The following is a 144,179-nucleotide window of genomic DNA, read 5'->3' on the forward strand; positions in this document are numbered from 1 at the left end:
AGCATTATAATACACTATTTCAATTAAATCACCAGGCACCACAATTATTATAAATAAAATCACATCAAAAAGATTCACAAAAAAAAAACTGGTGCTTTGTCATATACTGTATTTAAAACTAAATTATGGCACATGGTTAATAAATACATGGTCAAATGCGTAATTTAGTATTGTAACGTAATTTTAAATTTTCGGAGGTTTTCTGAAGAAGAAGATAATTCAAATAAAAATTACATTTTATTAATAATATGAACTACTTAAAACCTTTCCTAAGAAAGTGAACTTTCCGTAGTCCGATTTTAATCAAAATAGTTGTATTTATTTATTTTTTATTTTTATTTATTAAAACATATTTAGGCAGAATAATTCAGAAAAGAAAAGTTCACAAAAAGATCACAAATTTCTGTATGGCAATATCTTGTTCTCAATCACTCGATGCAGATGCATCAATAGAGTAATATTATATTGCGCATACGATTTCTAAATGTTGTTGATCTTGATTAGTGGCAACATACATGGTGTTCAAAGAGCATGTTTGGCAACCGTGCTTTTGCATAGGATAGCTCGGTGGAAACTCGTTTGATGTCACCGTCGATATAATATCATCCTACTTATTTTGTCCATGATTCAATCATCATTTAGTTTCATATTATAAATAAGTTATAAATATTAAACTATATAACTATTATATCAATACGTTGTCTCTTGATTGTTTACAATTTTTTAACGGTCTCTTCAATACTTAATATCATAAAAGTACATATTTATGATTGTTTTATGATTAGCTGCTGTTCTAAAAATGTTAATAGGGACTTTACAAAACAGGACGGGAAGCCACAGGACGGTGCTCATTAATAATGAATGAGCTTCAACAAAGTGGGCGGAGCTTAGCGTGAAATTCCGTCGTAACTTTTTGAAGACGATAAAGTTCGAATTTTACCGTTTACGGATAACGACTCACTAGAAATAATGGCATATAACCTTAAAAAGACAGTTCAAATTAAACTTAAAAGTGGCATTTTCGAAACTCTAAATAACATTTGAACTTCTAATTTAATTGTTTAACGAAATAACATTTTAATTGGATTAAAATGGCTGTGTTAAAAGCAATACATTTTGCGCGGCGTTTGAATGCGAGGCCTCTAGCTAGGAAGGCCTATGCTGTATCACCAGAGCCAAGCGATTCAGAAGGGCCCCGCGCCGCGTGACAGGGGAGGGAGAGAGATATACTGGCGGTCGTCGTCTACGCTCAAGAGTGCCTATTATTTGTACGTGCACGGTAACATTTGGCAACATGTTTGGTAGGCCTACAAAAAGTCTTTAAGAAAAAAAATTCACAATTTGGATAGAATAGCGACAATATTACTGTAATATCGTGGCTATTCCATACATGCCAACATTAAACAAGGCCATATACAGTACATGGCTGCAGTCGCCTGCTCAAGTTAGTGTTTCAACCGACCAATCGACCGACCAACCCACACAGTGAGCTGTATAAAAACAGAAGATTGTGTTTGTTAAGGTCAATAGCGCCCTCTATCTATTATCGAGAAGTAAGGAGTGCAGTATGTTATAAATAAATGTGTAGTTTCTGAACAATTTGAGCCCTAATTTGTATATCTCCGATTAGTGGTTGCTGAGATATGAGAATTCAAGGTCAAAGGTCAATAATGTTAGAAATAGCACTTCCATTCATTTTTGGACAAACTTTTTCAATAAAGTGAATATAAAAACATATATCCTAACGATTTTGACACCATAATTAAGTAAGTATCTGTGACTAGCGGTTTCCAAGATACAGAGTACGTTATTAAAAATGGCGGCCATTTTTAATTATGCAAATTAGGCTACTTCCCGTTGTCAAAAAATGTCCTAACGTTGATAAATGTGTTCATTAGGGTCTAAAGAACACATTTCATCAAAAAAACCTTTTCTTGCAATTTGTGTGAGAAAAGGGTCATTTTTTAGCTAAATCCCATGGACTATCACATCGCGTGGTGGTGGCTATGTAAGGGGAAAAATGACGGCAGAATGATGGTCATACATGCCTTAAATATTGTAAATGTGCTTGTGTGCAAGCCATTTTGTTATATTTTAATACAGAAAAACCACACATATAAATCAAAATTCAGTTATCTTCGTAATACGGGAGAAAATGTTGAAAAACGGGAGCACAATATTTGGCTCCCGGGAGACGAACCCAAACGAGAGTGTTGGCATATATGCTATTATTTTATAATAACAGTAGATTTATTATACTCGTTCGGTAGTGCTTGTTGCCATGTGTTAATATTTCATATATTATGTTGACATATTGTACCCTGGGCTATAATATGTTTTAACCAATTATGTAAACAAATAAAAAGGTCGAAAAAATGTGGGTTTTGAAATGGATGGGCAAAAGGAATGCGAAATCATGACTTCTAGAAAATCACTTACAAGATCTTTTGATGCGTGCTTAAGTAAATTAATGTTAAAATCAAACATTATTTGGCATGATTTTCCCTCGGTATCAATAATAGTATTGAGAATATCGTCTAAAAATGTTTGTTGTTTGTTTGTTTGTTTTTTCAATAAAATAATCAATTATTTCCAAAAAAATACATTCACAAGATTCAATACATAGATCCTTTCTCTCTTTTATATCTATTTTAGAAGAAATAAACATACCAACTCCTCTTCCTTTACGATTCTCCCTATCTAATACGAGGAAGTCATAGTTCATATTGTTTAACCATGTTTCCGATATAGGCCTACCTATTATTGTAAAGTAGTGGTTGGTTAAGTTTTGGTGTGTAGTTAGTTCATCAATGTATTTATTGATAATATGTTTTAGTTTCTTTAATAGATTCGTTAAAATCATATAGACTCATATTATAAGAACATGTCTTAATAGCATTTAGCTTATTATTTCTGAGACTATATTCAATGAATTCGTCATGTTCCTTATTACCGTTTCCAATATATTGGAATAAACAGTATATATAAGATGTTTCGTTTTCATCATCGTTAGCTGTATGCTATCCATGCTTTTATTTTGTATGTTGTTGTTATATTAGTCTATACGAAATTTTTATTTTATAAATGAATATATTATAATTATTTCCTTATTTCTACTACTTAATTTCAGTTACAAGAAGGTTCTGAAACGTGGTCTACCTCTCCCTGTATTAGGTTTTCTGCGAGACATACCTATAATTTTTTCATCTTTGTATCCGACGTTACTGGCCAATAGGGTGGTACCTCCATCTGATAGATGGTATCCATCAGATGCTAGAAATGTATTGACCAGCTCGCCGTTTCGTAAGAAGTTGCTATTGTCGTAGAGTGTTAGGTTTGGTAGTTGGTCAGTACGTACATTGTGCTTAATACACGAGTTGGCTATTTCAACTCTGCAATTTAGTGGGCCTGCTCGTGGCAAGCCAAGTGAGATCAAACATTTAGTGTCTGGTGGTTTTGTGACTGTGTTGTATAGCGTTTATGCGCACTTTCCGGAGCTGATTTACAAAGTTGGTTATTTGTGGATTGTTAGTTCGGTGTTGTTTCATCGAGTACGTTTCCAATATTGATCGTTAGTGTATGCGTGTATATCTACTCTTGGTAAAAGGCGACTTGTTTAAACTTGTTTAAGGTGAGAATTTCCTATTAGTAGTACAGATGGCTTGCTTTTGGAAGCTCGATGTGTGTACATAATTATTTGTTTTAATAAGAGTTTGAGCATACGACAATTTCTGACTGACCTTTTTCTAGGTTAACAGTTTGGAAGGCTGATGCGTCGATGGCTACCTGGGTTCGTATTTCGTCCTACGCTATCTATCTTGCTTTGTTTGTTGTTTATTGCTGTCTGCAATTTGCCCTGAAGAGTTTGTTTCCTTTTTGCAAGATTATTTCGTTGTTTCGCTTAACATATATGACAGCATTAGCTGCTAGTTTATTATCTCTTTCTGTTTTATTGATTTTTCTCTCATTTGTTTTTCCCATTTATATCCAAATAGCATGTAGGCCGGTAGCGTCGGGTTGTCTGTTGTTTTCGGTGTCCTTTAGCTCCTATTTTAAGAGCTTTATTTCGGCCTTGGGAATATCGTCTATTGATCTATTAAAATGTTATATATTCGAATATGAAGGTCTGTATAATAATATGACAATTGTATTTTCATTTTTTTTTCAATTTTTCCAATAAAAATACATTCACAAGATTCACTACATAGATCATTTCTCTCCTTTATATCTATTTTCAAAGAAACAAACATACCAACTCCTCTTCCTTTACGACTCTCCCTATCTAATACGAGGAAGTCATAGCTCGGTAAATATGATCTGAACGATGTTTCCGATATAGGCCTACCTATATTATTGTAAAGGAGTGTTTGTTTGAGTTTAAGTGTAGTTAGTTCAACAATTGTTTATGTGATTATTGATACTTCGAATATCACAGTGAAGGAAATAATAGCTATTATATAACACCTAAATAAATTCCTGTCATTTTATTGGACGATTGTTTAATAGTCCTTTTTTTCGTACACGAAACCAAAAAAATGTTCGCGTTGTTTGGAAAATATTTTTGTTATATTATTGTTTTGAAAAACAGCGCTACCTATTTTGTACTTTGGTCGCAAATGTTATTGTTAGGACTGGTTTTGCGATGCCCAGAATATGCTATATTACTATATTAGGTAACGGACCTTATCATCATTCAGGTTGTGTTTTTTTATCTGACCACCACCGTCCACTAACGAACATGAAACTCTTTCTGTGCGTGTTACTTGTTGCCGCCGCTGTGGCAATGCCAAATATGGAATGGGAGAAGTTTAAAAAACAATTTGGTAAGAACTTACTTTTTTATTGGACAATTTATAATACAACTACAGTTAGTTTTATATATTGAAGATAAATCAATTAAAGATATCAACAATGTTCTGACAAGATTACGTAAGCCTTGGAGTTATACTTTATTATTATTCCACTTTAATTATTACCACCAATCCCATTGTCTGATTAATTTCATGCTTTTCTATTATTCTTCAGACAAAGCATACACGCCAAAAGAAGAAGTCTACCGCAGATCTGTATTTGAAGACCACCAGAAGTTCATTAAAAAACACAACGCTGAATACGCCAAAGGACTTCACAATTTTACCGTTGGAATCAACAAGTTTGCTGATCTGGTAAATAATGAGCGTTATAGAAAGTATTTTTGTCGTAACGTGTCGAAGTTGCAACATTTAGGTGTGTCGAAGGCGTGCATGTATGGAATGCAAATTGATGCAGGTTTCAAATATTCAGTTTTTGACATATTATTACCCGATTTCAATTTTCTACATGATATAAGAAGGTCCATAATAATATGAAGTTTTTAACGCATAATTCCAATTTACAATAGTATTCTTTTTACCCCTTTTTTTTAGAGAAATTCTGAATTTGTTTCGATTTACAATGGCTATCGAAGAGTAAACAGAACGCGCGGATCAACCTATATAAAACCCAGCAATTCTACAAATCCTCCAGAAGTAGATTGGCGCACAAAGGGAGCGGTCACACGAGTGAAGGATCAGGTAAGTTTTTAAACAATTTTATTAACGATTAGTTTCTGTTATTTGAATATTATATTCGGGCTCTTATTTATGCAAGCAGACAATATTGTATACGAACCGTTTCCGCTATCTTAGCAGATGACACAATACATAACTGGTTTTTTTTATTATCTTTTGTGGTTAAACACCACCTTTATTTATTCAATGTTTCATAAACAACAATTACAGAATGTTCGTTATTTTCTTATTTTTTCCTCTTTAAACATGTATTGTCCCTTTGACTAAAAAAAAAAAAAATTTAATATTTCGAAAAAAAGTGGGTCATTTTGAAGTATCATAATAGTTATTAATTTTCAATAAAAATTAGTCGAAAAGAAAATCATTTAACTGAAATACAGAATTTTTTTTTTTTGTTCCAGTCAAAGTTTTCGATCAAAACATATCTCATAATGCAACGCGCTTGTTTGGCTACTCTGTATGCATAATCATAAAACTTCCTTGCGATCTGTGTGAAAACACCTTCTCAAACCGTGACGAGTTGTAAACAATCCTAATTAGCATCATGCGTAATACATACTCATGGTTTGAAATCTTTGTTTACTTTCGCTCGCGACGATTTTCCATAAAAATGTAATCAAATTAATTTACCGGTTAATTACGTAAACTTGTTGTTTTTGGCTCGAATTTTCGGCTTAAAATGAATAACTTTAATACTTTGATATGGCCAATTTAAATCTAGAATATTTTGACTTTCATTTTTTTCGTGTTTCAATGGACAATACATCTTTAATATTAATAATAATTTTAATATTTTGGCCTATACGTAGTACAAAAAAAAAATATATGTTTACATTATTTTCTGCATATTTTTTGTTATGTTATCTATTACAAAACATATTGCATATTTGATAAAAAAAAAAGTAATAATGTTAATAATGAAGTTACTAGAATTAATACTAATAAACCAGAGTGTCTAATAAGAGTATAAATATAATCAAGACTATAATATTATGATACAAACTCTGAAAAAAACTGAAGATAAAAACACACATTTCAAAATATAAAAGTATAATTTTTCAGAGTTTGATTTGTATTATCATTTATTATTCGTCAATGTTTAAGTAAAGGATAGCTCCGTGTTTACAACCTCTGTTGTATATTATTTGATTTTCGTCAGCGGTAAAGCAGAATTAGCTTTATGAAATAAGCCTTCGATTTTTTTTTTAAAGTGGTGCTACCGGAATTTGTTTATAATGTTAAAATTGTACACAGGAAAATACTATGTTTATTAAAAATTAAATTTCTTGTAAACAATGTCTGTGGGTTAAAAATATGTTTGAAAACATGATAGTCAGGAGAAACATATGGTTTTACAAACAAAAAATCATATTGTTGATAGACATGATTGTAAATAGATGAAGCAACCGAAAATAATGTTTAATTAAAAAGATGTTCACAGATGAAGAGGCAGAACAAATTCAATACTTAAAACAATAATAATTGTATATTTATTTGTGTTATTATAATTATTATTATTATTATTATTGTAAAATATAAGTTTAGTAAAGGTAGGATAAGCTAAACAAATTATACCCGGAGCGTACACTTTTAGTAAAACCAAAGAACTTATAACACAAGAATCTCCTGTTCTTCAATTTGCATTCAAAACACAGTATCGGAAATACAGGGTTAAAAGGTCAAACTGGGCGACGCCATTTTACAGCATGGAGCAGCGCCCCCTCCAAACTAGGAAGTCAATTACTCTACCCCCCTAGAGTATTAGCAGAACCCCTCTATAATTTTGACTTTCTAATTTGATGCGGGCGCCCTACTCCTCAGTCAATTACTCTACCCCCTAGAGTATTAGCAGATTCCCTCTATGATTTTGACTTTCTAATTTGATGCGGGTGCCCTACTCCTCAGTCAATTACTCTACCCCTCTAGAGCATTAGCAGATCCCCTCTATGATTTTGACTTTCTAATTTGATGCGGGCGCCCTACTCCATGGCTCACAATGGCGCCACCCATAGCTCTATTCTATCCCACAATGCCTTTCGAAATTGTTACGCGCTTCGGACGAACAGGAGATTCTTGTGTTATAAGTTCTTTAGTAAAACATATTTAGTGTAAATGAATGTTTCTATTCTGTTTCGATTTGTGTTTAGGGACTATGTGGATCAGGCTGGGCATTTTCTACGGTAAGTTTATATATGTTGCTGTATATTAATTTATTATATTTTGAGACCATTTTTCATTTCATTTCATTTCATTTCATTATTTATTTGGTCTATTTAAATATATACAAAACAAAAAAAACTGAAATTGGGGAGACCAGGGTCAACCTAAGTGAACTTAATCACTGTAGCTGAGCCGGTTGACCCAACCCCAAAGTCAGTTTACACATAAAAGACGTAAAGACAAAATACAGTTACAGCGAATCAAAATAAATATGAACTTTTCTAATGAAGGCTGATGGGCTTTCTAGGACTGCAGCATCTGTCAACGGTCTGGAAAGCTGGTCCAAGCTATAGAATGGAAAAAAGTCTTTACTATACCACACTATAACTATAATATATAAACATAATAATTATAGAATTAATTGTTATTAAAATTATAAAGCCACACAACAATAAGTCTCAATAAATTGAACATTTATAGATAATGTGACTTTTTAAAGAATTATTTTCTCTGATGAATTATTTATATGAATATTCATTATTAAGATAATTTAGAATTTAAACTATTTCAATTTATTTATTTTTAGGACATTATCTTCAAAGTAAACCAACCATAAATAACATATTAATTCAGTAACTTACAGTAGTCATGAAAATAATTTCTTCTGACTCATGTGGTTGAATAAAATTTCAAACTTGATCCTAGCATTTTGCATTTTCTCCATATTCTATCAAAATATATACACAAAAAACAACAAATGGATACAATGGAATCAAATTTCATATAACTCTCCCTGCTAAATAAGCTCCAATCAGTACAAAAGGACCTAATAAATTCCGTTTAAATTGATTAATTTATTCAAACAAATTACAAAAGCCATAATAACACAAGATCATGTTTGTTACAAAATTAAATACGAACTAATCCTTTTTTATAGACTGGTACTGTGGAAGGTGCAGCGCAAATAAAAACAGGAAAACTTATAAGTCTCAGTGAACAACAACTTATCGACTGCAGCACGGATAACTCTGGTTGTAATGGAGGAACACACATGCAATGGGCTATTGAATATTTGTTTGAATTCGGGGGTGCTGTAGCAGAAAGTGACTATCCATACACTGGACACGTATGACCTACTCCTAGTATTTTCAAGTAGTTATAAGCAAAACAGATTATTATAACCTGTAAATTCGCATCCTGTTTATATTGAACTGACTCATAGGCACAAACAAGCCCACTGCCCGTTTTAAACTTGACTCTTACAATGGCAAATCTCATATCTAATAGCCTGGTGTGTCCAGCTAATCGGACATTTGACAATGACGATGAAGAATCAATTTTGAAGGAATTCAGGGATTTAGAGCTATCTATCTTAAGTATGCCTTCTTATTTAATAACACCCTCGGCTTCCACACCAATTAAGCGATTTACTAATAATCCCAGAACATTTGATGCTGCTACGATTACTTCTTCAGTTGAGATTCGTGAAGTTTCTACACAATCAATTGCAACAAGAACAACCAATATAGTTACCCAAACACCCGAGCACTGGGATCTGACACCCTCCTTAAAAAACAAAGTGAAAAGTAAGGATGACACAATAAAAGATCTACGGAAACAAATACACGATCTGAAAACTGTTCACGCTAACTTTGCCCAACTTTCGACATCTTTTAAGGAACTAAGTGAGAGAAATGAACACCTTGAGGCACAAATTACTAGCCTACGATCAGAGCTTGATGTAAAACACAACACATTTTATCAGCCTATTCATAACTGTTGCCAGGAAATAAGTCTGAATGGTAATGATCACGAGATCCAAACTAGTAACCATTTTGTTCGACTGCCAGATGAGCTCCCCACTTCACCTGAGCCGTTAATTCCTGAATCTGATCAAGCCATCCAAAACTCAACATACAACGTCCAAAACAATGATAATGCATCTCACACTGTGAATACAACAAATTTGATAATCGGAGATTCCATGTTGAAACTAATTAAAACAAGAGGTCTAAGTGATACATCAGTCAGGACAAAGCGAGGCTTTACTGTTAGTCAACTTTACAATGCTGTAACACATATGAATCTGGAAAATGTTACTAACATAATAATTCATGCTGGAACAAATGATTGTAGTCGAGAAGATTTTAACATTAGCAAACTTCACAAAGACTTTCTTCAAATAACAACATATTTGCAACAAAGGATATCTGGAAAGGTGCTCGTCTCGGGAATCTGTCCTCGTCTTGACAATACAAATTTTAACAGACAAATTGCTGAAGCAAATGATATGCTCCAAACGGTTTTTGGCCATTTGTACATTGACCATACCAACTATTTCACAGATGCACACGGTGTACATTCAAATTACTTTACAAGACATGGCCTACACCTCAACCAGAAAGGTACATCAGTCCTACTAAGAAGTATTAATAGAGCAGTGCAAGTAATACGTACACCAGCGAGACAACGAAACCCAGAAGGCAAACAACGATACTTATCTGTTTCATCCTTCAACCAGGAAGCTCTGAATCCCTGCTTCAACTGTGGTGAGAGTGGACATGTGCAGAGGATATGTCGTCATAGAGCACCGATTACATGCTGGAAATGTAACTCTGTTGGACATAAGGCTAAGTTTTGCCAAGCATTTTATGATTACTAGGAAATAGGCAATGAGGGTTTAGCCGTAAATTCTATGATTAATGACAATGAATTAGAACAAAATCCCCATGACGAGGTGGACACTCAACAAACTTATATAAATGATATTATACCACCTGGAGTTGCCTCAAATTTAACGTATACGATCAATTCAAATAAAAATGAAACAATTAACTATCAACATAACTGTTCGCTAAATGAACATAATAATTTAACTGAAAATTGTAAAGTATTTTTAAATAATGGTCTAAGTATCCTAGGATTGAATATAGTTTCTCTACCAAGCAAATTTGATGAATTTAAGTATCTAATCAACAACAATTCTATTGATATCATAGCACTCAATGAAACACGTTTAGATAATGTAATTAAAGATGAATCAATACACATTAATGGCTATGATATTTATAGAAATGACAGAAATAGGGAAGGGGGAGGGGTTGCAGTTTATGTAAATAGAGGAGGATGTTTTACTTGTAAACTAAGAAATGATTTCATGAAAATGGAGCTTGAGATAGTAGTAATCGAACTTTGTAAACCAAAAACTAAACCAATCATTTTAATAGCATGGTACCGCCCACCAAACTCAAAAATTCAACTTTTAGATATTTTTGAACAAATTTTAGAAGAAAACGAATGTCTAAACAAAGAAATAATAATAATAGGAGATGTCAATTGTGACACACTTTCACAAAACCCTACTTGCTATACACAAAAATTAATGGATATAACTAATAACCATTTTCTAACACAAATTATAACTGAACCGACAAGGATAACAAACCAAAGTAAAACTCTGATTGATCATTTTTATACATCCTTTCCAAACCGAATTTCTTCCTCGGGTGTACTTAACACAGGAATTAGTGATCATTCAGCTATTTACGCTGTCATTGGTAAAGAAGAAAAACCAAAACATAACCATAAATATAAAACAAAAAGGAACTATAATAACCTTGATGAGGAAAAACTACAAATTGATATGTTAAATGTAAATTGGCATGAAATAACTTCATATACAAATGTGAATGACGCTCTGCAGTTTTTTGAAGACAAGTTTTTACAAATTGTTAATAAACATGTACCTTTAAAGAAAAAACGGGTTCGAAATAAAGATAGTCCATGGCTCACAAAAAATGTAATATTACAAATGCGAAAACGTGACTCAATGAAAAAAAGAGCGAGTAAAGAAAATTGTCCTCAATTATGGAACGAATACCGTGAATTAAAAAACAAAGTAAATTACGATATCAGGAGATCAAAAAAAAATTATTTCTCTGAACAATTAAATACAAAAGATTCCAAAATAATCTGGAAAAACATAAGATATATTGTACCATCTAAGAATAAAAAAAGTGTTATAAGTAGTATAAATACAATAAATGGCCTTGAAACAGATTCTTACAAGATAGCTAATACTTTAAATGAGTTTTTTGCAAACATAGGACCTAACCTAGCTAAACAAATTCCTCAATTTGAAAATAACCATGTAAATTATGAATACCCAAATCAAGGTGAAGACAAAATCAATTTCACACTTGTTGACGAGGAATATGTATATAAACAAATTTTATCATTATCTGACAAAAAGGCTACAGGAACTGATGAAATTCCTGCTAAACTAATAAAATTAGCAATCAACTCAATTGTACAACCCATTACATTTTTAATTAATTTATCTCTAAGAACCAGCGACTTCCCAAGTAAATGGAAAAATGCACGAATATGCCCAATTTTTAAAAATGGCGACCGAAGTGAACCATCTAACTACAGGCCAATTTCTGTACTACCAATTTTATCAAAAATTATTGAACGCGCTGTCTTTGACCAACTCTATCCACAAATCAACCCTAAATTATACAATCAACAATCTGGATTTAGGCCAAATTACTCGACATCATCGGCATTAATAAATATAACTGAAGATTGGATTGACAGTATTGAAAATGGTAAATACATAGGACTAATAATGCTTGATCTCAAAAAAGCTTTCGACACTGTTAATCACCAGATACTAATAAAAAAACTACACAATTTTAATTTTGCTAATCATGTTATCAAATGGTTTGAAAATTATTTAACAAATCGTACACATATTACTAATATTAACAATGTTGATTCGGTAAAGTCTAATAGTGTTTGTGGAATCCCTCAGGGATCAATATTAGGGCCCCTTCTATTTATCATGTATATTAATGATCTACCTAACTCAGTTTCTCATGTAAATGTAAGCATGTACGCAGATGACACTGCGTTATATTATGCATCTAAAGACATACACGATATAATAAGCAAAGTAAATACTGATCTAAAACATGTACAACTATGGTTAGCAAGTAACAAATTAAGTCTAAACATTAAAAAGACTGAATATATGATTTTAGGAACACATCAAAAATTAAATAAATTGATTAACATGGATATTAATATTAATATAGACGGTACAAAACTTGAAAAGGTAAATAACTGTAAACATTTAGGTGTTATTATCGATGAAAATTTAAAATGGCATAAACAAATAGATCAGGTGAAAAATAAAGTAATATCAGGTCTGTACTATCTAAAAAAATGCAGCAATATTTTCCCTCAAAATATTCAATCATTAATGTACAAATCTATCATAGCCCACCATTTTGACTACTGCAATGTAGTATGGGGTCGTTGTAACCAAACCCTCAAATATAAACTCCAAGTACTCCAAAATAGAGCGGCTAAAATAATTACACATACATCTAGGTATGACTCTAGCTCACAGGCGCTCAAAGATTTAAATTGGCCTAATTTAGAAGAAAAACAATATTACAACGAAGCAGTCACAATGTATAAAATAATGAATAACTTGACACCATCCTACTTAAGAAACAGATTCTATGAACGCAAACAAACATATAATACTAGATCAAAAGATATTCTAAGTTTACATAAGGCAAACACTGAGTATAAAAAGAAAAGTTTCTCGTATTCTGGCGCAAAGCTATGGAATAGTTTAAATGCTATAAACTCAAATGCAATTACAGCTCCTAATATACATATATTTAAAAAAATGATAAATGACCAAAGATAAAATATACTTGAAACTCTATATTTTTTCATGAAATCTTTTTTTTTTTTCTTTTTTTTTTGTTGTTGTTGTTGTTTTTGTACTGTAATTGATAACTTGTGTAATAGTATAAATAGTTTTGTAGTAAGTAACGGCCTTGTGAAAAACACCAATATGGTGATTCAAGTGTTGCATCCGTTTTTAAATAAAGTTGTTATTATTATTATTATTATTATAGTAACGTAATGACGCCCGAACGGTCGGTTAAAATAATTTTTCGCTCTCTCCCCTCTAGAAACTGTAGGCAATGGTTCCCGTTATGATAATGACTCGGTAGATATAAAAAATGCTTGGTAAATTGTAGATGAATTGTCTGATGAATTCTACTACAAATCGTATAACTGTGTTATAAATAATACAATATTGTGTGTATAAATGTGGATGGGCGATTATTATTCTAAGTGATGTTTTATTGGGGAGGTGTTGGGCGTTTATTCAAATAAATACTATCCTAATTGGTATAATTAATACATTATTTAGTTTCTTTTGAATCTAACTTCCGTTTTAGGCGGCTTCACATGAGCAGAAGTATCGCAAGGTCCTAACGAGACCACAGATAACCCACAGTATTCCTGCCAACCTTACTCAACAAAAGGTCTTATCTGTTCTCTTGATGTAATTTTATATACTATTCCCCACAATATACTCCGATGCTTTATGAATAATATATTCAATTTGATCTTTATTAATTTGCAATATAATTTGTCCAAAAATAATCAAACAACTAAAAGAGATATCGCTACTAACGCCACTACGTCCGATTACGGACGCAGATGGCTTTATTCGGACACGTCAATGCCTCGCCGCGTTCTCAAAATGTTTAAAAAGAGTAATAGGCCTAGGTAGTATCATTAAAATGTTATTAAATACTACTTCTTCGAATACTGATTAGTACGTGGTGCGAAATTAACTTATTAAATTGTAAGTACCCATGCATGTTATAATTATACAACAGTGTTAGCTGGTGTTTACTAGTTAGTAAGTGAGGTATCCTGTGTGTTCTCAGGAAATTGTTTATTGTGATGAATAACCTATTAGGTTATCTATATATACATTATAGTTAATTCTGACACAATGGAAAAACTTCGGACAAATCTCCGCCTTGGATACCTACCTTTTCTATCTCAGATGTACCACGAAACGTAGATTTGATAACATTAGTTTACACTATTACGATATTGTTCCATATTTCTTTCTTAGGAAGATATTATAAAGAGTTTTATAACAAAATTTTTAATTTTTTTTAACTCTACGCTCGGTAGAAGTAATTGTGAAAGAGGTTAGTGAGTAGGTTTAGTTTTATATATCAATATCAAGCATTTCAATAATAGTAACCGACCGAAAACGTCCAGGCCAGAATGTCCTAAAACCTTTTTACCCGAGTCACTATTATCCCGAGAATCACCGTCTACACTTCCTAGAGAATTATGGTAGCATGTAACTGTTAACCTGAAGTAGGATAATTTAAGGTTACACGCGAGGTACTACACGCTTTGAAAAGTGACAGAGCATTAATTAATCATTATCTATATCTATCACATTAGTCATAATTTATCTATTATTTAATTTGTGTATTTCTTTAGGATGGACTCTGCAAATATATATTACATTTTGTTTCTAAAGTCCTCGGTTACAAAGACATTGGGTATGCGGATGAAGCCGGTCTAGCCACTGCCTGTTACTTCGAAGGACCCATCTCAGCTGCAATTGATGCTGGTCACCTATCATTCCAGTTGTACAATGAGGGTAATTTGGACCAATTTACGCAAGTTTAATTGTATTTGGTTATAAGTTTGGGACTAATTCACAGCGGAGGGAGAACGTTTGAAATGGGAAAATTTGGCGTATTTTGTCAAATTATTATTTATAAAAATAATACGTAGACATTAGGACTACAATATTCAAATTTATTTTATTAGGAGTCTACTATGAACCGGAATGTATCAGTCAACGTCTGAATCACGCAGTCTTGATTGTTGGTTATGGCACGAGTGAGGGCGGATTGCAGTATTGGATAGTTAAGAATAGGTGAGTGTACACATAACACCTTTTATGGAACTTTCGTGCGACTTTATTTGATTACATAATCACAAATGACAGTGAAAAAAACTTAATCGCATGTTACGTACACAAATTTACAAAATTGAAAGTAAAATATACCAAAAGCTAAATTATAGCTAAAGCTAAAGATAATTATAGTACACAATTATTATTTAGAATCGTGTGCACTTTAAAGAACCTAGTACATCTTTCGTGATGAGTAGGGGGTTACCCCGGTGTATTAGTACATCACAGCCACTGATCACCAACTGGGCCCTCTGGGAGATCAGTCTTTGACTGAAGAGGTCACCCAGTATAAAGATAAAACAAACAAACAATTGTTATCAAAAACTTGAATAAGAAAGAAACAAACATACAAGAGAACATTAACATTCATTTCTTGATTATTGATTATTGATTGATTATTGATTATTGACCAAGAACTGATAGATATGCTGAGAATGGCAAAGATAAAATCAGGGAAGAGTGCCATTACACATATCAAACATTTAAAGCGCAGTTTACACTATTGAAATAGTTTGACCAAAAAAGTTTGATATGCCCAAATATGGTAATGATATGACATCATCGTGTCCAGGCACATCACATTTTTTGTTACATAACGTTTGATAGTGTAGATAGAGCTTAAACATAATAATCAATCAATACATAGTGAATTCAGAAGTGATTGGGAAAAGAAACATTAAAGTTTATACATTTTAAAGAATATACTGCTGGTCAACATTTATTGCATAGAAAACAATTCATAATTATAACAATTAAACATTATTATTATTGTCATCATAATCAATATTACATATATTTGATTAGAAATCTACTGTATAGCTGATAGTGTATTATTAGTATTAGAGAGGTTTCGCAATCTTACGAATACGATAACGAAAACGGATACGTCACGCACGTCGTAAGCCATAAAAAAATCTGTTTCGCATGGCAACGAAATATTGAGGCGCGTCCAAAATATGACTGCGGTAAATTTGAGCGAAGCGCAGGTACGTGTTGCTTGGTGCTTGGCTGCCTAGGCCTAGCGTAACATCAAAGCGAGTGAAGACTTTAAAAACTACTATTTATCAAAATTGACTTGGCATCTATATATAAATTTACGTAAGGGCAAAATTCGATAAATCGAGGTTAATTTATAGAATATTTACTCGATGGTATATAAAGTTGGTTCATACTTTCGGTACTGATTTTAACCATCTGATATAACCCTGTTTACTAATTAAATTGAGTTAGGTAATTAGTTATTGACGATTAAAACGAATTTAGGCTCAACGATTTTCTCCAAATAGGGTGTTTTCCAATCGTGGTATACACTGTCTAATGATTGTCCATGGAAAAATACCCGCACACAATAATACGAGGATGCTTCGCATTTTCCTATCTCCTCCTACGATACTTGTTTTTAATAGCTGAAAACCGGTTAAACAGCTCGAGTACAGCATCATAATATTGAAGACAGGCCGATTTTCTTTAAAAAATACTATTTTGATAGATTTAATATACATTTATACAACTGTTTTGATCTGCGATAAATGGAACATTCCAATCTCTGTTCCGCAAGTGTCTATTCCCTCAGGCGTCGTAAAGACAAGTACTGTAAAGTCATAACAGAAATTCGATACATTTTATCCAATCTGTGCTGCATAGGTTGGATTTGTTATTTTTTTTAACGGATAATAGCTAGCCTTTCCAGTCGCCATCTATTATGTACAATCTTTATTATTGCAGTTAAACCACCACCCACACCACCACCCTCCCACTCACTGGCATGAGTAGCATTGTAAAGCCATTAGAGGATAGGCCTACGGTACGAAGGATCACATGCCCTAAACGCAAAACAACTTTGGTGGTTAGGAACCAACTTAAATATTACTGGCTCTAAGAAACAATTGAAACCCATTAGACCTACTAATTAAGTTAAGTTAGATAATTATTTATTGACGATTAAAGCGAATTTACGATTTTCCCCGAAAAGAGGTGTTTACTTTATTACTGACAGTTCCTCCTGACGTTAATATTAATTAATCTAATTACTGTACAAAAAATATAAGCATCGTATTAATAGTAATGTATCGTTACATGTACTGTACTACTTCAATCGACTATACGGTGACAGTTTCAATAAAGTATTAAATAGCAATGTTTTACTGTGTTTAGTCATGGGGGTATAAATACCTCCATGGTTTAGTGGTATATTATTTGTAAAACATGAAAACAATTAATATTTCGTTACTAAATGGATAAAGAATATATTTAAAAATTGTTCGTCTTTGCACCCATCCTCTTCCCCATCCCTCAACCCTCATGTCGCATACAAAACACAAATTCAGTTTGTTTCAAAACAATTGGTCTTATTTTGTGACGAGTTTCTCTTTCGGAAGTAATTCCCAGGGTGCTAATTTTAGTTAGTAAACGACATGTATTATTGTCCTGCATGTACATTTGAAGTCGCCAATTTTTTAACGCTAAAATTACTATGTATTCGAGAACCATCTCTGGGCGCGAGCGAAGCGAGCGTACCATCTAGTCTATATATAAATTTACGTAAGGGCAAAATTCGGTAAATCGCGCGTTATTTCTAGAATGTTTACTCGATGGTATGTAAAGTTGGTTCGTACTTTCGATACTGATTTTAACCACCTGATGAAACCCTGTTTACTAATTAAATTGAGTTCGATAATTAGTTATTGACGATTAAAACGAATTTAGGTTCAACGATTTGCTCCAAATAGGGGTGTTTTCCGATCGTGGTATACACTGTCTAATGCATGTCCATCTTGAAAAATACCCGCATACAATAATGCGAGGAGGCTTCGCATTTTCCTATCTCCTCCTACGATAATTGTTTTTAATCGCTGAAAACCGGTTGAACAGCTCGAGCACAGCATCATAATGTTGAAGACAGGCCGATTTTCTTTAAAAAGTATTATTTTGATAGATTTAATATACGTTTATACAAATGTATTGATTTGCGATGAATGGAACATTCCAATCTCTGTTCCACAAGTGTCTGTTCCCTCAGGCGTCGTAAAGGCAAGTACTGTATACTCATAACAGAAATTCGATCCAATTTTTTTTTCAATCTGTGCTGCAGAGGTTGGGTATAGATTTTTTTTTAACGGATAATGAGCTAGCGTTTTCAGTCGCCGTATATTACGTACAAATCTTTATTATTGCAGTTAAACCACCCACATCATCACCTGCCCTTCCCTCACTGGCATGAGTAGCGTTGTAAAGCCAATAGAGGATAGGCCTACAGTGCATCACATGCCCTAAACGCAGAACAACTTTGGTGGGTAGGGTAGGAACCAACTTAAGTATGAATTAGCTCTAAGAAACAATTGAAAACCATTAGGCTTACTAATTAAGTTGAGTTAGATAATTCAATATTTATTGACGATTAAATCGAATTTATGATTTGCCCCGAATAGAGGTGGTTTTCACAAATTGTTTTACATTATATAAACATATACACGTCGTAGTGATGTATCGTTACACGTACTGTACTTTTCAATCGACTAGGACGGTGATAGTTTCAACAAAGTATTACATCGCAATGTTTTACTGTGTTTAGTCATGGGGGTATAAATACCTCCATAGTTTAGTGGTACAGTATATTATTTGTAAAACATGAAAACAATTAATATTTCGTTACTAAATGGATAAAGAATATATTAAAAAATTGTTCCTCTTCCATCCCTCAACCCTAATGTTACATATAAAACACACATTAAGTTTGTTTAAATTTGACTTAAACAATTGGTCTCATTTTGTGACAAGTTTCTCTTTCGGAAGTAATTCCCAGGGTGCTAATTTAGTTGAGTACATAAATCACAGTGTCTATTTATCCGTTCCTGTAAACGACATTATTGTCCTGCGGTACGTACATTTGAAATCGCCAGTTTTTTAACGCTGAAATTATTATGTATTCGAGAACCATCTGTGGGCACGACCTAGATGGTACGCGAGCGAAGCGTCTAGTTTTAGTAAATTACTTTAGTAAATTACTTTCAATAAATCTATAATTATATTATAATCATGAATCATTCCTGATTCAAATGCAAAATGTGCAAAATAGATCAAAAACTATACTCGTTTTGTAGTTACGAATATGACTGGTGATATTCGTCAACACGAATACGCTTTACGAATATGAAATGGGGATCAGCTCAAAAGTTTCACAAATGTATGAAGTATCCGTTTTCGTTATCGTATTCGTAAGGTTGCGAAACCTCCCTATTATTGTTTTATTCTTTCAGCTGGGGTACTAGTTGGGGCGAAGCCGGTTACATTAAAATGTCTCGTAATAGAAATAACAATTGTGGAATTGCCACACAGTCCTGTTACGCAATTGTTTAAAAGGTGAGTTACAAATAATGCAGTTCTCTAAAAACTTTGAAAGTAATAACGCTAGAGGGCGTAATCACAATTTTATCATGGCGCCTAGTTTGGCGTAGGCTATTCGATAAGGATCAAAACCAGGGAAGATAAGAGTGAGACTACTCGTCCACTATAACAGGAACATTCAACAGGATAATTCAACCGTGCAAACGCAAATTTTTCAAATTTGGACGAAACTCCAATTGAGTTGATCAATCACAAACGACAGTTTGGTTAACTAACACATCTCGTCGTGATTGGTCAAAATTACTTCAGCTTGGTTCCCCCTAGGACGCAACGCATGGAGGTAAGCGCAACCATTGTGATTTGACGAATCACAAGCGACTCTTGTCGATTAATCGACTAACATAAAAAAGACATTGAATACAGACATGTTGAAAGTATATTATGCGCCTTGCAAAAATAAGCTGAAGCCGACAATTAAATATTACAATTGATTTTGAGAATTGTTTAAAGCCTTTTTTTGTAATATGTTTTCGATGTGAGCCGGTTTGATTTATGTGGTTTTGCAGTTGCAAAAGGAAAAATGAAGAATTATTTTTAATCGATATTTTACTTTATACAAGTAGGCCTAATGAACGAATCTTAATAATTAATGTATAAACTATTTACATATTTTGTTTTCATTTTGTTTTTTAGAATTCCTTTTATGAATAATATTGACGCTGCTGCTGTGTGTACGCTTTTAGATCAGAAGAAACCTACATCGCAAGTTTGTTATTTTTAGTGTATTGACATTTAAGAAGGTTTGACGTTTGTTAAAAACCGGTACTACCGTACCGTCGCAATCATTATCGTCTATATAACCGTTATCATCGTCTATTTAACCGATCACCGTTTATAATATGATTAGTATTACTAATTCATAATTACTTTATACTAGGACTACTAATATCTACTAGTATATACCGGCACCTTTCAATTCTCGGCATCTGATTGGTTATTCGCTGGTCTATAGCTTTTGCCATGCCCTCGAACTATAGACTATACTCCTCTATTCATCTATTATATAATTATGATCAATTCCAAGTCAATAATTTGTGTGTCAGTTGCATTATAAGGTTTATCGCAAATAGCTTGCACAATGCATGATGGGAAGGGTTTGGGAGCAAACGTCACGACGTACGTACAAACAACAACAAATCACATACGTACGCGTTGTGACATTTGCTCCCAAATCCTTCCCACCATACATCGCACACGCTAATTGCGATAAACCTTATTACCACGTCGTCTGACCTTGTTATTTAATCATAGTTTAATAATTATAATAATCATGGATCACATTGAGGAATATTATATGTTATATTGTTTATGATATTAAAATTGTATGCTTTTATACTATTATCTAAAATGTGCATTGTTTGCGTTCAATATGTATAAGCTCAACAGTTAAGTTTGTATAGGCCTACATAATCCTAGAAAGGACGTTACTTTCGAGTTTTTCTATGTCTCACTCACTTAAAAAATATTTCTTAAAATGTTTTTGTTTAATATGTCATTTTAATGTAACATAATAGTTATTCACTTTGACCAAAAATTTGACATTTTAATGTAACATATAACATAACTTTGACCAAAAATTGGATCGAAAAAAAAATGTATTTACCTGAAAAAAAACCTCTATAATTTAAAGCAACAAATGGTCTAACCAATAAGTTTTTGGCTAAATGAATGAATTGAAGACGAGATTAACTGTATTAAAACGACAAAATAACATACTCAAAGTCTATTTTAATTATTCTTCATGTTTTATGTTTTTGGTGGTCAATGAATCTTTAACGTGAGTAACAATAGTTATTAGAAATTAAACAAATAAACAACATAGGCCTATTTAAAATACAGAGTGAGTTATATACGTTCTATTTTAATATTAGATCATCCTGTATATAACATAATAACATTACAATTAGACATAATATTAATAGACCTAGATCTTTAACAACTCAATGTAGCTAAATACATCACAGAAAAACTCACAGATGTTGAATAATTACAGATTAGATCAGGCCTTTCTTTATGGAGGAACTCAATTGGTTATATATACATTTAATACATTTTTGTAATCATGTCAATTTTGAACTTTAACCTTTATATCTCGAAAACGCCTTCAATACTGATCGATTACCTTCCAGATTCGTAATCAACTGAACATTCTGGTCTAGAAAAGCTAGATGGCAATTTGTCCCCTGTCTGGTGGTGATATCCTCCTCCTGTCCGGACTAACTGTGAGACTGGCTAAACATGACATTGGCAGCCATAGTATACAGTTGATTGTTTACAGCACACACGGTGTGAACGATTGAGGGCTCAATTATGTTTTGACTAAGGGAGGCAGAAGGAAGGATGGTCCTTCTCCTCTTATGACATCAATCGTTATCCTCAATCGTGTCATAGACATTTTTCAAGTACGATATTTTTAAATAAGATTATCGAAGATAAAAACGATTAAAATCGTTTTATCTTCGATGTTTCATAGTGGAATGTGTTTGTTCATAGTAACCAAGAGCATATCCGGTGGGCCATCACGGACTAATAAGTATGCGTTTCAAATAAAATATTCTCCGATATCAATCCCCAGTCTGTATATACACTATGTCTAAGGTTTTGTTAAACATTATTTCTAATTCCCTGTTAACGCACGCCATGTCACATTCTGCTATTGCACGCCTTTTCCGATCTTCTATAGAGTCTTTCACACCTGTTCCGAAACGGTTACGGCAAATCAAATCAAACGTCAATGTTTCGTTTTCACGGCGCTCCACGCGGGCGGCTATGAACCAATCTTGCCCGTAGCCCCACTCCACCTCCACAGTGTTATTAGATCTGTACTTTATACTAGGCTTTCTTTGTTATCAGTCAAATTAATTAATTTAAAAATAAATAAATACTACCTCAAACAAAAGGTGTGCTGCTGCTTTTTTATAAACATAAATAAAAAGTATGTTTTCCACTAGGCGAACAAGAAAGCGTTGGATATTTTGTATGTGTGTTGCTAATATAAATTTGATTTTATCCCACCTTTAGAAAAATATCTTTTGTATTACGTTATGGTATTACGCTTAGACGTATCCAGGTGCGTATGCAAATCAGAATCAGATATTTCATCACGTGATATCAACATGATTTGGTAGATTGAGACTCGCTTTCATGCAATCAATCATTCAAGTTGTTTTTTTTTTATCTGTTCGTACCACCTATCACTAACGAAATATGAAGCTGTTCCTGTGTGTGTTACTTATTGGTGCCGCTGTGGCAATGCCAAATCATGAATGGGAGAAGTTTAAAAGAACGTTTGGTAAGGATTACATATGGTATTTGAAACGTATACTATTTTAACAACGTAGGCCTACTGTAACGGTGTTATATTTTGAATCGGAATAAAATCTAAATCAATGGCTATCGAATGACTTTAACATAAGGCTTGGTGTATACTAACGTGTTTGTCCTACTATATCTAACGGATAGAGCTGTCCACTGTCGTCGCAAGTTTTAATATTCTTCGTAAAATAATAATTTTCCGACGATTCTCATAGCCCCATAAATGTTTCTAAAATTAAGAAACCAAAGCACCGTTTAAACGAGTATAATTGAGGTCAACTTTCTTAGTACAGTAGCTCCGAGTTTAAAATTGGGATTTATTATTATAAAAATATGATTTAGATATTTTTTCCGAAAACAAATTGCCCACATTGAAAGTTAGCACTACTTTAAAATGAATGCTCGTTTTGTCCACCGCTTTCTGAAATTATTAAAAGGAGTGGTTATAATAGATTTTGTTGAAAACAATTTATATAATGTTGAGCATTTTACAGGAGCTATCTTTTAAAAAAAGAAGCCGATAATTTGATAAACAACGAGCAAAGATTGCTTGTGTGACGTTAACTAATAATAAAGAAACTAGGTATAAACCTTTAATCTGTTTAATGTTTCAGACAAAACTTACACCCCAGGTGAAGAAATATACCGCCAATCTGTATTTGAAGACAACCAGAAGTTCATTCAAAAACACAACGCTGAATTCGCCGAAGGACTTCACACTTATACTGTCGGAATCAACAAATTTGCTGACTTTGTATGTATTGAGGGCGCTACACAAGGTGTACGAATTTGAGGGGCGGGCATGTATTAATTATTAAATGGCATAGGAATACAACAAAAAAAATACAATTTGGGTCTATTTACTTAAAGATGTATTGTACCTTGAAACAAAAAAAAAATGAAGGTCAAAATATTCTAAAATTAAATTGGCCATATCAAAGTAATATTAAAGTTATTCACTTTAAGTCGAACATTTATTTTATTTATTTTATTTTATTTTATGTCTTTAGGCAATGTGGCCAAGGATTACCAATAGTGTATTAATCACTGTCCTATCAGATAGGTGGTAATCTCCCTGATACAGGGGCTATTGTGTGAACCAGTTCACCGGGGTAACCCCCCTACTCTTTTTCGAATAATGAACTGGGTTCTTTAAAGTACACACAGGTTATAACTGTGTACACTGGACCTACGGTTTATAGTCCTTATCCGAGAAGACTTGTTCCACCACCAGAACTAGGAGCGAGTCGGCCTCGAACCCTTGCCGATGTTGTTGTTGGCTCTTTAGGTACGGTAAACGGCGCCCCTATATTTGAGCCAAAAACAACAAGTTTACGTAATTAACAGGTAAACTAATGTGATTACATTTCGTCTGATAATTGTCAGGAGCGAAAGTAAACAAAGATGAGTATGCATTATGCATGATGCTAATTAGGATTGTTTACAACTCGTCACGGTTGAGAAGTTATTTTCACACAGATCACGAGGAAGTTTTATGATTATGCATACAGAGTAGCCAAATAAGCGCGTTTCATTATGAGATATGTTTTGATCGAAAACTTTGCCTGGAAGTCAAAGTAATTTTTTGAACCAAAAACGTCTGTATTTCAGTTAAATGGTTTTTTTTTTCGACTAATTTTAGGTGAAAGTTAATAACTATTATGATACTTCAAAATGACCCACTTTTTTTCGAAATCTTTTATTTTTTATTTTCTTAGGAATTAGTCAAAGGGACAATACATCTTTAATACATGTTGCCTAATACTATATATACATTTTACCTACTACTACTACTATTTAATAATATAATAATACTATATATATATGTTACCTAATACTACCACTATTTAATAATAATATAATAAGTTACCTGCCAAAATGCTTGTTTATATCGTATGTAATGTAATTTTATTTTTCATTTCTTTCTTTTTGTAGACGAACGCTGAATTTGTTTCATTTTTCAATGGCAATTTAAGATCAAACAAAACTCGGGGATCAACGTATCTGAGACCAAGTAATTTCCAAGCTCCAACTGAAGTTGACTGGAGAAAAGAGGGTTATGTCACGCCTGTAAAAAACCAGGTAAGATCTAAGTTTGTTAAAATGGTAGTAAAAGAGAAAACAAATATAAAATGACAATAAAAAATTGATTTATCCGTAAATGTGTTCAAAATTTAATACATATATTTATTTTTTTGTTCTTTCAAAACGTTCCTCTTTCTAGGGACAATGCGATTCTAGCTGGGCATTTTCTGCGGTAAGTTTATAATTGATATTAACAAAGATGTTTCATCATCTTTTCGACAAAAGTATTTAATCATGGCGTCATTGCGATAGAAATTACAATCGATACCATGACAATTTAATGATGAGCTTTAAGGCATAAGCTTTTTTTTATTTATGTTTATCGTCAAACTATAATTATAATAGGGGACTATAGGCTATAGAAAAAAACAAATATTTCAGTTTTTATGATGATAATGTATGTGTATTATGATAGAAAAGGAAAGATAACTAAACAAAACATACTGTGTTTATATACATAAAATACAATATATAACTATATTAATTAGCGGCCGTTAATAGATGACGGTAGTTATAGTTTTAAGTACAGTTTTACAATTTGTTAGCATTAGTGTAATGTGATATATATATATATATATATATATATATATATATATATATATATATATATAATGTTCAGTAATGTTGATAGTTTATTAGTAGTATGAAATATTTTTCAAAATAATATTAAAGAGGATACAAACACAGAATGTTACGGAAAAAAAAAGATAGATAGATGTATAAACAAGGCCATATATATGACTGCAGTCGCGTGCTCAGTGTTTGCCGACCCACCGACCAACCGACCGACAGAGTGAACTGTAGAGTTAAATTAATTGAAAACAAATGTTTGAATATTTGGTAGTTAACCACGAAAGATAATAAAACAATTATTTCAGACTTTAAAATGATCTTTTTTTATAGATTGGTTCTTTGGAAGGTCAGCATTTCAAGAAATACAACAAACTGATCTCTCTCAGTGAACAGCAACTTCTGGACTGTTCTAATGGCTATGGTAACAATGGTTGTGAAGGAGGATTGATGGACAACGGTTTTAAATACATCAAAGCCAATGGTGGTATAGCATCTGAAGCAAACTATCCATACAATGCAGAGGTATGGAACTACTTCCTAGTTCCTTCTATCTATGTTTTTTTTATCTTTTGCGGTTCACCACCACCTTTATTCATTCAATGTTTCATTACATAACTTCTAAACACGTTCTACCTTTTTTCATTATTTTCTGTTTTTCTTAACATTTTTTTGGTTAACTTTTCTATTTACAATAACCAATTTTATATTAATTAAAATACATTGTTTGGTGTACTACTAACCTGAACACCACACATAGTTGTTTATGTTAACATTTTTTAAGATTGCCTTTCGAAAGACTGACTACTGAAAGCCCTGTCTACGCTATCAAACTTATGTGACAATGTAATGTTCCCATATATGGGCATTATGATGTCATAATCACTACCATATTTGAGCATATCACTACTTTATTTGAGCACATCATACTTATTTTGTCAAAACAGTTGGATAGTTTAGACAGAGCTTAAATACCGAATATACTTCCTACATTCTGTGTATAAAAAAATGATTTTTCGCTAGCACACTCATCGGTGTATAAAGCTTCACTGTCAAAAACCTTGTAGTTGTTTTTGCATCTTGAATCTCCTTCCAATATTGATTTAATAGCGTTTCATACTACAAGTATGAAACGCTATATTAAATCAGTTAATGAATTCAAACTATACCGCGCGTTGACGCAATGATTCCTCAAAGTAATACTATCTATTACAAACCAAAGCATCGTATAATTTAGATAATTTATATTTAGAATGATATGTGCAAGTTTGATGCTAGCATGGTTGCTGCTACTGTCAATGGTTACATCGACGTTATGTCCTACAGCGAAGACTTACTGAATGCTGTGGCCGCTGTCGGACCAATTTCGGCATCGATGGATGCAACTCATGCCTCATTCATGCTTTATCATACAGATATTATTGTTTTGTTTTCGTTTTTTTTTTCGAATGTTTATGCGATATCATTGTTAATGACGAAAATGTAAAATATGTAACTCATATATCAAGAAGTTTAGATAAACTTAACACGAGCATTTTTATTCAATCCCATCACATTGTTACCTTGGTTACGTTACGCGGTGGTCATTTTGTTTTCTAATGCCTATTTTCATTTCGTTAACGTTGTTAACATTTCATCTTTAAAAAAGTGGCACATTCAAGCGAAATCGGACATAAATCGCATGTTTAGTTTGTAGAAACAGCCAAAAACAATAAAAGGCTGACAATTACATTATATTTATTTGTTGTCATTTCCTGTTATTTTACTTTAAAAGCATTTTTATCACAACAATGATTGTAACGGCCAAAACGTTAGACTGTAGTATGGTATCAAGATATTTTATCAGCATTTTGAATCTCGGATTAATAGTTTCAGTATTTGTAAATTTTTTTTTTCAATTTTGAATTTGGAATATACTATTGTATCTTTTATTAGGAGTCTACCGTGAAAGAAGTTGCAATAGCGCCGTTTCTGGTCTGGATCATGCAGTCTTGGTTGTTGGCTACGGTGAAGATAGCGACACCAGTGACCCCTATTGGTTGGTCAAGAATAGGTGAGCAGCAAAATACATAAGTCTACACAGAATCCGATCCGAATCGGTACGGAGACACCCGAAGGCCACTATCTCGATGGGAACTATACAGTACACAGTATAATAAAACAGCTGAGACACTGCAGTATCACCGTACCTATAGTAGAAGACCCACCACGAATTCAGTGACGATAAAGGGGGTGCAATTTCTATGAACTAAAGCATAACCATTTGACTTAAAAACATTTGGTACAATTCTTCATAGTTTAAAGAAATACATGTGAACATTTTATTTTAGCTGGGGTACTGCATGGGGAATGGAAGGTTACTTCAAGATTACCCGCAAAGATAACATGTGTGGTATTGCTACTCTGGCCAGCTACCCATTGGTTTAACTTTAGGTGAGTTAACAGTGAAGTTATGAAGATCAGATAATAATAAACATTTTTTATGATGACGAAATCAACATGTGCCATAGCTTGCAATATTCCAATCCAATAATAATTTATATTATGTTTATAACTATTTTACAATAAAATCCACCAATAAATGGTAACTACGGGATTGGGAGCTTTATTTGTCTTTTTGATAATAATTGGTTGATATTAGTACATGCTAACGATTTATCATTAAAACCGTAAATTTTCTTTTTCTTTTAGACCGTCTAAATTATTATCAACAACGCTGCTTACGTTTGTTTATAACACACGAGACTTCATAATCATTATACGCAGAATGAAATAAAATGTTGGATATCAAGTACATTTCAAACTTGTAAACGTGTGCGTTCAATAACACTAGACTGTATTGTACATAATGAAACTGTGTATTTATGGAATAATAAGGGCCTACAGCGATACAGAATAGCATTATCATCGATAAACTCGATTGACCTATATTATAATCATCGTTTATTCATCAAGTAAACTATACTATTGATAGGCCTACCGTTAAACACAGTTGCTATTGTTATTTGTCTATCACAATATAAGACAACCTATATTTGTGTTCATGCCATTACAAATACTGGTAATAAGTTCAGATTATTCTTATGTTGCTAAAACAGTTGTTGATTGTGCGTTTCATATTATTTAATGTTAAAATATATTTAAATGTTGTCTTCTTTTCAGTAAACAAAACTTTGTAATTGTGTAAAATTAATTTTACAGTAATGTAAACAATTGATATTGAAATAAATGAAAGACACAACTTTTGTTTCTGAGTCATTCAACTTGTGACTAAGTAGTATGCGTGTTCTAAATAGGCCTATAATTTATGCTAAATTTTTGACCATCAAATTGATTCGAATAACCATGGCAGAGTACAGGCATTAATACATTCCCTATGATTGTTTCATACCTAGAAAGGATATTATCTTTAACTTCTAGGTATAAAACAGTGACGACATTTCTGTCTTCAAAAAAGTACCTAACCATGATTAAATCTTAAATCTATTTAAATCATATGAGTTTAGGTTTTTGCTTTAGTGAACACATTTATTTCATACAATACACTTTGATGACGTGCGTATAATAATACCGCACATTATATTTCATTTGCTGACTCATCTATTCTTGTAAGATTGTTTACGCGACGTTGTTTTCAATACCGAAACTCACGTGCCTGAAACCAATTCTTTTATATTGTTATAAAAGGCCTACCTGTACTGTACTTGTCATTCAGGTTGTGTCTTTTGATCTGTTACCACGTCCAATAACAAATTATGAAGCTGTTCCTGTGCGTGTTACTGATTGGTGCCGCTGTGGCAATGCCAAATATGGAATGGGAGAAGTTCAAAAAACAATATGGTAAGAATTAAATTAAATAATAGTATGTACTCGCCAAAAACTTTAAAATGCCTATCATGACGTGATTGCAAAGTTTTTAAGATTAACACATTTCTATTTCGAGAACGGAGAGGGCGTGTTTCGTCCTCTTGGACCATAACTAGCCTCGTAATGCGTGTCAAGTGAGCGAGGGCCAATTTAAATCAAAATGTATCAGAAGTCACTACAATTGAAATGTAAATACCTCGATTTCTACTTGAAAAATACACGGAAATCTCCATGTGTATTATCGTAACAGGGAAGCCTACTAATGATTATGCTTTATCACTTCATGAACGACAGAAGCAAAATCTATTGTCACATTGTGTTAACGCTTAACCGTGACAATTTATTGAAACTTTGTCACTGAAGAACCTGAATATAATTGGTACACACTTCCTTACATGGTATTAGTTTTAATTTATATTCTATTTCAAGCAAACATTTAAATTGTTATTTGCAATTGAAATGTCCATTGTGATCCTACAAAAAATTCATATTGGCTGCATTCCAAAATAATTATACATTTGTTAGTCGCATTTGACAACTGTGCTTCGTATTCAGAACACAAAGCGTTGTTATTATTGTTGGAATTTTGAGACCTTTCAACCAGCAACAAAACGTGCAATAAAGCAGAAAAAATGTTGTTCGTTTCACTTTCATTGTACGCCTACGTCACTAAGTGTATGAAAAGCATTAGATGCCAAAACAAACATCGTACTTTCAGACAGAACAACACACTTTCAGACTTAACAAGGTGCTTTTTCGTTCGCACAGCGTACTTTCCCACAGAAACTTTTTTACACAAACAAGGTACTTCACAATTATTTGTACAATACTTTACAAAGAATCATATTTCCCAATCAACGCGGAAGTAACACAAATTTATTTCAAAGTGGAAAAATAAATGTTGTTGGTTTTTTGTTTGTAAAGGTTACAATTTGGTTACAGCCCAACTCTTTGGCGGTTAAAACTTATGTATTTCTTAACAAAGAAAACAAAAAGCTAATTGCTTTACAAATATAAATTATTTGAGATTAAAGCCACTGGACTTTTTTTTAGGTTTGTAATTCATTACAGGATACTCGATTTCTTTTTAAATATATATTTAGGCAAATTGCCACGGAAAACCATAACCGAATGCATTACTATCCTTCTTAACGGTGGCAATCATGTTCACAAGACAAACATATACACAAGATGTTCTCATAAATAAAGTCTTTGGGAATGGAATTATAATTTGTCATTAGAAAACACTGACAGGACTTGAACACAGGATTGGTAGCCAAGCACCACAACCACCAAGCCACAACTCCAAAAATTTAACAATTTTGGCCTAACTTACGCGTGTTTGCATTTTCAGACAAGGCATACAGTTCAAAAGAAGAAGTCTACCGCAAATCTGTATTTGAAGACCACCAGAAGTTCATTCAAAAACACAACGCTGAATACGCCAAAGGACTTCACACTTATACTGTCGGAATAAACAAGTTTGCTGATCTTGTAAGTATTAAGGACGTCGTATCTTTATTTCAGAAATTGTGTCATAGACTCCGTGTATACAGGATCATCTATTCAGAGTTATATGGGCCATGTTTTAGTAAAAGTGAGTTTGGTTGTGAGTGTGTCAATTATTCGGACGCTACCAAAATGGCCTACAATTTTACATGAATCTGCGATAATGTGTCTTTTTCTGATGCAACTTTTGATATTAACTTTATTTTGTAGACGAACGCTGAATTTGTTTTCTTTTTCAATGGCTATTTAAGAGATAAACAAATTATAACTCGTCGCTCAAAGTATCTGAAACCAAGAAATTTTAAAATTCCAACTGAAGTAGACTGGACCAAAAAAGGTTACGTCACACCTGTTAAGGACCAGGTAAGATTTTAAACCATCCGCTTTCTGATATATACCCAAATTACCAACGCTAATTGATGTTATTTAGAAATGCTCGGACGTAACTATTTGCTGCTGCTAGGCTTACGTAAATATTTCATATATGAAGAAAAATATAATATCAAGAAATGTAACTTGTTACCAACTATTTTAATCAACACTAAATTAATTTGTTTTAATGTTTCGCTTTTAGCAACAATGTGGTTCTTGCTGGGCATTCTCTACTGTAAGTTTACTTTTTTTTCCATCATCGTCATCATTATCATATCAACTTGTCATAATCAACAACAACAATTTATACACCACTTGGTATTAATCTCTGCTAGTTATCATTTTATGCTGTCGTCAGCCTTAGAAAAAAATTATAGTAATATAATATCTATTTTATATAATGAACATTATATAGAGAGACGTCATTACAAAACAATAATTAATACAATATACATAAACAAACAAAAATGTATTTTGTTTTTTTTATACATTTTTTGTAGACTGGTTCTGTAGAAGGTCAGCATTTCAAGAAATACAACAAACTGATCTCTCTCAGTGAACAGCAACTTGTTGACTGTTCTCAAAGCTATGGTAATGACGGTTGTGAGGGAGGATTGATGGATTACGGCTTTGAATATATCAAAGCTTTTGGTATTGAATCAGAAGAAAGCTATCCATACACTGCAGAGGTACGGAGGTTAAAAATTTGACATGGATGAGATAGTATCTGCATTATAAGTTTGCAACATGTAGCTATAGGCCAATTGATGAACGTAATTCAATTTTGTTAATTATTATTCATGAACATTGGCTTAAAATTAGCATTGCTTGTTACAGGATATGAAGAAACCAACATTAACATATATGCTTAAAAATAATGTTCCATAAAAAATAAAATTATTATAATTATTTATACAATGCATTAATTAGGCACTTTAAACTAAATACGGCATGCGCAGTGACCTAATGCTTTTTAATATAGGCCTACATACTCCCCGCACTCTCCCGGTTGCTAAAATATAATTTATTCTTTTGATAAAAAAAAATAAATATGATATTATGTAGGATGGTATATGCAAGTACAATTCTGATCTGGTTGCTGCTAACGTTACCGGTTACATAGATGTTGTGTCTGGAAGCGAAAAAGACTTAATGAGTGCTGTAGCAGATATCGGACCAATCTCAGTTGCAATGGATGCTAGCCACCAGTCATTCCAGCTCTATCAACAAGGTTATTAGTATAGTATTAGCATGGAAGAGAGAATTATCAACTTACCTTGTATTAGTTTTCTCTGTCGTGAGGGAAGCAAAACACTGTTTGATTGACAATTTTCCTGTATTAACCTCTTGGTTTTTCTGATTTGAAGAAGCCTAGTTAAAAAAATTATTATTTTATTAGATATTTGTTATATGATATGAGCTACAAAAAATACGTTTTAAGGGTTTAACTATGGGCTTCAAATAACACGTAATTACTGATACCGAATATGACATATACGAAATCACATTATTATTGCATATGCGAAACTAAACTCTTTTTAATCTGTTATTTTATTCGTTCTTGTAAGTTTTCTTACTTTATTATAAAAAAAAAAATCTAAAATTTTGTTCCAATATCTTCTTTTTTCAATTTTTTTTTCAAAGTGATATTTCCCATCTATTCTAAATTAGTGTTATGACTGATGCTCTGAAATTGTATCTGTGTATTCATTTTATTAGGAGTCTACTCAGAACCGGATTGTAGTACCCAAAATCTGGATCACGGAGTCTTGGCTGTTGGTTACGGTGAAGACAGTCAATCTGGTGAATCCTATTGGTTGATCAAGAACAGGTGAGTGGAACATTAGGTACACATGACCAAATTAGGAAACCCCTATGTCGCTTTCAGATAGCAACTAAGTAATATTCATTCATTCATTTCCTTTATTTCTGATAGTACATCCACACGATCTTTATTTTCTAGCCGAAAATAATCTTACTAAAACAGTTTGGCGTAATTAAACGAAAAGCGATAAGTTAATGTTTCTCTCAGAAGCTTTGATGAAGTAAGCCTACCTGGTGTTGACTATAGAATGGTCCCGAGTAACGAATATACTTAGGCTTTAGTTGATAAAAGATTACAAATTGTTTGGATAGAGTATAGGATGTTTGATTCTACTAGTGTAGATGTGTTGCAATATGCTGTAGTATTAAAAGAAGATATATAGAAAGCTAGCGATGTTGATTATGATTGATGAACATGACTGAAACGAAAAAATCTTAATAATAGCAATTATGTCGCTTTCCGGTTGCAACTATGTAATATTCATTCATTCATTTCCTTTATTTCTGATAGTACATCCATATACAAAACAATAACAAAAAGAGAAACAATTTTACCAGGAAATTAAAAATAGCATCTTCCACAAAAGCAACCACAATATCCTAAAATATCAATTAATATGATCAAGATGATTTTTTTTACCATCTCAACCAATATTTATAAAAATAAATACACTGATATTCAGTAAGAACGATCTTTATTTTCTAGCCCAAAATAATCTACTAAAACAGTTTGGCATAATTAAAAGAAAAGCGATTAGTTAATGTTTCTCTAATTTTTTTTCAGCTGGGGTACTTCTTGGGGTATGGCAGGTTACTTCAAGATTACTCGAGAAAACAACATGTGTGGAATTGCCACCGAGGCCAGCTACCCAACCGTTTAACTTCGGGTGAGTTATCTTTATTTTCATTTTATTAACAATTTTGACGACTAAAGATAATTTTGATGATGATAAAACAGCACATGAAATAGTCATAGGCATCAAGATCCATTAAAAATGAAGGTTGATAAAAAGAAACTTTGAATTGGTCATTTTGTAGTTTTAATAAAGTTAATCAATTTCTTCAAAAACACTAAAAACAATACATTTGTCAACCAAAAACCCATTGACTTCCAACCAGTTTTCTATCCAATTTTTTGGTCAAAGTGAATAAGTATTATGTGACTAAAAACAAAAATGTAAAAATTATTCTTCAGGGGAACAATCTTTATTATAATGAATATTGTAAATAAGATATATATTTTATGTTTTATATTCTTGAAATTGATTCAGTGATAGTGATTCAAATTCTCACTTCACCTGCACCCTATGTCACTAAGTTTAGTCAATTTTCCAATAAAAGGCCTAATAACATTTGTAATTACCGAAAGGTAAATTCCCGAATGATCGTAATCAAAAAAGGTACTGGGTTTGGTCTACCAGCGTTCCTGCTCCTAACTAGTCATCCATTCATCATAGAAGTTTTGATGAAGTAAGCCTACCTGGTGTTGAATGTTCCCGAGTAACGACTATACTTCGGCTTTAGTTGATAAACGATTAAATATTTGTTAGAGATAGAGTATAGGTTAGATTATATTAGTGTAGATGTGTTGCTGTATACAAATGGTGATCTGTATAGTATAATAAAAAGATGATGTTAGTTGGACATTCGGTTTAGAAAGCTGGGGATGTTGACTATGATTGATTAACATGGCTGAAAACGAAACAATCTTAATAATAGCAATTATTCCAACTTATGTTTTTCTCAGGATTTTTTTTAGTATTATTGTGTATGTGACTCTTTTAGTTCCAAAAGTATTACTGTACGGTAGGTCTATTATTTTATACTAACAATATTTATCATAGTCAATTAGAATACCATAGGCCTCCTTCTAAATAGTTTTGTTTTCATTTTTCTTTTAGATTTTTTTTTCTGCAATATCGATGCTGTTACATGCTTTTAGAAACTATAAACCGGCAAGCTTTATAGTCTAAGAACTGTGTACATCCGTTGAAACCAAATCATGAGTAACGTAACGAATTCTGACGCGTGCGTTCAAGTTATCATGTGTCAACAAAGTTTTTTTTTGGTTGTGTTACTTATTTTATGATACAAAGTTAAACAGAAGGATTTGACGATCTAGGACTCAAACTTTTTAGGCGCACAAAAGTCGATACTCATTGTTTTAACGCTCGCTTCACTTATGTCAGTTTTGCATTGTTTTATGTTAACTGGTCTGGCCCACCTTCGCCATTATTATTAGGGACTTTAAGAAACACGACGGGAAGCCACAGGACGGTCCTCATTAATAATTTATGCATGAGCTTTTAACAAAGTGGGCTGAGCTTAGCGTGAAATTCCATCATCTTAACTTCTTGAATGACGAAAAAGTTGCCATTTCCCGTTGGGTTAGATCCATCTCGGCCGCCGACAATCTCGGCCGCCGGATTAAAAAGCCGAATTGTATGGCGCGCCACCGATGCTTGTATTGTGAGTAATACTGTAGGCCTAGTGTGTTTGAGGAAATGTAATGCATACGCACGTATTCTACACTAATTAATACATTCATTAATTAACTTTTAATTAATGTTTTAATAAATGATTTTTTTTTTAATTTTCAGATTAATAGATTAGTAGTAGTGATACCCATTCATAGCCTAATGGACGACGAATAAAAATACTTACAATATAAACAACTTTAAGTAAACATTTCATTTTATTGAACAGTAACAATTATTATATAAAAAGTCATAATCAAAAAATCAATCAAATACAGAAATGTCAACATTATATTATTTTAAACTATTATTCCGTTTACAATTTTAATTTCAAGTTACAAATTAACTGATATAATAAATAAATGAATATTCATGCATAAATACTTACAATATAAACAGCTTTAAGTAAATATTTCATTTTATTGAACAGTAACAATTATTATATAAAAAGCCATAATCAAAAAATCAAGTTTACAGAAATGTCAACATTATATTATTTTAAACTATTATTCCGTTTACAATTTCAATTTCAAGTTACAAATTAACTGATATAATAAATAAATGAATATTCATGCATACAGTAACAGAATTGAGATAATGTGTGTGTTATTAAGCTTAGTTGCGTCTGACGTCAAGAGTTAAGTTGTTCGGTTAAGTAGTCTGCTGGCAGTTGTGAGAAGCGAGTGTACTGATCGTTGAACATCGCTGTATTCTTGCCACATTCTGCTCAATCTTGCATTGGTTGCTGCTGCATGTGTAGGAACGACTAGAAATAATGTATATATATCCTTAAACGTGGAATTCTCAAGACTCTAAATAATATTTGAACTTCCAATTTAATTGTTTAATGAAATAACATTTTTATTGCGTTATAATGGTTGTTAAAGGCGGCGCTTGTATACGAGGCCCATAGCTAGGAGGGCTAGGCCTATGCTGAATCACCGGACAAAGCGAAACAGAAAGGCCACGAGACAGGACGAGCCGTTTTATCAGTTACGCACCTTTGAGCGAAGACGACGACCGGCTCGGTCGTCGTCTTCGCTCAAAGGTGCGTAACTGATAAAACGGCTATGTTGACTGTATATGATGTTACGCTCTAGCGAACACAGGATATTCGTCGTCCTCTCCTTACCGTCGTGTTTCCTAAAGTCCCTATTATGTCTATATACCGTCACCGTCATGAGATAATTAGTTATTCATCATCATTATACTTTTTATTTTTGCTACCGTACATTTATTATAAATAATATACTTTGCCTATTTCAAGTTTCTGGTTAAAAAACAGCTAATAATCGGCCGAGGTACCGGACCTACTGTTTTTGTGTTTTGTTGTGCGAAAGTTTTTGTGCGCCCTCATTGTGTGGCCTCGAACAACGATCTCAAGTTTAGTAAATAATATTAATATTATTCGAAAGAGAACACAATAATGAATCAACTGAGAATTTAATCATTTAAGATTGATTGTTAAAAGGATTCCAGATTGTAAGTTATTAGAAGCTTTGACTTTGCTCATTTAGTTTGATGACTGTTATTATTTTTATTATAATTATTATCACACTTGATTTAGCAGGCTTCACTCAAGTGTGGGCCTAGATGCCAATGTAAACGGCGGATTTGCCGTCATAATATTGTACTATGATTAGAAGGCGGGTTACACATTTTATGATTTTAGTAATTATACCAAGTTTTACTTTTCTCCACAAAATAATGTTTATTTTCTTATTTAGTTTAAGTTTTCTAATTTTACAGCATAAAATATAAATGCTTATCAAAGTTCAATGATGTCTCATTTTGTGTATATTTCAAACCAACTAACACAGACCATTTATCTAGATAAGATGAATGCAATGTTCTTAAGCTCTGTCTACACTATCAAACTTTATGTGAAAAAAATGTAATGTGCCCATATATGGACATGATGATGTCATATTACTACTATATTCAAGCATATCACTACCATATTTGGGCACATCACACTTTTTGTCGTAACATGTTCTATGAATATGGAACAAGCTATTTCCTGGTTCTTGTTTTCAGTTTTAATTCAAATTAGGTTTTAACTAATTTCTTGGAATTGCATATATTATTTTATTCAATAGAACCGAAATAATCATTTCAATGATAAGTATTGATATTTGTCTACCTAGTTTAAGAAAATAAAGTTTTCATGACTCGTTCACGAACACTCATCGAAAAGGTATCCCGTTTTTTTTCTCTGCGAAAAAAATTGTATTCGAACAAATAAATTTTACCTAGTGGAAAGCAGGCTTGGTAGTGAAATTAGCATAAATCACACACAGCATTAAACCAACACAAATAATTTATATATATTTTTCCGGAGAAATCTTATGTAGGAGAATTTTACATTAGGCGGAGGTGTGCACTCTCAGAGTGGCTTTCTAGTTTTCTTTTGTTTTAGATATGCAATATCAACGCTAAACCGTACTTTATTTAGTAAAACAACTACAACACGATAGCCTGCATCGGTAGCTTTTTAATTATATACAAAAAGTAGGCCTATGCCTAGTAAAAATAAATCAACATACAGAAACGCAACAAAAAACACGTTCTAGCGATGCTGCTTTTATAGTCAACAAATATGGGTTGAAATGATAAGGGTCTACAGAGCAGCTGCAAATAGCATATCGTTGATAATAAACACAATTGGCTCATATAAGTGACTTCGATAACTCCGGAGATAAGAGAGTAGCTTATTGATTACAATTTGACCAACCGTTTAACCAAGCTAATTATAAACCAATAATGTTTTATTTATTGGCGATAATGTCCTCTTGCTACTGGTTACATTTGTTACATTTGTAGTGGATCACAATGAAATCGATTTTCACTTCAAAGATCATGGGTCTGTTTTATTACTGTACTTCAATCATTTCTTGGAGCCTAGGCGTAAAGTTTTAACTTATGCAGGCTTCCTTCCACATATACTATGTTTTTATTAATTACTATCGAACGTGTTAATATAATCATTATTTTTATGTATTTTTAATATATATATGTGTGGAGAATATTTATTGAATAAACGAATAAACGAATTCTCATTGTGTTCCGACTACCGCGTTGCCATGTCCTAATGTATTTAGAAAACAAACAAAATGTAATGTCAGACTATAATTGAATTCGGTAGCCTTCTTTTCAGTAAACAAAACGTTGTAATTGTGTAATTATGAAATAAAATGCAAAGAAAAACAGAGCTAATTGTTTCCAAGTCATTGAAAGTATTGTGATTTTAATCTATTTTAATTTAAACTGAATAGAAGGTAATCACATTATTAAAAAGGCCATGGCGGTTATAAATAAACCGTTACGAGCAGACAATAATATCATTAATTTCTGGATATGAAACAATTACAGAATTTTAGGTTTTTTTTTATTAATTAAATAAACATGGTTAAAATGTGATTCGGAGTGTTTTTCCTCCTCATTAAGATAGGCGAACACACTCAATTTGACTTAATAGTGTAATAGCCTATTTTTACAAGCAGATCGGACTCATAAACCCATTGTTAATAAATACTTGAGAAGATTCCCGTCAATATATGAAAGATATGTCTGATACACCTCAACTGTATAGAGCTTTTAGTCCCTCGGAAAACGAACTTTCATTGACCCAGTATGTGTGATTTATAATTTCAACAAAACTGGTGTATGTGGCGAGTATGAATGGAGTTGAGTATGAATGTAGTTGAGTATGAGTGGAGTTGAGTATGAGTGGAGTTGAGTATGAATGTAGTTGAGTATGAGTGGAGTTGAGTATGAGTGGGGTTGAGTATGAATGTAGTTGAGTATGAGCTGGAGTTGAGTATGAGTGGAGTTGAGTATGAGTGGAATTGAGTATGAGTGTAGTCTCCATTTCCCCCACATGGACAACAAACTCTCATGAACCCGTCTGGCATTGCATGGTTTATTTATTATAATTTAGATCCTTAATAAAGTATATGCGAACAATCAATTGTTCCCTCCTCTCAACGAACACATTCTCATTGAACTTTCTACGTGTTATATGATAATTATCCCAATTGCTATTGCTACCCGTCACCACTTCAATCAATGTATCTGTCCCTTGTAACAACAGATAAAAGGTACACTCCAAAGATAAGGTATTGCGAACTCATCCTTCTCTCCAGGCCTCGAAAATGAAACCTAGGCCTACCATATCTTTTTATTATAACCACAAGTGAACACATTATAAAGGTAAACCACTCATTTTTATGCTATCATAAATTATAAGTAGTGTTGTTATTACCACCTATAAAAGTAATACAAACATTATGGTTTTATATCTAATAATAGCGTAGGCCTACTTACTGTGTGTACGGCTATCATTAATTTGCTTTGGTGACGTCACATGCGCCCCAGAGCAATACAGATGCTTCTATAATCACTGATCATAATCAGATAGCATCATGTGATGCTGCCTCACGTGACGCATCACAAGATCAGTTAGTGGTGCAAAGTACAGTGTTATTTCAATATTCTAACTCACGTGCCTGAAACAAACCTATATTATATATTATAACTTCATTGCGTATCATTCAGGTTGTGTTTTTTGATCTGTTCGTACCACAAACCAATACCGAATAATGAAGCTGTTCCTGTGCGTGTTACTTATTGGTGCCGCTGTGGCAATGCCAAATCCCGAATGGGAGATGTTTAAAAGAACATTCGGTAAGAATTCATGTTATATTTAGACAATTCAAATTCAGTAGATTATTGTTGGATTTTTATTCAACCAATCGTATAATATTAAGACACTTTTCATGATTTGTCAAACACATAATTCTATTTGTTTGGATCTTCGGGCTCTTCAATAAGGCAAATCAAATCATAATTGTTTCGTGTAGTTTCAATAATTAACCTGGTAATTTAATACCGACACAGAATACTTACGGTTTGCCTCACGCGTGACACACGTGTGTATTTCGTGTAAGCGAGTGCCGATGAAATACAGTAAACATCAATGTAAACGAGATTGTTTGAACTTTAAATTCACATGAGAAATATTATTCGTATTCAATGCGAATTATTGAAACGGTACGTTTTTGTTAATGTTTTTATACGACAAAAGATTTTTTTTAACCGTCGTGTCATTACACCATTTCCCGGAAGTTACATGCCTATCAATTATGTTATGGCATTTCTTTAAATGTCCGTGCATTTCAAACCAAAAGCTACGATTGATCCGTGCCATGATGCAAATTAAAGCGAAACAATTTACAATGAGTTTTCCTGATTTTTTAGATATTGAATCTATAATTCAGATATTGGCTGCATTCCAACATAAAAATTGTCTTAGTCATATTAAGCATATGTAGCTTACAGTAGCAAAATTAAATTGGTTAATTGGTTTTTATTTGACTATCAAGAATAACATTATTACAAACGATATTTTTTATGGGAATAAAACTCTCGTATACTGTATATCGGATGCTAGGTCCTTCGCTAGCTGTGTCGGTCTCTAATTTTGCTGGTTCGGTCCCCATAGCTGATTCGATTTCTAGCTGTTTCGGTCTCTACATGGTTCTTTCGGTCTCTAGTTAGCTGTTCCCTTCAACGATTGCTTGCTTAATGCATAGATATTAATGAGTAGTCCATGATACGCCTCGTTTTGAGATTAAACCTACTGCACTGGCTTTCGACGTTTATAATCAAATTAGTTGATGACGTCAATAACCGTAATCGCAATTCTTTTTCATTATATTCATTTCCAGACAAGGCATACACCCCAGAAGAAGAAGTCTACCGCAGATCTGTATTTGAAGACAACCAGAAGTTCATTCAAAAACACAACGCTGAATATGCCAAAGGACTTCACACTCACACTGTCGCAACCAACAAGTTCGCTGATCTGGTAAGTTGTATTGAGGGCGCTACGGGGCGTCGTATTTTATTTATTATGCGGCCAGAAATTGTCAGAATTACAGTTCATATTTATTGGGAAAACCTTTGGTCGGAGATGGATGCGTTTATATAAAATGCAATTAGGGGTTCTTTATGTTCGATACATTGCTAGTTTATGTTTACTATATGTTACATTGTAAGGTTTGCCACGGTCAAAACGTGTTAAATTCTTCTGTCGGTCAATAATTTCTGGTGTTGAGCCTATAATTTTATCGGTGTAATTTAAATTTTAATTCTCTTTTACAGACCAACGCTGAATTTGTATCATTTTTCAATGGTTATTTAAGAGTAAACAAAACTCGTGGATCAACGTATTTGGAACCAAGTAACTTTGAGGCACCAACTGAAGTAGATTGGACCAAAAAGGGTTTCGTCACACCTGTAAAGAACCAGGTAAGATCTTGTTGCATTGGAATTGGTTAAATATTTTAATGAAAGTAAAAATGTATTAGTCTCAATAGAGTTCTGCGGTGCGTGGACGGTAAGTGGCGCTGCGTGGTTGCTAGCCAACCAAAAAATGCGTTCAACTTGCCTGAGTGAACCCAAGATCACCAATGGTTTAGAATAGGCTTATTGAAGTAGTCATTTTAAAACTTAATAATTTTCAATAAAAACAAACTAAAATTTCAAAAGATCACTAAATATTTGTTTTTAATAATTTATTTATTCTTCAACTACAGTTTAATTTAAAAAAAATCAAGCTAAGATACATAATTTGATAGAAATAATGATTTATATAGTTTATCAACATAGTAGCGTTGAACGCAGAACTCTAATAGTCTCGGTAGATAATGTATGAGTGACGACGCTCTTCAGATGGAATAGTATGTTGAGATGAGAGTGCGTCATTGTACTCAGTTACTCGTGTTTTATATTTTGTTTTTAAATGTATACGTACTATGTTTTTTTTCTATGGAACGAAAGATTCCAAAATAAAAGATTAAGTTATTATAAGAAGAATTTAAAGGAATTTGGTTTGGTGTTTTTGTTAAACTTTTAGGAACAATGTGGATCCTGCTGGGCATTCTCTACAGTAAGTTTATATGTTTTTTTTAATTATTATTTGTTTAGGCCTAAGTTGTTTTCTTTTAGAAAATAGTTTCTTCCCCCTTTGTCTAATAAATAAATCACTGTTTAACGTAAAATCTGATACAACATTCCTCAAGTAAAACACCACCGCAAATTATTAATCTCGTAATTATCTACAGTTTGCCTATATCAAGGAAACAGGTTTGTGACAGCGTCATATTTGGTTTATATGTGACAGCGTCACATGTGATTTATATGTGACGTTACTATAATAGAATACAATGCCAAACATGTGGTTTATCTAATCTAAGGTTAACATAATTTCAAGAAGTCACATTTAACGTGAACGCTGTGTCACGGCATACTGCACAAATAGTATTTGTTTGTTTGCTTGTTTGTTTGTTTTTATTTCTTGCTCATATAAAAATACAATTGTACAAAATAAACATCAAAAGTCGCAGACTTAAACAATAACAAATTCAGAACAAAGAAAAGATACAAGCAAAGACTGTCCAAAGACAACAACAAAACAACGAGTAGGAGCAAAGGATAACTCTCTAAACCCGGAGGTTTGTATCCTGAGGGGTCCAGAAAGAAAAAAGAAAAAAGAAAAAAAGGAACAATCAGACGGCAGGAAGCGAAAAAACACAGTTAGCATGCGTCGTCGTTAATATATTCGAACAGTTATAGTAATGTAAACAAATAGTAGAGCTATATCTGTTATGAAATTCCAATATTAAAACATCTCTTTTTCATAGACTGGTTCTTTAGAAGGTCAGCATTTCAAGAAATACAACAAACTGGTCTCTCTCAGTGAACAACAGCTTGTCGACTGTTCCCACAGCTTTGGTAATGACGGTTGTGAAGGAGGATTGATGGACAACGCTTTTAAATACATCAAAGCTAATGGTGGTATTGAATCAGAGGAAAGCTATTCATACACAGCAGAGGTACGGTTGGTATTTTTAGTCGAGTGACCAAGGGGTTAAGGCAATCCACAATAATCCAATCGGTGCAGGTTTGAGGCTGGCAATCCCTGTCCATAATAGTATGGTAGTTGAATAAGTCCTACGCGCATTGAGAGCTTTAAAATATAGGAGGTTACTCATTATTTATTTCATGTTCCGTTTTTGATGTGGCCAGCACACTACGAAAGAGGATAATTGATGACGTAATAATATATACTACCCAATGAAATAAATTCGATAATCACGCCATTAAATAACACTTTTACATATAACATTCAGGATGGTAAATGCAAGTTTGATGCTAGTCTTGTTGTTGCCACTGATACCGGTTACACAGATGTTGAGTCTGGCAGCGAACAGAAACTAAAGAGTGCTGTAGCCACTGTTGGACCAATCTCAGTTGCAATGGATGCTAGCCACCAGTCATTCCAGCTCTACCATCAAGGTATTATTTGTTTCTATCCCGATTTTCTGTTCATGGTGATGAAAAAGTCAAAACAGTGAAAGGCCATTTTATGGTCTCTATTGTTATGCGTAGAAACGGGAAGGGAATAAGTGTTTGTTTTTTAATTGCCTAAGTATTTGTAAGTGCACTCATTAATGCAATCAATTCGTTAAGAGTCATGTACGTTCTTTTTATCTTTGGTTGTTAGGAGTATACTCTGAACCAGGATGCAGCAGCACACGTCTGGATCACGGAGTCTTGGCTGTTGGTTACGGTGAAGACGGTGAATCTGGTAAATCCTATTGGTTGATCAAGAACAGGTGAGTACACAGAACCCGGATAATCAATTATATTTAATGTAAACATGGCGATATTTCTAAAAATGTTAACTAGATATCAGTCTTAACTCTAATAAACTGAACCTAACCTTCTCAAACAATAAGACACAATAAATAGATTGATATGTTGTTAATATTCCATGAGCATCCTTCTGTTTTCATTTTGATGTCGGAATAGTATCTGCAAAACCAGAAGTGCACATTATCAGGGACGATATAGAGGGCGCGATTTACATACTATTAACAGAGTCATATAAAGAGTTGCGACTTTGAATGGAGTAGAAGCCGTGTTTGTGTCCAACTATTCCTATGTAGCGTATGGAGTTGAGTCTTTTGTTTTGAAAATGTATAACGTTCAAAAGGCTTTAACTATCGAATTTAATATCAAAACAATCAATTTGTTTAAAGGTTTTTGTTAAAATAATAAAAACAAGTAAAAAGTTACTGCGAACATGATTTTAAACAACAATTTCGGAACTGCTCTAGCTGTGCGCTTCATGCATGCGTGCGCGTTTAGTTTGTCAGCGATTCTCTAATAGTAATGCATTGTTTTTACATTTTGTTGTTTAAAATCATGCTCGCAGTAACGTTTTATGATTTTGTTATTATCTTAACAAAAACCTTTAAACAAATTGGTTGTTTTGATATTAAATTCGATATTTAAAGCTTTGTGAATGTTATACATTTTTTAAGCAAATGACTCGACTCCATACTCTACATAAGCAAAGTTGGACACAAAGATGGCCGGTGTGCACCCCACGTGACTTTCCAAAATCCGTGAACGCAATGCCGTAACTCTTTATATATATGGCTCTGACTATTAACAAAACAATTCATTTTAATAAAATGCTTTTATTTTGTATTTTCTTTCAGCTGGGGTACTACATGGGGAATGGAGGGCTACTTTAAGATTACCCGCAAAGGTAACATGTGTGGAATTGCCACTCAAGCCAGCTACCCTATGGTTTAACTTCAGGTGAGTTAATAGGCATCGGCAGATAGGAATAATGATCTTAAATAATGATTAAATAGATTATATAATCATTATAACTGGGTTATAATTTAAACATTATGTTGTAGATAGTGAAGATGATTAGCGTATTTGATTACGAATCTCGGAGTCGTTGATCAATACAACGAGAATAAACCCAAATAATATTGTAATGTGTATGTTTTCATCCGCCGTGTTTAACATATGTGGTCATAAAAGCACTATTTTATTTCTTGTTTTATTTCTAATATTAGCAGTTTTACTACTAATTTCCTTTTTGGCCTCAAAGAAAAAGATAATGAGCTAGGCATAACAAACAAAACAAACAAGATTATAATTGGTCTTATATAATTGTTGTTTGGCCTACATATAAAATAGAACATTCTGCGAAGTAAAAGTATAACTCTGGTGGGATTCGGACCTACGACCTCCAGATCAATATGAGGTTATACCACACATGTCTTATAAACTCAAACAATCACCTATTTAATATCATTTTTTTTTTTTCAGAATTACTCTCAATGCTCAACTATTTACAGCATCGACGCTGAACCATACGCAGAACAAGATAAAATTCCAAAATAACTAAAATCTTTAAAAAACACAGTACTGGGATCCAACTCAAGATTGGACATAAGTTAAAAATAAATTATGGAAAAAGTTGACAAGATATATAGTAAATAAATATAAGAATTTTACATTGCTGTATATAATTTATTTTCACTTTTTTAAATGTTTATTATATAAAGATATGATTTTATACGAATAAATCTACAATTTTAACATAACATGCTTCTTATTGTCTAACAATTTGTTTGTAAAACTTTATTATTAATTGGTATATACCTGAATTTCACTATGTGACGGCCCTGCTAAGGATGCATTTCCATACACAATCATACGTAATTTGAATAGTATGTTGTGGTTGTCATTTTCGAACGACAGACAATACGCAACGATGGGCTTAGCAATGGCAGGAACTCAGATGCATTTTACATTTACAATGTCTGTAAATTAATCTAGTGTTTCTATACCAAAGTATATAATTATAGGATAATGTGGTGTAGCCTATGTAGCATACAGTTTTGTTCACTATGCAACTACCGTAGGCTCAGTCGGTATTACGGTACCTCGCCGTGATTGTTGGCCAATGACCGTGAGCGTTAGTCACTGAACCATTTACAATTGTAGGCCTACATGTCAAGTTTAGATCAAGATTAGAAGGAGACTTACCCAGTAAATTGCCATCAATGTTTCTGAAGATTATTCTGAATATCAAGCACTTGTAAGTTTAACATATTTTTGGCATATACATGTAAAGTTTAAGCAGTTTAGGAGGTGAGACTTATTACAGAAAGTCGACTGATACCATATTACGTCGTGTTTAATGATATGAGCATGCGCAATTTGACTGGAACGTTAACTGTCAAATCTGAGAACGTGTTCAGTGACGTTTTCCCGTTTGCTCTCTGAGTAGGCCTACGAGTGGCCTTATGACGTTATAACACTGCAACAGTTTACCAAATTCATGAATTTTTTCTGGGAATGAGTCAACGATTTTCAGTTAAATTATATACAAACTGTGAATTACTGTTTGCAGTGTTTAAATAAACATAAAATACAGTTTAGGGCCCATGTCTACCAATTTTAGGCCGTACGTCAAAACTACAATAATGCAATCCATTAAAACGTATAAAAGATGCCCTTAAATTTGGGAGGCAATCCGGACCAGCATCCAAATTGTGGATCACTTTTAGGCCATAAAATGATAGCCAAAATGTTTCTATGTTTTTTTACACAAACTGAAAACTACATAATTGTTTATTATAACAATTATTATGTTGAATTAAATTTTGCGGTAGGCCTCCTACACCGCGTATATTTAGTTCTGGATATAAATGTTGAGTTTTGCGACGTTTTGTCAATACAATGATCGTCCTCAGAAGTGAGGATATATTATAATACATTAGACAACTCCCTGTTTTGCCACACTTTATATTTTAACTAATTTAAACAATATACATTTTTTAATAACAGGGCTTAATTATTTGTTTTTAAAAAGCACTTGCTCTTGGTGCTAATGTTTATCCGTCATTGCACCAAACAAATGTATCTGTCCCTTGTAACAATCGATAAAAAGTACATTTCAAAGATAAGATATTGCAAACCCATCCTTTTTTTTTCAACCTTCAATTGTAAACCTACCACATATTGTTATTACTACAAATGACCACATATAGGCTAAGGATTAAATAACTGTCATAAATGTTCTCATAAATTATTATTATTAGTGGTATTATTATTTATATTATTATTATTATTTATATTCTTATGTGTATGAGCATATGCCACCGATTTAATTGTATATTCAATCAATTATGTTATCATCTGGAACGGTGGAAGATTATTCGACTACTTATACACAGTATAGATGAGCTGTTTTTCATCCTGCCTTTATGGTCAAACAAATATCCAATATATATAATATAAGAATGTGTACATAAATTAATTTAAACTTTTTTATCGATTTACTTTATATATATAGGCATAGGCTTACAACAAGCAACCATGCTATTGGCACAAAACCATGTTTGAAAAAACAACATAGACGCCACTGCACTGGATATAGTTATAAATAAAACTACATTTACTAGCAGAATTAAGACAAATCTAAATTACTTTTTCAAAGTTACGTTTTTGCTGTAGTAGTTGTATGAACTAGCTCAAATAAAAGGTACTAAAATCAATTACTTTTTTTTTGTTTTTTTTATTTCATATTTCATGGTACCAAAAACAAGACCGACGCAGCAGTAACACACACACAAAATAAAAATAAAAATCAAATTCTGCAATTAACAATTCATTGTTCTAAGTAATTTAACAATGAAAAACAATGTATGGTAAATAGAGATAATAAAGATAAAAAAAGATATATTAAGTTGTCCGAATTGAACAGTTTGGTGATTAATCTACATAAAAAATACAAGAACGCTATAAATTACATAAATCTTCATTTTTCATGTTTTTTAGGGGGTAAAAACATCTTTAATAAGTTTGATTTCAGTTTAAAAAAGAAAAAACCATAAATACACAACTTTCATAATTCAATATCACTACATACACAATATATACCCAAATGTGAAAATGTATAAACAAATAAAGCGATCAGATTTCGATCAGAATTGCCAAACATTTGTTTTCTAACTTTCTATTTTTTTGTGCAATATGCCATTCCATGTTTTGGAGATATTTTAGTTCGACTAGGAAGTATTTTAGTGTGACTGCTATATTTCTCCATTTACATCTATAAATATAGTATTTTCCAATCAAAATAATGAAATTTATTAGGTCTACAGAATCTTTTGGAAAACCCAATAAAATATGTTTTGCATTGAATACTATTTTCATATTTATATTGTTCAACCAGAATTGGACGTCTTTCCAAAATGATATTACTTTTTTGCATTTCCAAAAAAGATGTTGCAAACACTCCGGCTCTTCCTTACAAGATCTTGTTTTTTACTGTACTTGCAATGTGAAAATCGGGCATATCTAGGATCTTGATAGTTAAACTTAACTTATACTAAAATATTTTCACACACTGAAATTGTTATTTATAACCAGATAAATGTTACCAACATTTGAATGAATTACGGTAAAACCAATAAAAAAAAAACCCGTATTTATCTTAATACAAAGTAGACCTTTTTTATTGTACATTAAAAAACAATATATTTACATGATTGGAAAATTATGACAATAAACAAAGGAAAATCGAATAGATATTAGTAAAACTGTATTCAGAATAAACAAGGCCATATAGATGGCTGCAGGGGTTCGCATGCTTAGTGTTTACCGACCGACTGACCAACCTACCAACTGACCGAAATTACTGAACATGTTTAAAAATGTTGAAATGTTTAAAAACAGTTATATTTTTTTAATTTACACGTGCGTAGCCTGTCACTTTTGACGTGCTCGTATAACGTAATTTCGAGTTGAAAAGTAAGTCAAGAAAACAGAAATCGAGCAAAAAGAGTTCGCAATAACATTTAAAGTGCAGTGCGCGCGCAAAAATCTGCGCACTCATGGCAATTTTGTAAACACTTAAAATTGCCTGAAACGTACTCTTATTTCATCGAAAATAAATTTTGAACATTTTAAGCGCGCGTACGCATGCGTTACATGCGCTACGCACGTAATTGTATTGCCATATGATGATTTATGCCCTGGAATTTATGAGTACCAAATTTTATTTAATTGTGATTCATGGTTGTGAAGATATGATTACAAACGTGATTTCGTTAAATCGTGCGTAGACCGCGTAATTTTGTATTGCACACCGTGAAAACATAACCACATCGATTCCTGGCCATAATAGCCTGGGTGCAGAACAATTATTATACACATTTGCGGGAAAAAAGTATAGGAAAATTTTTTTTTGTTTTTCTAATAGAGTATACCATATAGAATGTCAGAAAAAAAATCCCCATCCCAGGGTCTTGGGGAAAATTTTTTATGGCACTTTTAAATTTTGGCCTATATAACACACACAAATTCCTATCAACGCACATAAATACCTATATATAGGGGATAGGGAAAATCAATTAACAGTTTTTGTTACTTGCAGTTGTGTTTTAATGATTAAAATTAGTAGAGGCTTACTTTAATAACTACTTCTCATAGTAGTTGATAAATCAAGTCGATACGATGACATCATCATGCCCGAATCCAATATGGTGTCCAATTTGGCGGGAAAAACAGGGTATTGCTAAACCCCCGCAAACCCCTGGAAACCTAAAAAAAAAACATAGAACACCCCACCGAACCAACATAAAAGTGATTGAATCATGGAGTGTACAACCCACTAGGTATGTCCATGTAAAACGACAACAAAAATTCTACTGTTAACTACTTATTTTTGGGTAAAACATCATTTTTTGGTTAAAAATTTTACCCAAAAAATAAGTAGTTAACAGTACAAATTTTATTTTTTTTAAACATGGATATACCCAGTGGGTCGTACACTACATGATTCAATCACTTTTATTATGTTGGTTCAGTGGAGTTTGCTATGTTTTTTTGGAGGTTTGTAGGGTTTATCAATCATTTTTGACCAAAAATGATGTTTAACCCCAAAAATAAGTAGTTAACAGTAGAAATTTAATTTTTTTTTTACATGGATATACCCAGTGGATCGTACACTACATGATTCAATCACTTTTATGTTGGTTTGGTGGTGCTTCGCATTTTCCTATCTCCTCCTACGATAATTGTTTTTAATGGCTGAAAACCGGTTGAACAGCTCGAGTACAGCATCATAATGTTGAAGACAGGCCGATTTTTTTTAAAAAATACTATTTTGATAGATTTAATATACGTTTATACAAATGTATTGATTTGCGATGAATGGAACATTCCAATCTCTGTTCCACAAGTGTCTATTCCCTCAGGCGTCGTAAAGGCAAGTACTGTATACTCATAACAGAAATTCGATCGATTTTTTTTTCAATCTGTGCTGCAGAGGTTGGATATAGATTTTTTTTAACGGATAATGAGCTAGCGTTTTCAGTCGCCGTATATTATGTACAAATCTTTATTATTGCAGTTAAACCACCCACGTGACATCATCACCCTTCCCTCACTGGCATGAGTAGCGTTGTAAAGCCAGTAGAGGATAGGCCTACGGTGCATCACATGCCCTAAACGCAGAAAAACTTTGGTGGTTAGGGTTAGGAACCAACTTAAGTATGAATTGGCTCTAAGAAACAATTGAAAACCATTAGGCCTACTAATTAAGTTCAGTTAGATAATTTAATATTTATTGACGATTAAATTGAATTTATGATTTGCCACGAATAGGGGTGGTTTTCACAAATTGTTTTACATTATATAAACATATTATACACGTCGTAGTGATGTATCGTTACATGTACTATACTATTTCAATCGACTAGGACGGTGATGGTTTCAACAAAGTATTACATCGCAATGTTTTACTGTGTTTAGTGGTATATTATTTGTAAAACATGAAAACAATTAATATTTCGTTACTACATGGATAAAGAATATATTTAAAAATTGTTCCTCTTTGCACCCATCCTCTTTCCCATCTCTCAACCCTAATGTTACAAAACACAAATTAAGTTTGTTTAAATTTGACTTAAACAATTGGTCTCATTTTGTGACAAGTTTCTCTTTCGGAAGTAATTCCCAGGGTGCTAATTTTAGTTCAGTACATAAATCACAGTGTCTATTTATTCGTTCCTGTAAACGACATGTATTATTGTCCTGCGGTACGTACATTTGAAATCGCCAGTTTTTTAACGCTGAAATTATTATGTATTCGAGAACCATCTGTGGGCACGACCATCTAGTTAAAAACAATTATCGTAGAAGGAGATAGGAAAATGCGAAGTATCCTCGTATTATTGTGTGCAGGTATTTTTCAAGAGGACATCCATTAGACAGTGTATACCACATCGAAAAACACCCCTATTTGAGGCAAATCGTTGAACTTAAATTCGTTTTAATTGTCAATAACTAATTATCTAACTCAATTTAGTTAGTAAACAGGGCTACATCAGGTGCTTAAAATCAGTACCGAGATTCTAACCAACGTTATATACCATCGAGTAAACATTCTAGAAATAAAGCGCGATTTACCGAATTTTGCCCTTACGTAAAAACACCCTATTTGGGGCAAATCGTTGAACCTAAATTCGTTTTAATTATCTAACTCAATTTAATTAGTAATCAGGGTTACATCAGGTGGTTAAAATCAGTACCGAGGTTCTAACCAACTTTATATACCATCGAGTAGGCCTAAACATTCTATAAATAACGTGCGATTTACCGAATTTTGCCCTTACGTAAATTTATATATAGATGACTGGCCATCGGATGTTTTTTTTTTTTTTTTTTTTTTTTTTTGTATTAATATTTGTCCTCAGTGAGGAAATTCGGATTAGGCCCTCCACGGACCCACGGCAGCCAACAGTGCAGCGCCTACCAGATTAGGCAATGAGAGTAAAGCATCTTGCCAAAGGATGCAATTAGTATGGTACAGATAACCTCGAACCCATGCCTATCACATGCTAGTCCGATATTACCATTACACCATCACTCTCCAGTATATACAGCACCCGCCACGATTTCTAGACGGTCTCCCATCCAGAACGCAACCGGGCCCAACGTTGCTTAACTTCGGTGATCTGAAATGACAAGATAACACATATGCCTACCTGGTTGTTGAGACAATTCGGGGTGTGCCCTTGATTACTACAGGCGTTGCTCGCTTGTTTATCTTCACATTATGTGTAGCACGTTATACCTGCTGAAAGAAAGTCAACTCAAACATTCAAAGCTACTGTACAGTCTAATTTTCTACAAACTTATTATGCTACGTTGTACTTCGTATTTATGGGTGATGGGAACATTTAGATCTGAGGAATTGTCACATAATATATTAAATTTAATAGATGTGAAAATTCTATTCATAAAAATCTTAAAATAGAAAATTTATTATATATTATTTTTAAATAAAATGTATGGTCGTATTTTTGCAATAACTCTTTTTCATAATTGTTTTTTTCTCATTTGGCGAGTTGTCCCATTTTTATTTCATTTCAACATTAACTGCATCAGTCAAATAACACATTGTTTGTGATCTATAATTTAACTTGTCTATGCCCTTTTTATATACATTTGAATATTGAAGCCTAGCACCAGATGATTGAAGAGTACTGTTTATCACCTTCAAGAAACAGTATGTTATAGTGTGCAATAACATGCTGAAATGTATTTATCTAAATATATTTATATAACCTTTTATTTTCTTCTTATTTTAATTGTTATATGTATTCTCTTTATCTATCTCACTGCACCTATATATCAATACAGTATCTGTTACAAATGACAGGGTCATTACAAGTTTATAACAAAATGCGAATATAAACATGTATTAAACATTACAAAATTATATAACAATAATAATTAATTGATAAATTAATAATAAAAAGACTTAAGGACACTATAACTAGCATAAAACTTTCCATTCTTCTTCACCTAGCAACAACCTTTTTATCCAATGGAATCTGAGTGCCAGACACTGACAATACTGCCATGATTTACGAACAGGTATTATCTCAAAAAAGTAGTTTTGAGTAAATGAGCAAAACGCGTTTGAGTTTATCCTAAAAACCTATAATATGTATACGTACATACATGGAAATTATGCAACATAAATTTTATTTAATAATTTATTTTTTAGGTGGTCAAAATTGAGATAATTCCTTCTTGTAGATTAATTATCCCAACTAATAACCACAAATGATTTAACAAAAGGCATTATCTATATTTCTTTTTTGGAATGTACAGTACAAAACATAATAATACTACACAATTGAATAGTATATCATATTGCAATTAGATAACGAATATCGACGAAATGTAGGCCTACAGCATTAATATTATCATCGACGATGTTAATTGTTCTGATCTATTTGCGTCTGAAATGTCGTAAAGAAGATAACGTGAAAGTTATAAGTAAATTATTTTTAATAACTATTATAATGTAACGTCAATAGATTCTTACCCAGCATGAAACAAGTGGTTTTTTTTTAGGTTATAACAATACCACTAATCAAATGGTATTTATTTTAATGCGAAGCGAAGATCTTTTAACTGCTTATCATTTATATAATTACTGTAAGAATGAAAGAGAAATAATTGTTAATAATTATCGTATTTATAATATCAAACACGCGCGGACCCGAGACGGTGAAGGTGAGTCGCAGGTAATTGTATGGAGGGATGTGGTTAAAAAAATATAAAAAAATTCATTAAATCTGATTAGTAATAGTAGCACACTCATTACAATTAGGAAATGAAGTCAATGAATTGAGGAGTTGCTTAGAGTTTCTACTTTTTTCTTTTTCGCAATTATCTGAATGGGTAATTTCAACGTAAAATTAGTCTACAGAAAATGCAGTCAACGGCATAACCAGGGAAGAGTGGAAACTCCCGTCCCTGGTATAACTTTGTATACCTTTTTAAAGAAAGGAGTTTTTATTTAATTATTGATTCTAAGATTATAATAATCCCAGATAGAACGTGCAAACTATTAATGTGTACAATAGAAATCAAGTTTCTATTAAATATACCATACACAATACATCATTTCTAAATTTGATTTGTCATTATTGTTTTGTTATTCGCTATATATAATATCGGAATACTTTTTGACGAAGCATTTGTGCGGCACGTCAGTTGAAGCATTGTAGGCATCATAGGTTACATGAAACAGGTTAGTACTGAATAGCATTTATATAATATAATAATTTTAATAATAATAATAATAAGAATTCGTAATAAAAAAAAGAGAGAGAATTGTTAATGTTGTGATTGACAGTTTAGATAGGTAATCAATTAAAGAACGAGCTTGTCTTTGAATTGGTGATACTAGATACCAATTATCCGTAACCGTAAAGGTGCCCTTATGTCGACATGGAACTCAACTCAACTCAACTGTGTCGACATAAGCGCTCCGAGCCAGTGAACGCAACTGACAGCAACTGATATGCACACAAAAAATGTCGACATAAGCTTAGTTCCTTTCAGTTCCTTTCAGTTGGTTTCAGTTGCTCATATTCTATTTATTTGGAACTGAAAGGAACTTTTTACGACTCAAGCGCGTTTAGTTCCATGTCGACATAAGCACTCGCACAATGGTTCATCTCTGTTCAGTTCCGTTAGTTCCATTGCGTTCAGTTGCTCAAAATGTACTTCTGTTATTTCAATATCAATCAGAGTTAAAAAAAAACTAAAAATACTAATACACTTCAGTAGATGTATATATCTATATTCCTTAATCAAAAATCGGGGTTGTAACGAATGTTATATTGAGGAAGATACCATTCCATCGTCCAATTTACTAAGAAAGAAACTTGGTAGGCCAATACTTGCAGTAACAAAAAGTCTATAGTTAAATTTTCTTTTTATTTGACATGTTTTTTTAATTCACATGGTGACGATTATATTTCACTAAAAATACGTCGTGTTTTTATTCCTTTGCTTGGTGTATACTTGCATTTCTACAATATTAAAGTTCATGTATTCGAGAATCTGGGCTATTACGTAAAAGAAAAAATTCAAGTAAATCGCTAGTATCTTTCGCTCAATAGTGAAAATAGGCCTACTTTCCATACTAAATTGTACCAGAAATTGAAAACTAGTATTTAGGCCTACTAATTAATAATTCATTATTGGCGAATAAAATAAATTTACCCGAAGGAAAAGATGTGTTTTTCACACACTGTTTCCATTATAAATACTACACCTATGTTAAATTGAACTTTAAGCCACCATTTTACACGATACACCATAATGTAATAACATGAGAGTTTTTTTTTTCATTTTTTGTAAGAGTAGAATGCACTTGTGCTGGAAAAACTTAAAATTAATAAGCCTAGAGGGCTTTAAGGCTATAGTTCTAGAAGAACACTTTTTAAAAGTATAGGTCTATAATAATAGCTGAATATTTAGTCAAACAACGTCATATACATGGCTGCAGTCGCGTGCTCAAATTTGAGTTAGTGTTTACCGACCGACCTACCGACCGACCAACCGACCGACCGACCAACCGACCGACATAGTGAGCTGCTAAAAATAAATACATAATTAAACAATTGTCTTTAAGTACCAAATTTTATTTTGCCTATGATTTTAGATGCATAACGATTGACGATAAATAGATAGCATACATTCTTACATTATAAAAAAAAAAAATTATAACAGTGTTTGTTCTAAAACTATAGGATAATCATTTAGACTGTCTTTGAGAAACATAATATTTTAAACCCCAATCAAATGACGTTTTCCTATAGTTATTGGATAAAAATGTATACATGAAAATGCATATTTATCTCTTTATCCTCGATCGTTATCGTCCTAGTGTAAATGAGCCCTTAGGTTATATAATGCAATGTATACATATGTATTTAGGCGCCTTTTTTAATGTGTTGTGTTTTTTTTAATTTGTATTGCTTGCACGCTAAGTGGATATCAAAGCTACAGTAGGCTGCAGCAAGGCCCATCGTTTTCGATGGCACATTATTTTTAGGTCTATTTTGCATTGCACAAAAATCTGAACTTTTTGAAAACGAGTTGACCGTAAAAACAAAGGTAGAAAGGTTAAGTAATAATCATTCGTATTTTTTGGATTTGTCAACAGGCTTTACATTATGGTCAACAAACAAAAAGTGATATTGTTTGTATTGCTGATATTAATCAAAGGTATGTTTAGAAAACTCGCCTAAGAATTATATTGTGCTATTATTATAGACTGGTGACAGTGTCGAAAATAAACAGATTTTCCATAAAATACGTGACATCGAGGGTGCTATTGAAAGTATAGTTATTTGTTTAACTTTGTCTACTTATGCGATGGATTAGTTTAGCGCCATCAAGTTGACAACAAAAAAACAACTGATTTTCATCTGATAATGCGGCCTGCAAAATTTCTATTCAAATTCGAATATTATTAAAATAACATAATTAAATAAACTAAACTACTACACATTTAGTATTGGGCATGCCTTTGTTTTCTTTTCAGTTTTTTCTTTAGTTTTCAAAAATAATAAAACCTGAATACAGAACAGAAAGTTTGAAAATAAACTGTACATGTTTATCATAACATTTATGGTAGCCTATACTATTGAGTACCTATACAATACTTAGATACTTATTTTTATTTTACAGAATCGCTAGCTGATTGTACAAAGAAAGATACACTCAGAGTGGGTACAATATTAGATGAAATCAGAAATGCGATCATGATAAATCTAGACAACCCTATCAATTGTTCTGGATACATCAAGGCATGGAAGTGGATTCCATCTGTATCTGTGAATTTCACTGGGCTGGTGTGGCGGCCTACAGATACAGTGAAGGAATATGAACTCATAGGCCGCACAATGCTACCGGCCGTCGATGAACTCAATAAAACGTATACACATTCTCTTTCTCGTTCCGTCTGGATTCCTGTAGAAGCTGGTGATGTGATTGGCTTTTATTTTGATCAGGCTCTTTTAATTTATGAAGACGATGAGAATTTACAAATAGAATATGCCAGCAATATTGTTAAAGAAGATCTCAGAATTGGTTCCTTTCATACCGTATCAACAGAATTTGGAAGAAGATATCCAATTATGGCTATATCTGAAGGTAATTGTATTATGCACTAATTGAAAAATGTAATTTTTAAAAACGTATAACATTAGCACAAACAGTCTACAGAAGTTTGATCGCGTTTGTATTATAATTTGTGTCTGACATTAATTATCATATATTTTATTCTAGAATTTATTGACCGTCGGTCGGTTGTTGAAAGAAAACACCAACGATCCAGCATAATAAAGAAAACTGAAATTGGTTTTACGTTACCCGGCCACATAATACACAGTTTCAAGAGTCCTTCTGTAGTCCGATGCATTGTTTCCTGCCAGAAGGATCAGTTGTGCCAGTCAGTTTCTTACGACACATTGCGCAGTGTATGTCATTTGAATTGCGCTAAACAGGAAGATACAAACAATATCGAGGTAGTAGACGATGTAGTTTATTATGAGTTCATTGATAAGGTAAGAATATAAAACATTCAATTTCACAGTTTGAAATTATATAACCAACAGCGCCTTGTTAATTTGTTGACCGTACGATAGTATTTAAATAATGCATGATTATGAGTTAAATAGGAAGAATATTTTATTTACAATATACCTGATTATTTTCATTTGATATATCAAATGACAATATTCAGGTATTAACTCATAAGCTTGATGCATTATTTCTATATAATCGTACGGTATAGCCTTACAGTACCTAACGGTGAAAATATGTTTCTAATGCATGTTCAGTTCAGTATATGGAAAAAAAAACATAAGCCTACGATGGTGCCTATGAAGGAAGGCATAGGACAAATTGTAAAAACAAATAATAATGATTGTTTTGTATTCATTGAATGGAGATAATATTTCATTTGTTGAAAGATTACCTGTTTAACTCGGCTCCGTATCATCTCCGTTAATCTTTCAACTTATGAAATATTCTCACTATTCAACTAATAAACAGTTATTATTATTTACACTAACGCAATGAATACCATGGCTACAGTCAGATTAATCTGCCTATCACCATGGTGATGTCGCAAAAATTTTGTATTTGTACAATAATCTACATAAATTTAATATTTGCTGTTGCCGCTTATATGATTTTTAAATCATATAAGCGTTACGACACACTGTACTTTTCACAGTGTAGTAATTCTTTTTCTTGTCATTATAATAAGATAACGCTATTTTGTTGTTGTAAAGGAATACTACGGAAAATGTGAAGACGAATATCACCATGGTCATTCTGGTTTGGATACTCACGTGTGTTTCTGTGATAATGGAGATTGTAAATCAGGTATTGGTAAAAGTACCTTTTTTATGCAGGAATTTTGCTGTCTATTCAGAAGCGGCCTCTTGGTTAAGTTAATTATTTTAACTTTGCCTAAGAACATTTGAAATATAGTGCTGCAAAGTCCCCAGAAATTAGACATTGAAGTATTAAACGAAATTAAAAGTCCACATTACCAACCCACCATGGCTAGAGCTGCAAAGTCTTCATAAATTGCACTCATACTTTGGTGGAGTAGAAACCTAAGAACCTGGACCTTTTCGCACCCCTCGCACCCCCAGCCTACACCTCCGCTATTCAGCCGATTCTCGGTAGTGTATCTATTTCCGAAGTATCATAGGAATGTTTGGTAATACAACATCCCATGTGTTTCACATGTATCTAATAGTGAAATAATCCTTAACATAACTTTACATGATACAAGCACCACCACATGTGATATAAATGAGAATAGATGCTGTATTACCAAATATTCCTATGATATTTCAGAAATAGATATTATGTGGAGATACAATACAATCACAGGCAGTTTTATTTAAGACTTTAATGTAAGCCTAGATTAGAAAAGGGCATATACATGCCCTAGGCTAGGTTGCATCATTAAGAAAAATGTTCACGCGGGCCAGTTTGCTCGTTGCCGGCATTCGGTTTACAACTACTTCACAAGAGTGTCATAGACACGCTCAAGATAATTAAAATACCGTAACCAAGAAATCACCATCATTCTGAAAACTCAGCGCAACTCAACATAATTCAACTGAACATTGACCGGAAAAAAGGTTTAATCGAAACCACATTTTTGTTGTAATACATTTGAAGAATTTTGTATGATACAAAATAAATGATCATAAATTCAACCAAAAACCCCATTGGCTGGCAGCCTATTTGCATTAAATTACTGTTTTTCAGGTAAATAGTTTTTTTTTTCGGTTCAATTTTTTATCAAAGTGGATAACTATTATGTGAAATTAAAATGGCATATTCAAAAACAACAATAAAAAAAAATTCAGGGGGACATACATCTTTAAAATAAATGTTCAACATTTAGATGTTGTACTCGAGCTGTTTAACCGGTTTCTAGCAATTAAAAGCATGTATTGTTATTGTTGTATTGTGGGAGTATGTTTCAGCATATTGACAAGCACTTTGTAAATAGTTTAACCTAAATTCGTTTTACATGTCAATAACTAATATACCTAACTAATCAGTAAACATGGTTCAATTGGATGGGTGAAATCAGTACCGAAAGTATGTACCAATCTTGTATATAGCACAGCAAATTATAAAAGTCATGCGCAATTTACAAAATTTGCTTTGACGTAAATTTATGCAAATGTACTCTATAACCAGGGAAGAGTGAAATTATAATTTCACTCTTCTCAGGTAAAGCCTAACATACAGAATAGAGAAACCTCATCGTTCATGCCAATTCTTTTTTAGAATGGAACTTGATATTCAAGGGCATGTCGGGTACTGGAGTTTCTATTGTTGAGTCCTTTGTCGATGGAACTCAAACATCAGAATCGGAGGCTTCTAAATCATTTGATTCTTCAGAAAACTTCAGATTGAACAAACTGTTTGAAAACTGGACTAGTTCGAACATTATTCAGGTTTGTAGCGTAATAATCTATACTAATCTACCATTGAACACATTGCTACTGATATTCTATACTATAATGTCCTATTGTATACATACAGTAGCCAGTATTTAAATTGCTCTTAAACATCCTTTTATCTCTCTCTGTTTTCATATACTTATTTTTAAAACTCTGTATTAGCTCTATTGAGTACATGTCCATTCTTCTTGAAATATACCTACATACTCATTAATAATCGCTAATAATGTATGCATAGGTGAAGTTAACATTGTATTCTAAATGTTATGACGAGCTTATACATTTGACATTTAACGGAATAACAACGACTAAAACATCTTGGTTTTCAATTGAACATCTTCTTGATTCACCTTGGGATGATTTAAAGTCAGGTGTAGAGATGAATTACTTCAGCATAGCAGGTAATTTGTAAGTATTAAATCTGTTTTTTCTTTACGTAATATGAAAATTATAGAATTAGGCATACAAGGGAAGAGTGAAATAAGAGTGAAATTGTAATTTCACTCTTCCCTGGACCTACTATATATGTATTCATATTGAAAGCAAAGCAAAAAAAAAATTATATTTTGTAATTAATTCAATTTTATTATATTTGTTTTTCAATATTCAATTCATAGAATAAAAAATTAATAGCATTTTACAATTTGTGTGAAATAATTACCAACTTGTTGTACATGATAAGCAAAATATAAAACATAACAGGTAGGTCTATTACAATCTGATACTGTACTACATTAAAAATCTTTATTATTGAATTAAAATTAAATACAAAAGTTGAACAGTGATGGTTTATGAAATTGGGCTTAAAATCATTGAATTACAGTTGCAAATAAATAACAAAACTATATTTGAAGTTTTTGGAATATTACATTAAAAATAACATTATATATTTATTTTAAATGTTTACAGCAGGAAACGAGTGTTCTTTGTTAATAAACATTATGGTGGATGCTCTAATGATAAAGGATGGCTAGTTGTTATTGATGATACATCGCATGGATGTGAATGGGAACAAATTATTCCCACCCCAGCATTCTTATTCAGCTCTTCTGACGAGGCAGAGACATTGAATAGTGGCTGTAAGTAAAATAAAGATGTTCATGGCCTTTATTGATTTCTTAATCAGTGTTTCACTTTACATCTCCCTGGTTTCACATAGCCTAATCAAACAAATATATGTGTGGTCTACTAAAAACAAGTTTAAAAATACAAGGATATTTCAAGACACTTATTACTCTCAAATGTGAAAATAACGTCATATGGTTTCAGTGTGTGTGCTAGGTTACTAAGCAAAATTCATGAAAATAAACCAATACAAACTTACGTCTGATAAGTTTCGTAGATCTACTCAGTTGCTCTTGCAGTTGCTAGCCGCATGGTGACTGCGTTGGAGTACGTCTCGTCAATATATAACAACACAGCAACTGTCGAAAGTCTCGAGAAGTAGATTAGTATTGGTCTGTTGTTTTATGAATCTGCCTTACCTAGAACAATACATATTACTCTCGTGTTCCATAGCTATATCGAGTATTCATATACAATCTGTAACTGTAATATTATGGATATAACACTTGAACACAAATTATATCAATGAAATGATTGTCATCTCTATTAGCATACTACACAAGTGACGTAATATACAAGTGACGGTTGTGTAAATTATGAGGGAGGGTGAACTATATCCATATTTTTATATAGTTCAGCCATGATCAAATTATCTATTTTTTTTTGTATTTTCAGCTGTGAGTAATGAAGCTTACATTATGACTGTGCATGTCAAGTACGGCTAATAATATTAGAATTGCTCAGCATCATGCATTTACAGAAGCACGAGACCCACGATTGCTGATTTCTACTGATGCACTTTTATCACACTGAACTTTTAACACTGACAATTTTTGAGAAGAAATTAAAAACTGTTTATATAACTGCATTATCGTGTTTATTAACAAAAACAATATACTTTTAATGAGTAAAGTTGATCAACAGTTTCTTTAAAAAAAAGCATTGTTTTTGTATTTAAGAGAGGACCACAAGGTTGAATAGGTTTTATTTTACCTGACTGTGCAGTTATGGATAAATATGTTATAAATAAATAAGTGTTTTGTACTCAATAGCAGATGAATATTATCTTAGTAATGAACTATTGTAAAGACCATCATTACAACTTCACATTGATAACGATATATCAGAAAATAAAAGTGAAACGTACAACTGAATGGTGAAGCAATTCATGCCACTTTTGTTCAAAGTAAACAGATTCCGACCAGCTTACCCTCGTCTATTGCACTATACCAGTCTTCCGTCACTTTTGTAAGTGCAGTAGATGTTGAGTATGATGGTCGAAAACCTGATTGATTTATACATAACAGATTATTATCTGTTTTGTTTGAGAGTTTGTTTAAGCTCTTGCTATGTTCTTATTTTGTAAGTACTAAGCTTAACTTGTATATGTATAAGCAACTGATTTACCATATGTTAACTATAATCATGCTTACAATTAATGAAACTTGCATTTACAATATTTATCTTAGTTTTGCTCGATCGGAAGTATAATAATCAGGAGTTGTTATCTTGTTATCACGAGTTGATGCTGTGTCATACGTTGGTGTTGTATAACTTGAGGTACTATTATATTGTGATTGTTCGTTGTTGGATTGGTGTTGTGAATTATTACATTATTACTTATTGTTATAATTGACTGTTAGATACAGTGGTTGTTATTTGTTATTCATATTTTGCAGGGCTTGAATTCTTGTATTTGAAATGACTTAGGCCTATGTAATGATTTGACGCTGAAGTACAATATATACGAAACTAATAAATCGGACTGAAGGAAAGAAACCAAGTGTATTCTCCTCTTTATTTGTTTGGAACCACAAAAAACTTGGCGCTGCGAGCAGGGTACCAATCAAGATTGAAGAGGACTTGTTACCGGAATCTAGGCTCTCAAGTTATGAATGCAGATAAGAAGATAAGAACATTGATACTTATGAACGTGTTGATTATAATTTAACATTTGGGAGGTTGACCTTATAATTTAAATTGATAATTCTAATAATTGGTGTGACATACAATACTCTTGCTTGGAATTATAATCATTGAAAAGTTTGGATCTGTTAAAATATATTGTTGATATGTAATCTTTGATCAATTGTTTATATAGTACCTTATAGTTTAGTTTATGAATGATCGTTGTTCGTATATTCTCGATTTAAACTCGTTATATCATCTGTGTATATTAATATGGCGAAAGCTGAGAAACCCGATACTGAGACCACAGGAATTAATAGTATGATTGCTGCGCTTACTGATGTGTTGAAAGGTGTGGGTGTTCAAAAAGTTCCTCCTCCTATTAAGTTGTCTAAATTTAGGGGTCGTCCAAAATCTCCTGGGGATGTTACGTTGCGGGAATGGCTCGAAGATTTTGAGACATATTGTACACATTATAATCTAGGTGGGGACGTAAAATATGATGCCCTAGTAAGTCACTTGGGGGGATCGGCTAAAGACAAAGTACATTACCAAATGTCCATATTTGGTAAAGGCAAAACTGTTAAAAAGGCCATTCAAGTGTTACAGACTACCTTTTTCTGAAGATGAATCCTTATCGGCTTTAAATACTTTGTTTTATTCTCGTAATCAGTTGGATTATGAAAGTGTGGCCGAATATAGCTTGAAGTTAATGAACATTTATTCGCAATTATTGGAAGCTTCTTTCCCCAATGAGCAGAATGCTCTCAAACATTTACAGGACTCCACACTCAAACAGAGATTGGTAGAAGGGTCCACTCGTTAGGCGTGAAATGCGCAGAATTGAAATGGCATCTAGGGATAAATCTTTTATTGAAATGAGGGAGGAAGTTATTGAATTGTTTAAAGGCGAGACATCACGGGGTTATAAACCGAAAGTTCAGGGTGTAGATTTTCCAACAAATTCTTATTCAAACCAATCTGAAAATTGTGAAATTAAAAAGGAGTTAAAGGTTCTTAAACAACAGCTAGATCAACTTCAACAGAGTTTATGTAAGTTTTCCCAAAATACTACTAACAATTCTTTTAATAGAAGTGGGCCCCGTCGTTGTTTTAATTGTGGACAATTTGGTCATAATAGAGAGAATTGTGAATTGCCTCCGGGTCTCTGCTGGGAATGTAAAAAGGTCGGTCACTTTGCTGCAAAATTTTCAATTAGAGTTAGGAAGCCAAAGGCCGAACCATCTACAGATAATCATAATCTAGGTTCTGTTCAAATCCCGGTTGTTTCTGTGGAAGATAAAATTAGTCCTCCTAATGATCTACGAGAGCCCTCGAAATCCTCTTTGCTTTGCCGTTTAGTTGTCCAAAGTCCTTGTGCTGTTATAAAGTTTGATTCAGTTGAATTGGGTTCAGTTCTTGACACAGGAGCGGAAGCATCTATCATTCCTTCTTCAATTTATCACAGAATTCTAAAATCTGAGCTGGGTGGTTTACATAGTGCAGACCAGTTATTTACCAATGTGATTGGCGTCTGTGGTGTTGAAGTTCCGATCGAGGGCTATGTTGAAGTTCCAATTGAAATATTAGGACACAATTTGTTGGGTAGTTTTCTCATTGTTTCTGATAGTGCATGTAATAACAATGTTTCTTATCCAATTTTGACAGGATGTAATATTTTACGTTATATTCAAGATGATCCGAGAATTCTGGAAACCTTGGGTAAGGTAGTTGGTGCGAAAACAGCTTGTACTGGTAGGGCCGAGGTAGTCTTGAGAGTTAATGATGAGCTATCCTAAATTTTTGTTTCTTTAAAGCACTTTAATACAGCTGTTCCAGTGGCTTGTGATAAGTTACATGAAGTCAATGTGTGTTCAAGTGTGTTGATGGTAATTATCGGTCTCATAAACGTAGCATTGTTGCAGAATCTGAGTTGGTCTGTCCTCCGGGTTTACTATTGAAAGGCTAGAGATAAGGAGCGCAAAGTTTTGTTGCTGTTAAATAATTACAAACATGTTTTCTCTACAGGTCCCTATGATGTTGGGAAGTGCGATCTGATACCTCACTCAATTTCATTAATTAGTAACAATGCACCAATTCCACTGTTTTACAAAAATATGATAAAAGCCTACATAAATTATAACAGAATCTCTAAAAAAAACCTGAAACTTATAACGATATAATGAATGAGCAACTGTGGGGAAACCACTACGTTAAACTAAAAAAAAAATCGCTTTTCTACAAGCATTGGATTGACAGTGGCATTATCAGTATTAAAGACATTGTTAAAAAGAACACTTTTTTAACATCAAACGAAATACTGGTGAAACTACAATGTAAAACAAACTGGTTAAATGAGTATTTGTGCATTATTAAGGCAATACCAATTCAATGGAAACGTATTATTAAGGTAGATATTTTCAATTGTGATGATAATGATGAATTAGTTGGGACCAAGTATGAGATTAATACTACCAAACTAATATACTCATGGTTTGTGAAAGAATATTTCATTATTCCAATGTCACAACTAAAATGGGAAGAGTACTTCAATGATAACAACATTGATTGGAAAACTTCTTGGTTACGGAAAGTATGTAAAATGAAAGATAAGAAACTAGCACAATTCAATTATAAGATGTTACATAGAATACTGCCTACCAACAAACGGCTGTATCAGTGGAAAGTTAAGGAAACACAAACGTGTGACAAATGTGGAGAAATTGAAAATGAAAATCATTTGTTTTTTAGTTGTAGATTTATTCAGAAATATTGGAGGAAAATGCTTAGTATCTTTGTAAGTTTAAATCACAATAATATGTCATTTAAACAATTAATACTAGGAACGGGAGATAAGCTAATAGATTATATTTACACTTTTGCAGCATTTACTATTTATAGAATAAAAATGTTATCTGCACTAAATAAGCCAGTGGGTAAATCTTTATGGAATTCATTTAAAAGCAATATGTTATATAACATTGAATGTGAAACATATAACAATAAAGAAACAAGTATAGAAAAATGGGTAGCTTTAAGAAATAAGATTATGATAATATAAATTCTAATTTGATACGATTAACCGAAAAGGAATTACAGTGATACGGGTTACTGGTGGTACTGAGCTATTATTGTTTTTTTTTATCATGTATATAAATATATTGTATAATCCGGGTTGTAAAATGAAAACAAACAAATGAAAATGTGTGAACTATTTTAAAACGGGATAGATGATAATGATGATCCTGTCAAGTGTATAACAAAATATAAGAAAATTAATGAAAAAAGGAGTAATACAGAATTCATATATGTAAAAATGTTACTTATGAACTGTAACGACATTTACAAGTTAAATAATACGATTTTATGTAATATGAGATAATATGAATGTGAATAAAAGTGGTGTTTGCGCCACAAAAGAGAAAAAAAAAACAATGCACCTATTAGATTGCCATATCGTAGAGTCCATCCTAATAACATTAAAGAAGTTAAAGCAATGTTACAAGAAATGCTAAATCAGGGTATTATTAGGCCTTCAAAAAGTGATTACGCCAGTCCCATTGTTTTGGTTCAGAAAAAGAATAATTATTTGAGTTTGTGCATAGATTATCGCAAATTGAATGGGCGTCCTATGAAAGACTCATTTCCCTTACCTAGAATTGATGAGGTACTTGACGTTTTAACGGGTTCTCGTTGGTTTTCAACCCTTGATTTGGCACATTGTTTTTTTCAAATAATCATGGCTGATGATTCTATTGGTAAAACAGCGTTCCGGGTGCCGTAGGGATTTTACGAGTTTTTGCGGATGCCACAGGGTCTTACTAATAGTTCAAGCACGTTCCAACGCGTAATGGAGTATGTACTGGGTGATTTGAATCTCTCTGAAGTTGTTTTATATCTTGATGATATTCTTATCTTTTCAGCCACATTTGATGAACATTTGAATCGACTAGATCAGGTGTTTAGTAGGTTAGCGAGGTATGGGTTAAAGGTGAAAGGAAGAAAATGTGATTTGTTTAGGGAAGAAGTCGCTTATCTGGGTCATGTCATTTCGAGTAAAGGTGTTTCTGTTGATGTCCTTCCTTGGACTTGCCTCGTATTATCGGAGGTTCGTTCCGAATTTCGCTAAGATTCCATCGCCGCTCCATAATATTACCCATATGGCAGCATCTCGGGCGGGGAATGGTCGTGCTGGAGTCGGTAAAGACAAAACAAGTACATTTCATTGGGGTTTACCACAACAAATTGCATTTGAAAGTCTAAAGAAAAGTTTAGTGACTCCACCTGTGTTAGCTTATCCTATTTTTGATAGAGAGTTCATTATTGATGTGGATGCTAGTGGTAATTGGATAGGGGCATGTTTGTCTCAGCGGGACGATAACCAGATTCTTCATCCTATTGCGTAAGCAAGTCGTGGATCAGAGAAAAGCTATGCTGGACTATCTAGTTTCAAATTGGAATTATTGGGTTTAAAATGGGCCGTTGTTGATAAATTTGGTTCTTACATTCAGAGTTCTAAAGCTATAGTTTACCCCGATAACAATCCTTTAGCATATTTGCAAACTGCTAAGTTAGGAGCGACTGAGTTAAGGTGGGTGGTGGGTTGCTCAGCTTGCGATGTTTAACATAGAAATAAAGTGTAAACCGGGTTCAAACAATAAGTGTGCGGATGCTTTAACCAGATATCCGTTCGAAGAAGAGAGTGTAAATATAGAAGCATTGGCGGCTGTTGCTTGTTGCTTGTTGGTACATGTTCGTACTGCTATTGTTGATATCCAAAATTCAGATAATTCAGTTTCAGTGGCAAAGTCCCTTTGGAAACTAAGTCTATTCCTTCTGTTTTACCAAGTTATACATTTCAGCAACTTACAGATATGCAGCAGAAAATGATGAGCTAGGTTAAGTTTGGAAACTATGGAATGGATGGTGTAGAGAAAAGGATGGGCGTCCAGAAGCGGAGTGTGTATCTGGTTGGTTGCGTGAGTGGTCCAATTATGTTGAATTTAATGGTGTTTTGTATCGGCAAGTAAAAGATCCTATTGTTATTTCATTCAGATAATTACTAGTTCCACGTAATTTGCGTTCAACTTTAATTGAACTTTTTCATGATAAGTGGGCTCATCAGGGGGTTTATCGAACTTTGTCCATGTTAAGACGGCGTTGTTATTGGCCGGGGATGAATAATGAAGTAAGACTTTCCTACCGTAGCAATATTATATTAACTGTAAACATGATTTTGTCCAACACACCAATGCGAGATATATTCCAACCATCAATTTGAATACAGGAGCATCCCAATTTCAAACGAACCACTAAATAAACTGAACCTAACTCTCTAAAATAACGAGAGACGGTAAATACATACAATTCATGAGCAAGATGCTGTCTTCATTGTGATCGTCAACAACATATCTGCATTCTAAAGATTTTTAATGTCTCACCAGAATTGCACGTTTTTAGTGACGATATAGAGGGCGCACTTTAGGTACTATAAACAGAGAGCCATATATAGAGAGAGTTACGGCATTGAATGGATTAGAAGCCGTGTTTGTGTCCAACTATTCCTATGTAGCGTGTGGAGTTGAGTCTTTTGTTTTGAAAATGTATAACGTTCAAAAGGCTTTAATTATCGAATTTAATATCAAAACAATCAATTTGATTAAAGGTTTTTGTTAAAATAATAAAAAAAATTATAAAGTTACTGCGAACATGATTTAAAACAACAAAAATAGCAATTTCGGAACGGCTCTGGTTGTGCGCTCCATGCACGCTCTACGCGTGCGCGTTTAGTTTGTACAGCGATTCTCTATAGTAATGCATTGTTTTTACATTTTACAAATCATGTTCGCAGTTAACTTTATGATTTCCTTATTATCTTAACAAAAACCTTAAACAAATTGATTGTTTGATATTAAATTCGATATTTAAAGCCTTGTGAATGTTATATATTTTTTAAGCAAATGACTCGACTCCATACGCTAAATAGGCATAGTTGGACACAAACATGGCCGGCCTGCACACCACGTGAACTTCTAAAATCCGTGAACGCGAAGTCTTAACTCTCTCTATATATCGCTATGAATATAAACAAAATAAATTGAAACATTAATTATTTCACTGACGATAAAGAAGACGAACCTTAGATACTATAAACGAAATTAAATTGAAATAGTATTATTATTTATTTTCACCATTTTTTTTAGCTGGGGTACTTCATGGGGAATGGAAGGTTACTTTAAGATTGCCCGCAAGGATAACATGTGTGGAATTACCACTCTGGCAAGCTACCCAATAGTTTAAGTACAAGTGAGATAATAAAATGCGTTATGTTGAAGATTGTTATGATTAGATATTGAAGCAAGATGTTGATTTTAATCATGATGATAGGGTAATACTTTTACGATGATGTAGTAGTTTAGCAGATGAGTTTAATTATGACTATATTGTTTGTATTCAAACTGTGGCACTTTGACTTAGTGGTTAAATTTAACTACGAATCTCAGCGTTATTTTGTTCAATGCAAATTTGTACCTGCGACAAGATTAAACCTAAAATAATATATTATGATTTTTTTTTTATTAATGTAATATCCTTAAGTAATCTTGAAATTGTGCATTTTATGTTTGCAGGACGCGCTTGATGGTCTTACTAATATTAGTTATTAATATTTTTTAATGGTAGAAAATTTACTATTGATTTCCAGTACATTCTAAAGAAAATGATAATAATTAATATATAAATTTAATAATAATATATAAATCTACTAATCAAAATTACTTCTATCATAAACTCAAAAAAGAGCTTACTATTTGTTTTTCTTTTCAGGCTGAACCTACACAGAACAGGAATTCGAAAATATTCTTTTTTTTTATATTATTTTTTTGATTATTAGTGTTATAGAAATACCTAAAAATATATGGTATAGTTTATAGTAATAAACATTGCACTTATAATGATTTGAAAAAAACATAAAATACAATAACAATTTACATTATAAACAATATATATATTGTTAAAGTTACGCAATAAAAAGAAGCATGAATTGAACAGTATCGTAATATCAGATATTGATTAAATTATATATTGGTACGGCAATTTTGTTGAGTTGTAAGTTGTCTTGTATCTGTTTTCATTTGTATTTGTTTGGGAGCATTATGACAATGTCTTTGTGATTGGAGAAGTGATTTACAAAAATAAACAGAGTATCACGTCATTTGAAATTCCTAGAGTATCAGTATAAGACCTCTCTTGCATGTTTTCCAAAGAATAATTCTGACTTCTGTTTTCTGAATCCCCTCAAATGTGTCGCACTGCCGCGCGGCATTCAGGGACGACCGTCACACCGCATTACTCCAGGTTGTACATAACAATAGACCATAACCATATCACAGACTGGAGTTCACCTTTGCTTCAGAAGACTAAGAAAAAAAAACATCGAGAGGCTCTATTACAAAACCCATTAACATGACTATAATATGTACTATCCCAACTTACATTTTTATTCAGATAATATTTCCCAAGGTTATCAGCAAAAATTAAAATATCACTAATTCTAAAAACAAATTATCATTAGTAGGAGCATAATTGGTTAATAATAAGAAAATGATTGGTCCCATTGTTCGTAACCTGTGGAATTTCACAAGTAACTGTCTTTATTGATAACAATGTATTATGAAATCTATTATTGGGAGATCTTTCTGAAGGAAGCTGCAGAAGATGGGAATAATTGAATGCTTGGCCTCATATCAAATAACCTGATAACTAACACGTTATGATTATGGCTTAGTAATACTAATATAGAGTGTCAGTAAATTAACATAAAGAGGCCTACCGGGTTTATAAACATTTCTAGCATATCGTTAAGACAATTTGTTGTCAGTGATCTACGCTATATTTTCAAATTGTTGAGCATCAATATTTTGAATATGCTGCTGCTACAAAACCTGCTCTTGTACACATTACAGTAGGAATGCCAATAATCTCGACTGTTTTAAATCTCTTTTAAAAGTCATTTTCACAATGTTGCATTTTATAAATGAATACATTTTAATTGTCACTTTTTACTGTTTTATTAGTATAAATTTTAATCCTGTAATTGGTCATTTAAACTTTTAAGTATTTTATTGTCGTTTTTTGTATCAATTGTGCGTTATTTGAACATATTTTAATGACATTTGCACAATACAAATGAACGGGATTGCCACCTTTGAGAAGGATAGTGAATTCACTTATGGTTATCCTTGGCAATTTGCCTAAAATGAGAATAAAAAAAACAAAAAAATGCATTATTGTATTGCATTACCCAGTTACTAATAACGGACTAAAAAACCGTTGCAAAAATTGGTCTCACATCATTGGGATTAGTCGAATTTTGAATCTTGATTGGTTATTGGAACAATTGTTGCGGTTTTCCAGCTATTAGGAAATATTCCTTGTTTTAAGACTACGTTCATAATTATTGAAGGAGCAGTTCATAAGCAAATTATTTTATAGTCACCAACATTAAGTTCTTTAAAGGCTAGATATAGATCTTATTTATTTTCATTAAACCCAATTTTTGTATCTCAGACCACAAAAGCAGGTATATTATTTTAACTGTATAATTATGTTTTTGAATAATAATAAAAATCAGATGTGTATAGCTAAACCTAATTTAAAATAGTATTTCGTTGTTTTTCCAACACGAAAATTACACAACAGTAGGTTTGCAATCATGACAGAATGTTGAATACATTTTACAATTACAGTGATTGTAATATTCAATACCAATACCTTCATATATAATGAAGTGTATTATGATATTATAATGTTATATGTTGTAGCATAATGTTAACTATAGTAGGTATTTCATTCATAACCATACATTACGGTACTGCAGCTCGCCATGATTCTTGACTGTAGTAAGTCACCGTACCGTTATCGTATACCGTTAGATTTACCTTCCATTGGCGCAGCATTCTAATTTGAATGTAGTGGTAGACCTACAATCTTGGAAAGCAAATGCCCACGCACACTTGAATGTTCTTTTTTGTGTGTTATATATTGAAGTTGGTTTTCCATTCATAGTCATTTTGTCTGTACGTAGACGCATTTGGTGTGAAATGAAAAGTGGAGTTTTGTCAGTATGTGTGTCAGTACGTAGGCGCATTTGGTGTGAAATGAAAGTAAAATTTTGTCGGTCTGCATCTCTGTAGGACAAAAAAAGTGTAGCCAATCATTTTAACTTTTTTTAATATTAATTTTATTCGTAAAGTAGTAACAAAGTATAGAAGCAAACATATTATTATACTTAAAACAAACTAGTTATTCTTAACTGAAAGTTTAATTAAATGATACTATGCACTACCTAATCGTGTTGTGCTACTTTTTCACGTGCAAATGTTACAGTCTAAAAAATTATCTAAGGCCTAAAGACCCAAAATTACGTATTGTACAATGCTTAATTACTTGTTTTTATAACACACTTTTTGTATTTTGTTTTATGCAAAATGTCTTTCGTATGAATATCTTTTCCCGCTAATCAACAAATACATTAGGATATCCTTACCCCTACACCATAATACACTACCTACTACATAACATTTGCTATTAATACGATAATACATGAAAAGCTATTCATACCAATAACCACCTAATAATGGTCTTATTGTAGGACATAATACTATAATTCTTATTACACACTCGTGCAGTTGATATGCACACAATTAACAATACAATATTATTATAACACAAAGATTGTAAACAACAGCATAACATGGAACTTATAAACAATTATAAAATAACCAATAGCCAATATTTGAATATGAATAGAAAATAATATTTAATAATTATATAAATTCCTGTCATTTGATTGGACGAATGTGGGTCACATGGCGTGCAATAGTACGCACTATTCAACGATCGTTAAATAGTACTTTTTGAAACATTTTTGTTTGTTATTTAGATGTTATATAAAACAAATAATGAATGTTTTGTATTCGTGTAATGGTACAAATAATGGCACTTGGTGAATGATGAAAGGTTATATCAACTCGGCTTTGCCTCGTTGATATAACCTTTCATCATTCACCTCGTGCCATTATTTGTACCATTGCACTCATAAACATTCATTATTTGTATAATATTTAATAATTACTTATAAAAAGTATGAAATATTGGTTTTGTTTTAAATTTAAAATATTATGTAAGTATTCTTGTTGGCCGGCAATATTGATTGCTTACAAATATGGAATTGAGCAGTAATACTCCACTGTCTATACAGATATATGCATTTATCAATCAATCAATCAATCAAATCTTTATTCATTCCATATATAAAAAATGTACATGCAAAAATTATTTTCCTTGACAAAAAAATATGGCAAAACATTCACAATTACATTATTCATTCATTTATACAGCAAACACTTGCTTATTATTATATTATTACAATATATGTATAATTGCTTGAAAATCATAAACTTGTACAGTATTATAGTACACTGTAGGTAAACATAATTATACCGTAAATGGTAAATAAATAAACACCAAGATTTCTTGATGCTTTAGCAAAATTACTGACGAATGAATATTGTTCATATTTTAGTTTTTTTAGAGTTGTGTACTGGACCTTATGAGAGTCATCATTCATTGTGTAATGAAGAGACTACAGAGTTATGTAAAGAAATAAAAGGTATTGTAAATGTCTTTGGTAACTGGGTGCCATATAAATGAGAATTTGTTGTGCGGTGGGTTGCAATTGCTTGTCAGAGGGGGTGGGGTGCATTCCATCGCATACAAACCAATACATACTACCTGAAGTCTGCAGGAGAAAGGGTATTCCGAATCGTTTGTTTAGGCCTATACAGTCTTTGGCTATCCAACTTGCTTTATAAAAAGCTTGATTAAAAGGTATATTTCAATTAAGGTACAAATGAAATAAGACAAGAAAGTTGGGATTCGGTTTACAATTATTTCAATAAACCAAAGTATAACATTACACACAGTGAATGTATTTTTATGTCTCAGTATTAGAATGATTATCAGTTGTAATGAGAGAGTATGATTAACCTAGTACGTTATTACTGGTGTATATTTTAAATTATGATCCGGTATCTCATCTACTGTAGACATGCATAATCATGTTATTGTTTAACATATTTTTTAGCATTAAGTGCATATGACGTTCTCAATACCAATCCATACTAAATCTTTTGTATAATTATACAGTACTATGATTGTGTCATGTGTATCACGTGATAGTTTACAATTATCAATAGCAAGTCTACGTAGCTTAGAGTTATTCAAAAGGGTATACAGAAAAGTTACATTAATGTCATTGATATCATTATTCGAAATTTAGTGCTCTTGCAAATTTACCTTATCTCCTGCATACACTCTAATCACTTCAATAATTATTTTACCTGTTTTAATCATCCAAGAAAAGTTTTAGAAGTTTTGGAGATTTATTCAAAAAGATACCCAGTAAAATACCATCGATGCCATTAAAATAATTATTACCTATATCAAGCTCTTGTAGTTCAAAGTAATCTCCTACATCATAAGCTAATATAATATAATATATATGAAATATATTCATTTTCACACCTGATACATTTCAATTATGCAAAAAAAGTTTAAGCAGTTGAGGAGACTATACTCAAGATAGTACCCAGTAAAGTATCATCGATGTCACTGATATCATTATTACTAATATTTAGCTCCTGTAATTTAAACTTACCTCCTGTATGACAAGCTGTTAAAATAAGTGTAATAATTTTATCACCTGATAGTTTACAATCGTTCATGTGAAGTTTACGCAGTTGAGGTGACTTACGCAAGAAAGTACCCAGTAAAGTACCATCGATGTCACTCAAATCATTATTCCAAATATATAGCTCTTGTAGATCAAAGTGATCAAAGGGGGATGTGTAGCATTGTACATACACTCAAATATATCATATCAAATAAGAAATGACTTGTCTGCTATGATAAACGAGGGAGAGTGCATTATAATTGAATTAAAAAATAATGACAAATCAATTATATGTGGAATAATCTACAGGCCCCCTAAAGCCCATATTCCAACATTTAATAATCAACTTAGTGAATTAATGCACATGATAAACAATAAAAATAAAAAGGCATACCTTATGGGTGACTTTAACCTAGATCTACAAAAATATAACTGTGACAATAATGTTCAAACTCACGCAGACAACATGCTAACAGAATCTTTCATTCCACTAGTTAATAAACCCACTCGAATCACAAAAGATACCGCAACAGTAATTGACAATATTTATACCAATTATCAGGAATTCCAAAATATTAACACAGGGATATTAGTTAACGACATATCTGACCACTTTGCTGTTTTCTGCATGGATGATTCAGAAAATTATTCATTACCACGATCAGAAACATTTATAATAAAAAGAAGCTATACTGATCAACAAAAACGGCAATTTAGACTTGAATTACAGGGCTATGATTGGCAATATGTAACTAGCATTGAAAATGCGAATGAATCATATAAACGTTTCTCAGATTCTTTAAAAACAATGATAGATAAGCATTTCCCACTAAAAAGAGTTAGGTTAAAAGTAGATATAATTAAATCCCCGTGGATAACATATGGAATTCAAAAATCTCTTTGTACCAAAAATAAATTATACATCAAATATAAACAGAAACCAACAGATATAAATAAATCTAAATAAAAGAAATATAAAAATAACTTAACATCAATAATAAGAGAAAGAAAAACTACTTATTACAAAAATGAATTTGAAAAGCACAAGAGTAATATAAAGAAAACATGGGGTGTCATAAACTCATTATTAGGTAGGAAGAAACATCAAGACATGCCTCAAAAATTAAAATCAACTCCCATCAACTTAAGGACCCAACATCCATAGCCAATGCGTTTAACACATACTTTATAAATATAGGTGACCAAATGATAGGTGATGATAACCGTAATAGTAACACCGAATATAAAATACAACATGACATTTTGAATTCAATGTTTTTTAGAGCTGTATCCGAGTCCGATATCATTAAATACATTAATGACTTAAATGTAAATAAGTCAAGTGGTTGTGATGACATTGGTACCATTTATATAAAAAATAACTCAGATATACTGGCTAAACCGTTATCTCATATAATCAATGTATCCCTTCAATCGGGTGTATTTCCTTGTCAACTAAAAATTGCTAAAACAATTCCTGTGTATAAAAAAGGAGCAAGGGAGAACATAGAAAATTATAGACCGATATCGATATTACCATGTATATCTGATGTTACATGAATCTCAATATGGATTCAGGGCAGGCCATTCAACTAACCACGCCCTCCTACAAGTCCTTGATAAAATAACAACAGCCGTTGACAACAAGCAATTTATGATTGGCGTATTTTTGGATTTATCCAAGGCGTTCGATTCGATAGATCATGAATTATTGCTCACAAAATTGCCCCTTTATGGAATAAGATGCGTGGTTCTTGATTGGTACCGAAGCTACCTTAGTGAAAGACAACAATTCGTACAAATTGGGAAGTGTCAGTCTGTAACCAAAATAATAAAACAAGGCGTTCCACAAGGGTCAATCCATGGACCCCTGCTGTTTTTGATTTTCATAAATGACATGTTTTCTGTAAGTAATGTCGTTGATTTAATAATGTTTGCAGATGATACGAATATGTTTTTACAACACAATGATATTGTCACTGCCTACAATAATGACAAATGAACTAAATAAAATTGAGAAATGGTGTAAAACTAATAGATTAACTATTAATACAACCAAGACTACGTTTATGATATTTAGTGGAAAGAATACCAACATTGACACATCCCAATTTGTACTTTCAATAAATAGAGTTTCAATAGATAGAGTACCATATACAAAATTTCTCGGTGTCATCATTGATGAGAAACTGAACTTTAGACACCATACTAATGCAGTTTCTTGTAAAGCATCCTCAATAATTGGTGCCATGTGTCATATAAAAAATTTAGTATCTACTGAAGTGTTACTTACCATATACAAGACACTTATATTACCAGTGTTGACATATGGTATTATTGTATGGGGTGCGGGAATCAAAGAAAATTTGGATCGCCTTATTGCTTCAGAAAAAAGCTCTTAGGATCATTTGTAAGGTAGCCTTTCATCATCCCTCTTCTCAGCTCTTTGTGAAAACGGGCACATTTAATATATTTGATTTGTATAAAAACAGTGTTTTAAATTTTATGTTCAAATACCAAAAAGGACAACTTCCAAAATGTTTTAATTCTTTATTCAGTTTATTTGATAATTATCATACATATAACACTCGAAATAAAGAAAATTATTGTATAAAATTAAAATCAACTAATATGGGTCAGCAAAGTATAGCATATAGAGGACTTAAGCTATGGAATCAACTTATAAGAAATATAAGAGAGAGTGAAAATATATCAATATTTAAAAAACTATTACTAAATAAATGCATTAATAGTTATAAAGAAACAATATATCTCTGCGAAAACAACATTTGTAAAATATGTCTAACTTTAACTTAATTAATTAAATTTTCGTATATATTCTGAGACTGTGATGTATATATATATTATATTATAGTACGTTGTATTTTCCTTCATTTATTTACTACATGAAAACATTTTTGTAATATATTTGTAAATTTATATTTTAAGTTAGGGTGCCACAGATTAAAAGCTTCGCTTGCTTGTGGTTATCCTGTTTTTCACACTTTATTGTACTTAATTTTATATTTATATTTTTATGAATGTTGTGTGAAAAATAAAAGAATCAATCAATCAATCAATCAATCTCCTGCGTCATAAGCTGTTATTATTGTATTCATTTTCTCACCTGATAAATTGCAATTATGCATAAAAAGTTTAAGCATTTTACGAGACTTACACAAGAAAGTACCTAGTAAAGTACCATCGATGTCACTGAGATCATTATTGTCAATATATAGCTCTTGTAGTTCAAAGTGATCTCCTACATCATAGGCTGTGATAAGTGTATTCATTTTCTCACCTGATAGTTTACAATCATTCATGTAAAGTTTACGCAGTTGAGGTGACTTACGCAAGAAAGTACCCAGTAAAGTATCATTGATGTCACTGAAATCATTATTCCAAATATATAGCTCTTGTAGTTCAAAGTGATTTCCTACATCATATGCTGTGATAAGTGTATTCATTTTCTCACCTGATAGTTTACAATCATTCATGTGAAGTTTACGCAGTTGAGGTGACTTACCCAAGAAAGTACCCAGTAAAGTACCATTTATGTCACTGAAATCATTATTCCAAATACATAGCTCTTGTAGTTTTAAGTGATCTCCTGTATCATAAGCTGTTATTATTGTATTCATTTTCTCACCTGATAGTTTACAATCATTCATGTAAAGTTCACGCAGTTGAGGTGACTTACGCAAGAAAGTGCCCAGTAAAGTACCATTTATGTCACTGAAATCATTACTCCCAATATATAGCTCTTGTAGTTCAAAATGATCTCCTGTGTCATAATCTGTTATTATTGTATTCATTTTCTCACCTGATAAATTGCAATTATGCAAAACAAGTTTAAGCAATTGAGGAGACTTGCACAAGAAAGTACCTAGTATAGTGCCATCGATATCACTGAGATCATTATTGTTAATATATAGCTCTTGTAGGTCAAAGTGATCTCCTACATCATAGGCTGTGATAAGTGTATTCATTTTCTCACCTGATAGTTTACAATCATTCATGTGAAGTTTACGCAGTTGAGGTGACTTACGCAAAAAAGTACCCAGTAAAGTATCATTGATGTCACTGAAATCATTATTCCAAATATATAGCTCTTGTAGTTCAAAGTGAAACCCTACATCAATAGCTGTGATAACTCTATTCATTTTCTCACCTGATAATTTACAATCATTCATGTGAAGTTTACGCACTTGAGGTGACTTACGCAAGAAAGTACCTAGTAAAGTACCATCGATGTCACTGAGATCATTATTGTCAATATATAGCTCTTGTAGTTCAAAGTGATCTCCTGTATCATAAGCTGTTATAATAGTATTCGTTTTTTCACCCGATAAATTGCAATTACCTATGTCAAGAATAATCAACGTATGTGACTTACTCAAGAAAGTACCCAGTAAAGTATCATTGATGTCACTGAAATCATTATTCCAAATATATAGCTCTTGTAGTTCAAAGTGATTTCCTACATCATATGCTGTGATAAGTGTATTCATTTTCTCACCTGATAGTTTACAATCATTCATGTGAAGTTTACGCAGTTGAGGTGACTTACCCAAGAAAGTACCCAGTAAAGTACCATCGATGTCACTGAGATCATTATTGTCAATATATAGCTCTTGTAGTTCAAAGTGATCTCCTACATCATAGGCTGTGATAAGTGTATTCATTTTCTCACCTGATAGTTTACAATCATTCATGTAAAGTTTACGCAGTTGAGGTGACTTACGCAAGAAAGTACCCAGTAAAGTATCATTGATGTCACTGAAATCATTATTCCAAATATATAGCTCTTGTAGTTCAAAGTGATTTCCTACATCATATGCTGTGATAAGTGTATTCATTTTCTCACCTGATAGTTTACAATCATTCATGTGAAGTTTACGCAGTTGAGGTGACTTACCCAAGAAAGTACCCAGTAAAGTACCATTTATGTCACTGAAATCATTATTCCAAATACATAGCTCTTGTAGTTTTAAGTGATCTCCTGTATCATAAGCTGTTATTATTGTATTCATTTTCTCACCTGATAGTTTACAATCATTCATGTAAAGTTCACGCAGTTGAGGTGACTTACGCAAGAAAGTGCCCAGTAAAGTACCATTTATGTCACTGAAATCATTACTCCCAATATATAGCTCTTGTAGTTCAAAATGATCTCCTGTGTCATAATCTGTTATTATTGTATTCATTTTCTCACCTGATAAATTGCAATTATGCATAACAAGTTTAAGCAATTGAGGAGACTTGCACAAGAAAGTACCTAGTATAGTGCCATCGATATCACTGAGATCATTATTGTTAATATATAGCTCTTGTAGGTCAAAGTGATCTCCTACATCATAGGCTGTGATAAGTGTATTCATTTTCTCACCTGATAGTTTACAATCATTCATGTGAAGTTTACGCAGTTGAGGTGACTTACCCAAGAAAGTACCCAGTAAAGTACCATTTATGTCACTAAAATCATTATTCCCAATATATAGCTCTTGTAGTTTTAAGTGATATCCTACTTCATAAGCTGTTATTATTGTATTCATTTTCCAACCTGATAAATTGCAATTTTGCAAAACAAGTTTAAACAATTGAGGAGACTTGCACAAGAAAGTACCTAGTATAGTGCCATCGATATCACTGAGATTAGTATTGTTAATATATAGTTCTTGTAGTTCAAATTGATCTCCTACATCATAGGCTGTAATAACTCTATTCATTTTCTCACCTGATAATTTACAATCATTCATGTAAAGTTTACGCAGTTGAGGTGACTTACGCAAGAAAGTACCCAGTAAAGTACCATTTATGTCACTGAAATCATTATTCCAAATACATAGCTCTTGTAGTTTTAAGTGATCTCCTGTGTCATAAGCTGTTATTATTGTATTCATTTTCTCACCTGATGAATTGCAATTTTGCATAACAAGTTTAAGCAATTGAGTAGACTTGCACAAGAAAGTACCTAGTATAGTGCCATCGATATCACTGAGATCATTATTGTTAATATATAGCTCTTGTAGTTCAAAGTGATCTCCTACATCATAGGCTGTGATAAGTGTATTCATTTTCTCACCTGATAGTTTACAATCATTCATGTAAAGTTTACGCAGTTGAGGTGACTTACCCAATAAAGTACCCAGTAAAGTACCATTTATGTCACTGAAATTATTAGTCCAAATACATAGCTCTTGTAGTTTTAAGTGATCTCCTGTGTCATAAGCTGTTATTATTGTATTCATTTTCTCACCTGATAAATTGCAATTTTGCATAACAAGTTTAAGCAATTGAGTAGACTTGCACAAGAAAGTACCTAGTATAGTGCCATCGATATCACTGAGATCATTATTGTTAATATATAGCTCTTGTAGTTCAAAGTGATCTCCTACATCATAGGCTGTGATAAGTGTATTCATTTTCTCACCTGATAGTTTACAATCATTCATGTAAAGTTTACGCACTTGAGGTGACTTACCCAAGAAAGTACCCAGTAAAGTACCATTTATGTCACTAAAATCATTATTCCCAATATATAGCTCTTGTAGTTTTAAGTGATATCCTACTTCATAAGCTGTTATTATTGTATTCATTTTCCAACCTGATAAATTGCAATTTTGCAAAACAAGTTTAAACAATTGAGGAGACTTGCACAAGAAAGTACCTAGTATAGTGCCATCGATATCACTGAGATTAGTATTGTTAATATATAGTTCTTGTAGTTCAAATTGATCTCCTACATCATAGGCTGTAATAACTCTATTCATTTTCTCACCTGATAATTTACAATCATTCATGTAAAGTTTACGCAGTTGAGGTGACTTACGCAAGAAAGTACCCAGTAAAGTACCATTTATGTCACTGAAATCATTATTCCAAATACATAGCTCTTGTAGTTTTAAGTGATCTCCTGTGTCATAAGCTGTTATTATTGTATTCATTTTCTCACCTGATAAATTGCAATTATGCATAACAAGTTTAAGCAATTGAGGAGACTTGCACAAGAAAGTACCTAGTATAGTGCCATCGATATCACTGAGATCATTATTGTTAATATATAGCTCTTGTAGGTCAAAGTGATCTCCTACATCATAGGCTGTGATAAGTGTATTCATTTTCTCACCTGATAGTTTACAATCATTCATGTGAAGTTTACGCAGTTGAGGTGACTTACCCAAGAAAGTACCCAGTAAAGTACCATTTATGTCACTAAAATCATTATTCCCAATATATAGCTCTTGTAGTTTTAAGTGATATCCTACTTCATAAGCTGTTATTATTGTATTCATTTTCCAACCTGATAAATTGCAATTTTGCAAAACAAGTTTAAACAATTGAGGAGACTTGCACAAGAAAGTACCTAGTATAGTGCCATCGATATCACTGAGATTAGTATTGTTAATATATAGTTCTTGTAGTTCAAATTGATCTCCTACATCATAGGCTGTAATAACTCTATTCATTTTCTCACCTGATAATTTACAATCATTCATGTAAAGTTTACGCAGTTGAGGTGACTTATGCAAGAAAGTACCCAGTAAAGTACCATTTATGTCACTGAAATCATTATTCCAAATACATAGCTCTTGTAGTTTTAAGTGATCTCCTGTGTCATAAGCTGTTATTATTGTATTCATTTTCTCACCTGATAAATTGCAATTATGCATAACAAGTTTAAGCAATTGAGGAGACTTGCACAAGAAAGTACCTAGTATAGTGCCATCGATATCACTGAGATTAGTATTGTTAATATATAGTTCTTGTAGTTCAAATTGATCTCCTACATCATAGGCTGTGATAACTGTACTCATTTTCTCACCTGATAGTTTACAATCATTCATGTGAAGTTTACGCAGTTGAGGTGACTTACCCAAGAAAGTACCCAGTAAAGTACCATTTATGTTACTGAAATCATTATTCCAAATAGAGAGCTCTTGTAGTTTTAAGTGATCTCCTGCGTCATAAGCTGTTATTATTGTATTCATTTTCTCACCTGATAAATTGCAATTATGCATAACAAGTTCAATCAGTTTACGAGACTTACACAAGAAAGCACCCAGTAAAGTACAATCGATATTACCGAGATCATTATTGTTAATATATAGCTCTTGTAGTTCAAATTGATCTCCTACATCATAGGCTGTGATAACTGTACTCATTTTCTCACCTGATAGTTTACAATCATTCATGTGAAGTTTACGCAGTTGAGGTGACTTACGCAAGAAAGTACCCAGTAAAGTACCATCGATGCTACTCAAATCATTATTCCAAATATATAGCTCTTGTAGTTCAACGTGATCTCTTAAATCATAGGCTGTTATAATTATATTCATTTTCTCACCTGATAGTTTACAATCATTCATGTAAAGTCCACGCAGTTGAGAAGACTTACACAAGAAATTACCTAGTAAATTACCATCAATGTCACTAAAATCATTATTACCAATATATAGCTCATGTAATTCGAACTTACCTCCTGTATCATAAGCTGTTATAATTATATTCATTTTCTCACCTGATAGTTTACAATCATTCATGTAAAGTCCACGCAGTTGAGAAGACTTACACAAGAAATTACCTAGTAAATTACCATCAATGTCACTAAAATCATTATTACCAATATATAGCTCATGTAATTCGAACTTACCTCCTGTATCATAAGCTGTTATAATTGTATTCATTTTCTCACCTGACAGTTTACACTTATCCATGTCAAGTGTACGCAATTTAGGACACTTACTCAAGAATGTACCTAGTAAAAAACCATCAATACTATTGAAATCATTGTCAAACATATAAAGATCCTGTAATTCTAACTTATCTCCTACATACCCACTCATCATTTCGTTCATTATTTCCCCTGATAATTTACTGGAAAAGATGCTAAGAGTATGCAGCTTACGAGACCAACCCAAAAAAATACCCAATAAAGTACCATCAATGTCACGGATATCATTTTTCCCAATATAAAGCTCTTGTAAATTTAACGTATCATTTGCATACACTTTTATCATTTCATTCAGCGCGTGTCCTGATAGCTTACAATCATGCATGACAAGTTTACTAAGTTTAGAAGTTTTATGGAATAATGCACCCACCAAAGTACCGTCAATGTCACTGAAATTATTTTTTCTACTTTTAACATTTTGTATTTCTAACTCTCTTTTTCGATATTCTCTTCTCGTTTCATTAATTAACGCAACTGGTATTGTGTAAGCCTGTGATTTTATTGTATCTAGTTTAGGGAATTTACTCGAGGATGTAGCCAATGTAGTACTGTCGATTCCAGTGATATCACTATTTTCTCGAACGTTAAGTATATTTAGCTTAGGTTAGGTTACAGTATCCATTGAATGCAGTTGCTTGTATGCCACTGATATCATTGCCAATATTAAGCTCCCGTAATTGTAACTTATCACCTTCATACATTTTTATCAATTTGTTCAATAAATCACCCGATAGTTTGCATTCATGCATGTCAAGTATACTCAGATTAGGACATTTACTCAAGAAAGTACCCATTAAAGTATCATCAATGCTACTGATATCATTATTAGCAATATTAATCACTTGTATTTCTGATTCATCTACTATAATATACTCTTTTATCATTTTGTTCATTATGGCACCTGTTAGGTTACAGTTATGCAGGTCAAGTTTAAGAAGCTTAGGAGACAATCTTAATAAAGTACCAAGTAAAGTGCCATCAACTTCATTGATGTCATTTTCCTCAATACAAAGCTCTTGTAATTGTGACTTACTTCCAGTATACTCGCTTATGATTTTATTCATTACATCGCCCGATAGTTTACAACCATGCATGTCAAGTCTAAGTAGGGTAGGCATCTTACTCAAGAAGGTACCAAATAAAGTACCATCAATGTTGCTGAGATTATTTTCAGCTATGATGAACATTAATATTTTTGGCGTATCTTTCTCACTACACTTACAGATACCATCGATTACTTTTCCTGATAGATTGCAATGACTCATCTCAAATGAAATATAAAAGGGAGACAACCTCATTAAATAATGCAGTAATTTATAATCGATGTTTATGAGATTATTATTGCTTATATTGAGGTTGTTTATTATCAACCCACCACCCATTACAGACCACTCTCTAATCATATCATTCATTACATCACCTGACAGATTGCAATTACGTATGTCCAGTGTAGGTGTAAAGAAATATGTTATATGTGCAAGAATTTTTCCTCTGCTATCAATAGATAATGTATTACAGAATTTCTTTAAATCATGCTCAATAAGATTCATTTTACTGAGTTGCCATATACAATGCATAAAATGCTCACCCACCCCTAAATTTGGATTGAAGTGCGCAATAAACATGTTTAATGAGTTTGATAAGGCTGTGTGTTGTAGGTTCATATTGTCCATGTGATATGTAAGGTCCTTGTTCACATAATCATGATGTTCATCTGTTACACATTTAAAGTAAGTATGTATCAAAGGACGATACGTTGATACATCACAAGTAACCCAATGCTTTAAGAATTTACCTGCATTTATACCAAGAAATCCAACTGCAAAGCTATTTGCCATTGTTAAATATGGACACTTTGTTACTACATTCCACTCAGTTTCATATTGTCTAACATATGCTGCGCACTCATTCGTCATACCTTCATTTTCACAGAGTTTGTATAAATAAAACCCTACTAGTGATTCTAGTATTAATTTATGCTTAGTAGAAAAGAAAACTTCACTTTTGCCTCGTGACCTCGATGCTTCTTCATTAATAAATCCTAGGTTAAGGGTCATCTTAACCATGTCCTTATTTTTATTAGCTTCCAAATCACTTTTTTTAATTGAAAGCTGATTTTTTTTCAAGGTATCATACATACACTTACCAAGAAAAATCATAGTATTTGCTAATTTTTCTGGAATATTTTCAAATTTCAAAACACTTTCTTGGTTTTCATATTTCGCAATGTAATGATTTACATTGCAGCACAAAATTTCTTTGAAAAGGTCAGCATTATTAGAAGGAAGAATTTGTTTGTCTTCCCAAATAATACAAATTAAGAGAAGTAACAAAGGAGTTTTGCACAATTCATATGCTTCGAAATATTTACGTTTATATTTAGGATTATCGTTTTTAACGTCTAATTGCTGCCTAAGAACATTCCCCAATTCAGGTTTTTCAAAAAACTCAAAATGGTTCTTAATATATTCCCCAATGCTATAATGGTTAAATCCCTTCACTCTTACATGTACATCGCATTTTTTGATAAATTCATCTATATTTTCTAATCGCGAGGTAAGTAGCACAACACTCTTTCCTAACGTTTTCTTCTTAAACAGATTCAACAAGTTTTCCTTCTTACAACGTAATTCATCTAAACCATCTATTAAAAACACAGTTTTATGGGCATGATTCATTATGAATTTTTTAATTGAGGATGAATCTTGTTGAAGATCTGTTGCCATGTTAAAATCTTCCATATCAAGTTGTTTTTCAATCAGATCAAATATTGTGTTGCCTTCCTCTAGATCCCTTACATTAAATAAAAATACAATTTTACCTTCAAATGCGATTGGTTTCTTTTCAGTTGTTCTGTATGCTATGTACCTGAGTAGAGTTGTTTTGCCAATGCCAGCCTCGCCATCTATAAGAACTTTACATCCACTCGTGGATTCGATCGTGTTTAATAATGCTGGTAACGTCGTTGGATGGCTGTCTCTCGTCTTATTGTTTTCTTTGAGAAGGTCCAACTCAGTGAAGATTTTGATGTCTACAATGTCTCTGCTATTCATTATTGATGGTGTGAATGCTTCGTTCTCCATTTGACATAGTTGTTTTTGTCTTGCAAGCAAGTAATTTTCTATTACTATTATAAAATATAAATATCTAAATCTATATATAAATTGACGTAAGGGCAAAATTCGGTAAATCGCGCGTTATTTCTAGAATGTTTACTCGATGGTATATAAAGTTGGTTCGTACTTTCGGTACTGATTTTAACCACCTGATGTAACCCTGTTTACTAATTAAATTGAGTTCGATAATTAGTTATTGACGATTAAAACGAATTTAGGTTCAACGATTTACCCCAAATAGGGGTGTTTTTCGATCGTGGTATACACTGTCTAATGGATGTCCGTCTTGAAAAATACCCGCAGACAATAATACGAGGATGCTTCGCATTTTCCTATCTCCTCCTACGATAATTGTTTTTAATGGCTGACAACCGGTTGAACAGCTCGAGTACAGCATCATAATGTTGAAGACAGGCCGATTTTCTTAAAAAAAATACTATTTTGATAGATTTAATATACGTTTATACAAATGTATTGATTTGCGATGAATGGAACATTCCAATCTCTGTTCCACAAGTGTCTATTCCCTCAGGCGTCGTAAAGACAAGTACTGTATACTCATAACAGAAATTTGATCCATTTTTTTTTTCAATCTGTGCTGCAGAGGTTGGATATAAATTTGTTTTAAACGGATAATGAGCTAGCGTTTTCACTCGCCGTATATTATGTACAAATCTTTATTATTGCAGTTAAACCACCCACATCATCATCCCTCACTGGCATGAGTAGTGTTGTAAAACCAGTAGAGGATAGGCCTACGGTACATCACATGCCCTAAACGCAGAACAACTTTGGTGGGTAGGGTAGGAACCAACTTAAGTATGAATTGGCTGTAAGAAACAATTGAAAACCATTCGGCCTACCAGGGAAGAGTTAATTAATTTAACTCTTCCTTGGGCCTACTACTAATTAAGTTGAGTTAGATAATTGAATATTTATTGACGATTAAATCGAATTTATGATTTTCACCGAATAGAGGTGGTTTTCACAAATTGTTTTACATTATATAAACATATACACGTCGTAGTGATGTATCGTTACATGTACTGTACTATTTCAATCGACTAGGACGGTGATAGTTTCAACAAAGTATTACATCGCAATGTTTTACTGTGTTTAGTGGTATATTATTTGTAAAACATGAAAACAATTAATATTTCGTTACTAAATGGATAAAGAATATATTTAAAAATTGTTCCTCTTTGCACCCATCCTCTTCCCCATCCCACAACCCTAATGTTACATACAAAACACAAATTAAGTTTGTTTAAATTTGACTTAAACAATTGGTCCCATTTTGTGACAAGTTTCTCTTTCGGAAGTAATTCTCAGGGTGCTAATTTTAGTTGAGAACATAAATCACAGTGTCTATTTATTCGTTCCTGTAAACGATATGTATTATTGTCCTGCGGTACGTACATTTGAAATCGCCAGTTTTTTAACGCTGAAATAATTATGTATTCGAGAACCATCTGTGGGCACGACCTAGATGGTACGCGAGCGAAGCGAGCGTACTAACTAGTTTGATTAATTATTCTTAGATATCTATAAATAATGTATGTTATAAGTTTTTTTTATTGTACTATGGATGATTCCATAACCTGTTCAAATGGGTTTTTATTTATTCTATTTAGTATTCTATAAAAAAAAACATGTCTAATGATATTTCTTGAATTTCTGAAATTTGAAACAAACTTGTATTTGGCGGGAATACGTTTCCATTATATTAAAGCATTCTCTGTAACCTCAGACATGTTTATTATGTAATACTGTGTAAGTAACTAATTGCAGTGTACATACCTTCATCATTATCCTGAGTAGATGACATTGAACTAACTGACATTTCTGTAAAAATAAAGAAATCACACTGATAAACATGTTATTTTATAGGTTCGACTACATTTATACAATTTTAAATAGAAATTACCGAACCGTATACATCTAAAGCAAAAACTAAGCAATTACATTATTGTCAAAATCTCAATTATAAACTCATAAATAAATATCTGATTTTAGAAAATGCCTCAGTTAATATTAATGAAAATTAGTAATTGTATATGTTATTCAGTCTATTATATTATTTCTACTAGTTTTGTGTACGATTTGATAAGAGATCAATGTTTAAATACGAAAACATATGTTGTATGTTTTAATTTTATAACGGCATACAATGTGTAAGGCAAAATGTATATGTATAACCAAAAACAAACTTTTAAGTTCCAAACCTTATAATATATATAACCGATTTATTCAAATTGTTTTTAAATGTATGTATAGGATCATCAAATAATGACATTTTGTTGAAAATGAAGCGTTCTAAGAAGAACGGGCACGAGTGCAACATAACAATACTAGTGTGTGAAATGAAAGGAAGTAAAGAAAGAAGAGTTACAGAGTATGATTTTGTGGAATGAAAGTTAATGGAAAAAGAAACCGAGGCCGGGAAGCATTGTTTTTTTTTCTATGAGGTTAAGGAAATCATGAATAATTCATTACCTTAATTATTTTCTATTATAAAGAATTGCAAGACAGCTGATCTACTTCCTAAATATACTACACCTAACCCTCTATATAATCTCTCTCAACTATTGTATTAAAAAAAAATCATGTTCTTCATAGACCTCGAACCGATAGCTCCAGTGTTATTGGTTAAAGCAGGGAAGGGTTCTTCCCTGTAATTTAACTCTTCCCTGGTTAAAGCCTTTACCACTTGACCAAACATTTTAGTTGGCAAACACTGTTTACACAAGGTTTTCAATCTCTCTCCATGCTTATATAGCGCCCTCTATTGTCCTAGGTCATAATTAAGGTAATGAATTATTCATGATTTTTGCCTTAACCTCATACGAAAAAAAAGTAATGCGGCCGGGAATAACATACACTAATACGGTAACAGAAAGGACAGCAATGAGATATGAGGAATACGCATTCCTCTTGATAGGCATATAATATTGATTAACTCAAAATAATGTTGGAACCAGATGATAATGTCTGTTATTTTACAAATAAAGTGCAACTATTTGTCTTCCTCTGTTTGTTATAGTAGTTTGAGAAAACATTATTAGGGACTTAAAAAGGTCATATTGCTCTATTGATGGTTGTGCATTTTAACTTAACTTGAACTTTATTATCGCAATACATTATATAAATAACTTGAAGTTGAACATAAAAAATCGCATATAGAAAATACAAAGCATAGCACTCAACACGTAATCAAAGATAAACAAGATACATAAAGAACAAATTAAATACACACGCCGGGCTGTGCAGTATTTTACCAGTTCATGAAAACACAATGGTTTGTAATAAATGATTTTGATGTTTTAGTTTTACATAATGGTAAATAAATTTCGTTACTGTGTGTTAGACAAGACGAAGTGGATTTTGCAAATTCAAAATCATTTTTAATAACCAATACTGCATGTTAATCTTCTTTTATGTTTATACTGCGTATGTTTTATTTTAAAACAGTATCGTAATTTTCAAACCGTACTATTTTTTTTTTCATACTTATTAGGAACTGTGCGTAAAATAAATATGAGTCTGAATTAAGTAATAAACACTCTTAACTAATGTTATTTCTTTAATTGCGTAATTAAAATGAATGCAACATCACGGTTATTCAAATTATAATTCTATACTGGGAGCTACTTGTTTAGAACTTATTGCTTCACCTGCATCTTTTTCATGTTCATTATTATCATTTAGAAATTGTTTAATTATTTGTATATGAGTAATACTGGATGATTATTAAAATTAAACTATATATTAAATAGACAGTAAAAGTTTAAAAAGTAAAAACCGACAAATTGAAAACCCTAAGTAATTAGAAAGTCATAAATTGTCATGGATTTTTTTCATTTTCAATTAAAAACTCAAAAAACTATTGTTACATATAATTTTTCACAATATCAATATAAAGAATACAGTATTTAAAAAGAAACTAACCATGTTTAATGAAAGTGATCTCAAACGGGTATATAGTCATTGAAATAAAAATCATCACTAAATCTATATCTTCATTAAAATAAAAAGTTAAAATCAAGGCAAAGAAATACATACTAAGTAGGCCGAGTTCTATCTGGGCTCGTTTTCCAAGAATATTTGCCAACTCATTTAACTCTTTTGGTAAAATTAATTCCTTCTCCAACTCAAATATCACATCCCAGAGGCTTTTATATGGCTTTAGTCGATACTTTGATGTAACCTTCCGTGCCGCAGCAGGAGATCCAGATTGTCTCACAGCCCGAAAGAGTCGTTCTCGTTCTGGTTTCAACCTATTTTCACCAGTACATTTGATATTGTTATCTGCTATATACTGACGTACAAGATGTTCAGCATCTTTTGGGCCGGTTAATCTGGTAATCTCCAACAAAAGGTTGACATCAGTTGGTGTAATAACACCAGTGCCACCATTGCTATCGAGCTTGTTGAATAAATCATTTGCAATAGATTCTGTATCAGTAAGGTCTCCTAGTTGCAGATGATCACCTAGGCAAAATCTCAACAATTTGTAGTCTTCTCCTTCGTAATGCTTACCAAGTTTGGATTTCAAATCTCTAAACTTACTCTCAAGGTCTGACATTTTTCAAAACATTTGTTTGTCTGCAAAAACAATTTAATTTAAACATGACGAATGTAATCAGGAATAGGTTTCATGTTGTATTTTTTATTTTTGCGGTTTATTGTGCGTTACTTATGTATGTCTAATTGTATTTTACCGTCATGAGCTGGCTACAGCACGTTAGAATTCTATTAGAGGAATATAAAGGGGTTTGAACAAATTAATCTGAAAAAAGGCCTAAAGCATTTTTTTATAATTTCATGTATTTTTTAGAAGATCTGTTTTCATAGCTACAGTATAGGCCTAAACTTCTCTTTTATATATAGCTTTTACAGACCTCCTAAATTGCCCTTTCCAACATTCACAAATTGTGCAATGAATAAACACACATTAGAACGTTATAAATGCAGTACTCAGTCATCAGTCACTGTGTCGAGACCACTACCTTGTGGTATTCCGATTTCAATGTTTCTTTTTTGTTGAATATTTTACTATCAACTTGCGTTCTTTCACTAAGGTTTTTAGTCGCGTTGAAGCGACTCTATAGTTCACTATGTCGGTCGGTCGGTCTGTCTGTCTGTCGGTCTGTCTGTCGGTCTGTCTGTCGGTCTGTCTGTCGGTCTGTCTGTCTGTCGGTCCGGTATCACTATGCGTTTTATCGCTTTCTGACCTTATCTTGATATCAGTTTAATCTAGCTAGGTCAATTTTTCACAGTATATTCCTTATGGCCAGGAATCAATGTGGTTATGTTTTCACGGTGCGCAATAAAAAATTACGCGGTCTACGCACGATTTAACGAAATCACGTTTGTAATCATATCTTCACAACCATGAATCACAATTAAATAAAATTTGGTACTCATAAATTTCAGGGCAAAAATCCTCATATGGCAATACAATTACGTGCGTAGCGCATGTAACGCATGCGTACGCGCGCTTAACATTTTCAAAATTCATTTTCGATGAAATAAGAGTACATTTCAGGCAATTTTAAGCGTTTACAAAATTGCCATGAGTGCGCATATTTTTGCGCGCGCACTGCGCGTTAAATGTTGTTGCGCACTATTTTTGCCCGATTTCTGTTTTCTTGACTTACTTTTCAACTCGAAATTACGTTATACGAGCACGTCGAAAGTGACAGGCTACGCACGTGTAAATTAAAAAAAAATAAATGTTTTTAAACATTTCAACATTTTTAAACATGTTCAGTAATTTCGGTCAGTATAGTTCACTATGTCGGTCGGTCGGTCTCTCTGTCTGTCTGTCTGTCGGTCTGTCGGTCTGTCTGTCGGTCTGTCTGTCGGTCCGGTATCACTATGCATTGTAGCACGCGACTTAATGGCTGTTGGCCTTGTTTTTTAACAGTGTGATAAACTGTATCGACTCATTTGCAAATATCTAAAGAATTTGTTCCGATCGTTCTTCCTGATCATTTAGAGATGATTCAATTCATTCATCAATCAATGATTGTTGGGCGATCTTATCTAAATGCTTATTAGTCTATATTTATTAATATTAATATAAGCTGAATTGTTTAAATAATCCGCCAATTGATTCTGTATAGTCAATCTTTGTTTCTTGTTTTGTCTTACTTATTGACCCCGTTATTGACCCCAAGAAGATGATGGATATGGTTATTATTTAGACCTGAACAATTATACGATTCACAAACAATTACACAACATTACATAGAAGTAGAGAAACTCCCAATATCCACACAAACTTGTTGTTCAAGAAAAATTATTTAAGAAAGTATTTCTCTGTTTGAAGACATCTCCCGCTCGGTACTTTGCACATTGGCAAATCAATGTCAGTTTGACCCCCGTCCCTCAAAATCATTCCGTGCACCTAAATCATATTCAAAACTTACCTTTGAATATCAGATATGACAAGCAAAATTAGCTCTTTGAAAGCAATTATAATCTTTATGATTGATAAGATTCTCTTTTATTTTATTTACTTTGTCAACGAATTACGGAGCTATTAAACATAAAAAATACTAAAACATATTTCGTTTATGACAGATATAACCGCCTAAGATTATTTTATTGAAACTTATTCTAAACAAAATAGTTAAAACGACATATTTGAACTCATGAAACAGTTCCATTTCACTGATCAATCACATACGTCCGATCTCCCTTTTAGTCTAAGTTTTACTACTAGAACTAGTGAGCCCTGTTAGAAAATAAAAGGAAGAAAAATTATATTAATAGAAAACCCGACTGCTTCTGGTATACTAAACTTCTCACGCAAGGTACCTTATAATAGGTCTGTAAATCCTGTGGTGTGCTGCAATACAATTGATCTAGAACTTGCATGCTTACTTTTCAATATGAACAACAATGGAATGAAACGCCTGAGGTACAAATCAAATACCAGGCTTACTGTTATAGGTCCATGGTTATAGTAAAATCAACGATCGCCGATTCACAACATTAAACGACTATTATTCAGATACAGACATGCTTTTATTCTGAAATAGAATAAAAGTAACATATCTTGTTTACTAAAATTGCGATAATCATCAATATTAATCATTATAAACATTTCCCTTTTTCAAAAGCAGACCAGCATTAGCAGACATCACCTTTACGAATATGCGTCATCAAGTAAAATATCTTTGTTTTATGTTATCTCTTCGGAATTCCAACTTGTCAATATATTATGCGAAAGATGAGGACAAGTTTAGTTTTTTATAATAATTGTAGCGCGTGTACAAATATTTATCGTATGAAACTTATGGTAACATTGCTATTGCTATCAAATCTGACGTGAAAATACTACAAATTCAACAAATGCGTAGAGAAAAAATATATAATTGTATAGGCCAGTATATAAAATGTATACACTTATACACCAGTAGCTCACTTTAAAGTACTCATGCGATATATTAAAATATGCTCAGACCATTTCTTACTTCGTATAAACCACTAACGCGTTTAGTGTGAGGACGAATATTACAACCAAACAATGATGATAATAATAATTAGCTTGTAGTGTTTATTAGGTATTATTTTGTCGAAATTATTAAAGCAGTGCTTTCTCTAATAAAATTAATATTCACCAACGTTGATGACGTGTTAGGATGCGGTTGACAAAATAAATGACGTAGTATAGGGCCGTGTGCGAAGTTTTCAATAGCGTATGTCAATTTATGCATGCCGCCTTATTTTAGGGCTAGGATCTCAATGAACAAATTGCGTAACTAAACATTTTCAATATTGAGTCTGAACTTGAGTCTTAACTTACTGTTACATAAATCATTTGTTAATGAATATAGTTTTTCTTTTTTCGTTTCACCTTAAAGCAATACGTGCAATTAATTTTTTTTTTTAGTAAATAGTTTTACGTTAGTATGTACTTCCCCGAAACCTTGAAATACCGGAATGGTGTCCGGCGGGGTTTAGTTTTTTACCAACCCCGAAACCAGTTCTAGAAATATTGGAATGGTGTCCGGCTGGGTTTAGCTTTTTGCCAACCCCAAAACCAGTTCTAAAAGTACCGGGATGGACCGGTGTTTCACCATGTAGTTTAAGTTCTATTTATTTCATTTCAATGTAAATATTGTTTTATATATTTACAAATGACAATGACTTTACGTTACTTACTCAATAATGTATGATACAATTAATTATAAATTAAATCAGTTAATTAAATTTAAAATATTATAGATTGATTTTATCTAATTTTATTAGAAAAAGTATTACATTTCAGGATGTTAGAAGCCACTAATTTATCAGACAAATTTCAAAAAACAGTATATTAGAATCTTAGGACACTAACCTCTCTCCGATGATGTAGAATAACACAAAGTATAGTTTCTCTGTAACGTTAGATTGCTAGCAGGGAAGAGTGAGGAAATGAGTCTCACTCTTCCCTGTTTTGGTGGTTGCGTAGCGTATGCACAATATAATTCGTAGTTGACATCAATGGTTTTCAGATCTCAAATGAGTCTGAACCCCTGATACTAAATACAAATACCCGTTATGGCATTGTAATAATCACAATAATAGATTCAACCAATGAAATATAAGCAAACAAACAACAATAACAAGATTTTAAAAGACCTGGATATATTTAACAGATATAATACAAAGAACGTCCAACAATAACACACAAAATATTGTTAACAAAAGGAACGTTAACAGATTTAGCAGGGCATATCGTTTCCTTTTATAGACACGTACCAGAATATTCCAGGGTTAACAAACTTTATCATAACTGAATAGTAGGGTTCTCTTCGCTGATTGTATGAAAAATGATAAATGATAAAAATGAGGCAGAAGGAAAAATATGTTTAAATAAATTAGTTAGTGTCACGTCTATGACCTACAGTAAGACCTAATACATGATTATTCTACTCGCATCAAACATACACTAATAGCAAGTGCCACATTCTGGTTCTTAATTCCTCCTTAAATCAATTTAGAACAGATTCAAACTTTTGAACAAAGACTAAGAATAAAATATATACTTAAAAAACGAAAAATAAAAAGTCGAAGATTCCAATTGAGAACTTGTTGAACTACAAAAAGCCAATCTTTGTGTTTGTGGGCTTGTTATAGTTTTTCCTAAACTATACTTCTAATAAGCTCTAATTGTGTAGAGTATCAGTTCTATTTCACTGATCAATACCTTAGATCACACAATCTAAGATATATAAACTGTATACAAACTGTATCTAAGTGTTACTACTAGAATATTGAAATTAGAGAAGCCTGCTAGAATACGGATGATTTTAAAAGAAATATTGACTTCTGACATGTTATTTGTATAATTGTATCATGTAAATCATGCATATCAAACTTCTCACGCAAGGTACCTTAGATAATAGGCCTGTAAATCCTGTGGTGCTGTAATACAATTGGTCTGGAACTTGCTCGCTTACTTTGCAATATTAACAACAATAGCAGGAATGAAACGCTTGAGGTACAAATCAAATACCAGGGTCACTGTCAATAGTCCATGGTTATAGCAATAATCACAGATTCACAATATTGAACGAATATTATTCAGATACAGACATTAATTTTTCTAATCAGAGTATTAGAGCAGAATAAAAGTAACATATCTTATTTACTAAAATTGCGATATATCATCATTATTATTCATTAGACAAGTTTCATTTTTTAAAGCAGACCAGCAGTAACAGAATCACTTTTACGAATATGCGTCAACTAGTAAAATATCTATCTTTATGTTATCTTTTTGGAATTCCAACTTTGTCAATACATGCAAAAGATGAGGACAATTTTACATTTTTTAACATAAAACCATTTTTAAATAGAATTTTGTTTTAACACATTATAGTCCTTGATAATTCAATTCAATTCAATTCAAATCAACATTTATTTCTTCCACATAAAATAAGAACAAACATCCTTTTTTTTATTAAATGTTTAATCTTACTTTTTATTTATACTTGCTTGATTGATGAAAATAAATATGTAAATATCTTTTCTTTTTTTATTATTATTTTATTTTCTATATTTCATAAAACAGTATACATTACTTAACTTGGTTACATTACAAAGTAATACAAAATAATAATAAAGTAACATTTTCAAGTTACAAAACATATATATGGCTATTTTTATACATAAATATCAAAACGGATTCCATTTTAACAAAAAAAAAAGAATGATGCGAAATAAAAGTCTAGCTATTTTTAAAAACAATGTACTTTTCAATTTCTTTATACCTCTCATATACCGATTTGAAGTGATTTATGTGAGGTTTTTGTTCGTTAACTTTGCAGTTATAAATTTTGCAATCAGTATTAAGTTATTAATTGCATGATTATTTCTATGATTTTCAATACCAAAACATATCCTTTCTTTATCTAGAATCACTTTTCTTTTAAACTGTTGTTCAATAATAACTTGTATTTTCCTCCACATGACATCAATTATTTTGCATTCCACGAACATGTGTATTAAAGTTTGTTCTTTTTCTAAACAAAATTCACAAATTGGTGATTCAACAATTGATATCTTATGTAGAAAAGAGTTAGTATAAATGATACGGTGAATAAATTTATATTGAAAGTTTTTAAATTTCGTATTGATTGTGCATTTATGCAAAGTTGTGAATATCATATCCCATTGCAATTGTGTATTATCAAGTTCATTTTCCCATCTGGACTCGATTCTATCGGGCACTGTTGCATATTTTTTAACGAAATGAGAATACAAGTGTTTACAGCTTTTTTTGGTTTTCATCAAATTATTTATTTTAGAATTTTCGATTATTAAATTTGATGGGTTTGTATCGGTGTTCTCAAATACCCAATATAACTCCTTTTAATGATTAAAACAAATTCAAACAAAAAATCCTAAAGCCTATAGCAATGTGTTTTGTGTTTGTGGGCCTCCTTTTATTATTGTTTCTCTCAACTATAATGAAATCTCACTTTTGCAAAGTATTAGTTCTATTTCACTGATCAATCACAGATATGGTGTATTGTCTGGCTGGGCTCTGTATGTTCAATTGGTATGCCTTTTGAAATACAATTTATTCTTTCTGATTATGCTAGTATTGACTAAATAATCAAGAATTGGGTTGGAAACACAATTCTATTTTGAGAACGGAGAGGGCGGGTTTTCGACCTCTTTGATCAAGCATCCTCTCTGTTAACACGATCACATTAAGTTGAAGACAATTTTCCTTATTTTCCATCACCGATTTCCATCCTAACACAGCAACATTTTTACAAGTAAGTTTTCTAACAATTCGGCACCTTATGCGATGCTACTCACACTTCCACGACTACAAATACTACAGCCCTTTCCTTTATGGAAAGTCTACCTATGTACTGTATGTGTGGTAACGTGAGTGTGTTTTAAGGTGTGTCCAGGCTACTGGTGTGATTCCAGTTTACACGAGGGCCAACTGTTCGGCCGCCATTGTGATTTAACACATGTTTTTTCCGACTTTATACGTATCACAGTTAGGCCGCAACTTATAACCGCTTAGACTTACTGTATATTGGAATTTTCGTCAGTTGGAGCTCCGCCTTATCAATATCTATATATGCTTATTGTTTTCACATTAAAACATGTTGGCATTGTAGTATTTTCTTAAAGTAATTCCAGGTGAGGAAAAGTCATTTTATACACATTTAATATTATAACCAATGTTTGTCCATTATTATTCAATGCATCAATCTGTTTTTAATACAGAAATACTCTGCTAAAGTATTACATACATAACGTATGTTAAAATAATGTAACCTTTAGGATGTTAAATGCAAGTTTGATGCTAGCCTTGTAATTGTTATCACTGATACCGATTACACAGATGTCCAGTCAGGCAGCAACACAGAATTAAAGAGTGCTGTAGCCACTGCTAGATCAATCTCAGTTGCAATGGATACTAGCCACCAGTCATTTTAGCTATACCATCAAGGTATTATTTATTTCTATCCCGATTTTCTGTTCATGGTGAGGAAACCCAGTTCCAACAAGTCAAACGAATTGTGTTTTATATATTCATCCATATGTACGTGTCCTGTGGTTTTAATAACACAACACAAGCCAGTTGACCAATCACCAGCTCACATTGCTTGTGATTGTTCAAATCAATTACGTTAAGCTAACTTCATTGCCTTTCGTGTCTAGTGGAAACCAAGCATAATGCAGTCTCCAATATAGTTTTGTTAAATAGCAGAAGAGTAGCAGTTTGTACCTTTATGTTTGTTCCTTAATTGCAATTATTTAAATGTTTTATATATTATAACGTTATATGTATTTGTTTTAATTTTTGGATAAATAAAGAACGAAGTTATAAATCCTATTTATTATCACTGTGCGCTACTGCTACTAAAATGGGTATAATAGCGTACAGTGGTAAACTAATCATATTTATTATCACTGTGCGCTAGTGCTACCAACATGGTATAGTAGCGCACAGTGTGGTAAACTAAATCCTATTTATTAACACTGTGCGTTAGTGCTACCAAATGGGTATAGTAGCGCACAGTGGTAAACTAAATCCAATTTATTTTTACTGTGCGCCAGTGCTACCAAAATGGGTACAGTAGCGCACGATGGTAAACTAATCATATTATTTATTACCACTGTGCGCTAGTGCTACCAAATGGGTATAGTGTAGCGCACAGTGGTAAACAAAATTCTATTTAATATCATTGTGCGCTAGGGAGTGCTACCAAAATGGGTATAGTAGCGCACAGTGGTAAACTAATCCTATTTATTATTATTACTATGTGCTAGTGCTACTAAATTGGTATAGTAGGGCACAGTGGTAAACTAATCCTATTTATTATTATTACTATGTGCTAGTGCTACTAAATTGGTATAGTAGCGCACAGTGGTAAACTAATCCTATTTATTATTATTACTATGTGCTAGTGCTACTAAATTGGTATAGTAGGGCACAGTGGAAAAGTAAATCCTATATATTTCATTCATAATAACATTTATTTCTTATCTTTCAAAGTAAACAAAATAAAAATTTAAATATAAATAATTAAGAGGCAAAACCCAGAAAGTAATAACATTTGATAATATTATCATTGTGCGGTACTGCTACCAAAATGGGTATAGTAGTAGCACGCAGTGCTAAAATAAATCATATTTATTAACACTGTGCGCTACTGCTACTAAAATGGGTATAGTAGCGCACAGTGGTAAACTAATCATATTTATTATCACTGTGCGCTACTGCTACCAAATGGGTATAGTAGCGCACAGTGGTAAACTAATCCTATTTATTATCACTGTGCGCCAGTGCTACAAAAATGGGTATAGTAGCGCACAGTGGTAAACTAATCATATTTATTATCACTGTGCGCTACTGCTACCAAATGGGTATAGTAGCGCACAGTGGTAAACTAATCCTATTTATTATCACTGTGCGCCAGTGCTACCAAATGGGTATAGTAGCGCACAGTGGTAAACTAATCCTATTTATTATCACTGTGCGCCAGTGCTACAAAAATGGGTATAGTAGCGCACAGTGGTAAACTAATCATATTTATTATCACTGTGCGCCAGTGCTACAAAAATGGGTATAGTAGCGCACAGTGGTAAACTAATCATATTTATTAACACTGTGCGCTAGTGCTACCAAATGGGTATAATAGCGCACAGTGGTAAACTAAATCCTAAATGTTATCACTGTGCGCTATTGCTATCAAAATGGGTATGGTAGCGCACAGTGCTAAACTAAATCCGACTTATTATCACTGTGCGCCAGTGCTAACAAAATGGGTATAGTAGCGCACAGTGGTAAATTATTCATATTTATTATCACTGTGCGCCAGTGCTACAAAAATGGGTATAGTAGCGCACAGTGGTAAACTAATCATATTTATTATCACTGTGCGCCAGTGCTACAAAAATGGGTATAGTAGCGCACAGTGGTAAACTAATCATATTTATTAACACTGTGCGCTAGTGCTACCAAATGGGTATAATAGCGCACAGTGGTAAACTAAATCCTAAATGTTATCACTGTGCGCTATTGCTATCAAAATGGGTATGGTAGCGCACAGTGCTAAACTAAATCCGACTTATTATCACTGTGCGCCAGTGCTAACAAAATGGGTATAGTAGCGCACAGTGGTAAATTATTCATATTTATTATCACTGTGCGCAAGTGCTACCAAAATTGGTATAGTAGCGCACAGTGGTAAACTAATCCTATTTATTAACACTTTGCGCTAGTGCTACCAAAATGGGTATAGAAGCATAGCCTACAGTGGTAAACTAATCATATTTATTAACACTGTGCGCTAGTGCTACCAAATGGGTTTAGAGCACACATTGGTAAACTAAATCCTATTTATTATCACTGTGCGTCCTGTGCTACCAATAAGGGCATAGGATCGCACAGTGGTAAACCAATCATATTTATTAACACTGTGCGCTAGTGCTACCAAATGGGTATAGAGCACACATTGGTAAACTAAATCCTATTTATTATCACTGTGCGTCCTGTGCTACCAATAAGGGCATAGGATCGCACAGTGGTAAACTTATCATATTTATTATCACTGTGCGTTAGTGCTACAAAAATGGGTATAGTAGTGCACAGTGGTAGATTGACGTCGTTCTGTTACTGTACCGTTATAGTATACGTTGTATTTACTTTTCAAAGCCTATTGTCACAGTATAGAAAACGTTCAGCTGACATGTATTGTAATAAGCGTATTGTGTATACTTTTACGCTACGTCTGCAGTTTTCCGTGATTAGACGTCGTTCCGTTACTGTACCGTTACAGTATACGTTGTAGTTACTTTTCAACGCTTATCGTCAAAGTATAGGAGACGTTCAGCATGTATAAGCGTATTGTGTATGCTATTACGATACGCCTGTAGCTAGTTCACCCTGATTAGACGCTTATCGTCAAAGTAAAGAAAACGTTCAGCTGACAGCCATAAGCGTTTTGGAGTACTGAAAACGCTCTTTGAATATTATATCTAATATCATCATCCTCATCACTAAAGCCTGTTTTCCTGTCGACGTTATTCGACGCTATCGTCGTTAGTCGTTAACAGTTCAACGACGATCGTTTGAAAACAATCAAGTTGAAATGATAACGATAGCGAGTACCTTTTTCTGTAAATCGTTAACATTTCAATGATTACGTAGGAGATCGCCGATTATTGTTAACGATAGCGTCAAATAACGCCGACAGGAAAACAGGCTTAAAATAATCATCATCGTTGATCGTTCATCGTAGTCATCGTCACCATCATCATCATAATCGTCGTCATCATCATCGTCGTCATCGTCATCGTTGATCGTTTATCGTAGTCATCGTCATCATCATCATCGTCATCGTTGATCGTTTATCGTAGTCATCGTCATCATCATTATCATCATCATTGTTATCATCATCATCATCATCATCATTATCATCATCATCATCATCATCATTATCATCATCATCGTCATCATCATGGTATTGCTGTATCTGTGTTTACATACAGTACAGATAAAAACTACTGCAACATTTGCCACGCGTAGGTAACGTAGTCTACGCGTGGCGGGTGCGTAGCGGTTGCGTGGCGTAGCATTCGTAGTGCGTAGGCTACGCGTAGCATTCGTAGCCTACGTTGTGATCAACTGTGTGTGGGAATTCCCCAAACTCAACTGTGTACAAGTACATCGTCGACGGCTAAGCAGGCTACGAAAGGTTCGAATAAATAGAAATGATACGATTGTTTCGCCAATACAATAATATCATCATCATTATTAAACATACTTGAAATTCAAATTTTTCTAAAGAAAATAGCATTTAAAATTGCTCAAAGCCTAGGCTAGACGCGAAAAGTCTAATTAACTAGGCCTAGCCTAGGCTACTGCTGTACATTCACCATCGCCGGCCAGGCAGTAGTGTACAAAATGAATTGATGACGGGCCGTTATTATGACTACCTTCCATAGCAATAGTATTAGTAGTAGGCCTAAAATTGGAAGTTAATTTTTTATAAGTAATTAATACAGTACTCAGTATGTTTCATTTGAACAAAAAATATCCAGGTTTGAAACTGTCGTAACTGTACATCAAACTCCATTATTAGCTATTGTAACAACCTGCAGCAGAGGATCGGTGGAGGGTCAAGTTACAGGTTGTTCAGAACATCGTCATCAGCAGAGAGGAGGAGGATCGGAGGACACATAACACATGGTATAATACCTCCATGCATAACATGTGCTTGCCTGATCTTGTTGTTTTGGTTTTTTTTTAGTCATGCGCGATAATAAATTAGATAGTATTTAAATAAATGTTATTTTAGTTATAAATAAAAATAAATTTTAGGGTTAGGAAATATGCAAGACTTTATTTAATAAAAGTTGAACTTCACTAAATTGAAGGTTAAAAGCAAAACATAAAAGTACAGTTCAGAGAGAGTATCCATCCGCGGATCATAAACACGTGGATATAAACACACTGGGCGAATGAATTACAAATGGAGTGATCCGTCTCGATTTCCGTTGGAACAAAAATAATATCGTATTTGTATTCTATTATTTTGACATTTACAGTATTTAAACAATTCATATTATCCCATACAGTAGTATTAAATAAGCGTAATATTTCATTTAAACGCAATTTTAAAACGAAACATCGATCATTATTATAGCCTAGTATTAGTAAACAAACATAGTTCAGACTGTAGAGTGGTACTGCGCGATACACACACGTGGGTAAACAGCAGCTTCACGGCGAAAACTGTCGTATCAAGAAAATATCCTTCTGTCACCTAGCTAGGCTATACCACATTATTTCACATTTTCACGCCATGTACATCGTATTTAACGCTTGTACACAGTATGGATTATCATACAGTACTACTACTAAGTAGGCCTATAAGTACTATAGGCGTACCACATATTTTAAAATTAAACTGTCGGTAGGTACGCCGGTAACCCTACCTTTTTAGCAAGCTAGCTAGGCCTAGCCGGAGGCCATTTCACACAAACAGACGACGACCGCCGTCCGTCCGTACGTTGGCCGATCGGTGATAGATGTACTACACTTGTTCTTCTTTCATAAAAATAAATGTCCCATTTTAACACAACCAACACACAGTAATTAATACTAATATTAATACATTTATTATTACTTCACAGTAATTAACTCGCATTTTAAATTTGATGAAAACTAGTATTCAAATTCGTTAACTAATTCCGTGTGGTGCATGTAGCACAGTACACAATAATCTGAACATTGGGATTTCCCCTCCTAGCTCTCCCTTCGCTAGCATGTTAGCTTGCGTAGATTACGCCATGCGAAACCTACGAAGTGGCCACGCGTACGAAACGTAGTCTACGCGTCCAAATGTTGCAGTATTTATTATCTGTACTGTACGTTTGGTTTCATTTGCTTTATCATAAACCACGACATGATTCGTATACATTTAACAACATTGTGTGCAATCATTTCAATTTGTTTTTATTATCATTATTCAATCATAACTAATAATATAGTATTTACAAACAAACATTCTTAAAATTAACAAACTATGCCAATTGGCCCTTCTTAACACGGCATAAATGTAAACTTATTATTAGCTACTATACTGCTACTACTAACTACTACTTATATATTGTACTAAAGGTGTGTTGTGCCACTTCGTTTCACGATAACTAAAATCTATTAATAAGTATAACATAGACCTATTTAAACCTTCTTAACAAGTACGTATTGAATTAATTGTTATACAAAGTTTTCTATACTGTGGATATTCGTACAAAAAAAACTACACTATAACATATTTGCCTCTAACTACATATTCCTGTATATTATACGATAACTTACATTCTTACTAAAGCTTATTCTTACTAACACGCAAGTTGTAAGATATATTACTCTGATATCTGTGTGTGAAAAAAAAAAAACATGAAAAATTAATGAAAACTTAGCGTAAATGTAGTAAAACGAGCACTGAAATATATAGTTTGCTAAAAAAAAATATTATTTCATGGAAATACTCTATACAAGTATTACTATTCAGCATTCATTCTTATTGAATACAGGAAAATTAATTTCAAACGTATGCAGTTACATTATCACTTATTATAATATAGTTTAATATAATATATAGTTATATAATGTTATAATTCCCAATAATATTATTGAACGTATTTAGGGCCTACACAATTACAATGTTTAGAACTATAATAAACTACAATATCTACTGTACCGTCAATAATTAAATTGAGGGCGTAGTTTATGTTATTAACTCGAACGCGTTCATTCAATTAACCCCATGAAGCATTTGCAAGTTGTATTTTTAATTAAAGTAATAATCATTTAAAATGTTATTTCTGGTTCATAGTAACAAACAAAATGTATATAAAAAATGAATTAGAAATAGTTTTCTGGTTTCCTATAAGCCGTGCCTTAGTATTAGGCCTAATGCACAATCATGTGAGTATTGAAAGCAACAAAACATCTAAATATATTTAAATCTAACTCCACAACTTCACGCCACGCATTCATGTCATTATTTGTTTTATTATCAAATCAGTATTACTAGGCAATAGTATCGGAATGTTTGACAGGAAGTAAAATATGAGAATGCACATTGTTCAAAACGAAGTTGGCATGTTAAATCACATACATTTTCTTTTTTTCTTTGTTTAGAATGTGTGATCAAGTAAAAGAAATATTAATCTAATGAGTAATTAATGTGCGTAATATGTAAGCCGAGCTGGTGTAAAAACTCCTCGAACCGCTCATTTACATTACCTATTTCATTGAATAGGTCACTTTTGTAATATATTCATGTAAATTTCAGTTAAATTAATGTTCTTTAACTCATTAAACAAATCCGGGTCGAAAGTCTCTAATAGACACACACAGTTGTATAAAGCTCTCTAACTCATCTAATGACGAAATTCTCAACATGTCATTACACGTGTCAATAAACCAAATAATCATATCTCTCTCATCATCACTGATATCATTCTTGTCAGTAAACAATTGCAAATATTTTGGTTTAGCTCTGATCAATTCATTCATTACATCATCCGATAGTTGGCAATTGTTTATATCAAGCGTACGCAGTTTAGGAGAGTTATTCACTAAAACACACAGTAGAATTGCGTCAATGTCTCTGAAGTAGTTATTCCCAACATTAAGCTTATTTAATTGTAACTCGTCTTTTGCAAACTCTATAATAATTTCATTCATTGCATCACCTTGTAGTTTACAATTATTCATGTTGAGTATGCGCAACTTAGAGGAGTTATACAAAGTAGTTCCAAGTAAAGTACTATCAATGTGACTAATATTATTATTTCCAATGTCAAGCACTTGTAATCCGCTTGCATACATATTACTTACAACGTTACATGATAGATTACAATTATTCATGTTAAGTACACACAGCTTTTGTGACTTATATAATAAAGTACCAAATGAAGTACTGTCGATGTCACTAAGATTATTATTGTTAACATGAAGCTCTTGTAATTTTAAATCATCTGTTGTATATACTTTGATCATTTTATTCATAACGTCACCTGATATTTTACAATTATTTATGGCAAGTTTACGTAGATCTGGAAACTTAGTCAAGAATGTACCCAGTAATGAGCCATCAACGTCACTTATTTCATTATTCGCAATGGACAACACTTTTAAGTCTGACTGATCTCTTGCATATGCACCCATCATTCTATTTATTACGTCACCTGATAGTTTGCAATTATCCATGAAAAGATCACGCAATCTAGGAGACTTAGCTAAGAAATTACCCAACAATGTACCATCAACGTCACTTATATCATTATTCGCAATTGACAACACTTCTAATTCCGACTGATCCCTTACATACGCATTCATCATTGCATTCATTATGTCTCCCGATAGTTTGCAATCATACATGTGAAGATCACGCAACCTAGGAGACTTACCTAAGAAAGTACCCAGTAATAAGCCATCAACGCCACTTATATCATTATTCGCAATGAACAACACTTTTAATTCCGACTGATCTCTTACATATGAATCCATCATTGCATTCATTATGTCTCCCGATAGTTTGCAATCATACATGTGAAGATCACGCAACCTAGGAGACTTACCTATAAAATTACCCAGTAATGAGCCATCAACGCCACTTATATCATTATTCCAAATGGACAACACTTCTAATTCTAACTGATCTCTTGTATACGCATCCATCATTTTATTCAACACGTCACCTGATAGTTTGCAATCATGAATGCGAAGATCACGCAACCTAGGAGACTTACCTAAGAAAGTACCCAGTAATGAGCCATCAACGCCACTTATATCATTATTCCAAATGGACAACACTTCTAATTCTAACTGATCTCTTGTATACGCATCCATCATTTTATTCAACACGTCACCTGATAGTTTGCAATCATGAATGCGAAGATAACGCAACCTAGGAGACTTACCTAAGAAAGTACCCAGTAATAAGCCATCAACGCCACTTAGAGCATTATTCCCAATGGACAACACTTCTAATTCCAACTGATCCCTTGCATACGCATCCATCATTTTATTCAACACGTCACCTGATAGTTTGCAATTATGAATGCGAACATCACGCAACCTAGGAGACTTACCTAAGAAAGTACCCAGTAATGAGCCATCAACGCCACTTATATCATTATTCCCAATGGACAACACTTGTAATTCCGACTGATCTCTTACATACGCATTCATCATTGCATTCATTATGTCTCCCGATAGTTTGCAATCCTGTATGCGAAGATCACGCAACCTAGGAGACTTACCTAAGAAAGTACCCAGTAATAAGCCATCAACGCCACTTATATCATTATTCGCAATGAACAACACTTCTAATTCCGACTGATCTCTTACATACGCATCCATCATTGCATTCATTATGTCTCCCGATAGTTTGCAATCATACATGTGAAGATCACGCAACCTAGGAGACTTACCTATAAAATTACCCAGTAATGAGCCATCAATGCCACTTATATCATTATTCCAAATGGACAACACTTCTAATTCTAACTGATCTCTTGTATACGCATCCATCATTTTATTCAACACGTCACCTGATAGTTTGCAATCATAAATGCGAAGATCACGCAACCTAGGAGACTTACCTAAGAAAGTACCCAGTAATAAGCCATCAACGCCACTTAGAGCATTATTCCCAATGGACAACACTTCTAATTCCAACTGATCCCTTGCATACGCATCCATCATTTTATTCAACACGTCACCTGATAGTTTGCAATTATGAATGCGAACATCACGCAACCTAGGAGACTTACCTAAGAAAGTACCCAGTAATGAGCCATCAACGCCACTTATATCATTATTCCCAATGGACAACACTTGTAATTCCGACTGATCTCTTACATACGCATTCATCATTGCATTCATTATGTCTCCCGATAGTTTGCAATCCTGTATGCGAAGATTACGCAACCTAGGAGACTTACCTAAGAAAGTACCCAGTAATAAGCCATCAACGCCACTTATATCATTATTCGCAATGAACAACACTTCTAATTCCGACTGATCTCTCACATACGCATCCATCATTGCATTCATTATGTCTCCCGATAGTTTGCAATCATACATGTGAAGATCACGCAACCTAGGAGACTTACCTATAAAATTACCCAGTAATGAGCCATCAACGCCACTTATATCATTATTCCAAATGGACAACACTTCTAATTCTAACTGATCTCTTGTATACGCATCCATCATTTTATTCAACACGTCACCTGATAGTTTGCAATCATAAATGCGAAGATCACGCAACCTAGGAGACTTACCTAAGAAAGTACCCAGTAATGAGCCATCAACGCCACTTATATCATTATTCCAAATGGACAACACTTCTAATTCTAACTGATCTCTTGTATACGCATCCATCATTTTATTCAACACGTCACCTGATAGTTTGCAATCATGAATGCGAAGATCACGCAACCTAGGAGACTTACCTAAGAAAGTACCCAGTAATAAGCCATCAACGCCACTTAGAGCATTATTCCCAATGGACAACACTTCTAATTCCAACTGATCCCTTGCATACGCATCCATCATTTTATTCAACACGTCACCTGATAGTTTGCAATTATGAATGCGAACATCACGCAACCTAGGAGACTTACCTAAGAAAGTACCCAGTAATGAGCCATCAACGCCACTTATATCATTATTCCCAATGGACAACACTTGTAATTCCGACTGATCTCTTACATACGCATTCATCATTGCATTCATTACGTCACCTGATAGTTTGCAATCATACATGTGAAGATCACGCAACCTAGGAGACTTACCTATAAAATTACCCAGTAATGAGCCATCAACGCCACTTATATCATTATTCCAAATGGACAACACTTCTAATTCTAACTGATCTCTTGCATACGCATCCATCATTCCATCCATTACGTCACCTGATAGTTTGCAATCATACATGTAAAGATCACGCAACCTAGGAGACTTACCTAAGAAAGAACCCAGTAATGACCCATCAACGCCACTTATATCATTATTCGCAATGGACAACACTTCTAATTCCGACTGATCCCTTACATACGCATTCATCATTGCATTCATTATGTCTCCCGATAGTTTGCAATCATACATGTGAAGATCACGCAAACTAGGAGACTTACCTAAGAAAGAACCCAGTAATGACCCATCAATGCCACTTATATCATTATTCGCAATAGACAACACTTGTATTTCTGACTGATCTCTTGCATACGCATCCATCATTCCATCCATTACGTCACCTGATAGTTTACAATCAGTCATGTTAATTGTATGCAGCTTTTGAGATTTACTTAAGAACGTACCCAGTAATGAGCCATCAACGCCACTTATATCATTATTCGCAATGGACAACACTTCTAATTCCGACTGATCTCTTGCATACGCATCCATCATTGCATTCATTACGTCACCTGATAGTTTGCAATCATGCATGCGAAGATCACGCAACCTAGGAGACTTACCTAAGAAAGAACCCAGTAATGACCCATCAACGCCACTTATATCATTATTCGCAATAGACAACACTTGTATTTCTGACTGATCTCTTGCATACGCATCCATCATTCCATCCATTACGTCACCTGATAGTTTACAATCAGTCATGTTAATTGTATGCAGCTTTTGAGATTTGCTTAAGAACGTACCCAGTAATGAGCCATCAACGCCACTTATATCATTATTCGCAATGGACAACACTTCTAATTCCGACTGATCTCTTGCATACGCATCCATCATTGCATTCATTACGTCACCTGATAGTTTGCAATCATACATGTGAAGATCACGCAACATAGGAGACTTACCTAAGAAAGAACCCAGTAATGACCCATCAATGCCACTTATATCATTATTCGCAATAGACAACACTTGTATTTCCAACTGATCCCTTGCATACGCATCCATCATTTTATTCAACACGTCACCTGATAGTTTGCAATCATGAATGCGGAGATCACGCAACCTAGGAGACTTACCTAAGAAAGTACCCAGTAATAAGCCATCAACGCCACTTAGAGCATTATTCCCAATGGACAACACTTGTAATTCCAACTGATCCCTTGCATACGCATCCATCATTTTATTCAACACGTCACCTGATAGTTTGCAATCATGCATGTAAAGTTTAGGCATGTTATAAGACTTCCTTAAGAAAGAACCCAGTAATGACCCATCAACGCCACTTATATCATTATTTGCAATGGACAACACTTGTATTTCTGACTGATCTCTTGCATACGCATTCATCATTCCATCTATTACGTCACCTGATAGTTTACAATCAGTCATGTCAAGTGTAAGCAGCTTTGGAGATTTACTTAAGAAAGTACCCAGTAATGAACCATCAATGCCACTTATATCATTTTTCCCAATGCACAACACTTGTAATTCCAACTGATCTCTTGCATACGCATCCATCATTTTATTCATTACGTCACCTGATAGTTTACAATCATGCATGTGAAGATCACGCAATCTAGGAGATTTACTTAAGAAAGTACCCAGTAATGAGCCATCAACGCCACCTATATCATTATTCGCAATGGACAACACTTGTAATTCCAACTTATCTTCTGCATACGCATCCATCATTGCATTCATTACGTCACCCGATAGTTTGCAATCATGCATGTGAAGATCACGCAACCTAGGAGACTTATTTAAGAAAGTACCCAATAATGTCCCATCAACGTCTCTGATATCATTATTCCCTATATAAATCTCTTGTAATTCAAACTCATCTCTTTTACACGCCTCAATCATTTCATTCATTACGTCGCTTGTTAATTTGCAATCTTGCATGACAAGTTTACTTAGTTGAGGAGACTTACGCACAAAACAACCCAATAAAGTACCATTGATGTTACTGATATCATTTTTCATAATATCACTGTTTTGAAAGTGGGACTCTCTTTTTGCATACACTCTGCTCATTTCATTTATTACAGTATGATCCTTTATTTCGTTCATTTTTAACTCGGGAGATTTAATCAAGAAAGTACGCATTGTGGTACCTTCAATTTTTCTGATGCAATTTGCTTGCAATTGGTTCTCACCTGATAGATTGCCATCATGGAGATCATATATACGCAGCTTAGGAGAGTTACTCCAGAAATTACCAAATGAAATATTATTAATGTCACTGATATCTTGATTCCCAATATTAAGCTCCCGTAATTGTAGCTCCTCATTTCTCTCATTCAATTTTATAATTAATTTATTCAGTACTTCTCCTGTTAGATTGCAATAATGCATGTCAAGTACACTCAGCTTCGGAGATTTACTTAAGAATGTACCCAGTAAAGTACCATCAATGCCACTGATATTGTTATTCCCAATATCAAGAACTTGTAATTCTGACTCATCTCTTATATACACTCTCATCATTTTATTCATTACGTCACCCGATAGTTTACAATCATGCATGCCAAGTTTTATTAGCGAATGCGCATTATTCAAGAAATGTCCCAGAAGTGCACCATCAATTCCACTGATGTCATTTTTCTCAATACAAATCTCTTGTAACTCGCCTCCTGTATAGACGTTTATCATTTTATTCATTATGTCACCTGATAGTTTGCAATCATGCATGTCAACTGTTAGCAGCTGAGGAATTTTTCTTAAAAAATTACCTAGTGAAGTTCCATTCATGTCACTGAGATTGTTTTTAGCCATATTAAGCATAAATATCTTTATATCTTCTTGAATTCTAATGTCATTCATTACTTTACCCGATAAATTACAATCAATCATCTCAAATGAAAGGTAAAGATGGGCCGACATCATTAATTTATGCAGTAATTTGGCATCAATGTTATTAAGATTATTTTGGCTGATTATAATACGTTTTAATTCCAGCTTATCACCCATTTTATACCACTCATCAATCATACATTTTATTACATCACCTGACAGATTGCATTTATGTAAATCAAGTGTAGATGTCAAAAAAAATGCAATGTGTGCAAGAATATTGCCTTTGCTTTCAAATGATAATGTATTACAGAATGTTCTCAAATCAAGTTCATTAAGATTCATTCTACTGAGTTCCAATATACGATGTATAAAATGCTCACCATTTGAATTAGAATTCGGATTAAAATGGGCAATAACATATTTCAATGACTTTGATACATCTGTATGTTGATTTAATCCTGAACTAACCATGTGATGTTTTAATGCATCTTTCACTACAAGATGATGTTGATCTTTAACATATTTCAAGTAATTATGTATCAAAGGACGATATGTTGATAAATCATTTGTAAGCCAATGCTTTAAGAATTTACCTGCATCAGCACCAAGAAATCCAACTGCAAACCTGTTTGCCGTTGTTAAATATGGACACTTCCTTACTACATTCCACTCAATCTCATCACTATCAAACAGTTTATATAAGTAAAATCCTACTAGAGATTCTTGTATTAACTTGTGCGTAGGCATGTACATTTCACCCTCAGAATTAGATCTTAAATTTGATGTTTTTTTGTTAACGAATCCTAGTTTAAGTGCTAGCTCAACCATGTCCTTATTTCCATTAGCTTCCAAATCACTTTTTTTAATTGAAAGTTGATTTTGTTTCAAGCTATGATACATACACTTCCCTAACAATATCATAGCATTTCCATATGTTTCTGGAATAGTTTCAAATGTATAAACTCTATCGAGGTGTTCATGCTTAGCATTATATTGCTTCAATATGCAGCAAAATATTTCTTTGAAAAGGTCCGCACTATTAGTAGGAAGATTTTGTTTGTCTTCCCAAATAATACAAATTGAGAGAAGTATCAAAGGATTTCGGCACAATGCATATGCCAAATTGTTTGTGTCAACCTCTAATTCTTGCCTAAGGTCATTTGCCAATCCAGGTTTATCAATATACCTCTTAATGCTATCTTTATTAAATCCTTTAACTCTCGCATGCACGTTACACTTTCTAATAAATTCATCCATGTTTTCAGATCGCGATGTCAGTAGCACAACACTCTTTCCTAACGTTTTCTTCTTAAACAGATCTAACAAGCATTTTTTCTTACAACGTAACTCATCTAAACCATCTAATAACAACACTATTTTATGGTCGTGTTTCATTACAAATTGTTTGATTGCGCTTGCATCTTGTTGAAGACCTGTCTCCATATTAAAATGTTCCATATCAAGTTGTTTTTCAATCAGATCAAATATGGTGTTGCCTTCCTCTAGATCCCTTACATTTAACAAAAATAAAAGTTTACCTTCAAATGCGATTGGTTTCTCTTCAGTTGTTTTGTATGCCAAGTACCTTAATAGAGTTGTTTTACCAATGCCAGCCTCGCCATCTATAAGAACTTTACATGAATGCGTGGACTCAATAGTGGTTAATAATGCTGGTAACGTCGTTGGATGGCTGTCTCTCGTCTTATTGATTTCTTTTAGGAGGTCCAATTCAGTGAAGATGTTGATGTCGATAGTGTCTCTGCTATTCATTATTGATGGAGTGAATTCTTCGTTGTCAATCCTGCACAGTTTTTTTTGTCTTGCAAGTAAGTATTTTTCTATTATTCCTATGAATATAAATATTACCGTATTAAACGTGTGCTTAAAAGGCCCGTTATTCTTAGAATATATCTTCTGTTTTGATTGTTTTTTTATCTTTAACCTAATTTTCATCAATAATCATGTGCAAGGACACATTATTATATACTATGTTTTTTTCGTGTAATAGTTTTTTCTTATTTTTTGAATTTCTACTATATTGAACCATTTGAAATTTTGACCACAAGTTATAAACACCACGTAAATTGGATGTGGTACCGGTCATACTGACCGAGTAGAAAGGAATATATTAATTAAAATAGCACTTTTAACTGTTGATGGAAAGAATGAAAAGAACTGACTGGTAAACACAACCTGTGTCTACATAAATTATTAGTATTTACCTTCATTCTCATCTTGAATCAGTAACGTTGTACTAACTGAAGTATCTGTAAAAAAACAACTAAAATTATTTTAATTTGTTTTATTTATGGAGCAAGGGATTCGGCGCATCAAGCAAAACAATTATACCCATTTTCCCTGTTTTTCAACAGTTTAGGAAACAAGGAACCCCCAAAATAGACTTGACGGTTATAAAATAGATTAATACATTCATTCAACCATTTTTGTCCTACTTTCTGCTTGCTTTTGATATGGTCTGTTGGTGTATTTATTGATATGTTTTATCGGTTTCGTTTTTATAAAGAAACATAACCACATTTACTTCATTGCCGTATGCGACACCCCAATGTGTCGTTGATGCACTTTTCACTTTACATTGGCCTGTTGAATTAAACTGTTTTGAATATTTTGAGAGATCAACAGCACCTTCTACTAACATTACAGCTTGTCCCGCCGGGGTCATCCCTGGACAAGTCTAAGTGGAATTCATCCCAGGAATCTCAGGAACAATATATGATTTCAAGTTCATTTATTCTTTATAAGTTATTATATCTATCTAGTATCTATTAGTTTATTGTTTGTCTGTTTCAATTAGTAGAATTGGAAATAGTACATGCTGTACTTTTGAAAAAAGGTCAGATACATTGCCGTATCGCGATGCCCATCTATCATGTTTTTCCATGGGGTTCCGTCATTTTCGACAGAGTAAGTAGTCTTCGGATATATCTTTGTAAAAAATTACTTATTCTTTTAAAATACCGTGATTTTAACATGTAGGTATACATGATATAAAATAGCACATACAATCACAAATCACATTCTTTATCAAACAAGGCAAAAATACGTACTGGCTTGGAATAACATTCGCAAGTTGTATCCAGTACAATAGGCCTATATGCCTTGCTTATATTAAAATCAATTATCAATTAAAATACATTTTCTAGATGAGATGAGTAGTAGTAATTAGTCTTGTTTATTTTTATTTCATTTATATGTAATTTTACTTTCTATGGACCAGAGATTCCGAAATAAAAGATTGAATGAATGAATGAATGAATAATGTTGTTTACTGATCACCATTAACAGATAATATACATACCTTCATCAGACTCCTTTGGAGTTGTTGCTGGATTAACTGGAGTATCTGTACAACCAAAAAATATTTTTCATTTTTAGACACGGTTATTTTAATATATTCCCTTGCCTAGGCCTATGTATGACAGGGGTTTTCTTCAAAAAGTGTAACATTCCTTGATTTGCCTATAGTAATATTGATTAACTTAAATTAATGTTAGAACCAGATGATACGTGTGTTATTTATTTTACAAATTAATAAAGTGCAACTATTTGCCTTCTTTTGTTTGGTTTAAATACAATATTATGTAGAAAACTTTAAAAAAAAATAATTTAGTTAATAACCTCGTATTGCACAATTTGTGCTGCTAAAGGTTTATAACAGACAAAGTTGAAAGGCTTTCAATAAGTAATTAATCAAAAGGTCTTGGATTTTTATGGATCCCATAGCATGGATGTTTATATTATTTTTAATTAAACTAAAATAACATTTTGCTACATACATTTTTGTTTTTATTTTTACAAATAATTTCATTATAAAGAATGTTTAAAAAGAAATATTTTAAATGCTCTATTCACGAATTGAGTATACTTGACTATGACATGCAAAAACTTTACTGTAGTCGACATTAAGATATATACCTTTATTCGTTGCTTTACCTTCATTGGCTTCATGTTTTTTACTCTGATCTAGATCAAAAAATAAATAATGATTGATATTGTTTAATTAGTTGTAATGATTAATGCCTAATAGTAAATCAAAATTAATCAATTTTTAAGAACCGGCAAATATACATCCAATAAATTGAAATCATCAGACAATCATAAAGTGTATTGATTACTGGAAGTGATCCACATTGATCTCAACGTGTAACATTTATTATATTCAATTAAAAATAAACATAATTAATATCTCCTTTCAAACATAAATGTCATAATGAAGATAACATAAACAAAGTTTTAAGGTGCGGCTCCACTCAGACTTCATCAGCCTATATGTTTAAGTATGTTTAATTGAAAATGATTACATAAAAAAAGCAGGGAAAATATGGCAATATTTTCCAAAAACTAATTTCTAAAAAAACGGCCAGAAAATAGTGTTTATTAATACATTACGTGCCTTTTCAGTAACTTAGGGGTTATTAGTTTAAAAAATCATTAATAAATATCTGATTTAAGAAAATGCCTCAGTTAATATTATTCAAAATTAGTAATTGTATATGTTATTCAGTCTATTATATTTAATTAGTTTTGTGTACGATTTGATTGGATTTGATTCCAAAGATAAGAGATCAATGTTTAAATACGAAACCTTGTATGTTTTAAGTTTATAACGGCATACAATGTGTAACGCAAAATGTATTATATTTATAACCAAAAACATACTTTTCCAAACCTTATATATTTACAACCGATTTATTCAAATTGTAATTAAATTTATGTATAGGAGGATCATCAAATAATGACATTTTGTTGGAAATGAAGAGGTTTTAAGAAGAATGGGCACGAGTGGAGCACAAATACTGTATGAATGAAAGGAAGTAAAGAAAGAAGCGTTACAGAGGATAATTTTGTGGAATGAAAGTTAATAGGAAAAGAAGAGGTCGGGAAGAAATATTTTAGGCTATTACTATTATATTAGAAATCATGAATAATTCATTACCTTATTTATTTTCTATAAAATTGCAAGATAGCTGATCTACTTCCTAAACGTAACCCTCTAAATAATCTCAACTATATTTAAAAAAAAACATGCTCTTGATAAACCTTGAACCGAAGGCTTCAGTGTTATAGGTTAAAACCTTTACCACTAGACCAAACATTTTGGTTTGCAAACACTGTTTACACAAGGTATTTAATCTCTCTTCATGCTTTTAAATGAGTGAGCGGTTAAGGCAGTGGAACCGTAATAAAGAACCTAGTAGGCCTACATTTTTCGAGACGAGTATGGGGTTACCCCGGTGGTGTGTTAGTTTACACACTGTCGTGGGCAGACGTAATGTGTCTTCCTTTGTTTGTTTTTTTAGTACTGTAGTTTGAGAAAACATTATGTAGGAACTTTAAAAGCTCATATTGCTCTATTGTTGTTTGTGCTGCTAACATTTTAACTTATAGCAATTCAATGCGAGTCATATGGCCGAGCGGTTAAGGCAGGGGCGCCGTTTATCGTACCTAAAGAGCCAACAACAACATCGGCAAGGGTTCGAGGCCGACTCGCTCCTAGTTCTGGTGGTGGAACAAGTCTTCTCGGATAAGGACTATAAACCGTAGGTCCAGTGTACACAGTTATAACCTGTGTGTACTTTAAAGAACCCAGTTCATTATTCGAAAAAGTGTAGGGGATTACCCCGGTGAACTGGTTCACACAATATCCTCTGTATCAGGGGGATTACCACCTATCTGATAGGACAGTGATTAATTCACTATTGGTAATCCTTGGCCACATTGCCTAAAGACATAAAATAAAAAATAAAATTATAGAAATAAATTGAAGTTGAACTTAAAATATCGCATATAAAAAATACAAAGCATAGCTGTGCAGTATTTTACCAGTTTATGAAAACACAATGGTTTGTAATAAATGGTTTTGATCTTTTAGGTTTACATAATGGTAAATAAATTTCGTTACTGTGTGTTAGACAAGACGAAGTGGATTTTGCAAATTCAAATCCTTTTTAATAACCAATACTGCATGTTAATCTTCTTTTATGTTTATACTGCGTATGTTTTATTTTAAAACATTATCGTTATTTTCAAACCGTACAATTTTGTTTTTCATATTTATGAGGAACTGTGCGTAAAATAAATATGAGTCTGAATGAAATAATAAACACTCTTAGCTAATGTTATTTCTTTAATTGCGTAATTAAAATGAATGCAAATCACGGATATTCAAATTATATTTCTATACTGGGAGATACTTGTTTGGAACTCATTGCTTCACCTGCATCTTTTTCATGTTCATTATTATCATTTAGAAATTGTTTAATTATTTGTATATGAGTAATACTGGATGATTATTAAAATTAAACTATATATTAAATAGACAGAAGTTTAAAAAGTAAAAACCGACAAATTGAAAACCCTAAGTAATTAGAAAGTCATAAATTGTCATGGATTTATTTTCATTTTCAATTAAAACTCAAAAAACTATTGTTACATACAATTTTTCACAATATCAATATAAAGAATACAGTATTTAAAAAGAAACTAACCATGTTTAATGAAAGTGATCTCAAACGTGACAGGTATATAGTCATTGAAATAATAAATACATACCTGTACTAAGTAGGCCAAGTTCTTTTTGGGCTCGTTCTCCAAGAAGACGTGCAAACTCATTTAAATCTTTTGGTAAAATGTCATTCTTCTCCAACTCAAATATCACATCCCAGAGGCTTGTAAGTCTATACTTTGTCAGATCATAATTTGTAGTAACTCTCTTTAATGCAGCAGGAGATGCAGATTGTCTGACAGCCCTAAACAGTCGTTCTCGATCTGGTTTCAACTTATTTTCAGCAGTTTTTCTAATATTGTTTTCTTGTATATACTGCTTTACAAGATCTTCAGCATCTTTCGGACCTATTAACCTGGTAATCTCTAAAAGGAGATTGACGTCATTTGGTGTGATATAACCTTTTCCACTTTTGTTATCAAGCTTATTAAATAAAGCATGTGCAATAGAGTTCTCATTAGAAAGGTCTTCTAGTGGTAAATGATCACCTACGCAAAATCTCAACAATTTGTAGTCTTCGCCTTCATAATGCTTACCAAGTTTGGATTTCAACACTCTAAACTTGCTCTCAATGTCTGACATTTTTCAAAACATGTGTTTGTCTGCAAAAACAATTTAATTTTAACATGACGAATGTAATCAGGAATATGTTTTATGTTGTATTTTTTTTATTTTTGCGGTTTATTGTGCACTACTTATGTCTGTCTAATTGTATTTTACCGTCATGAGCTGGCTACAGCATGTTAGAATTCTATTAGAGGAATATAAAGGAGTTTGTAACAAATTAATCTGCTAGTAAAGCATCTGTTTTAAAATTTCATGTATATTTTAGAAGATCTGTTTTTAGTATAGGCCTAAACTACTCTTTTTTATATATAGCTTTAACACACCAGTCCTCCTAAAATGCCCTTTCCAACATTCACAAATGTTGCAATGCATAAACATACATTAGAATGTTACAAATGCAGTACTCAGTCATCAGTCACTGTGCCGAGACCACTAGGCCTACGCTGTGGTATTCCGATTGCAATGTTTTTGTTGGATATTTTATCGTATCATCAACCTGTGTTCTTTCACAAAGGTTTTTTTTTTTCAATAATAGAAGAGTGTGATCAACGGTATCGAAATAATTTGGAAATATCTAAAAAACATGTTCCGATCATTTTTCCTGCTCACTTAGAGATTCAATCCATTCACCAATCACTGATCACTATCAATGATTGTTGGGCGATCTTATCTGCTTATTAGTCTATACTTATTAATATTAATAATATAAGATGAATTGTTTAAATAATCCGCTAATTGATTCTACACAAAGAAGTCTCAGCTAGCATCTCAGTTCGTGCGCTTTTTTCTCATATGTCTTTATCATTTCAATATAATTACATTTTTGTCACAGAAAGATTCGAGAGTTGATCACTTTTTTGAAATTTGCTTTAGATACCTATGTTTTACATTACACTTCTTGGCGAAATTAATGTTTATTGTTTCACATTTTCAGTGGAAAACCTTATAAGAGAAAATTTGCTTAAAGCAAAAGAACTGTTTAGCAGAATGATCTGATGTTACTAACCTTATACTGTTGAAGACGATTAAGAAAAACCCAGGTATCCCAGGTATTCTCCTAACTTAAAATTTTGTTTAGACCAACCTCACCCTTAAAGTGAGATAAACCACGCTCTTCCCAGATTTGCCATCGCTTGATGTTGTGAATGAGTGGCGTAGTACTTGGCAGTTTTATCACCGTTCATTTCTTTGTATCTAACCCGTGATTCTGTATACAAATATTCAGTCACTGCGCAATCGTAATAAACAAACCTAGTCAAAGCAAACAATTAATAGATAAAAAAAAACAATTACTAGATTCCTGATAACTAAGACAGTCAACCCATAATAATATCTTCAACAATTAAACTCCTGTGTTTTTCAGAATACGAACACCAATTTTGCTACCGTTTAATAGTCACATAGCAGGATACAATACATACACATACATACATACAGGAGCCAATTCGAATGAAATGAAAGCAGAATACGTAACAGATAAATAAAACAATATACTTATAATACTTATTCGCTCCGCAAGCCTTGTTTTTCAATTTTCAAGGAATCAAAACTATAAAACAAACCCAATCTCATTATTTTTTCGTGAAGTAAACCAAAACAATTATACCACCTTAATGCCCATTTACGGTACCGATTGTCGATAATTACATATGCTCTTTCCTTCATGAAACAAACGAAATCGAACAAGTTTTCAACTTAGAATTATAGGATACCGTAACCATTTATGATTTCTTTAATGAAAATATTTTGTTTTAATTAATTGACTTCATGATATAGTAGAGTAAGAGTATTGTTCTAATTCATTACATAGGCACGAGAACAAAGGATTCTAAGGAAGGCACCCAAATGAACTATGTTATATTATTCATTCTTTTACGCTTTCTTGCAATTTACTTTAGACAATTAAAAACCAACAAATATGTTCATTTCTGAACCATTCAGTATTCGATCAATGTCACTTTGACTCCCATCTCCAAAATCGTTCTCGTGCACATTATCATTTTCGGCACTCAACCTTTGTATATACAAGCAGATACTACAAGCAAAATGGGCCATCTGAATACAATGGTGTTTGCTTTCTGATTGATAATACTGTATTCTCTTTTATTTTGTGTGTTTATTACACGTCACCTTTGAATGAGTGTCGCACTGAAATCGCCACTGAATTGTCAAGCAAGTATAATGAGCTGCTGAACTAAACGTGAACATTTAGCGTGAATAACACTAATACATATTAACCACCTCTAATGTCATTTTATTGATAATTATATTTCTCTATCCAACAATGAAACTACTTTCTTTCTGCAAAACAGACATTTTGATATATCCAAAACAGTTTATAGCTTCTGAAGTGTTGACAATTGACATATTTATATGTAAATTTAATTTGATGGTCACATTGTATGTTCAATTATCGTGTGTCTTTTTTTGTCTTTCGTGGGAATCGCCCACCTTTATTGCAATTTCTTCTCATTTTCATTAACATGACTTAACAGGTGTTTATGAATAGACATCAATTTTCATTCTTACCCAGCGCTATTAGACTACACAACAATGAGTTCCAAAGATAAGTCATTAGGTCTTTTTGTATTTTATATTGCTTGATCAGATGTTAATTTCCATGTTGATCATGAATGTAAATATTATGTGTGTATTGTTTTGTTTGTGTTTTTTCTGCCAAGAAAACAATTATCATTATACTATATGTATGAATGACTTAATAAATCAAATCTGAATCTGAAATCCAATAATCTATAAATGCTAGGCCTACACTTTATTGATATTTTGTTCCTGTCAATGCAATAATATAGGCCTAAGACCAAAAAAATGTGAAATCTTTGTTTTTTTTTTTTTTTTTTAAATGTTTTTATAGGTCGTCCTTATAGACCCCAAGAAGATAATATGGTTATATTCCGACCTAAACAATTATACAATTCACAACAAGGTCATATACATGGCTGCAGTCGAGTGCTCAAGATAGTGTTAACCGACCAACCGACCAACCGACCGACATAGTGAGCTGTATTATAAAAATTACACAACAATACATAGAAGTAGCCAATTCAACGTCGTCGGCACTCACAAACTGTACTGAAATCAAACAAACTAAACTAAGCGTGTTGGTTATAATAGATAATTTTAAGTTATTAAAACTATTAGCACTAATACTGATTTTCTTTTACATATAGGCCATACGCCAACCGCCACCGCATAAGCTTACTTTATCTACAGCATGTTAGTTAAAATTCAGGATATATTCAGTTCAGTCTTGCAAAGTTGTCTCTCTGTTATCCATACCTTTTACTTTACTTTCAGAACAACTATCCACTTGATGCACAACATATTCGATCCAATCACTTTAAACTAACCCTAACATCCATTACAATTTTTGAAACTCTGGATATAAACCTACAAGAAGATACAGTAAGGCAAGCAATGTGGGCTCTCTGAATACAAAGGTGTATGCTTTCTGATATTATATTCTCTTATTATGTTACGTGTTTATTCACACCTGAAATGGTGTCCCTCTAAAATTGTGAATTTACAAGCAGATTTAACGTATTACAAAACTATAGCGTGAAAATTGAACATTAATTAATCTATTAATGTATTATTTTGTTTATGAAATGAAATGAAATAAATGCATTATGTTTTTATATCTACATATATATCCATTTATATATCTACTATAATAACCGTCTCAGCTTAATATTTTATCGAAATATGGTCATTATTTCTCCATTGAAATTTATATCAAAGATGTTACTCTAATATGACTTTATATTTTCTTTTCGGTTGCTTCTCTTCATCAGTTATTTGGTTTTTGTTATTAAACCCAGCAATCAGTAAATGATAGGCCTATATTGATATTCTGTTCATGTCAATGTTCAAATTTAAGGTCATATAATGATAGTGAAACTCTTTTTTATATTAGGTCTTCGTTATAGACGCTAATAGTAGGGCCTAATATGTTTATATTTAGACCTAAGCAATAATCCGATTAACAACAAATTACATTACATAGAAGTATGTCAATTCATTAAAACAAAATCTCTCACAAACTTGTGGATTGTCAGAAAATTCAATTAAAAAATATTATGTTCCAAATGATCCCCACACGGTACTTTACAGTAAATTATCAAACTATCAATGTCACTTTGACTCTCACCCCCACAATTCGTTCGCGTGCACCTTATCATTTTCGAAACTTTACCTTTGAATATACAAGCAAAATAGGCCATCTGAATACAATGGTGTTTGCTTTCTGATTGATAATATTCTCTTTTATTTTGTGTGATGATTTCATTGTCGATTTGAGAGATCGTTTACTTTTGGTTGGGACGGCGGCACTCAAAACAGTGCTGAATTAAACGACCTAAACTAAGCGTGTTGGTTAAAAAGAGTAAATATTACTAACTTAATTTATCAAACCATGCCTACTAGGCCTACTTATTTTTGCAGTAAGTCAACCACCACCACATTACCACCACAATTTCAGCAGCAACAGCTCTTTATAAGCTATAGTTATTGTTATTGAAACATGTTGAAATCCACAATATATTTTTGTCATGCAATAATATCAACATTATTTTGAATGATGCTTTTGCAACAGCGGCACAAAATATCGTTAGTACATCTTAATAATAACAATCTTTTAATGTCAATAGCAAAAATACAATTTAAAACAATGCAATCAAATAACGAGAGGAAAATATAAGTAATTACAGTAAATAAAGTTTTGTGAATAGAAAATCGTAAAAACCATGCCTTTTTGATATTATCTTTTACAAAAACTTGTCAAATAATGTTATAAGAAGAGTAAACTTTGGGTCATTAATAAAGTAATCATAGTTACCAAGTGTTAACGTTAATTTTAACCAGAAATTAAAAAGTTTTAAAGAATAGGTCCTATATATTTTACGATAGTTGTCAAGCATTTGAATCACACTAAAACCAAATACGGTGGGTGTAAGTGTGTATAAATCGTTACTGTATTGATTAGTTTTTCCGTTGTTCTTTCTGATCAATTATTCTGTTCCGCTAGAACATGGTGATCAAGGAAAGCAATTGACCAAAACAAATACATGATAGGATGTCAAAATCAACATTTCCATTTCGTGCCAACTTGTCACAATGTCAAGTTGACCTCCGTCCCCAAAATGATTCCCGTGCACCATATCATCTTTGACACTTTACTTCTGAAAATACAATTAGCAGATATGACAAGCAAAATGGACAATTTGAATACAATGGTGTTTTCTGATCGATGAGATTTTCTTTATCTTGTATATTTATGTATCCAATTGAAACAGGACAAATTTGTAATCATTTTTTTTGCGATGTATGCGTGAACATTAAACACAACTATTAGGATACAAATATTGTTTTCGACTTTCGAATCAATTTCAATAAAAATAATTTACAATAATACAATACATTCGTTGCGAAATCGTAATAAATATACGTAGGCAAAACAAACAATTTATTAGATAAAGTAACATTACCAACCGGACTTATTATACTATTATTATGTGAGACAATTCAACTAAAATGAAGGCAGAACAATCTGAACAAAAAGTATATGAAAAATACCAGTATATCAATATGGATGTACCCACAAACAAAAACAAGAAATTACTAATCCGTTTTAACGAATTAGTAATTCGGGAGAACGGATTACGCTCGAAAAACATGAGATGAAACAATTAATTTTTATAAAGATTATTGTCTGTACTGTTTCTATGGAAATGAAATAAAGAAAAAGAGATATTAAATGAATTCGTTATGTTTCTACAACTACGACAACCGCCTCAGCTTAATTGATTGAAACATGGTACTTCTTTCTTCATTGAAATGTATATCAAAAAGATGTATTTTTTTCTTTCGATTATTTCTCTTTATCAGTTATTTGGTGTTTGTCATTAAATCCAATAAGCAATATATCATATGTCTATATTGATATGTTATTCTTGTCAGACAATACGATTTTCAATTTTAGGCAATTGGGCAATTCTTTTTTATGATTTTATAGGTCTTCCTTATAGACCCATGAAGATTATGTATGGTTATATTTAGACATAACCAATTATACGATTCACAGAAATTAAATAACAATACATAGAAGTACTGTAGGCAATTCATCCAAAAAGGAGACTCTCAAAATCCATCACACAAACATGTTGCTCAACACAGACAATTATTAAAGAAAGTATTGCTCTATATAAAACCATCTCCCGCTCGGTACTTTGCATATCATTGATTGGTCAATCAATGTCCCTTTGACACACACCCACAATTCGTTCCGTGCACCTAATCATATTCAAAACTTACCTTTGAATTTACAAGCAGATATGACAAGCATAATTGGTTCTTTGAAAGCAATATAATCTTTGCGATTGATAATATTGTTTAATAATTTATTCTTTTCAAACTATCAGCATTCATAGTGATTTTCTTTTACATTTAGGCCATAAACAAACCGCCACCGCATACGTTTACTTTATATACAGTTTTGTTATTGAAACATGTTAATTAACATTCAGGATATATTCAGTTAAGTCCTGCAAAGTTGTCTCTCTGTTATCCATTCATTTATCCATAACCTTTTCTAAACTACGAGATATAAATATGTTTCAATTATAATGTGTTATTTTTCTATTCATCTTCAATATAAATATTTGATGTTAATATGGCTTTCGACATTTCAACATGTTCATGCCGACTTAGAAAATTAACAATGACATTTACTTTCAGAACCATTATCCACTTGATGTACCACATATTCAATCAAATCACTTTGAACTAACCCGTTAACCACTACTTTTATTCATGTAATTTTCAAATGTTTATATTAACAGATTATTGTCTTGTACTGTTTTCTATGGAAATGAAGTCTGAAATAAAGATAAATGAAATAAATACATTATGTTTTTATATCTACAATAACCGCTTCAGCTTAATTTATTGAAACATGGAAATGTTTTCTCTATTGAAATTTATATCAAAGGTCTAATGAAATCTAATACGACTATTTTTTTCTTTTCGATTGCTTCTTTTCATCAGTTATTTGCTGTTTGTCATTAAATAACAGATTCGATAAATAGTAGGCCTATATTGATATTTTTGTCCGTGTCCCCTTTTTAGAAAATAACATGATAGTGGAAATTTGTTTTACTTTAGTTCTTCTTAGACGCTAAGAATTAGTATTGTTATATAGACCTATAAGCAATAATTCGATTAACAACAGATTACATTATATTACATAGAAGTAGTTAATTAAACAAAAAAATCTCTCACAAATTTGTTGCTTGTCAGAAAATATTTTAAAAAATATTATGTTCGAAACCATACCCACTCGGTACTTTGCAGTAAATTATTTGATCAATAACTCAAACAAATTGTTCTCGTGCACCTTATCTTTTTCAAAACTTTACCTTTGAATGTACAAGAATATACGACACGCAAAGTGGGCCATCTGAATACAATGGTGTTTGCTTTATAATTGATAATATTCTCTTTTATTTTGTTTGATGATTTCATTATCGATTTGAGAGATAGTTTACCTTTGGTTGGAACGGCGGCACTCGCTGAATCAAACGACCTAAACAAAGCGAGTTGGTTAAAAAGAGTAAATATTAATATTAATTTATCAAACCATGCCTATTAGGTCTACTTATTTATTTTTGCAGTAAGTCAACCACCACCACATTACCACCACAATTTTATGTCAGCTCTTTATTAGCTACAGTTTTTGTTATTGAAACATGTTGAATTCCATGATAGGCCTATATATATATTAGGCAAAACAAACAATAGATAAAATAACTTTATTTTTACTTTATAACTTTAACTATATTCTCGGCTTAAAACTAAAGGCAGTCAAACCATAAACAAAGAATAATAATTTTAACAATTTAACTTCTGTGTTTTTCGGTATACAAATATATAATACAACATTCAGAATACGTGAAAATTCGTTCACGATCAGCTTCATTTTCGAAATTTGAAATAGGGCATGTTTTCTGATTTAGAACTCTACTCAACTCTAAAATCATATATTATTCAAGTAATTTTAACAAAACACTAAACTAAGCAAAAATTGTACATCCTGTTAACGATGCTCACATAAAGGGCATCATTTTTTAAAAGCAATACATTCAGTGGCGGTGTAAGCTTTCTGATTAATAATTATTATGTACATCTATTTGTGGATTAACTTAACTCTGAAATGGTGATGTGATTATAAAAAGCTATTTTAACGAATATGCGCTAAACTAAGCTTTATTAATAAGAAATATTACTATTTATTACATATTCTTTTACAAGTAAAGTAAAAATACTAAAACATGAAAAAAGCAACTTCATTTTTGAGAGACGTTTTAAAGAAGGCGTTTTCCCTCCACACAATAATTGTTAGGTCAATTTTATAATATTCGACATCTTTAACGCTTTTCTGAAATTTAGACAATTTTCGAACCATTCGTTATTCGATCAATGTCACTTTGACCCCCCATCCCCAAAATCGTTTCCGTGCACCTTATCATTTTTGGTACTTAACTTGTTAATATACAAGCAGATATTACAAGCAAAATGAGCCATCTGAACACAATGGTGTTTGCTTTCTGATTATTAATATTCTCTTACATATTATCTCTTTTACACGTTACTTTTGAAAGGATGTCATTCGGAAATCGTGAAATTAAGAAAGAAATAGATATGTTACGTTTAATTTCATGGTAACATTTATATTTTTTATCATCGGTAAGATGGTGTTCAGTTTATTGTGTGAATGAATCATTTTAGATAGGCCTACATGTTACCGTAAGTAGGCTGCAACTACATTAGTTCTTCTTTTAATTATGTAAGTGACGATCAACTGGACTCTCTGTATGCACTATATTGTATAATGCTTTTTTTTTTTCGAAAAGGTAGCGTTCTGTATTATTGTGTGTTTTTATTTCATTTGATACATTCCATCATTGATAGACCGTCACTATAAAATTGTTGTGTGACAATACAGAAAATTTTAATGAGCTAAACTAAGCAAGACAATTAAATAGAAATAATATTTTTGAAAATTAGTTTTAGAAAGAGTATTGTTTATTACTGTTTTCTATGTAAATGACATCCAAAATAAAGAGAAATGAAATGAATACATTCTGTTTTTATAACTTAGTTTAGGCCTAAACATCTCAGCTTAATTTATTTAAACATGAAAATTATTTCTCAATTGAAATTTATATCAAAGATGTTTAACCTAATTTTTCATTGCGATTGTTTCTCTTCATCTGTTATTTGGTGTCTCTCAAAAACTTGTTGTTGGTTGCAGAAAAATTACAACGAAGGAAAATAAATGCCTCAGTGTAAGGAACTCTTCTCCCTCAGTGCTTTGCACCACATTTCATTAATGTCACCTTGACTCTCACCCACAATTCGTTCTTGTGCACCTTATCATTTTCAAACCTTTACATTCGAATGTACAAGAAGATAAGGCAAGCAAAATGGCCCATATGAATACAATGCTGTATGTTTTCTGATAATATTCTTTTTTTATTGTGTGTGTTTATTTACACTTTACATTTTAATGAGTGTCGTTCTGGAATCGAACTACTCAGCAAAACATTAACATCAAGATAAATATTAACCACCTAATGTCATTTATTATATTTTATAAATAATTATTTTAAAATAATATATTTGTCTATCTTGTAATATTGTTTAATAAACTAGCATGCCATTTTAATTAATTATATCGATAATAAAATGAGAATTAGTTTTTTAAGATTATTATTATAAGTCTTTATTGTCTCTATTCTCTTTTTTCCATGGAAATGAAGTCTAAAATAAAGAGAAATGAAATGAAATTAATACAATTATGATTTTACATCTACAATAACCGCCTCAGCTTAATTTATTGAAACATGGTACTTATTTATCCATTGAAATTTATATCAAAGATGTTAATCTAATATGACTTTATATTTTCTATTCGGTTGCTTCTCTTCATCAGTTATTTGGTGTTTGTCATTAAACCTAACAATCGGTAAATGATAGGCCTATATTGATATTCTGTTCATGTCAATGTTCAAAATTTAGGTCATAATAATGATAGTGAAACTCTTTTTTATATTAGGTCTTCGTTATAGACGCTAATAGTAGGACCTAATATGTTTATATTTAGACCTAAGCAATAATCCGATTAACAACAAATTACATTACACTACATAGAAGTAGTCAATTCATTAAAACAAATCTCTCACAAACTTGTTGATTGTCAGAAAATTTAATTTAAAAAATATTATGTTCGAACTCTTTACAGTAAATTATCAAACGAACAATGTCACCTTGACTCTCGTGCACCTTATCTTTTTCGAAACTTTACCTTTGAATATACAAGCAGATATTACAAGCAAAATGGGCCATCTGAATACAATGGTGTTTGCTTTCTGATTGATAATATTCTCTTTTATTTTGTGTGATGATTTCATTATCGAATTGAGAGATATTTTACCTTTGGTTGGGACGGCGGCACTCAAAACAGTGCTGAATTAAACGACCTAAACTAAGCGTGTTGGTTAAAAAGAGTAAATATTACTAAATTAATTTATCAAACCATGCCTACTAGGCTTACTTATTTATTTTTGCAGTAAGTCAACCACCACCACATTACATTAAATTTATTTGGAATGTCTCTTCTGCAACAGCGGCACAAACCTATCGGTAGTGCACCATAATAATGAAAGTCATAAAATGCCAATTAAAAATTCAATAAATAAATGCAATCAAAAAACAAGAAGAAAACACAAATATTACAGTAAGTACTTAAGTTTTCATGGTACTTGTCAAATATCATAAAGAAGATAAAACTTTGGGTCATTAATAAAGTAGTCAGAGTTACCAAGAGTTAACGTTAATTTTAACCAGAAATTAAAAAGTTATAAAGAATAGATCCGATATATTTTACGATATTTGTAACAAATAAAATCGTTTGAATCACAAACTAAAACCAAATAAGGTGCAAGTGTGTATTTATTGTTATCGAATCGTTTTTCCGTTATTCTTTCTGATCAATTGTTCTGTTCCGCTAGGACATGGTGTTCAAGGAGAGCAATTGACCAAAACAAATACATGATAGGATGTCAAAATCAGCATTTCCATTTCATGCCAACTTGTCACAATGTCAATTTGACCTCCGTCCCCAAATGGTTCCCGTGCACCGTGTCATCTTTGACACTTTACGTTTGAAAATACAATTAGCAGATATGACAAGCAAAATTGAATACAATAGTGTTTTCTGATCGATGAGATTTTCTTTATCTTGTATATTTATGTATCCAATTGAAACACGACAAATTTGTAATCATGTTGCGATATATGCGTGAACAGTAAACAGAAATAATAGGATACAAATATTGTTTTCGACTAATTCATTTATTTTTGTGAAATCAATTTAAATAAAAATAATTGTACAATAATACAATACAGTCGTTAGGAAATCTTAATAAATATACGTAGGCAAAACAAACAATTTATTAGATAAAATAACATTACTAACCGGACTTAGAATTAAAGCCAATCAAACCATAACAAAACATAATGATTTCAACAATTCACATTTTGTGTTTCTCGGGATACGAACACCAACATTAGTGCATTAGTTTAATTTCTTTTCAAATATTATTATGTGAGACAATCCAAATGAAATGAAGGCAGAACAATCTGAACAAAAAGAAAATTGTGGGTACCAGTATATCAATATGGATGTACCCACGAACAAAAACAAAAAATTACTAATCCGTTTGAACGGATTACTAATTCGTTTTAACGAATTAGTAATTCGGTAGAACGGAAAACGCTCGAAAAACATGAGATAAGAATTAATTTTTATAAAGATTATTGTCTTGTACTGTTTCTATGGAAATGAAATAAAGAAAAATAGAAATTAAATGAATTCGTTATGTTTCTACAACTACGACAACCGCCTCAGCTTTATTATTTGAAACATGGTACTTATTTCTCCATTGAAATGTATATTGAAAGATGTATTTTTTTCTTTCGATTATTTCTCTTTATAAGTTATTTGGTGTTTGTCATTAAATCCAATAAGCAATATATCATATGTCTATATTGATATGTTGTTCCTGTCAGACAATACGATTTTCAATTTTAGGCCATCAGACAAAACAATTGGGCAATTCTTTTTTTATGATTTTATAGGTCTTCCTTATAGACCCATGAAGAATATGTATGGTTATATTTAGACATAAACAATTATACGATTCACACAAATTAAATAACAATACATAGATGTACTGTAGGAAATTCATCCAAAAAGGAGACTCTTCAAATCCATCACACAAACATGTTGCTCAAAATTATTAAAGAAAGTATTGCTCTATTTAAAACCATCTCGCGTTCGGTACTTTGCACATCATTGATTGGTCAATCAATGTCACTTTGACACACACCCACAATTCGTTCCGTGCATCTAATCATAATATTCAAAACTTACCTTTGTTTGAAATACAGATAAATGAAATAATACATAATGTTTTTATATCTACAATAACCGTCTCAGCTTAATTTATCGAAACATGGACATTATTTCTCCATTGAAATTTATATCAAAGGTCTAATCAAATCTAATATGACTATTTTTTTCTTTTCGGTTGCTTCTTTTCATCAAATTACATTATATTACCTAGAAATAGCCAATTAAACAAAAAAAATCTCTCGCAAACTTGTTGCTTGTCAGAAAATATAACAAAATATTATGTTCGAAACCACCCCCACTCAGTACTTTGCAGTTCGATTCAATCAATGACACCTTGACTCTCACCCCCACAACTCGTGCACCTTATCATTTTCGAAACTTTACCTTTGAATGTACAAGCAGATACGACAAGCAAAATGGTCTATCTGAATACAATGGTGTTTGCTTTCTGATTGATAATATTCTCTTTTATTTTGTTTGATGATTTCATTATCGATTGAGAGATAGTTTACCTTTAGGACGGCGGCACTCAAAACAGTGATTACCCAAAACAGTGATGACTCAAAACAGTGATGAATCATAATCTAAACTAAGCGTGTTGGTTGAAAATAGTAAACTAATATTAATTTATCAAACTAGGCCTAATAGGCCCGGACTTATTTAGTTGGCAGTAAGTCAACCACCACCACAATTTCATATGCAGCTCTTTATTAGCTACAGTTTTTGTTATTCAAACATGTTGAAATCCATGATAGGCCTATTTTTTGTCATGCACTAATAATCTTTTGAATGACGCTTTTGCAACAGCGGCAGAAACATATTGGTAGTGCATCCTAATAATAATAATAATTTTAAAATACCAATAGCAAAAATACAATATTCAATTAAATTTTAAACTTTATTTTAGACAAACTGTGCATATGAACATATACTATACAATAAGATGATAAGGAAAAAAAGAAATACAAAAGCATTATATGACAACCGTTATGGAGAGTGGACCAAGAATTATTTGTTGACATATAGGGCCTCTCTCCGCCTAAAATACATTTTGGACTCAAAAAATAAATATTCATGTTATACAAATTCAGATTCTATTTTTGCATTTAATACTTCTGTAAAGAAAAAGATAAATGTTGAGCCTTAAGAATTCATAAAAAGATGGAACATTATTTTCCACAAACAGATTTCTTGTACTGAGATATCGGGGTTGATCAGATAGTCCTATGGCTATGTGTATTCTTTCTTATTTCTTGGACCAATTCAAAGATGGTGAACAATTCAGTTGCCGTGGTATTTTAGTTAAATTGCTATTTTTTTTAAATTTGCCGTGATTTTTTATTTAAAATTGCCGTGGGAGCTTTTTTTTATTAATGTGACTTAAAAAAATGCCGTGGCTTTTTTTTACTTAAAGATGTATTGTCCCCTTGAAAAAATAATTATTAACAAAATATTTGTTGAATATGCCATTTTAATGTAACAATAGTTATCCACTTTGACAAAAAACTGGATCGAAAAAATGTATTTACCTGAAAAAACTGTAATTTTAAAGCAGAAAATGGTCAAATTGTCTGCCAGCCAATGGGTTTTTGGTTGAATTTAACTTGTCATTTTATAAGTGAAAACTTCATCTGAAGTGATTAACTTTATTAAAACTACAAAATAATCTATTCAAAGTCTGATTTTATTAATCTTTACTTTTCATGTTTTTGGGGGACAATACATCTTTAAATTGCCATGATATTATTGGAAGTTGCCGTGACACTTACAGGCCACCGTAATTTTTATTTGTAGAGGGCGGAGAGAGGGGAAGAGAGCGCGCGGTAAATTTGATCTAAAATCAGCAAAGCGTGACGATGAAAACAAGAAGTGAATAATTATGCAATTTTGTTACCGTTTTACTTTTAGTTTACATACATTTGTTTATGTTAATATTTTTAATTGAACTATATAAACGTTCTAGCCTAGGCCTCCTATAATTAGTTGTAGGCCTAAGGCTAGGTAGGAACTAAACTAGGCTAGTTGCAGGCCCAGAACACGTGGCCTAGCCTGACTATCCTAGCTATATAGTAGGAGTAACTCAGGCATAGATAGATAGCTAGCTAGGCCCTACTACTGTACTATGCCCCTTACTTAACCCTAGCATTAAGACTTATAAGACTAATAATTATGATAATAAATCATGCCTAGGCCTAGTAATAGTATTGTTAATGTTAAAAATTAAAATTTTTATTTTCCAGAGTTTTAAATGTATTCTTATCGCATCAATATTTTAGGGTGTGTAGAAAGCGACGACCTCGAATTGGACGACCCATAACACGAAACCGACGACCCCTGATTTGATTTGATTTGAATTTATTTGGAAAATCATCATAAAAAATACATACAAAGTGATAACATAAATTACGGACATTACAAATAATACTTTTATAAAAGACTTTCCAGGATAGCCCAAAAAGCTTATCAGCTTATTTCCATTGGGATCATATAAGGCTATAGCCTAGCCTAGGCCTAAGTGTGGTATAACATCCTGAAGCCGAACACAGCCAAATATCTTTAAACCATACAATATAATACTCGCAAGCAAGCAATTGATTGAAAAAATACAGAAATATCGCCATTTGATACTGAATGTGTCCACACGAACAAACGAACAGATATGGAACGCCAAGAGTGCATCATTAAAACTGCATTTGACTCGATTAGCACACGAAATATCATAAACATGGCAAACCAGGTCAAAACGGCCCCTTTTTCAGCGGCTCAGTGGATTGGTCATTGTTAACCCAAATAATCAAATCACCTTACCGGCCGCTGAAAAAGGGGCCGTTTTGACCTGGTTTGCCATGTTTATGATATTTCGTGTGCTAATCGAGTCGAATGCAGTTTTAATGATGCACTCTTGGCGTTCCATATCTGTTGGTTTGTTCGTGTCGACCCATTCAGTATTAAATGGCGATATTTCTGTATTTTTTCAATCAATTGCTTGCTTGCGAGTATTATATAAGGAATGGTCGGCTTCGGGATGTTATACCACACTTAGGCCTAGGCTAGGCTATAGGGGTCGTCGGTTTCGTGTTATGGGTCGTCCAATTCTAGGTCGTCCAATTCGAGGTCGCCCGGGTCGTTGGGGTCGTCCAATTCGAGGTCGTCGCTTTCTACACACCCCAATATTTTAATATCAGCAAAAAAATAAAATAAGCAATCATATTTATAGTTTAGCAAACTACACTTTGGCAATGGAAGTTGCAAGGAATAACCCAGTTGGTTTCCCTTGGATTTACTGGTTGAGCCATGCTGGCTTTGATACAACTCAATATTTGATGGCGGAAATTGTTTCTGTGGAGGTTGTATGATTTGAAATTTTGTTTTTGTCTCTCTTGTGAACTTTATTCAATCAATCATAACAACATAATAATTTATTTTTTTTCACAAAAATGATAACCATAATAACATGTAGTAACGTGATTTTTACAACAATAATAATTATAAGGTATACAGTGATTATTTACAGTGTTTATTTACAATAATGATGATAATAATAAATATAGAATAGTGATTATTTATAAGCACAGCCAATTAACAGTGAAAAATAACACTGACTTTTGATAATATTGAAAAATTAATGAAACACAGAAGTAAAAGAAGAATACTACTGTAATAAATACTGAACAAATACAATGTTTCATTAGAGAAGTAATCTTTTTTTTTAGATTTTAGATCCTCCAATTGAAGATATTTACTTTGGACATGGAATTTTGACCGATAAGTATCAGAATATTGATGCATATTTCACCAAAACTTGTGTAAACAATTATGATTGGTAACTATTTCGACGTTTTATTTTATTTAAAGATGCGTATTGTCCCCAAAAAACATGAAAAATGAAGATTATTAAATACAGACTTTGAATAGGCCATTTTGTAGTTTAAACAAAGCCAATTTGACTATTTTTTGACTAGTTTTTTTTTCAGGTAATAATTTTTTTCCAGCTGTGTACAGTGGCGTAACAGCTATAAGCGCTCACTGGTTAAACTCAGGTGCCCCGGAGCTTATGGGGGCCATGATCAGTGCCCAGAGAAAAAAACAGACATTAAAATATGTCGAAAGGGCTAAAAACGCCCAAGGCCTCCTTCCTAAACAAGGGCCTCATGCCTCTGCGTTACGCCACTGGCTGTGTAGCCTACTAAAGGCCTACCATTTTCATCTTAATCTTAATGATATTTTTCTCTCAGCCTGTTAGTGCAGGTTTCATATCTCTGTTGGCTGTGAATAGTTAAAATTAAAATCAAAAGTTATTTATACTTTAATTCTCTTTTTTTTCTCCTATAATGCAGTTTAAAAATGTTATTTCTTTGTCAATAATGTCTTCTTTGTTAATATGTATTTATTTATACTTTTTGGAGTAAAGTGAATATATTATTATTATTGCTTTGTCAATAATGTCATTTATTTGTCAATAATTTCATTGCGTTGTCAATAATGTCATTGTAAATAATGTCATTATTTGTCAATGTCATTGTTTGTCAATAATGTCATTGTTTGTCAATAATGTCATTGCTTTGTCAATAATGTCATTGCTTTGTCAATAATGCCATTGTTTGTCAATAAATTTCATTTTTTGTCAATAAATGTCATTGCTTTGTCAATAATGTCATTATATTTTCAGTGATCAAGACAGTATTTCAGGATGTACATTCGCAGACCTTGCCAAATCACGTATTACTCTTACCAAATACGAAATTGGAACTAATTACCATGAGGTATGTACAGTATAAATTTGCACTGTGATGAGGCTTAATGAGCACTACCAATCCTAAATGCAGCAGTGGCCATGAGCATTCATTTGCTAAACCCATGGGCCTCAGAGGTTAAGGGAACCCAGATTGACAGCTCAAATGCAACTACCCAGCGTTGAAGGGCTCCTTAGGAGTGCTAAGCCATAGGCCTTTCCTCCTGTATTATGCCACTGGAATGCAGGTCAACCCTCTGTCTTCCAAAAGATTCACTGGGTTCTTAAAAATGCACACAATCTAAATGTGTACACTGGAGCTCCAGTTTTAAATACTTATCCAAGAAAATGTGTTCTACCACCAGAACTAAATTTGATGAGGAGAGCTGATTTTTTTAATATATTTTGCGGCGTCACTGCCAAACCGCTTGGCCATCGACTCAACTGTACAGTGTTATGCTCGCAGTATATTTAGTTTTTTATCTTCTTCAGGAAAAAAAGACAGAATTCTACCTCAAAGTGATGGAATTTAGCTTACTCAGCACTGAACAATTCTCTCAAATGAATGTCGATGATGAGAATTACATATTAGACAAAAGGTATAGAGAACTGTCATTCTTCAGTGGAAACAAACATTTTCTGTGAATCCCTATGAATGTGATGTGCCCAAATATGGTAGTGATATGGCCAAATATGGTAGTGATATGGCCAAATATGGTAGTGGTATGGCCAAATATGGTAGTGGTATGATATCATCATGTCAATATAAATATGGGCACATCACATTTTTTTGTCACATAAAGTTTGTTAGTGTAGACAGAGCTTTTTGTCTTGTTGGGTCCAACATTAATTTCATCTTTAATAGCTCAATTTTCTTGCGTCATTTGTAATAAAAAATCTCATTTGTATTTAGACGTGTGAAGTTTGTAGGAAATAATTCTGAAGACAGTATTTACAACTTATCCAACTTATGCAATTTTGCGAATGATTCTCGTATGGATATGAACTCCGAGTATGAAACGCAGGAATCTAACAATACCATGGAAAACGTTGGTACTATGAACGCAACAGAAACAGGTGGGCTGATTATTTACAAAGACGATTTAGAGGTAAATCATTTTATTCTCTATGTTTGTGTCTCACCACCTCTTCCCAACTTTTTGGGATAGGTTAGCTAGTGGAATCCATACCATGGTACTTAAATAGTTAAGCTCTGTCAGTACTATCAAACTAGTTTGACAAAAAAAGTGTGATGTGCCCAAATATGGTATGATATGATGTCATTGTTTCCATATATGGGCACATCATATTTTTTTCACATAAAGTTTGGTAGTGTAGATGGAGTTTAATGATGGCACAGTATGTGGGGCTCAAATAATCTAAACCATCTATTTAGATTTTCTTCTTTTTTTTTGGTTTGCAGTGTGTAAAAAGCACATTAATACTATACATTTTTTACATTATGTTAAACAATGTGTAAAGCTCTGTCTTATCAGACTTTATGTGACAAAAATGTGATGTGCCCAATATGGTCAGAGGTATGGCCAAATATGGTAGTGTTATGACATCTTCATGTCCATATATGGGCACATCACATTTGTTTTGTCACATCAAGTTTGATAGTGTAGACAGAGCTTAAGTTTTTCATTTAAACTCTGAGTTCCCTTTAATCTGATTGTTAATGAACAGTCTAGTACAGTAGTTAAGGCCTAATGTTAAAATAACGTAAAAACTATGTATCAAATATACGATGCTTGCAAAGCAAAACAAACAACTTTCTGACCTTTTCTTTATGTTTTTATCAAGCTTGAACTTTTGTCTTCCTCTGAGGAAGAATTGCTGGAAGAAGAAATTGAAGAATTGGGAAGTAGAAAACTAGAAAACCCAGAAATTGTACTACTAAAAAACGTAAATCTTACTATTTTTTGTGCAATCTTCTATTAGCATGCTTCATACAAAAGTAAAAATATGTTACATACAGTAACCCTATTAAAGGACAACTTGACCGAGGACCATATTTTTACAACGTGTTAGGGATGTACATACTACGATGCACCTGTGACGTCACAGCAATTTACCGCGATGGCTGTACAGAGAGCGCGTGCTTAATTTCGCATAGGGGTTGGCCGTAGTGTTAACACATATATTGCTCATCATTTGAGCGAGAGTGAGAGACTAAAGACTAGCCAATCAGAATGGTGTATTCATCATAATACGATCTTTTATTTATTTTATGTTTTTATCAAGCTTGAACTTCTATCATCTGAGGGAGAACTGGTTGAAGAAGAAATTAAAGACAATTTAGGAAGTGGAAAACTAGAAAATCCAGAAGTTGTATTACTAAGAAACGTACAGGTAAATTTTAATTTTGTTTACAATTTTATAATGTTTTTATTGTTTTTATATACTGTAGTTAGGCCTAATAGTAGAATACTATCCAATAGCAAACATGTATTTGATGCATGACGACCTTTGATCCAGAAACCCAAGTGAGGGAGAGTAAATCTAATTTTGGTTCTTTCTGGTCATAATATTGATATTTTGAGCATGGAGGTCTATTAGTCCATGCTAATGAACAATAGTTTACCCAACTGACCCTTGACCCTTGAAAGCAAAACAATGTAATTACTAAAGAAGTTCATTAAAGCACATCTGATTGGCTCTGTCGTAGAACAATGATTACATAATTCAATGAAGCCAATAGCATTGTTTCAAAGGCAAGTTCAGACTTGCTAGACAGATTGGTGTATTTGACCTTACAATGACCTTTTTTTTATTATGTTGTTTTTGTCAAGCTTGAACTTCTGTCCTCTGAGGGAGAAGTTGTTGAAGAAGAAATTGAAGATGAATTTGGAAGTAAAAGAATAGATAATAATAATGTTGTACAGAGAAACTTAAATGGAGAAAATACCACAAACAATAGTAAAACAAGAAAAGAACTAAATTCATTTGAAGTAGTAGAACTAAATGGACTGAAGGCTTTCTGTTTGGAAGAAGTGGTAGAAAATCGAAATGAAAACGGAACCAAAGAATGTAAAGGTAAAGAAAAAGAAAGAAATAGAGGACAGATTTGTTAGAAAGAAGTTGAATTATTAGAAACATCTATTGTTAAAATAAGTAAATTTAAGTTGATTCAAATACAGTATATATTACATTCATTTAAATATTTTTATGAATTCGATCCAAGTCGGCCCTAAACCGTCTCGGCCAAAGTCAAGTCGGCCCCATGTCAAGTCGGCCCCAAGTCAACTCGGCCACACGTCAACTCGGCCTCAAGTCAACTCGGCCTCAAAACTAATCCGTCAACTCGGCCTCTAAAAACTATGGAACGCAAAAAGTGCTAATATAGTAATATTAGTTAATATTATAATGGCAGGATCAACATCATAGTACGGTATATAAATAAATACTACCTATCAATTAAACGAAAAACGATCAGGCCCAGTGTGTTATAATTTACATTGAAATGTCCGTTTTATTTCGTCTATTATGTAGGCCTAACCGTACTATATCCTGAAATTGTAATAAATGAACTACTATATTAGCACTTTTTGCCTTCCATACTTTTTAGAGGCCGAGTTGACGGATTAGTTTTTGGCCGAGTTGAGTTGAGGCCGAGTTGACTTGAGGCCGAGTTGACTTGAGGTCGACTTGACTTGGGGCCGACTTGACGTGGGGCTGACTTGAATTTGGCCGAGACGGTTTAGGGCCGAGTTGACCTGCACCCATTTTTATCCTATCGCTTAATTTTTATTGCAGGTTTAGAAGAAGACTGTGATACAAGTAACCAATCATCGAGTATGGCCTCACAAGCGAGTAAAATATATTTTTCTACAAGAAAATATAGAAACAAACGCAGACTTCTTGAGATAACTGATAAAAAAGCATATAATATTCAACGTTGTTCGGCAGATAACAGACATAAAACATCAGACGATACACAACGTGAATTGGCAGAAGATATACAACATGAGTTGGCAGATGATACACCAGAATTGGCAGACGATATGCAACATGAATTGGCAGATGATACAACACATGAATTGGCAGATGATGCACCACATGAATTGGCAGACGATACACCACATGAATTGGCAGACGATACACCACATGAAGTGGCAATTGATACACCACATGAATTGGCAGACAATATACATCATGAATTGGCAGATTATATGCAGCATGAATTGGCAGATAATATACAGCATGAATTGGCAGATGATAGTTTAAAACTGGAAAATATTGTAATAATTTACAAGGAAGACTTGCAGGTAATAGTTTGTTAAGAATTTAGCTTTTGGGTAACAAGGATAGAGAGCAGACTGACATTCTCTGAAATAAAATATATGCAGCTCTCCGATCAATGAATTGTTGCAAGTAATAATAAACTACAATCATTGTATACTGTATGTAGGTGTATTGCATCGTATGCCGAGTATATGATACAATACTGTAGTTTTAGGCCTAGTAGAATAAATATTTTATTTCTGAGACAGATTATTAAAAATCTACATTTTTATATTTTATTCAAAGCTTGAGTTGATTGAGGATGACGAAGAATATGCTGATGAATCTTCTGAATTGATTCGCTCGAACTCCATCATCGAGTGCGACTCTGAGGCCGGCGACTCATTCGATATAAATGCCAGTGATTCCTCACTTAACCCAAGTCAAAAAGGTATAAAGTTCAATTTTCAGGGAATCTTTATGAGATGTTTTATATCATAAATTGAAGCTAGCTAATTTTAAATAATTTTCATAAAAAAATGTGGTTGTAATGTAACCTACTACATTTTGATCTTCAGTAAAGCCTGTCTAATCCAGACAATAGGGATGTTTCGCAACCTTGCGGATACGAAAACGGATATGTTACACATTTGTAAAACTTTTGAACTGATCCCCATTTCATATTCATAAAGCGTATTCGTGCTGACGAATATCACCATCATATTTGTAACTACAAAACGAGCATAGTTTTTTATCTATTTTGCACATTTAGCATTTGAATCAGGAATGATTCATGATTACAGTATAATTATAGATTTATTAAAAGTAATTTACTAAACTGCCAGGTCAATTTTGATAAATAGCAGTTTTGAAAGTCCTCACTCGCTTTGATGTTATGCTAGGCCTAGGAATCCAAGCAACACGTACCTGCTTCATTCAAATTACTGCAGTCATATACTATACAAAAACAAATACATTTGTGTGACGTATCCGTTTTTGTATTTGTAGCGTTGCGAAACCTCCCTATTGATACACAAACTTGTGGTAGTTATTTTAGCTGTACTTTACTGAAAACACAAACTCAATTAAAACACCCACAAGACAGCACAGCTGTCTGTGTGTGCAAACTACTGCAACACTATACAGCGTAGCAGCTACAGTCAAAACTACAGGCTTATGGCCAATTAGCCATTTAAATCACTTAACTAAAATAGCCTAACCAAAATAATTAAGATCAAAATAGTCAAGAACATGTAGTTCTCCCATGTATCCATATATTATGGAGTAGAAAAACTCTCTACTATTACATAATAAGTCTGATTTCTCGCGGACATTTCTTAACAACCAAAACAAACATTCACGCCCCCATGTCAATGTTCGAAATCCAAAACACCATCTTCAAAACAAACCAAATTTCAGCGTAAATTGTTCTGATTTCAGAATCTAACGTCTTTAGTTCAGCAGCTTTCACGTTTGACAGCCATTTACCAGATTGTGTGAGAACTTGTTCGACCGTTTCACGGCAAGATGTTTCAGGTACCGACAAAAACCACGAAGAATGTTTAAAGAGCAACCAAGCGAAACATACTTTGTTGGAAGATTGGACGCAGGATAGCATGATATTGATACAAGATACGCCCACAATGAACAAATCAAATTGTAACCAATCTACAAATCTTAAAATGGCTGCGGTAATCACAGAAAAATGTTCAGAGGATCAAAATCAGAAAACTGAAACCCAAAGCGGGTCTCGGAAAACAAATTGTGAACAAAGTTTGGATAGAATGAGTAATGTTACAAATTGCGTTCGATTACAAGATTCACAATCTACCGCAAAAAGAAAAACATTTGAACATTTAGAAAAAGCTTCATGCTCACAAGCAGCTAAGAAACGAAAGACTAATTTATCTATTTCAAGCACCAGTAAGGTGAATGATGGGAATGATATACCACATTCGTCCAATCAATTCGCTGCAACTTCAAGTAAAATGTCAGATGTATGTAGAAAATCAACTGAACAGTGTAATCCTAAAAAGCCCAAAACCAATCATGTTGCCAAAGAGCCCAAAACCAATCATGTTGCCAAAGAGCCTAAAACCAACCATGCTTCACAAAAGGTAGGAAAATAATATTTTATCATATTCATAACTACTGTATATAATGCTAATTGTATATACTGTATAAAGCCCATTCCACAAATAATGTCGTCTTAATGTACTGTGAACTTAAATGTTACGTACTTCAAGTACATGCTTCTTTCCTAAAGCGTGGTTCCCACCAAGCGATGGCTTATTCGCTTGTGATTGCTAACTGTCTATAACTTTGCTTGTCATTGGTTAAAACGCTTGCGTTGCGTTTACGTCCTTGCTAGTTCTAGTGGGAACCAAGCTTTAGGGCTACCGCATCGGTTCTGCGCTATTTGGTCTGTCCCTGACAGTGGCTGTGTACGGAGGTATGCTCTGGTAACCCTCTACTTGTCTCGAAAGATGTACAACAGTAGGTTCTTTAAAGTGCACATCAGCATTATGTGTACACTGGACATATGGTTTATAATCCTTATCTGAGAAGACTCATTCTACCATTAGAACCATGAATCAATTGAGCCTCTTGTCATAATGCTATGGATTATGGTTCCACTGTCTTAACCTCTCGGCCCCCCCCCCACTCATAAAGTTGATTACCTTATACCTATAGTACACACATCAGTTTGGATGACAATGTGCGTTGGAGGCCATTGGGCATTTTTTAGGTATAGTAATTATTATACTGTTTTATCAACAATTGTTTACTGTTATTCCTACTATTGTTTACTGTTAATCAAATCAACTTTTTGCCTTATTACTTAGCACAAGCAGCACAACGAATCCTCGGAAGACTTGTTTCTCTGGTGTATTGAGTATCTCAAGATCAGATAAATAACATTTAGAGCGATCTACCATCACTACTATTAGAGATTTTGATTTGCAAGACCAAGGATCAACAACCTGCATAGGCCTAGCCCTCCTAGCTAGGAGCCTCGCATTCAAACGCCATGCAGAATGTGTTGCTTTTAATACAGCGTTGAACAATTAAATAAGAAGTTC

General features: G+C 32.6%; 6 protein-coding genes and 1 long non-coding RNA gene across 8 annotated transcripts in view; 6 read left to right on the top strand and 1 right to left on the bottom strand.

The window, feature by feature from the left end:
* Positions 1–3,492: 3,492 nt before the first annotated feature.
* Positions 3,493–20,967, top strand: LOC140055055 (digestive cysteine proteinase 1-like). Its single transcript, XM_072100229.1, has 10 exons — positions 3,493–3,631; positions 4,698–4,823; positions 5,026–5,165; positions 5,406–5,552; positions 7,697–7,729; positions 8,647–8,835; positions 15,054–15,216; positions 15,390–15,498; positions 19,794–19,896; positions 20,575–20,967. Exons 2-9 carry the CDS (start codon positions 4,739–4,741, stop codon positions 19,891–19,893), a joined length of 966 nt encoding a protein of 321 aa, XP_071956330.1. The 5' UTR covers positions 3,493–3,631; positions 4,698–4,738; the 3' UTR covers positions 19,894–19,896; positions 20,575–20,967.
* Positions 20,968–23,148: 2,181 nt separating this feature from the next.
* On the top strand, positions 23,149–28,338 carry LOC140054996 (procathepsin L-like). Its single transcript, XM_072100140.1, has 9 exons — positions 23,149–23,233; positions 23,871–24,010; positions 25,192–25,338; positions 25,481–25,513; positions 26,245–26,436; positions 27,164–27,393; positions 27,686–27,732; positions 27,847–27,964; positions 28,242–28,338. The coding sequence occupies exons 1-9, from the start codon at positions 23,149–23,151 to the stop codon at positions 28,336–28,338; spliced, it is 1,089 nt and encodes a 362-aa protein (XP_071956241.1).
* A 1,277-nt stretch (positions 28,339–29,615) lies between these two features.
* Positions 29,616–36,938, top strand: LOC140055057 (procathepsin L-like). Its single transcript, XM_072100233.1, has 9 exons — positions 29,616–29,751; positions 31,133–31,272; positions 31,498–31,650; positions 31,862–31,894; positions 32,160–32,348; positions 32,725–32,890; positions 33,379–33,490; positions 34,268–34,370; positions 35,385–36,938. The coding sequence occupies exons 1-8, from the start codon at positions 29,667–29,669 to the stop codon at positions 34,362–34,364; spliced, it is 975 nt and encodes a 324-aa protein (XP_071956334.1). The 5' UTR covers positions 29,616–29,666; the 3' UTR covers positions 34,365–34,370; positions 35,385–36,938.
* Positions 36,939–40,475: 3,537 nt separating this feature from the next.
* On the top strand, positions 40,476–46,430 carry LOC140055058 (procathepsin L-like). The gene is made up of 9 exons (XM_072100235.1): positions 40,476–40,646; positions 41,690–41,829; positions 42,126–42,272; positions 42,880–42,912; positions 43,667–43,858; positions 44,156–44,321; positions 44,530–44,641; positions 45,533–45,635; positions 46,161–46,430. The coding sequence occupies exons 1-8, from the start codon at positions 40,562–40,564 to the stop codon at positions 45,627–45,629; spliced, it is 972 nt and encodes a 323-aa protein (XP_071956336.1). The 5' UTR covers positions 40,476–40,561; the 3' UTR covers positions 45,630–45,635; positions 46,161–46,430.
* Positions 46,431–56,891: 10,461 nt separating this feature from the next.
* Positions 56,892–63,665, top strand: LOC140054879 (uncharacterized). 2 transcript variants are annotated; one of them, XR_011846582.1, is made up of 9 exons: positions 56,892–56,945; positions 57,411–57,875; positions 58,011–58,288; positions 59,021–59,114; positions 60,549–60,718; positions 60,963–61,132; positions 61,634–61,803; positions 62,465–63,349; positions 63,469–63,665. XR_011846582.1 is itself a non-coding variant. In XM_072099984.1 (8 exons), exons 1-8 carry the CDS (start codon positions 56,894–56,896, stop codon positions 62,512–62,514), a joined length of 1,449 nt encoding a protein of 482 aa, XP_071956085.1. In that variant the 5' UTR covers positions 56,892–56,893; the 3' UTR covers positions 62,515–63,447. The 2 variants fall into 2 exon arrangements, 1 of the variants encoding a protein (XP_071956085.1); XM_072099984.1 differs by lacking the exon at positions 63,469–63,665 and having other exon boundaries at positions 62,465–63,447.
* Positions 63,666–70,659: 6,994 nt separating this feature from the next.
* Positions 70,660–91,438, bottom strand: LOC140055060 (uncharacterized). Its single transcript, XR_011846608.1, has 3 exons — positions 91,344–91,438; positions 89,082–89,126; positions 70,660–71,115 (listed from the first exon to the last, which is right to left on the bottom strand). It is a non-coding gene; the product is annotated as an uncharacterized lncRNA (long non-coding RNA).
* Positions 91,439–138,207: 46,769 nt separating this feature from the next.
* The window catches only part of LOC140054797 (uncharacterized), a 5,985-nt gene continuing 13 nt past the window's right edge, over positions 138,208–144,179 (top strand). Inside the window, exons 1-8 of the mRNA XM_072099888.1 lie at positions 138,208–138,228; positions 138,676–138,777; positions 139,117–139,224; positions 139,665–139,908; positions 140,629–141,140; positions 141,403–141,547; positions 142,537–143,213; positions 143,943–144,179. The exon at positions 143,943–144,179 is cut by the window's right edge and continues 13 nt beyond it. Of these exons, the coding sequence (XP_071955989.1) occupies positions 138,208–138,228; positions 138,676–138,777; positions 139,117–139,224; positions 139,665–139,908; positions 140,629–141,140; positions 141,403–141,547; positions 142,537–143,213; positions 143,943–144,011 (1,878 nt within the window). The 3' untranslated portion in view covers positions 144,012–144,179. The remainder of the gene's footprint in view (positions 138,229–138,675; positions 138,778–139,116; positions 139,225–139,664; positions 139,909–140,628; positions 141,141–141,402; positions 141,548–142,536; positions 143,214–143,942) is intronic.

This window comes from Antedon mediterranea, chromosome 7, assembly GCF_964355755.1.
Source record: "Antedon mediterranea chromosome 7, ecAntMedi1.1, whole genome shotgun sequence".
NCBI classification, from domain to species: Eukaryota; Metazoa; Echinodermata; class Crinoidea; order Comatulida; family Antedonidae; genus Antedon; species Antedon mediterranea.

What these genes read in the sequence shown, in the direction of transcription:
- LOC140055057 (XM_072100233.1), top strand. Translation starts at nt 29,667, where the DNA reads ATGAAGCTGTTCCTGTGCGTGTTACTGATTGGTGCCGCTGTGGCAATG. An exon ending in TAAACAAGTTTGCTGATCTT is followed by an intron (nt 31,273 to 31,497) that starts GTAAGTATTAAG and finishes TTTATTTTGTAG; the next exon opens with ACGAACGCTGAATTTGTTTT. An exon ending in GCTATCCATACACTGCAGAG is followed by an intron (nt 32,349 to 32,724) that starts GTACGGAGGTTA and finishes GATATTATGTAG; the next exon opens with GATGGTATATGCAAGTACAA.
- LOC140054996 (XM_072100140.1), top strand. Translation starts at nt 23,149, where the DNA reads ATGAAGCTGTTCCTGTGTGTGTTACTTATTGGTGCCGCTGTGGCAATG. An exon ending in TCATTGTTAATGACGAAAAT is followed by an intron (nt 27,394 to 27,685) that starts GTAAAATATGTA and finishes TTACTTTAAAAG; the next exon opens with CATTTTTATCACAACAATGA. An exon ending in GGCCAAAACGTTAGACTGTA is followed by an intron (nt 27,733 to 27,846) that starts GTATGGTATCAA and finishes ATCTTTTATTAG; the next exon opens with GAGTCTACCGTGAAAGAAGT.
- LOC140055055 (XM_072100229.1), top strand. Translation starts at nt 4,739, where the DNA reads ATGAAACTCTTTCTGTGCGTGTTACTTGTTGCCGCCGCTGTGGCAATG. An exon ending in TCAACAAGTTTGCTGATCTG is followed by an intron (nt 5,166 to 5,405) that starts GTAAATAATGAG and finishes CCTTTTTTTTAG; the next exon opens with AGAAATTCTGAATTTGTTTC. An exon ending in ACTATCCATACACTGGACAC is followed by an intron (nt 8,836 to 15,053) that starts GTATGACCTACT and finishes GTATTTCTTTAG; the next exon opens with GATGGACTCTGCAAATATAT.
- LOC140054879 (XM_072099984.1), top strand. Translation starts at nt 56,894, where the DNA reads ATGGTCAACAAACAAAAAGTGATATTGTTTGTATTGCTGATATTAATC. An exon ending in AATTATGGCTATATCTGAAG is followed by an intron (nt 57,876 to 58,010) that starts GTAATTGTATTA and finishes ATTTTATTCTAG; the next exon opens with AATTTATTGACCGTCGGTCG. An exon ending in TTCAGCATAGCAGGTAATTT is followed by an intron (nt 61,133 to 61,633) that starts GTAAGTATTAAA and finishes AAATGTTTACAG; the next exon opens with CAGGAAACGAGTGTTCTTTG.
- LOC140055058 (XM_072100235.1), top strand. Translation starts at nt 40,562, where the DNA reads ATGAAGCTGTTCCTGTGCGTGTTACTTATTGGTGCCGCTGTGGCAATG. An exon ending in CCAACAAGTTCGCTGATCTG is followed by an intron (nt 41,830 to 42,125) that starts GTAAGTTGTATT and finishes TCTCTTTTACAG; the next exon opens with ACCAACGCTGAATTTGTATC. An exon ending in TATTGGTTGATCAAGAACAG is followed by an intron (nt 44,642 to 45,532) that starts GTGAGTACACAG and finishes ATTTTCTTTCAG; the next exon opens with CTGGGGTACTACATGGGGAA.